We start from the raw sequence: 144,179 nt of genomic DNA on the forward strand, positions 1-144,179 counted from the left end.
ATTTATTTCACCTACAATGGGCGTAAACTTAATTAGTACTTATTATGCTAATTCTAGAGCAATTACTTAATTGTTAGAACATACTCAAACTAATAAAGATTCAGATACGCCCACTAATATGCATTGATTATACATGTTTTGACACTGTGTTCTTCTACATACTTTATGATTATCTATGATCTACTAGAAAGTCCAATCCTACAGTCTAAAAGTATTTAGCTAATATTATTGTGTAACAATGCTATCGCATTAAAACCATTGTGTGTGTGCACGTCTTCCTGCAAGCACTACACTGCAGAACTATACTGCTGTTCTTCTTATCAGCCCTCCTCTCTCCTCCTGCCAGTTCTCTTCATTTCATTGTTTTTCTGACTGCTGTTTGAAGATGCTGACCTTCCTGTTTAAGACCGTTGAAGCAGCAAAATCACTCTGTTTCTCCTTCAGTCAATCTTCCTCTGTCATCCCAGTCTCCCATCATCGTGTCTGTCTGTCCTTTAGCTTAGCCCATTTCACTTTGTTTGCCAGAGCTCATAAAGTAGAGCAGATAAGCGTTTGTTGCTTTAAGAACTTTTAAGCCACATTAGTTTTGATTGCTGTTGTGATGGATTTATCTAAAGGCAGAAGTGAGACAAAAGGTATTGATTCTCCAAAAGATTCGCAGTGAGACACTTGGGGGTGCTCAAGGTGTGAAAGATATGTATGTTTTTTAGAAAAATTAACCCTTGACCTCTGTCACCTTTGCACACCTGGTCTGGTCTGTTTCCCTGTCTTTGCTCCTGCTTTTCTCATCTGTGTACTTATTTCCACTTTCCGTTTAATCTACAGTAGATGACTGCTTTTCTTGTTCCTTGTTCCTCCCTTTTTATTATCTGCCCCACCTTGATTGTTTTCACTTCTGCTTGAGTCTCACTTGTGTTTTGTTTGTCATGGTACATGAACTGGTCATTATATAGTGACTTTCTACTCAGTTTGTGAGACTTGCTACTAGAGGTCTCATTCACACACACACACCTTCATACAGGTCTTGGGCAACTGGTTTCTCAGTCATGTGACACATGTACTTGTCTCTGTGAAAATAGCCTCCTCCCCTGTTCTGCCTTAAAAGTAATTTCAAATTACACCTGGTCTCACAAAGGATGCTAGGAGCGATTCATCAAATCACGTTTGTTCTTGTTTCTTCCAGTCCATGCTTTAAAGAATGGACTGGAAGAAACTGATTACCTACTGATTACCTAACTTTGCCCCACTTTTGCCCCACCTGGGGCACACAGCAAACGCTTTTCTTTAAATGACTGTGTTTGCCCATGTCTAACCCAGGTGGAAAACCCAAGTGGGCCCTACATGTGTTTCCCATTTTGGACCAAGTTAAGTGTTTCCCATGTTTGACCCAGCTAGGACCTACTAAAAGTGCTCACTTGGTTTTTCCCATATGGGTTTAATGTGAAGAACCCAAGTAGGCCCCATACAAAAAGCCCAGTTTGAGCCCATGCCCACATGGTACCCATCCAGCCCGAGCAAAAACCAGGTGGGGCCCATATATACATGTTGGCTGGGTTCTGATGACCCCTTTATCCAAAATGGAGTTGCTGGGGTCTGTGCCATCTGTCATAGCATGAGAAGTAGGGTACATCTCAAACAGGTCATGAGTTCAAAGACAACAAAGACAACCACTGTCTCATATCCACACCCACAGGCAATTTAGAACTACCAATTAACCTAAAAAGCACATTTTTGGACTGTGGGAGGAAACCAGAGACTACAGAGGAAAACCACACAGGCACAGGTAGAATTTATCAACTAACACCCTGTTGTCACCATGGCCAGTTTTATATTTGCCTTAGTTCATCTCCGTCTCTTAGTTCAACCTGAGTGTTGACTAATAAACTCCGTTAAATTGCGTGTTTGTATTTTGTATTCATGTTGTGTTTTTATCCCAGTGTTTTGTTAAACATTTTCTTTTCTTTTCCTCCTTCCTGCTGTTCATTTCTCTGCTCCGACTGCTTCTCATCAGCCTCCTCTTGTCTTCGCAACACTCCTACTTTCTTTCTTTGATGATAATCTTTGTTAATCTTTTACTGATTTTGTTTCCTCCCTCCCTCTGTCTTCATCCTTTCCTCTTTCCTTTGTCTTCTTGGTTCTCTTCCAGTCTCTCATTCTTTCATCTTGCTTTCTTTCTCTCTGTTTTTCCAAACCTTTCTTCCTCACTTCCCTCATTGCTGTCTTTCTCTTTTCTTTCCCCCATCTTGGTCTTCATTCTCCTTTTTCTACTCTCCCTGCTTATTTTTCCTCCTTTTTATCTTCCCTTCCTTCTCCCCTTCCTTTCTTCATGACATCAACGCCTCCTTCACCAACTGTCAGACCTCTCTTCTTATTTAAATACTGTTTGGTAATCTCTCCATGCCTGCTTCCTTCCCTCCATCCTTCACCTCATGTTATTTTTCCTGGTGGAATTTCTCTGAAATCACTGTTGTCACAGCAACCACATAATGACTTTGAAAGTATTCAAAACAAGCTTTCACACAAGCAAAAGGTGCACGTTTCCAGCCAGCTTTACTACAGTTCTACGATTCACGATTCTTCCTACGCATACTATAAATGTAGCATTGGACACTGTGTTTACCTTTGTGATTAACCAGCTGGAGTTATGTTTAGGTTTTTTCTGATCAATGTGAATATGTAGCTTTGAAATGTTCCACTTTATCTCCATGAAATTAATAGATTTGTCTGCCAGCTTTTTGTTGCTGGGCAGGTTGCAGCAACTTTTTAAAACCTTGAATGGGACCTAAATGGCCACTAGCTGCTCCTTAAATTGGGATTGAAAAGTATCTTGAGACTAAATCAGTCAGTGAATGTGCTGTAAAGGTCAATGACAGTAAAAGGTTACAAATCTCTTTAGTATGGCAAAGTTGTCTAAATGTTTATATGTTCCAAAATGAGAAACATATAAAAAAACAATTTGTATGCCCAGTAAGGCCATTTTCTCTCTCATCAGGAGAGAAACTGTAATATAAGTAATAATGTACACAGAGTAAAATCCTGGTTTGTTTTCTTTTACCTGAGTATTCTGAAAAAGAAAAATGTATGAAAACATGCTAAAGCTACACTGCAAAGCTGGGTGGTTTAACACAAGGATGTAATTCATTTTGTTCCACTTGAATAGTCTTGAAGAGTCTTATCACCCCGGGTGCATGTTAATGCCACGTGCAGGCAGTCAAACACATGTGCCCATACAGTAAACATGAATGTAAATGCATGCGCAAATGCAAATGCAGTGCACGGAGAACAGTGTGTGCACTGGCTGACTACATGTATATACGGGCGTGAGCACATGCCTGCTTGAGTCATTTGACATTTACTGAGCTCATACAAATATTAAACTGGAGCTATGGTCCTGTCACATCTTTGTTTTGGATGTGAAAATTTAATTATCCAGTACCACAAAATGATGTCCTACAAAATTAAGTGAAAATGGCCCAGAAGTGTCAGTGATGACACATTCATGCTTAGATGAATAGTTAATGCTCATAATTCCTGTTAATTCCAAGGGGAGTATGAGCTATTTATGTTTTTGTTTTTTTCAGTGCTCCACACAAATAAAGTCCTGAAGGATCAGGCTTCATTGCAACAGAGGACCTTCCTCTTCTAGAGTTTCTAAGGGAGATAATCTTTAGTTAGGCCCTTCTCCTGTGGAACCAGCTCCCAGTTTGACTGACAGACACCCTCTAGTCTCTACTTTTGAGGTTTCAAACTTTCCTTTGTGATTCTTACACAATCGTAAATGTTGAGATATTGTGTAAAATGTAAATATAAGTAGGTAAACCATTTACCATCAGAGAGCCAATAACAGAGGGTGTGCCTGTTTTTTTTAAAAACACATTTCAAATTTAACAGTCTTATTTCTGGAAAATCTAACAATTTTCCACTTTGCCTCAGTCTGTTCTAAATAGTCTGAGACACCAGCATTTCTTCTTCTTTGCATGATTGAGCTTTTATCTGTGTACATTTGTAGATGGCATGGTGAACCATGTTCACAGACAGCAGATCATGGACATCCAGTACTGATTGTTGGCTTTGTCCTTTGTGCACAAAGATTTCTCCAGATTCCTGCAATCTTTTGATTATATCATGCAACCTAATGGTGTTGCGTTAAATGGCTTTTTGTTTTCATTTAACGCTTTGGAGAGGCAAAGCATGCAGAAGTTGCAATACCAGCAGGGGGCGATAATATATTTAAAGCCAAGAATTCGCTAGTGACCACGGAGGGTATGAAGTATATTCCAGGGTCCTTCTATGCCACAAACAATCAGGCTAGGTGGCTAATATGTATTTGTATGTGAATGTGTTAATAATATCTCTTTAAAGACTTTCTCATGATTAGTTTCATGTTGGTTTGAAATAAAATATCTCCCTGTACTGTTACTGCAACTTCTGCATGCATGTGCATTGCACACCTTGGAGGGGCAAATCATGAACTGAACACGGAGGTCAGACGTGTCTATTACACGCTTTGCGGTGATACTGGGTTGCATTATGTGCTATACACAAGTTTTTGTAGACTGGTGAACCTCTGTCCATCTTTACTTCTTAGAAATTCTGGCTCTCCAAGTTTTTCTTTTTATACTCATTCATGGTACTGCTTTTTTCCCAATTAGCCAAATTAGCTGTAAAATGTTCCTACAGTTATTTCTTTTTGGTCCCACTTACTTTGGCTGCCTTTTTTTGCCCCTGTCCCAATTTTAAAGTGTTTGTGTTTTGTCCACTGTCCTGTCCTTTTTTCTTGTCTCTTTCTCCTCACTCCCAAACAATCCTGGCAGATGGCTACCCCTCCCTGAGTTTCTTTTGCCAGAGGTCTCCTTCCATTGAAAGGGAATTCTTTCTCATCACCCTTGCCAAATGCTTGCTCATGGGGATCATCGGATAATTCGGGGTTCTCATTCTAATGTTGTTAAGCTTCCACATCACATGATGAAGCACCTTCAGCTCATTATTTCTTTAAACTGATATAAATAAAATGTAATTAAAGAGTAATGAGTCGATTACATATGGGATGGGATATATGATTAATGTGGTTTGGCCAACAGAATCAGAGAAGAGAGAAACCAGTAATAACAGATTTCAAAACTAATCAGGCAACAATCGAAAAATGAATTTTGCATTGCTGGAAGGTGTGACTAGCATACAGATCAATCTAATATATGTAATGAGCCTAACCTTGAAACTTGCTGTCCAACCAGTCAATTTTCCAAACAGCTGTCCCTTTAAATATTTGATTAGTGAGTGCAAGTTAACTCATTTTTTTTACTCTTTAATGAGATGGTAAATAAAGCAGGAAACTATCTCACCAGGGCCGATCAGCTCATATTTATCTTCCAAATAAAAAAAGCGTTTTTTATTGCAGTTCTCAAATAAACATAAAATACCCTGCAATAAAAAGGAAAGTAAAGATGAGGGAGCTTATTGTCTTCCATTACAACACAAGTGTCTGCAGTCCATTGATGCAGAAATCCTGCATTCAGTGTTATAGCGCACATGTGTCGATCTATGTACAGCTGGCTATATATAGCTCTGCTTGTGTATTGGATTTCCTTGGGAGGGAGCTAAAAATAGAATTAATGGTGAGAAAGAGGGGGTGAGATGGACCCCAAAGGAATAAGGCAAACACAGATGGATAAAAGTAGGAGGGGAAAGAGGATCCATATGGATTCTGGCTAATGTACTCGCTATGCAGTCTCTCCTTCCCTGCCAAGTTTTACCGCTGGTGCATTTCTGTTTGAATTCAGTTAAATTACTAAAGATTTTCATTTCACGTGACACCTTTTCTCGATGTTCCACCACAAATGGTTTGTATACTAGCCAAACAATTCTTGCAGTGGGAGTGCTATATGCCACAGTTAATAAACCTTTAAAAAAAATGGGGGCAGGGTTACATATGTGGATCACTGCCCACTTATCCCTTTAGCATCTTGGTGCCAAGGGAGTTTTCCTTCAGTTACTCCACAGTGGAGCTCTTAAAGGATGCCTCGGGCTGCAGTAGTAGATTTCCATGTCCACTGGGACATTTTTACAAGCTGTGTTAAGCAGAAGCTTGTGTGCAGTGCTGATCGAGCTGCCTGTGCTGCTGATGCACCGAAGCTTCCGTTCTGCCGGCCGAGGTAGTAAAAGCATCTGAACATCAGGCTGATTTGCATTCAGAACATGTGGTAGTCCTTGCCATAGCATAGCTTTCATATAAGGTGTTGTGTTTAGTGTTGGCTTTAAAGGATTTATATTGTTTGTTATGGATTATTTTTTAAGAAGCCGTGACTTTCTAAAACCATGGGCTACGATTTCATTGTAATCCTAGTGCTCAATTCTGCTTCATGGCTCAGATCCAAGTTTTTTTGTGAAATAAATATGAAAACAAATGTTAGTTTTTACTGATGCTTTAAAGTGATGTGCACTTAGGACCACTTTTACCTATATCTGCAGAGGTCTCACAATAAAAATGTTTGGGGCGGGCAAGTGATACCTTGCAAGAAATCGTGCCCATATCTGATTTAGCACTGCATATGGAAGTGACACAAATCAGAACTGAAAATATATGATTCCTTATGCTGTTTACACTATCATAGCAGACCTAGAAAACGCACTAGCAAATTGGCTCTGCAGAGAACAACATGATTTTGCAAAGTGTTTTTCTGTTCTTCACACAATTTGTGGAATCCTGAAACCCTGAAGCACTCACACTGTCATGGATAGGATAACATGGCTGAGGTGTTCAAACCTTGGGGATGATGATTTTTATACCCCGTCATATAAACACCTTTATCATTTTTCCAAATATGATAAAGGAAATTAAATGTGGAGATGTTGAACTTTTCTGGCGCATTAATGAATAAAAATGAGAAACTAAATGCAACACATGACAAAAAGCTCTCTTGACCTCTTTGGGACTGGAGTATCAAAAAAAAAAACACACCAGGTAGACTCATCTTAAAATGTTTTATATTTAAAATGCTTAATTTATCATGACAACAACAAGCAATAATTTAAACAAACTGCAGGCCCGAGGTCTCGATAAGTTTTATATATGTCTTGATTAAATGTTGCCAGTTTTTATCAGGAATTCTGAACTTCTGACTGCTTACAAATCATATCAATAATTAGATGAAACAATATATCTTTTTACATTTGGTAGGCAATCACTTATCATATATATACTAACAGCTTTCTGTTGCTATTGGTTATTTTCTGTTCTGAGAGGTGTTCAGTTGCCTCGTTCATATAATATTTGAGATTTTAATGGGATTGGATCAATAATCATATTGATCGTAATTATCCATTTTAGGATTTTCTCTGAGCTGACAGCATCCTCTTCTGAACTCTGACTTTATATAAACACTCATTATCACCCTATATGTTAAAATAGACTTTTGTCCCTCAGATGGCAGATTGGTATTGACTCAGTGATATTTAGTGCTGCTTTCTTTACCTTTACAAAAGAAAGCATAATGACTGGTTATCATGAGACTACTAAACACAGGTAAAGGATAAGCTATAAAAGTCTTGAACACAACAGTTTACCTTTCACTTCATTTTCCAGATTTGCTGTTTGCTGAGCATCACAGTGAAACTGTGACACCGTCTGCACTCTGAAATTGTAAAACTGCAGCATAGCATGATGGCTGCATCTGTAGTTATTTTTTCCCTGTTCTGTGCAGCAGCGGAAGGCTGTTTGACTCGGGACCAGTTGGTCTGACTCGGGAATAACCAGTTAACTAGGCCATGCGCTCCCTCGCTATTACTATGTTTGTGATAATGAGTCATACATTACACCATAAATGGCATGAGGTTCCTTAACCCTCTGCTGTTCTTAATATCAAGAAACTGAGTTCACTTCATACTGTATTTATATGTAGCTGAATTGTCCCATAAATAAAATAAAAGTGCAGCATTTTGCAGGTAAAAAGAAAAGTACACAAACGAAAAAACCCAATCTGGTCCTTAGCAGGTGTCAAAATGAGGAAAATACATCCTCAGGTGAACTAAAAAAGAAAGCATGACATGTTACTGTACACAGTGCATTCAGATCAGAATTCTGATTGCAAAAGCTGCCAAGTAAGACAGACTAAAATACACGTAAAAATTCAAAAATGCAGAATCAGTGTGTGAAAAGCCAAGAACACCCTTACTGCTTCAATGGGAATTAAGGGGGTAAGTAGCAGCCAGATTAATCAGATGCAAATCGGCAAGTGTGAGCACCTCTATGAAAGCAGAAGCTTTGAGTGTTTGCTTGTCTGAAGCATTCAGGTGTGTTTTAACACAATGGAAAGGAGGAAAGACATTGGCAATAATCTTTATGAAGCTGCCCATCAGTGTGGGACGGGTAAAGCCATCTCCAAACAATCTGAGCTCAATCATTACACAATGAGAAAGATTACAACTGCAAAACATCCAAGGTGGTTGTCAGCCTTCCCGGGAGTTGACATCCCAGCAAAGTCACCCCAAGGTCAGATTGTGCCATGCTCAGAGAAATTCCTAAGAGCTAAATCTCAGACTTTACAGGCCTCATTTAGAATATTAAATGTTAAAGTTCACAATAATAAAATTAGAAAACGACTGATCAAGTAGGGCTTATTTGGAAGGATTGCAAGGAAAAAGCCTCTTCTAAAAAGTATGTGGCCACAGTTTGCAAAGTTTCATCTTCTGGAATAATCGGTTCCTTTTCATATTGTTTTGCCTGGTTGCAGTAAAATGTGAAGTGCCGTCCCCCTTAACGTGTGTCAAATGTTGATTAGTTTTTTAACAGAGTCCCTGCTGCACTTATCCTGTCACCCACTTACAATCATTCAATTTTATAGTTTTAAACGTATTTAATGAAGTAGAGTTTAATTCTTTTTAGGTGCTACTGTTACATGTTCAATTTTGTTTTGCATTAACATTAAACCCTTGTGACTGCATGCCTATGGCTCCATCCTACTGAAGTGGGTCACATATAGACTAATTTACTTTTTTTCTTCCCCTTCTCTCTTTTTTTAACACTAAATTTTATATTGAATACTTAGTTTTAGTTTTAGTAGTTTTTTAGTCATAGTATCATCGTCATATTGTCACTTCAAGGTGGGAGTGATCCATTTTTGGCTGAACTCTTTTTCATGGTTTTATGTAATTTAGTGTTGTAAATTTGTTTGTGTATTGTGAATGTAAAAACCCAACGAGTTAAACTTTAGCCTGTGTTAGACTAAAAACTCAATAGGCATTCCACATCTAACTTTCTCAACTCAATCAACAAAGTACTTTTGGTCAAGCTAGGTAAACTGCAGTGTCGACAGCATAGTCGTGAATACAATATTGTGTTTTCTAAAAAGAAAATTAGGCATGGCTTGTAATACGAAGAAAGCAAGCTGTGAAAAAAAGATTTTTGTTTGTTTTTACCCTATTGAAAAACACCAACAAATTATTAATAAAAATAAAAAAACAATAATAAACAAACAAGCAAAAATAGAAACTGAAACCACTTTCCCCTGAGCTTTCACAGCTTGTCAGCCCAGGATAAGAAGTTTTGAGTTTTCCCCTGAGAATGGGACTAATGGAAGCAGACTGCTTTTCCTGTAAAGCTTGGATATTTACAGGAGCTCCGTCTGAGGTGGAAATAATCCATTTTTGGCTAAACTCAGGGGGCTTTTGTCTTCTTTTTGGAGTGAGTAATGTGAAATGTGTGTGCGTGTAGGGTGTTGGCTGTAAAAAGTCAGCGTGCAGTGAATAACGTTATTACCTCTTGTTTCACTTGAAACTGTGATGATAAATATATTCAGGCATACACATTTATAACAATTAGTTTTTCTCATGGTATTTGCCACTCCAGCTGGGCGTCATCATAGAAGTCCCCATGTGCATCTAAGCTGCATTAATCTCACGGGAATTATTATTTGATCATCAAAGTAAAAGCTGTGCTGCAAACATGTATGATCAGCAAATGTGTATGACGTAAAGCTCTCCCTCTGCCCCTCTGTCAACTATCAATCTCAAGGCTCAACCTTGCAACTCTAATAAAAAATATAGAAAAATAAAAAGATAATCTTGGTTCTTTGTGTTGTGTTTTTTGTTTGTTTGTTTATTTATTTGTTTATTTCTTGGTTTCACTTTTTCAGTTGAATGTGGATACATTGATGTCATATTGTAAAAAAAAAGATAAAAATTGTGACTTTTTTAACCTTCATTACATTGAGATGGTCAACAAATGTTTCCCCTGAGAAAAACAGCAAATCTTACTGAGCATCATTAGTTTAGAATACTTTGACTACTGTGACAGTAGGTGAAGGTTTTGTTGTTATGCTCAGTTGATTACAGAATATGCATGCATATCTTGGGGTACAAAGAGTGGCCGCCCCTGTGCGAGTGGTTCATGTTTGCAGGTGGGATGAATTCCTACACATGTATTCATGTACTTACACACATGCAGACACACAGACTTACACACACACACACAGGATGAGTCATAGATCAGCACAGTCTACTGTATCAGTCTGTAGATCGCCAGGGGCTGACAGGATCACTCATCCATGAAACAGGCTATGGAGGCATAACGTGCACATACACCAACGCACAATATCACATGTAAGTTCACAGGTAGACACATGCACACTATTCGTTTTGTGACAGCGTCTTTCTCTTTGTCTCTCTAAACATTACACTGAAAGCACGCTTACAATATTAAACCAATCTGACAACATTTTTGATGATTTTTAGCAGTTTAATCTATCAACACAGAGAATGTTAGACCTACATTCTCATCCTGTAATCCTGTGCTTTGTGTATCCTTTGATCCAAACCAACCCTTGTTTAATACAAAACAACATCTGCTATGAAATATTAGTAGTTTATACTTCTTTTATGACGCCCAGCTGTACCATCTCAACTACTCATTTAGGCCCTAATCGCATAGGCCAAATCACAAGGCTATTCTAAGACCAGTTGTGAGTGGTTGTTGTAGGTTGGTTGCTGTTGTTATGTGAAATTAGTCACAGCGATATACACAGTGTTGTAATTTGACCCTCTTTTTGCTTTGGTTGGTAGCACATTGTTGCAGTGGCACGTAGTTTGTATGGATGATAACACCTCATCTGCAAACACTTGCCAACTACTCACTAAGTGGTAATGAAAATGAAGCACAGGAAAGGGAGAGTTTGTTCATAAGTACTTTTTCACAGTTGAAACTAATACCTTTGAAAAACCACAACTTTTACTTTGAAATGAAACATTGTCACTTTCCAGTTTGTGCTGCACTTCTCGCAGTGTCACAGCTGCTCTGTTTTGTTATCGAGTGTTTGCAGACAAGTCTTCCATGCAAAGTGCAGGTGACTGTGGCAATCTGCTAGCAACCAAAGCAATCAAAAGGAGCTTCTCACTGCAACATCCTCGGGACTAATTTCATGTAGCAACAGCAACCAATCTACAGCAACCACTCACAACCGGTGAGGGAATACTCATTTTTCCCTAGCAACCTGTGGTTGCCAGGTGGTCACAACCAAAACAATTACCTTCTTTGTGGCATAGCTCACCAAGTGACAGTCAGCGATTTCCCAAACTGATTGGAAATACACATTTTTCCCTTGACTGGTTGCAGGGACGTCACTGACTGGTCTCTAAGCCTTAGCCGGACATGCGCTGTCAGGAATCCGTCTTTTTTGTCTTTTGCAGTTTGATGAAATCATTTTAATGGACATTTTAAAAGGAAATAATGAAAATGGATACTGTTGAGCCTTTAAATCAAAGGTCTTCTTAATATTCTGTTTAGGCTTTAACATTGCTCAAAGTAATACCAGACGATTTTGCAATTAGTGCGCTTGTAATTAACCCAGCTTTATTACCACTCTCTCCCTCCCTTTTATCCTCATCAGTCATTTTCTCGTCCTTTAGAGCACAGCAGGCAGTGCAGCAGTTATTTAGATGGTGTTTGAAAAATACCTTTTTGGAAGTGTGAAATCTAAGAGAATTTTAATTCCTTTAAATATTTGATGATGCAGTTATTATTGATTATACTGCGATTTTTTTATGAAATTCTCTAATGTAACCAAGCAACAACCTTTGGGGCTGAAAAATGAACCAAAAGCAGACGTGTCAAAAATTGCATTTCCTTGAATGGCCATTTGAGGGTGACAACAAAAGCGAGTCAGTGCCCATAGACTGCATGTTAAAATCCCAAACTTCAGAGCAGAAATAAACACGGGGCAGCTTCAAGTCGGGTTTGAAAAACTGTTTTGGTCTCTTTAGCTTTTTCCCTCCTTTCTGACAATTGTATGCTGAGAAATTTCTTTAATGATTCACCCATTTAGATTTTATTGGAGTTTAAACCTTTTCATTGTCAGGTATAACACCACTTTGACAGCTGGGTGGTGACACGGTCAAATGTAGTCACTTCCTCCCTTTAGTTCAAGTGTTCAAGTGACTCTTGACATTTAATTGCATTTTTAAATGTCGTTATCTGACAACTACTTTTGCCTTACTATGAGATTAATTGCATTTACAGACCATCTATTAAATCTGTTATTGACTTTCATTACTATGCCGATGACACTGTGCAGTTGTTGAAGCAAATTATTTTATTTGCATATTGCTTAGGACTAATAGCATGTACCTGCACATGTTAGATGGATTTTGCTAGCTGGCAACATAGGGCTTTACCCTCTCAAATATGGCCAATTAAGGGGCTAAGCTACATGGGCATTTTGAGATGTTTTGGTGCTTCATTAATTACACAATGCAAAACTGGCTGCGCTTATGAGCCATGATACAAGTGTGCTGCCAAATGATGATCTGATGCTGATTGTTTTTGTTTGTTTGTCTGTTTGTATAAAACTATCTTGTAATAGCAGCCAGCAGGCATCGGGGAATACTGGCCCCAATATTCAGGCATTTATTTCAATGTAAGTGTTCCTACTTTCATGGTTCAGCTAACTTGATGTTTTCCAAGATAATGACCTTTTTGATTTTTACTAAACTAAAACTGTTCCTGAAGAGAACCATGTAGGTTCCATGTGCCATTAATCACTCATTTTCATTTGTTATTATGCAGACAAGATTAATGCAGGCCCACAGTATGTTTGGCTGTTTTGTTCATGGCCACTAATTGTTGGTGTATGTTTGAATTTCTGTTTTCAGTGTACATAATGTGTCCTCAATCCCAGCCAGCGCGCTCCTGGGCCATGCTGCCTTTTGTGCGTGTTCGCGTGAGCCTCATTCTCCCTCCAGCCTACATCACTGTAACCCCACCAACACCAACACCCTTCACACACACACACACACACCAGTCCCACCTCCCTATACCCGAACTACAGTGAAGCCAATTCAAGCGATTCTCCGCAGTGCTGAAGAGCAGAGTGAAGTAAAGACGGAGAAGAAGGGGGAGGAGTGAGAGAGGGGGCAGCACAGAGAGGAGAAGAGGGGAGATTCGGGGAAACACGGGATAGAGAGGCAGAGCGTGTGCGTACCGAGAGCAGTGAAGAGAGAGACAGAGATAAGGGGGGACCTGCCAGTTTGGTACCCAGGCTTCCCAGTGCGCACAGATCTCGGCTGCACCGTCCGACCAGCTCTCATCTCTGCAGGGTGAGTAGCTTCAGCTTCTGCTGTCATTTCAAACCGCGCCTTCATTTTATTCATGTATCTCTCATTTCTTTCACGCCACTCAAACCACCTCATTTTCGCATCTGTTTTAAAGCCGCTCACACTTTTTGGGCTCGCCTCAGCGACCCCCGTGTCTTTGGATGCGCTCGTCAGGACTTTAGTTTCGGCTACATGGATGACAGATCATGCTCATGCCCATGACTGTCTTGGTGAAACATTTTTATTCCGCTAAAAAAAAGCCAAGGATGTTGTATAAGAGAGTAATCTTTGTGCTCACCTCAGGTTGAGGAGGGAAGATGTGTTGTGTTGACAGCTGCTGATGAGCGTGTTTGCACGGCTGATTCCTCGCCAGTTAGTGCAGGAATGTTACTGTACCGTGATTACCGTGGTGCACTTGGAAGGAGCGCGCTGTAAAATTGTACAGTCTGAATACAGTCTGGTGAACAGCACAGTAAAGCCGCTTGGCTTCGGCGCGTGGAGGAGAGAAAAAAGGGGAGGCGGGGAAGCAAAGTGTGTGAGGTAGATGCGATCATGTGACTGTATGTGTGCGTGTGTCAAAGAGGGAGGGGATGTGTGCACACATTTGTGTGTTTATGTGTATGTGCTCTAAAGAACTCTTGGCTGCTTCTTGGGGAACCCATCCTGTGATACTGTTCCAGCAGACTGCAGCACTTCTTATTGGGTCTCGCTCTCTCTCCTGACTTACCTGTGGATAACGTGCGTGCGCGTGCCGTTGTGAAGGAAAAAGGTAAAAATGTAGAGAAGATGTTATTTGAAGTCTGCATTTTGTCTTTTACGGTTAAGCTTCTTTGCAAATATGTCCGTTTTAATGATGAGTTTTAATTTGACACGGTATCAGAATATTTTTACAAACGTAAAAAGGCAAATTTGTAGAAATAAGTTCATGTTAATCTCTACAACATGAATTATTCATCTTCTTGATGGTTTGGCAAAGAGTTTGTATTAGCTCTTGCGGTGTGTAGGATGCGAAGTAGCGATGGAAAATTCCATGGCTACAATTTGCAAGCGCTCAAGGCACGAAACATTTAGGATGGTGATTTTTTAGTGTTTTCAGTTACTCATTAGGTCCCAGTGATAGATAGAGTTAGCAATGTGGGTGGTTCTAATGGAAACTCAAATTGGCATTAAATTGGGTGTAATTTTGGTTGATAAGCCGTAAGAGAAGTGGTCGATTTTAATTAAAACTGAGGTGACAACGTGAACTCTACAACCTGAAATCTGCATCACTCAGAATTCCAGAAAATTAATATTTCCGTGTGAGAGACATATTTTCTCTGCAGGCTGAGAGAAAGCGCAGCCAGAATTTGTGGTTTCTCCCTTAGAAGGCACAAATCAGAAAGGCTTTAATTTCTAACAGGAGGCTCTAATGGAACCAAGTTTGTCTCAGCATGTCCATCCAGCCCCAAGAACTCACTTCATGTTAGTATAATAAAAAAATAATCCGTGTAAGACTTATCACAACAGTGATAGAAAGTCCTTTTCAAAAAACAAAAAGCTAATAAAAAACTAAATGACAAACTTTCAAGTTCCATGGATAAATTATGAATTCAGTTGTTGTATAATATTAAAATGGATCTATGTAGGGCTCAAGTGCAACACTGAGAATAAAATATCTGAAAATAGGTGAACACACTTTTAGATAGAAAGATAAGAAAATTCATTCTAAAGCTGCCTGACATAAATACCAGCCTTCTCTGAGTTAGCATGTTCTGTGTCACAGAGAGAAATAAAACAGTTTCTAAGTTAGCAACATTGTACTAGTTTAGGAGGCTGTCACAAATTTGTTTCACCAGTTCAGTATCTGACCAATTATGGAGTACGGTCACAACCACCCCCACCCTTCTGTACCTCATGTATGCTTTGGAATAGTGGACGAAGAAAATTTCTGGCACAATTTCCAAAGTACATTTCCTACTCCATATAAGAGATTGAAGTTCCAGGAACACTTGTGGTATGAAGAAAGACTTTATTCCTTGGATGTAATGAAATTCCCTTCTGACATATAGCCTAGAAGAATGTTTTCCTCATCTGAAGAAAGACACTTATTGTAAATTTCTGTGCTTAAAAAAGTTTATTGTGAAACTTTCCAAAATGAATTAAACCTACCAGAATGCGATGAAACAGCTGCTATGGCTTTACATGTCCAAAACATTAATACTGTGTTCAAGAAATATCATCTGAAGTTAAACACGGGCCAGGCTGTACTTTCATCCTGTACTATTTTGTCCAAGAAGATGGTGCAGTTGGATAAATGTCATCTTTATGCTGTGTGTCTTTTACTTCACAAGTCAGAACTGGGAATGACGTCATTCCCATGTTCACTGTACTGCAGTAGTATCAGCCAGAGAAGCAAGGAAACACATGTTTTATGCTCCCTAGCAGATAGAACCATTCATACAACACTAACAATACAACACAATACCTGTCTTTTTGTTATTGTTTCCACAGTTTAAAACACCACTGATGCACATTCACAGATAGAGCATGGTCAGTGGTCTGTGTGCAGTGAATCACAAGCACACAAACACAGTAGTACAGATCACAAATGTTACAGTTTTACTACCATTTGCGTCCACTGCTGCCATTGTGGATGACAAAGTTGGGATTGGTGGGGCTTTGCTGATTTTCCAAGTGAGAAGTTCGACTTTAGGTGCAACTTCCCACTTCAGTCTGAACACAGCAATTTTTAACCTTGCAGAAGAACACATTCTCATATACAAAGCCTTTTATAGAACTGGGACTATCACTAGAAAGAAACAATTAAAAAGATGTTGGCCCGTGTGAGGGAAAAGTTTATCTAAAAATGTTAAGGGGTAAAAAAAATGTTTATTTTTTTCAAAGTATGCATTCAACAAAAATCTGAAACAGAAACACAAAAACATCAACAGTGCTGCATAATAACGATGGTTTCTGTGGGCGCCTCACTGTCACATTGTTATAAAGTATACACAAAACAAGGTTAGCCCTAATGGTTAGCATTATTTTGTTCTGTTCACTACATTCAGGTAGCAGGTGGCATCTGGAAAACACATTTAAAACAACAATTAAGTTGATAACATAAATGGAGATCAAAGGCCATAAAATATGTTTAAAATGTTCACATCATCTAAAAGTAGTTGGTGTCATTCCCCAAGAATCAAATATCAAATGGTTCCTAGATTACTGTAACAAACCACCGAGCAAGCTAGCAAGGAGAAACACAGCTGCCAGTTCTCCCGATTCAAACCAAACCTGGACCTGTACAGCAGACAAGGTGGTCAGGTATAACAGACAACTGTTAACTTCTCTGCACATCTTTATAGACCTGTGGTTGTATGAGACATGAGGTATCATTATCTTCAGTAGGCGTGCTGTTCTCTGAGGTGAGGCGAAATGAATCATACTCTAACTTCAGTTGTTTAAACAGCTGATTGATGGTATGAGTCACTGACAATGGCAGGGTCAGTGCTTCATCTTCCACTGGGGTTACTCAAGGTACTGTAAAGTGCTTCACACAGCACTGCTGTCATTGAAAAGCCCACAACTTAAACTACAGGATGAAGTTTAAATTGCACCTGCAACGTTAGTAAAATTAAATTAGAATGATGTAATTGCAAACCAGTGTGGTTACTGCTGCTACTTAAATGAAAAGTCCATTTTAATTTAAGGAGTAGACAGTGACTGTAGTTGGGTATTAACCGGTTATAATGTTAATAATGACATAACACTTTTATCTTATTAATATGACATTGTTAAATGTTCTTTCAAGATCGACGATAACAAAACTTGGTTAAAAAAATATTGTAACACAGGGCTTAAAATAGGATTGAAAGCTACACAGTAAAACCAACATCATATGACATGAGAATATACTTCTGAATTCTTTAAGATGACTATAGAAGCGCTACAACAACTAAAACAGGACAGATAGAAAGCTGCCTCATAATTGATGATTTTCTGAGGCGATATTTTGCAGTTTCCAGCACCAAGAGTGAGTCATTGAACTCTTGGAATCGTACAGTAACAGCAAACTGATCCGAAACTGAGTTGATCCTTGAAGGCACTGCTCTGTCTGCAAATTTAAGAAAATGTATTTGTCTTTTTGCAACTAGGTTGCGCTGATAGTTACTAATGGATGAAGAAGAAATTAATGAATTAAGAATGAAAAAAAAAAGAAATTATGCTACGTTTTAGGAAGGTGGTGTGAGGAGGTTGGTTTGGTGTCAGACATTGGAGAACCCACCTCTTACCATTTTCAATCATTTGTCTGTTGTTTCTTAACTACAAATTTAAACTTAAACAAGAGTCAGCATGTCAGTTTGTAAAGACTGTGAAAAACATTTCCAGTGTGAACATGCGATAACAAAACGGAAACATGCAGCGGAAGTAGATCGCCCATTTTGCTGTTAGTTTGAAGGAGTGGCTGAAATTAGGTTAAAGATATACCAGAGGTGGGACAAAAAGCAAAAGTGTTTCCAAACCCTTTATTTAGCATGTGTATATATATAAAAGGAAGAAGGCTAGCATTACCATGACATTATACGAATTAACACAGTTGTGCTTGTGATAGCTGTGCTGCTAACATTAGCACTACCATCAGTGACAAATATGGACACTTCTTTCAAACTAACCCAGTTTCAGCGCACGTGTAGATGACGGATATCAACTCACACAGTGCCGTGTTTCTGTTCCAGCTGAGCACTTAAATATTAAACCACCAGGCCCTTAAGCTGCAGCACAGTATTGTACTGAGATACAAGATTTACTTATATAATGATTCGATGTGGCATCTCTAATCTGAGGGAAGCAAGCCAAAATAAAAGCCCCATCCCATCAAAAAGGCCACTAGCAAAACAAAGGCTCAGGGAAAGTAATATGGACCTGTATAATACTCAGTCACAGTAGCCTCCTTCAGGGTGTCTTTTTGATTTCTCTCTAACTGCTTCAGGATCTTGTCCTCTATTCTCTGGTAATCCTGCAAATGTCCATAAGGGATCACTTCCATAATATTATTAATACATAATATTGTAGGAAACAAGAAGTACACAAGAATGCTCGGTAGAAAAGGTCACACCCTCCACATCTTATTATACTTATAGCCAAGCATTCTGAGTGGGTGAGCTTATGGGGTTGGCAATAGCAGTCCCAATCGCCTATAATTCTATAGTTCTAAATGCATGAGATGAAGGGCTTTCCAGTGTTTTCAATCTGACTAAACCAAGACTAGCTATAAATTGCTAGCTTTGCACCCATCAGCAGTGTTGCATTTTCAGTGTTTGAATCATGCAAGGTCAGTTCGTCTTCAGGCCAGTCACAGCTCAGTGTGAGCTCAAACCCAAATTATACGAAATTCACACTGAAGGTGAATGAAACTGTGTGTGACTGGACATGGAGAGATTCTTTTCAGGGTTTTGTGAATGCTGCTCTGCACAGACATGCACTGCAGGATGTGTCACACTTAACACTGCCTGCCTGCCAGCCCTGGTGCATGCATGTGTGTGACATAGTATTTGTGTATGCGTCCGTGTGCATGCGCATGTGTGTGTGTGTGGACTTTCCTCAGTTTTTGGGCCAAGGTCTTTCCCTCTAAGCTCTCATTCATTTTTCTTCTTCCTCCTCTTTTATTATTTCACTGCATGTCTGCTTTTCCCTACCTGTCTTTAGCACAGTAGCAGGCAGTCTCTCATAGGCTCCTTCTACTGTGTGTGTGTTTACCTGCTGCATGAGCTAATTATCTTTATCAGTCCAGAAGTCATTCTACGACCTATAGGATGACGTTTGTTTCCCAAAGCTTTCTTTTTACAAGTACCGCTTTCTTTCTCAGCTAAATTCCATGAAAAGTCTTAAAGGATTGTGATGCTATTTTTCTACGTTGTTTTCCTCCTTTACTCTCCTTCAACATTCCCTCTCCTTTTTTCTCCCTTTCTTTTTCCCGCTCTTTCCTGATGTAACTGCTTTCAGAATTAATTTCCTCCTTTTCACCCTGATCTTCTTCTCCATAATCCTTTTGACCAGTTCTTCTGTGTCATAGCACACAGTCCAACCCCTTCCTTTGCTTCTTTATTCCATTTATAACTAAATCTGGAGTTCTTTCATGCAGTAGATGCATCTGACCTTCTAGCCCTTATATTTTCTTCTTCCTCTTCTTCCCTCTTCTCCCTCTCTTCCTCTTTATGTGGTCTTTCATTCTTTCTATCTTTAAATATCTGTCTCTTCCCCTGTCAGTTGGCATGAGGCTCTCAGTGCTGACAGAGAGACATATTGCCTTCTCAACAGAAAACAACCCTCCACCCCACCCCCAGCATTAGCTAACTAACCTGGGAACGCCATCTGCGGAGCCCTGCCCGGCACCATGGGACACGTGGACGTTTCGTGGTGCTCAGCAGTTGCTTTGCCTTGCTCCACACTGACCTATCGCTGCTGCAGAGTCTTTTATCTGTTTCTTGTTTAATTATTTGCCAGTTCCAGATTTTAGGGCCAATATTTCAGTCCTCTCAGGGTTTTCTGAACTAGAAGTTTCCTAGAAGTCATAGCAAATGACGGATACGTTAAATTTGATGTGGGTGAAAAAAAGCAGTCGTGATGCCCAAATTCAGTACTACATAACAGTGAGTCACCAAACGATTATTATAAAACAAAACACTAATTTAATTAACTTGTTTAATTACTTATATAGTATTACAGTATAACTTTCATCTGAGGATGTGATGATCTACTTGATTGTTTTAAAGCTTTCTTTGCTCCATGCGGTTTTAAAGTCTAGTTTAAATTTCTGCTTCCAGCATTTATGATTTTATTTTGTAATCCTATCCTGTTTTACACTTTAGTAATTTCTGCTGTATTTGGTTTTCCATCAGTATTCAGGCACCAGAGCTCAGTCAGCTCAGGAATCTTCTATCATTTATCCACTTTTTTCCTTTTGTCCCCTACATGATTTTTTGTTAACACTGAATTGAGATTTGGGTAGTCAGGTCTTCCCAACAGCCGGAGGGAAACAGTTTGCAGTGTGAAAAACTTCCAACAGAGTAAAAATAATCCAGAATGAAGCATTTATAAACTTGTGAACTGAAACAGTGAGCATTTTATGAGAACAAATGGTGACAGTGGCAACAAGATATGAGGTGCTATCAACAGGAAGAACAGGAAAACTGCGGCATCCCGACACGCAGCGTGGATACATGTGCAGCGAGAGTTTTGTCACTAACATTTGAAACATTTAAATGGCAGTTTTAATGCTATATTGCTGTAAACTAAACTAAATTATTTTGACACAGTTTAAACTACATGAAAGTGGCTTAGCCAAAAACTGTAACATTATAACACCGATAACATTAAAGTTCACTATAAAATGGATTATTTCAATTATGTTGCGGACTTTTTTAGCAAGTAGCATTTTCTCTTCTTTTTCTTCACCTTTGTTCTACCACTTGATTGTGCTGTTTGCCAAAGCTGGAACAAATTATGATCTATGAGCCTGTCATCCTGCATCCAGATCTTCTCCTCACTGATATGTTACATCTTGCTAAATTTAAATCCCTTATTTGCCTTTTTTTTTTATTAACAGCTGCAATGCCATTCTCCTGATTTGACCACAAAAATCATTTTAGCATAAGCTGCTATGAAAATGAAAGTTAAATAAACCCCCTGAACATTTGCTTTCAAATTGTAAAGAATCCCTTTCTCAGTGAAACCCAGTGTCTTTACAGTTGAGATTAATCCCTAATTATCTTCAAAATTAAATGTTTTCATCAAATTCAGCTCAGTCCAGCTTGTCATTGTGTCACACAGTACTACAATCATAACTTTGTTCATTTAGTAATAAGCACAATTACCAACACAAATGCAACATCATAATCACCTTAAAGAGGTTTTATAGTAGATAAAAACCATCTCTTGACTGTACTGCACAATGGTCTTCTTATTAAGTAAATGGCCTATTTCCAGAAATTAATTCAAATATTCAAAGCTCCTGATTAAGAGGAACTTATTATCACTCATACACTGACAACCCTGTTTTAATGCCTTAATTAGTAAGGGACACTAATTCATTAAGATGGACTTCATTGGGGATACTTCTGAGCTTCCAATAAAATTGGAATTAGTAATAAGTTCAAATTAATATATTAATTGTCATAAGGAATATTGGAGACATTTGCTTGGTAACGAAGATGATTTCACATTTTGGGATGTGCATATTTAACATTTTGTACTGAAGGACCACAGGTGATGGGCTAACAATGTTTCAGGTTTATGACTGTGATAATTCACTGTACCTAAGTTATAGAACAGGAGTCCCCAATCCCAGGTTTTAGATCTCACCCTGGGTCAACACACCTGAATCAAATGATTGGTTCATTACCAGGCCTCTGGAGAACTTCAAGACACGTTGAGAAGGTAATGTATCCATTTAAATCAGCTGTGATGGCTCAAGGACACATCTAAAATCTGCAGGGACACCGGCCCTTGTGGACAGGGATTAGGGACCCCTGTTATAGACTCTTGAGCTTAATCACAACAAGATTTTGGCTTCTGGGGATAAAGATTTACAGGAAATGGCTATATAATGGATTGGACTGGAAACTATGGTGAAGAGGGGTCTTAGTTAGTACTATTTTATAATTTATGGGGGAAAATATTGACTTTAGCCGAAAAGAAATGTTTTAAGAACACCATGATACCCTCTTCCTTTCTTCTGGGTAAGTCAGCGTTCGGTCAGTATTGCAGTTCTTGTCAGGTCAAGGTAGTGTTTGAAGAAACAACTACTGAGTCAGCATTTAAGAGAAGACGAGTGTAAACATTTCAGTTCAGTACATATGATAGTGCTTTTGTCAAAACACACCTAAGCAACATAAACAAAAAGTTGAGGAAGTGTAATTTGTCAAAAGAGTGGAAAATCAGGGACGTAGAGTGTAATGTAGAGATTTTCAGCACGGCAGCAGTGGACAGCTCCTCAAAATGCTCCACTGCTGGAATCTCCAGAAAATGTTCTATTAAATGTTCACGATTCTACAGCAGAAAATCACTGAAAGAGCAAAAACAATACCCCCAAATTATTAATTATGGTTCAAAAATGATCATTATAGGCTGAATTTAAAGTGTCCTTATTTAATTCTCTGCATTCCAATTAGAGAAAAAGTGAACTCAGGACTAGTTTTGGTATTAAAATTAGAATAAAATTGCATTATTTATGCCTCAAAAAGCCTCAGATGCAGGTTAAATGATTGACAGGCATAACATAACTTTTTGTTTCTTTTTAAATACATTATTTAACATTACATAACCAAAAATGCTTTGAAATAAATCCTGTTAAAAAAAATCCACTTTCTTTTTTAACATTTCTTTTACATCTGTGCTCAGTCCTTTTCTAACCACTTCATTAATCCACGTTACCTGTATCCTCCTCCTTTTCTCCCATTAAACATTTTCCCTCTTGATTAAACTTTTCCTCTTCTTTCTGTCTCTCCTTCCTTCCTTTATAACTTTCCACCTCTTTAGAAAGTCGCTTCCCATTACACTCCTTTTAATTGCTGCCTTTCTTTACCTCACCTCCTATTTTCTTCTCATTCCCTTCTTAACCATCTATGTCCCATCTGTCCTTTCTTCCCCTTCACCTTTTATCCTCCACCCTCTCCAACCCTTATTATGTTCCCTTATAATCGTTTCCCCTTTTTTCCACCCACTTTTCTCTTCCCACTTTCCCTTCAGTGCTTCCTTCCCACATCATTACTTCAGGCTGTTTGTTTCTTAGCACCTCTTCTCTATTCATCTGTAATTCATTACATCGCCTCTGCTCCTGGATTGTCCCTGCACACACATAGTTAGCAGCGTGGTGCAACCTGGGAATTGTGGTTGTATTCTCAAGGCTTAAACTACAAAGAGAACCTCATCCCAGCCCATTTGTTGTCTGCTATCTCAGCAAACACAGGCCTGGTAGTAGTGTGTGTGTGTGTGTGTGTGTGTGTGTGTGTGTGTGTGTGTGTGTGTGTGTGTGTGTGTGTGAGTGTGTGAGAGAGAGAGAGAGAGAGTAAAACTCTCAGAAACATTTATGCACTGACCCAGCAGATCTTGTCCTCCAAACCCACATTTCTTCAAGCTTCTGCCTCTCTAGTGTTTTAAAGCTAGCTCATGACCAGAATCAGAATCAAACCATTTTATTAATCCCACAAGGAAATGCTTTCTAAAGATGCTCAATTCCATTACAAATATGAACAACAGAATATATGAAGATGAAAAAAAATGTCAACTCAGTCCAAGGAGCAATATACTAAAATATGAATTCCATATAAAGTTCAAACAATGGTTTAAAATACTTTTTGTTGAAAATAAGATTTTTCTTTAAATCAGGTTTACAAATGGTAGTCTCGGGAGACTGAAAAAATATGTCCCAAAAACTGCAATTCCATAATTGGCCACTAGAGGCTGACTGTAAAAGAAGTCAGTACCCTGTTATAAGTGTTATACTCTGGTACTGCCTTTCATTAACAGCAGCTGTACCAGTAATAAACCTTATTTAAAGTTCATCTGTTTACATTTTAGGGTTTAAATTTTGCATTAGTGTGGATGCGACCACTTTAACTGCACAGTGGATGCTGACACAGGAGGCTGCCATACATACTTTACATAAAAGATGGATGCACATTCAAGCTTTAAAAGTGAAAGCATTGAGGAGGTGTCTTAAACCAGATTTGTGTTATTATTTTTTTTAATCACCATCATGGAACAACTTCTATAAATGCAATAAGCCAGACTCTTATGTAAAACTAAGGACAAAGAAAAGTTGTCTCACTTTAGCACCTCAGTAAACACGCTATGGTCTCAATCGTGAGATTCAATTGTTTTTAAAATAACATTTTTTTAAGACTCAAAAAGGACAATAAAGCACAGCTTTCTTCAGACCGCTTTGTGATTGACGAGTTGTTGTTGTATTAGCTGTTGTATTAGCTCGCAGTGTCTCTGATTGAATCTGATTCCATTGCACTGTTCAAATCACGATTAAAAACCCACTTATTCAATCTTGCCTTTCCCTCTAGTTAATATTTCTTTTATGATTTTATATCATGCACTTTTATGCTCATTTAAATTCTTGTTTGCTCTGTACCTGTTGCTTTCCTATGTGTTAGTGACAGTTATCTTCTTGCATATTTAGTACTTGCTTTGGTCCTATTTCTATTATCCTCCTCCTATACTCTATCTTACTTGTTAAGCACCTTGGCATACCCTTGGTTTTTAAGTGTGCTTTATAAATAAAGTTTATTATTATTATTATTATTATTATTACTCTCAGTATCTCAGTGAGATCTACTCACTGCTCACTACATCTGCTGTTCCCTCGGTCGTGACTCTGACTTTTATAACTTCACTTTGGGTTTCAGCTTGTTTACTTTCTGTTTTGTGACTCTTTATGGATTTAGTATATTCTGAGTTTCTTTTCTTGTTGTTTTGTTATATTTGACTTAAAGGTTGTTTCCTGTTAGTTCCCTCTTGTGTTCCCCGGTGTCCTAGTGTCATCAGCATGTGCTCTTTGTTTTTCCACGTTCCCCTGTCTAGTCCTTGTGTTCTCCCCTATGTCAAATTAACCCTTGTTCCCCATTCAGGTCTGTCTTCCTGTTTTTTTTTTTGTGGTAACTGTTATTTTCCTTGGCTTGTGTTGTGTTTACTTCCCTTTCCTCTATAGTTTCCAACCATGCGTTTCACCTTTAATTATCTCATGTGTATTTATCGTCTGTGTTTCCCTCTGTTCTTTGGCATGTCCAGATGGTAGTGTCTTTCTTTGGTCTGTATTCCCACTGTTTTTACTTTGAATCAAGTTCCTGCTCTGCAAATGTTTCAGTTTTTGTTTGCTTTTGGACTACCAACAAAAAGGTTGTGTTTTTGTCTTTGAGACCTGTCGCCTGCATTGAGCCCCTGATCCTGCTTGTCACACTGCCAAATCTGGTTTCAGAAGAGCAAGGTGAAAATGTCCAAAAGTGTCAATGTGGATATGTCTATATTTTAGATAGTCTGTAAGTTGCTACCAATACCTGTCTAGGCTTCACCTCTGCTATATCAAGTTACTGAACTCTTCTTCTCAGTAGGGATTGTAGTACTTAACAAATAAAAAATAACCCGACTCACTACAAAAGTTAATTGTAGCTTACTAACAGCTGATCTGAGATGTTTGTGGTTTAGTTCTGTAGTGAGATCAAATTTAGCATTTTTTAGTTAATCAGCGGTAATTAACAGGCATCTGTCTCCATTTGACGCACCCATATAGTCTAACCAATCTCATTAGCATTAGCTGATAACTTAGCATTTCATTTCTTAAACCAAATATGATGATGTCTAAATCAGAGAACATACAACTAAAGATGAGGTTTCAGAACCACAAACTAGTGGGTCATGTGACTGCTTTCATCGCTGATTTACAGTCTTTGAAAATTTACCACAAACTTCTAACACAAGTCAGTGCTGACAAACTAATTCCTCCAAATAAAGAAAAACAGTTTAGAGCACAGGTGTCGAACAGGAGGCCTCGAGGGCCGGTGTCCTGCAGGTTTTAGATGTGTCCTTGATCCAACACAGCTGATTTAAACGGCTAAATTACCTCCTCAACATGTCTCGAAGTTCTCCAGAGGCCTGTAATGATCTAATCATTTGATTCAGGTGTGTTGACCCAGGGTGTTATCTAAAGCCTCGAGGCCTGGTCTTCGACACCCCTGGTTTAGAGTGAAACAATTAAATGCCCAAAGAAGGCAAATAAATAAATTTAAAAAAATTAAAAAAAAATAAAAACATGACAACTTTTTCATGTTTTTTTGCCTTTCAGTACAAACATTTCAGACACGTAGGTTAGTTAGGAAAACTATCTACTGTAGTGCAATGCCACCAGTCTGAAAGTCATCAACAGAGAGTGAAAAAGCCTGAATGAAGTAATCTAAAAGCCCACAGAGTGAGACAGTTATCTGAGTCCCGCAGGTACTCGACTGTGTCTCTTCTGGTCTAAGTGGTGGATGGATTTTTGTGTTTTGAGTCAGCAGCACTGAGCGCCTGATTGCCTCTCGTGTTGAGTCTGACATTTGCAGCACTAAGACTGATGCTTATTTACTTGAGCACCAATCACTTTTGTCTTTTTCAGAGGATGTGACTTTGGGAGGCAGTGACGTCTCTGAAAGTGTCCGTGACGTCTTACTCGACTGTGCAGAAAGGGCAAAGTCACTGTCCTCGCTTTGCTTTTCCTTTTTATAACAAGTCAAGGTATAACTCTGACTGTGCATGTGACTGCAGATTTTGTATGTTTGGAGTCATGTATTCATACTGAGTCCTTCTTCAAAATGTATGTGTTGCCTGAAAAATTAATGCAGGTTATACTCTCTACAGTTTGTTCAAATTTTAAAAAGACATAACCTTTTCATAAGCTTAGCTATTTGAGATCTTTGGTCCTTGGCTGAGTTCTTAAAGCTAAAGCTAAACTAGTTTTTATTAAAGTCAGGCATTGATACTCCCCAGAAATTCTGCTTCTGTGCACATCCTCATGTCTCCTGTTCGTTTGCAATCTCCTACACGTGTGCACTCGCACGTACACCATCATATACTTAGTGCCATCATCTTCGCAGGAGGTTTCCGTTGATGGATGTTTTACCATATCAAATATTTGTAATGGGTGAGTTATGCTTGGGTGAGCGACTCTTCTCTGACACTGCTGAATGTGCTCTGCACCGTCTTACTTGAGCGATGATGTCACGCCTCACTCTTCCTCTTGCTTCCTTTCGCTTCAATTCTGATCTTGTCTCCTGACTTAATTTTGTTCTTGGCTGGTCTCTTATCGGCTTCTCTCTCTTAAGCCTCACCTCATAAACAGCATCGTAAAAGTCAGTGTACCTCCTTTAACGCCCTGTTTTCACTGTTATTTATTAATAGTAATGCATGAAAACCATTCAATGTAACCATAAATATCCTCTTCAAAAAGAGCAGTGTCTGCCTTTTATATAAAATTAAAATGTTTTTGAAAATGGAGACGACTTTTGTTGTGAGACCTACAGCAGTAAAGCTGCTGCGTTTCTGCAGACTCTTCACACCGAGTTCACCGAGTTCAGCAGGTTGACTTGTGTTCTGTGTTTGATGGTAAAATCTAAAATTAATTGAATAACTTTGTCATTGTTATCTTTTTTTTAAAAGCCCCATCACACCTTTAAAAGATTGGTCCAAAAATAATGCAGATACTTTTCAAAGTAAAAGGCTTAATTTCGGTGATACACTATTATGTGTTGCTTCAGAGAGCATGTTCACAAGTTTTGTTGTTTGAAACTTGGGAACATGTTTAAAGAAAGGTACAAAATAACATGTGACTGAACTTACATGATATGTGGAGACAGGAAACGTTTCTAAATTTGTCTTATGTTATTTCTAAACAGCATCATAAAGACCAGCTGCAAAATGTGTCTTTAGATATCATGGAAAGTTGACAGAGATGGCAAATCCTGTTAGACTTCCCTTATGATGCTATATGTATAATGTACATATATCTATATGTGTGTAATGTAAATATGTCTACCTTCTGTGTCCACCGACCCCTTCACACAGTGAACAAGGGAACACAGTGAGGTTTTGCCCTTCCTCAAACTAGCAGTTGTCTTGACTTGAACCCTCAACAAAGGAAAACAGAAGTTCCACTGAGCCCGACGCTTTTAGGCCTCCACAAAATACAGAGACCTTACCTTTGTTCCACTCCCCCACCATATTACAGGGACCTACTCAAAGTAAATCCTTCACAAAAATCTTTCACTTTGCCTTGTGAATCTTTTTGTGTTTGACCTGTCTTATATACACGATGCTATTTGTGTAATATATGATGTCGTTGTTAGTTTGAGGAAGTGCAGAGCCCCACTGTGTTCCCTTGTTCACTGTGTGCAGGGGTTTGTAGACAGAAAGGAGAATACTGAAAATGTTCTGTGGAAAGATAACCATCAGAAGTGGATGATCATACCTGCTCTAACAGGTGTGCTCGTCTCTCTTCTCCTTCATATCACGTATTTCCATAATAAATGTCTCCTGAGAGATTATTTCATCTCCTGGATGACTGCTTCTCATTTTCTCTACATGAGGAAAAAACTGGTTTTACAAGATTTCCAAAACACAAAGACAAGAAGGAAAAAATAGGTGATTCTAATATTGATCTTATCATAAATCAGTGCTTTTTACATGTGTTGTCACTGAGGATCAGGAGCTCAAACTGTGCATACATTCGTATTTTGTATCAGAGCTGATGCCATTTTGTTTGTCATGAGTAAAGCCCATGGCAATTATCGAACTGCATTAACATGATTCAGCCTCAGCTTTAATTAATGGTTCCCACTGTACACCGCTGAAGGTGAGCTGGACTGCAGGTGGCCTGCCAATTAGTATAAATTTATGCATGCTCGTAGCAGAGACAGTTGCATTATTTCTCTAATTTATGTCCGTGTAGAAGTAGCTCACAGCTGAAAATTGAAAGCCGGTTTGCGAGCATGTTCGCTGCCTCAGTCCTCAGCATGTTGAATGTGACCTCCATTTTGACTGGATGTATGAAGCCCTGTCGTGTTTGTGTGTACATGAGACCAGGATGTTTTTCAGCTTGTCAACAGTTGAAGTGATACATGGCAGAGGCAGCGTTTCTGCCACCTAGTGAGTGCCAACCTGCAATGCATGCGCATGCAATGCAGGAACCTGACACACCGAATACGAGAAGAAGCTGATCAGCCAGTCACAGTGTGAGCTTTGCCAAAATCATTTTGGCTACTTACTGATCCTCAGCAGCATCCAGAAGATTGAAAAACAAAACAAAACTGTGACCAGACCACAATTTTAACTATTAGTGAAAATTATTTATTATTTACCAAAGCTTTGCGGCTTCCATATTTTTTCTTTTATTTTTTCTTTTATTTATATGTTCTTTTCCATTCTTAACTGTGTATATATGCAGTGAATTAACTTTGAGATATTCTGATTATTGAATGAATTAACTTTGAAGAGAACAAATTTTTTGACACAGCCTTTCGTTCTCAAACAAACAGGACCTCAGTTACCTTAGGATCAAAGTCATCCCTGTTCTCCCTCTCACTCGTCAAATGATATGTTTTGCTTCTCCCTTGCAGGAGATGACTTGTTAACACCTCAATAAACTTTTCTTCATTTGCTTTCTGTCATTTTTTGCTGAACTCAAAATATTTCTGAGCATAATTTGTCACATTGTTGTCTTTCCTTAACTTTTTTTCCTTTCTTGTTTTAAATTTTCAGGTCCGCTTTTCAATCTTTGCAAATTTTACAGTCTTTAAAGCATGCTACCTCCATATATATGTGTATATATATATATATATATATATATATATATTACAAAATCATCTTAAATATCTTAAAATTTCAGGATTGGTACACACATTGCTATTTTACTTCAACAATGTGTCTTCTTTCAGAGGGACGGACAGAAAATATCCAAAATGTACATATAAGTGTTGGACATTTATAATAAGACAGCAATTTCTGATTTATGGAGAGATACAAAAAGACATTATTGCTCTTAAAATCTTTGACTTTAATATGAATTTAACAAAGAATGTTAAACACTGGATAAAGAGGCTCAAACGTTCAAGGTCTAGTTTTGAAAATGATGGATTTTATCACATATTTAGAGAGAAGATGTTGCATTTGTGTATTTAAGGATCCAGCTTCATAAAATGAAAAATATTTGCTGAATTGCTGCGTGATATAAGCAGTTAACCTGAATGTTATACTGCCTTTCAACAAGAAAGTGGTTTATTTTTTCTTCGGTTGTCCATGCACATATTTCATAGCTGAGGTCAGTGAAACTCAAGACAGGTTGTGTGTCCTCGTCATCTCTTCTTTTCCACATTTTTTTTAACTGACACCACAGAAATCATTAGATAATGCTGTACTGTGTCAGGGACACCACCAAGGGGGTGGCCACACCCCCAGATTTCCTGCCCCCCAGCAAGACTGTTCTTTTTGGTAATACTATTTATAAACGTGAGCACAAGAGAGAGGAAAACACCCTACAATGAGTTGAAACATTAATTCTGTTTTTTTGTGCCGCCCCACTATTTGTAGGCCCTCCCGCCCCCGATCTGTGGTATAGCTCTTTTTTTCCCTCTTTGATTAATTTGTTTAATCCAGCAAATTAATTCACTGTTTTCTCCTCCTTGTCTTCCTGCATGCTGATCCCTGCTGTATTTATCACAAGCAACACTGATCACCGTGATTTTATCTCCTTTCTCCTCAGATGAGTTCATTCAGTACGAGGGCGCTGACACTTCTCTCGTCGGTTTTTGGGGCCTGCGGTTTGCTGTTGGTGGGCGTCGCTGTGTCGACAGACTACTGGCTGCTGATGGAGGAGGGAATCGTCCTGCAGCAGAACCAGACCACTGAGGTCAAGATGGCGCTGCACTCTGGCCTCTGGAGGGTCTGCTTTGTGGCTGGTTGGTGACAGTTCCACAGTATAAAATTAATTATATTTACATAAACTCAGTTTAGTTATATTTTAAGTCAATTGGTAATTATAAAGATAATTTGATGCCATTAATTTCAGTTGTTTATACATTTATTCTGCTATCCCACAGCAAAGTTCTTTTTTTTGCCATGAATATACTTATTCTTCAAAAATCAGACACATTATTAAACAAAACAATTTGTATAGATGTGCATGTACAGCAGGCTACCCATTTTGTAATAGTCCTGCTCGCCTTCTTTCATATTTATTTCATTGCATATTTATTTTATTTGTCAAAGTGTGGCTTTTGATCGGCGTTTCAAGGATAAAATGCTAATGTCTGGTTTGAAATATACACGCAACAGTGAAAAACATATGGCAGCAATTCATGAAACGTGCAACCGAAAGGGAGAGCCTTATCTTTGCCATTCAGTCTAAGGCTCGCAGCTGGTACAGTTAAAGTTCACCTCGTCTGAGGGACTAACATTATTGAATTTGCTCTCTTAATCCACTCTTTTTGCAAAAAAAAAATCAGTCTTAAAATAAACGCTGAGCACTGCATCTGTTCCACACTGCTTCCATAGACGGTTATGAATCGAAGTGAAACAGTTAAAATATATTGATTTCATGTTGCACAATGTTTACAATGAATTAACTTTTTTCTTGGCACACTGGTTCAAATAAATTTTGCTCTGTCACATTTGTTGTGTTCAAGGCTTAAACAATGCATGACAGCTGCTAATGAAAACAGCATTAGCAGCCGTGCACATGGTAACCTTCATGTGCAACAAGGACCCGTGTCCTGACTGACTGCAGAGGAACAGAAACCGAGTTAGACTACCTTTATCCCTTTCTCTCCAGACAAATGCTGGTACCCAATGTGGAGCATCAGAAAAAGAGGGCAGCAGAATAAATACACGTATATGTGTGTTGACTCAGCAGGGATAAAAGCTGAGGATCGTTATTTGATGCCAGAAAGCCGTGACTCATTTTCCAGACATCTTTACCATAAATTGATGCAAAAATGTTCATTAAAAAATTCACCATAATGCAGGAACTTCTCTGGTAGATACTGAGACCCACCACAAAGTCAGTGGCTTCTAAGTTGGAGCCAATGACATCAGTGGCTATTGGCGGGGCTTCACTGTGAGGTGCTGCAGCCCACAGATTTTTCCATTACAAAAATTACCCCCAGATAAGCTGTATAATACTCAGTCAGGAACAGAAGTATTAGAGACATTTTGAGTGTACTGAGTGTCCTGAAACATCACAAATATTTAACTTGGGCATATTATGGGCATTAAACTCGTAAATAAGATCCAAACATGACATCAGCTGTTGGATGATGCCTAGCTAAAGACTATGCCCAAATCTAACTTCTTAAAATAAGTACAATATTTATTATGAATGGGAGAAAAAGTCACCTGTGGCAGAATTTGGCTTTGTTAGATAATTGTTTTTGAACCGAATGATAAAAACGGTATTTTCACTCGTACACGCAAACAAACACCAGCAGGCAGGACACCGAAACACAAATAGCTGTCCTTATTGCAGTAGCTGTCTCTGTCTTTCGGGTCATGATGGTGTTGCTCTGGGGAGGTGGCCATGTTTGTGTTTCCCTGTTGTCTGACGCCTGGTACAAAAGGTCAGAGGAGGGAAAACGCCAGTGGCATTTGGAAGAGGGTGTGTGGGTGAGAGAGGGAGGAGAGCTATCACATTTGTCTGCAGATTTGTGCATCGTTTTCTGGTATGCTTTTGTATACATACAGATGTCAGGTTTGCGTGTTGTGTATTGCATGTGTGTGTCTGTGGCTACAGTTTGAGGTTAATCGTTGTGTCTGCATTCAGCTCGTCTCCCTCTCTGCTCAGACCTTGTTTTCTCCCGAACCTCCTGACCTCCATCTGTCTCTGCCTCTAATTCACTTTTTCTCTCCCTTCCATTCTCTGCCTCCCTGTTTCTGTTTTTTTAAACTCATTTCTTTTGAGATGCCTCGCTTCTCTTTCACCTCTCATTTTATTTGTCCTTTCTAAATCTCTTTGTCTCCACTGTCGCTCTGTCTCAGTCTGGCCGTCTGCCCTTTCTCTGGGTTTTTATAACCTCTTTGTTTGTTTATACTGGTTTTATTTCTGCATGCGCATAATCCCCCGACTGTTTGCCACCCAAACAAGTCCAACCGTGCTACCCGCTTGTGGCTTTCCTTTTTCTCGTCTTTCTTTCTTTTTCACTTTTTTCTTTCCCCCCCAGGGTCCGAGAAGGGCAGATGTGTGGCATCGGAATATTTCACAGAGCCAGAGATAGAGATCACGACAGAAAACACAGCCAACATACTCAGTAAGTCACTTTCATACACACACAGACTCTTATATTTATTTGAAATTTCAAAGTTTCTACCTTCTTTTAAATCTGCATCTAGAGAAATAGTCTCTCGTAGGAAGACAGACCAGACTCACCAACATTTCTGTCTTTACATCTGTTTCACATCAGTCTATTATTACAGTTGTTTGCTGATTTGTCTTCTCAGTGCTAAATAGAGCTGTGACTCTATGAGTCACTCAACAACAGACACACAAAATACATGCATACATATCTTTTGTTGACTTAAATATTCCTTACACGTGGTTTTTGTGATGCCTTGTGTGGGTCTGTAACATAAGAACAAAGGAAAGAGGAGAGCGTTGCATGGCTCTGATGACTGATCTGACAGGTGCTCTCTGGTGGTTCGGGTAGAAATAAAAAAAAACCCACTTGTTACTGGAAGATATGTGGGGCAATTATGAAAATGTCTTTGATTAAACAGAATAATTAATTACCATTAAAACATTAAAACACTTCTCCTAAAGACAGAACACCTATTTGTGCAACATATGGAGTATATATGTCTGGAAGAAAATGTTTATACATGTGATATACAGATCAGAAGGTCAGAAGTTGTTTCTAAAGGCTTACATGTTGCTTACAGTTCAGGGTATACGTGAAGTTTAATACAGTTTTTTGTTTTATGTGTTTGGTTTTGCTACATTAGATCATTGCATGTCTCCACCACTGCACCACTTTCAAGGGATTTATATAACAATAATATTACAATTTATTCATGTCACATTTCAAACGTTAGTTACAAAGTGCTTTACAAAACGCAAAAGAGTTGACACTCGGGGTGACAACCCCACGATGTGTTTAATAAACAGAGTTAAAACAGCAACAACAAATACAAATGTTAAAATAGAAAAGTTAAATAAACACTGAATAATACAACAATAAATAAATTAATAAATTACTTAATATAAATTATTTATAGTAAAAGAGATTTCTAATGTCAATGGATGTTTTTTTCCTGGTTAAATACGATTAAAACAGAGCCAGGGCAATGACCAGCTTCTCTGCCAGGTCACTTCGACTTTGGGTTTCAGTCATTACGCAGGACTATACACAGAACTGTGGGACCGTTTTGGAGAGGAGGTGAGGTTAGCACACTCCCTGTCTGGATAAAGACTTCAAAACGTGATGGTTTCAAACAGAAAGTGCCTTCTTTAATGAGCTGATGGAACGGTTAGACCAGTCTGACCTGAGAAACAAAGGCAGTGGCTCAAGTCGTGAGGCCTGAGTAAAACTGTAATGGATGCAGAAGGGAGGCCATGTAAATGTAACTAATGTCAATTTGATATCAAATGTGTATAGCCAGTGTGGCCTTGTAAAAATGGGATGTGGGATGCAATGTGGTCCTGTCTCTTTGAATTTGTTAAAACTCTGGCAGCTGAATTTTCAACAAGCTGGAGGCAGGAAATGGTCTTTTAACTCAGGCTTGTGTGCAGAGTATTACAATAGTCCAAAAGTAATGAGAGTATTAAAAATGAATAATTTTTACATGATTTCTTAGTTGGAGGAACCATGGCTGTCCTACATTACCGGTGTATAGGTGTAACCTGTGTTAGCTCTGTATCTAATATCACCCAAATACTGAAAATTCACATTTCACACATGATTTTTCTTCTACTCTCAGACATAAGATGCACAGCTTTCAGGTTTGGCTTATAAGTTTTCTCTTCCTTCAAATATCTGTTCCATGTAGGTTACTGATGTCTAAGAAATGGAAGCATCTGGTGCAAGATCTAATGAAAACAGTCTAGTCCGTTTTCAGCAGAAAGAAGATTGGTGCACTCTTTAGTTTATGTTTGGTGGCACAGCTGAGCATTAGGCTGTGGACAAACTGCACTGATTCAGATGCCACTGATGAGCAAGTGCCAAACCATTTCCTCGTGTGCTAACAAATGCTCCAGGCATGTCTGCATGTTTGCTAACATGATTTTTGTTAACTCAAACTTTTTGTAGGAATTCATAAATTAAGCCAATTATATCAGATTTGTTTTAAAATCAAATGTTGTTAATCAAATAACCTATGAAGCAACATTTTTATTTGAAAAAAAAAAAAGATAAACTATTTCAGAGTTCACCATTTCTTTTTTTCCTTTTGTCTTTGAGCTGTTTTAATGATTCAAGATGTTGACACTATGAACTGGCCCTCTGCATTTTGCTCTTTGAAGTAAAGCACACACTCAGTGTTGTTAAAGACACCAGGGGGAAGACGTGTGCGCCGCTTAATGCTAGATAAATGTCCTCAGGTACATGCACAAGTCATAACACTGCAGCAGCTCCGTCGGAGAGGTTACTGAATAAATCATAGACCTTACTCAACGTAACACTGAGCGAGCTCCAGCAGACTTCTGGTTCCTGTGCTTACTTGAAGATTTCTGACAACACAAAAAGACAAAGTGTTATCTTAACTGTTCAGTACAGTAGAAGTAATTCTTGTTCTTGTAAATAAAAGGGGATACACAGTCTCATCCTAATGAACTGGCTCTCCTATGTTGTGTCGGTTGTGTCTCCAGTAGGTATCAGTCTTAATACCCCTCACTGCATTGCATTGCATTGCATACATAATGTTGTTCAGCTTGTGTTTAGTTGTTTTGTCCTTGAGATTAACTAGTTTTGGCCTGGCTCTGCTCAACCGGGATGTTGTGCATGAGAAAAATTCTTTGCACGTCTTTACTTCACACCTTCATTCATGTGACCCTTGGTGACTCACGTGGTGACGTCGTGTGTAGACATCTCTCAGGACCACCTGCAAGGTGACAACGCCACAATGAGTTTAGTACCTGGAACTCGCCATCAGTTTTTAGAACTGGCAAAGCTTTTCATATGAGAGGTGACACAGCTTCATGATCGTAAAAGAAGGTCCATTTGCCTCCAACTCAAGTGCTTACGAGTACCATGAAGTAGATGACTAAGAACTTACACAGACCAACCACAATAAAGCTGAGGCTATATAAAATAAAAGGCAATTGGAAATAATATTACATACAACAACCAGTATGATGTTAAATGTAGTTATCTGGCTCTTAATGGTTTGATAGTTTTATGGTGAAATGGTGTGCTACAGTATGCTACACCTGTGTGGTTACAGTGGTCATCGGGGCAGATTTTCCACTTTTCCCACGACTAAAGAAAACACAGACATGTAACAACATGATAAACCTTAAATCATTTAAAATACACAAAACAACCCAAACACAAAGTCACAACGTTGTTATTATGTGCAGCAACATGACATTAGACATTTTTGGACTTTAGAGAAATATTCTGCACATTATGAAAAAAATCCACTTTATCGACTTCATGTGTCATAGTTAATTTGCTCGAAGCTTTATTTTTAATTCAGGAAATAATTTGGTAACATTTTAAATTATTCTTGATTAATGTGACCATTTCTGAAGGCTTAAACTTTTATGAGTTTGAAGTTTTCCTCATTTTTATTCGTGTCACACACTCCTTCTACTAATCCTCCTTCCTTTTTTTCTTCAGAAATGGTCCGGACCGCCACTCCCTTCCCCATGGTCTCCCTGCTCTTTGTCTTCACCGCCTTTGTAATCAGCAATATCGGGCACATTCGGCCGCAGCGCACCATCCTCGCCTTCGTTTCTGGTATATTCTTCATTCTGTCAGGTAAAGTTAATCTGAACCGAAAGTGTGAGTGGGATAAATAAAATATCCTCAGCCTGTGCACACTAACTGTTGTTTACTCATGGAAACAATCAAAACCTCACAGAACTCATGGAACAACTGCACACAACTACGCTTGTCTTGTCACAGTTTGTTTCCTGATTTCCCAATTATTCTGCTGTTTTTTTCGGTCATTGCAGAGCTGCCTCGGAGACAAACATAAGCGCACAGCTGTCGTAAAATCTGTGGACGGAGGGTCTGCAGAGAGAAAACACATTCTCTGGTTATACAAGAAACACAAAATCAAATGTTCTCATTGTATTGATGCCAAAAAATAAAAGTGAGCTCCATCAAATTAATGGAACATATGCACATCCTGAGGACATTTCAGCCGCCAGGCACTCTCAGGGGTTTATGATCAGGTGATTAAATCCAACTGTGAACTCTCATCAACTGCTTGCAGGTCAGTCTCTCCTTGCCTCGCTTTAAATTGCAGGCTTTACAGTCCGTGATGGTGGAAGATTTAAAGCTCATCGCAGTGCTACAGATAAAAAGGCTTTAGCAAAAGCTTTGTAGTCTATTAGGGATTATAGTGGTTGAGGTTATAGTTTCTATAATAGCATTTTTAACTTATTGTCCTTACAGTTAGTTGGATTGTAGTTAGAAATCTCTTCTCTTTCTTGTTGTGCTGTAGCATAACAGTTGTGAACACCTAAGCCTTGAAGGTGTCAAACTCCTCTTTCACCTGTCTGCTTAGATAAGATGTTAAATAGCAACCAGGCAGCAGAAGAGAAGTGCACTTGTTAAAAGTCAACATTCCTAAAGGTTAATAAAAGAGACGGTTCGGTGGATGAAGATTCGCTCTGCAGCTCTTCTAAGCGTTTCCCAGCTGACAGCTTGTCAGGCCATACCTTGTTCTTGCTGCTGGCTGAACAGTGAATGGGGCTTAATTCCAAATAATTGCTCTCCGCTGGAGGAGCTACAGGGCAGCAGTGATTTGAGGTCTTGCTGTGGGCTTTTGGTAAAAACTTTCAACATAAGTCAAGCCATCTGGAAAGTAGCTTTAGTACATTTTGACGTTTCAATCAGAAATTCAGTAATGAGGAGGTTGGTTTTATTCGGGATGACACATTTGGGGTCTGAGCCAAAACTCTCCCATTATCTCACTGCAGTAAGTGGACTGGACATCAACTTCCAGTCGAATTCTATCCCAGTGGAAAGTTACTAGGTGTAACTGTTTTGTGTGGTCACGCTTGGTGACCCGTATGGTGCTTTTAAAAAACGAGATTTACTTTATCTGTAACACTCACCCAAATTATATTATGCGGCTTAAAGTGTGCAGACAACCCTGACTAGATATATTTGGCCCGGAGGCATTTATCATGGGCTCATCTCCAGCAAAACATAGAGTTTTAAACAGCAGTGTGTCTCCAACATTTTTGAATGTATTTCAACATGACAGTGCCTTTTTATCATGCTGCCAAAGAAGAGGTTTTCCCTATTTTTGTGCAGAGGAACCTGCACAAAGACCCGACTTAAAGCTCATCTTCCTTTGGGATGTTAACTGCGAGCCAGGTCCCTTTACCTCTTGTCAGTACTGGAGCTCACTAATGTCTCTTTCAACTAAAGTGGAGCAAATCCTTGCAGCCAACCAAAGAGAAATTGTCATAGTGACAACTTAATGTCCACAGCTTTGGAGAGACATGTTCACCAATGGAAATGGATTCAGTGGTAGTTGTTTACATATCTTTCTAAGGTGGTAACATACTTTATACCCAGAGACTGTATTGTGCTGTATTATGTACTGTATTATGAAAGAGATTTGTCTTTGGACTCTTTCACCACGTTTTATTTTACTGGCTCAACAACACCTAAAAACCCAATTCAGCAATAATAGGTAATAATCCCTCTTTGTTGACTCAGGTTTGTTGCTTCAGTCTCTGTGCACAGAAACACACATTAAATGTGTTGTTTCACTTCTTTAAAAAAACCCAAAAGGAGCGACTGCCTGCTTCAGTCAGACGTTATCAGAGGCGATAGCAGGCAAAAGTCAAGACAGATACTGCAAAATAGCCAAGAGAGCATCTGTCAGAAAATTGTGAAATAAAAGGAGCATATGCACTCGGTGCACTCTCAGTGCTGCTGTTTATGTCTAATGTGACAGCTGCACATTAGAGCCCTGCAAATGTAAAATTGGTACATTAAACATCTGTGCATTCAGTTCAGATGCTGTCCCGCAGCCGGATAAGGGAGATGTGGAAAGCACATTAGTGTTTGTTCCAGCAGACTTGTAAATTCCTGTGACTGACACATTTTCCTTTGTGATTTTAGTTTTCCTTTACCAGTTAATCTATATCTCACTTAGAGCATCTTGTAAAAGACTGAGTGAGAATGTGACATTGATTTTAAATTTGCTGTAAACTCGTAAAATACTGCAGACCAAGTTATTTGCTTGTATGGTGACCTAAAGAGTAATGACAGTTAAAATAAAACCACCTTTGTTAGACTAAAATCTCACTTTAACATGCACATGCAAGTACCGCTATGAATATCTGTAAATGATTTACACTGATCAGTGGTCAGTATTCCTAATGTGTTAAAACAAACCACTGAGAAAACAGGTAGGAGTAAAAATTCTATCTATTAAAAACAAATGTGGATCAACAGTATGAAAAACAGAGCTGCTTTGTCCGAGGGTCCAGCAGGATTTTGTTTTAATGAGCTTAGTGTCTCAGTTGTGCTTTAAGAGTCAGTGCAGCCAACAAGGTGACATCACCTCCTCGTGTCGCTGCAGGAAGGCCGGGTGACGTTTTTGCTCAGTTTCCTCGGATGGTCCATTAGTTGCTGAGATTTAGTTTTGCTTGAAGTCACTCTCTCTCTTACTATGAGCCGATAAGATGACATCACCTTCCTGTTTCTCTTTCCTTTTTTATTATTTCGTGCATGAGGGAGCTTTACCTCGCAGATGCCAGCTTAGCATGGTGGAGTGCTGACTGGACACATGATGTCATAGGAATGTCGCCAAGCCAAGGAGAAACACATTTATGCATCGACACGAGTCAAACACACAAATCTGTGCATGAAACACATATTACCAAACACCAAATATGTGTATGCACACATGATAGAATTTGCATTAATACGCATTGTTTTTGCTGTTTTTTTATATATATATGTTTTCATTATTTTCCCTTTTATAAATATATATCATGTGTTATCACCCAGTGTGTCCGTGGGTGGGCACAGTGGACACCCAAGTCTGTGAATGTGATAACTTGGTGACATAGGATTTTAAAATTCACCCCATAGGTGCATTTACTAAAAACGTCTGATGAGTTCAAGTTCCCGTGACCTTGACCTTTATTTAGGTCAATAAAGGAGGGCATGCTTTAGGGTCGCCTTGTGATCGATGAGTGATGGCCAGATGAGCTTGTATATCTTTGGATTTTCAGCCCTTTTCATGTTTGTCGCTGATCGCATCTTGTTTCTAAAAGCTAAGTGAAAATAAAGTAAATCTTCAAACAATAAGGCTTCATAAAATAATGGGTATTGTGACACCTCTATTTTATATAAACTACACCTGCATGCATGTCGTCTGTCAACGCATCTCGTAACTACCTTCGGTCTTCTTCTATTCTAACTCGCTTTTCCACATCCTTCTCCCAGTATACCCAGTATCTGTCCTCTCCATGTGTCCAAGCTAATTAAACAACACCTCTCTTGCAGCTGATGAGTCCAACCAGAGTTGTCTTAATCCTTTCCGTCCTTGTCACTCCCAACTCAGGATCTGTAGCTGCCTCTAGTTCTGCGTCTATCTTTTCCTCAGCTGCACATTTCCAAGCCGTAACTGGTCTCATGACCATCTCGTCGATGCCACATTTCATTAAGACTGAAACTCTATAATTATGTGGTCTTTAAATGGGAATTTGAAGTCTACTAATGAAAAAAAGAAAAAAAAAAGGTCTATTAAGAGCATCTGAAAGAGGATCAGTTTTTATATTTTTTATTCTGTTTTTTAATTTTATGTTTGTTTGTTTGGAAAACAGACTCTCAGAATAAACCCTGACAGCCTCTTTTCACCTTTGCTGAAGTTCTGTGGCTTAAAAAAAAGAAAAATCAACAACAATTGTTGGGCTTCTTTTGAGAAGTAGAAGATTTCTGTCCTGTTGTTCACGGCTGAAAGCGTTAGGTGAGAAATCGATGGCTGATGATTGCCAGTTTCACTTCTGAACAGCAAATTGACGACACTTAAGCTCACTTCTATTGTGCGCTGTTCCCTTGTTGTTTGCCATAAAAGAGCACGCTCCACATATCAGTGAGAATGACATCACGCGGTTGCAGAAAATCAGCATGTGTGTATTTGTCTTGTGAAAACTTGCCATCAGTCACAAAGCAGCCTGAGGTTATAACATGGTGACTGTGTACCAGCTGTTTCCTCTGTTTTCTCCTGTCTGTCCTTCCTCCAGTAATTTTCTCCCCTCTCTGCTGTTTCTCCACCTCCTCTCCAATGAATGTGTGTGTGCTCATTCATGTGTGTTCATGGGTCCTAGCACCACATGTCTGGGAGGCTTTTACTGAGATGTGCATTCTGTTCACAACACTGCCATCTGATGGCCAAATGAAGGAAATACAGTGTTCAGACTAATCTCCTTCGTTTTCCACTAATAGAGCGGTTTGACGTTGAACTTAAAAATATCACAATATAGATGAGTACTCACCAAAGTCTTGTTGCCTGTAAATACAGTATATGATAACAATTTTCTTTTTGATATGTACTGACTTTTCTGTAGGTGGGACCTGAATCATGCACCCTGTTGTCTTTTGTTGGATTTTTCTTGTCAACTTTTATCTTTTCTTGAAATTGAAAGGTCAATTACTATTTTGTATCCTAGATATTAGTCTGTTACACAAAGAAAAAGTATCTAGTGAACATGTATTTTCAGTCAGGAGTAGTGCGTGACCAGCACTGGTTGCATCTATTGCTTGATAAATATATCTGTGGCGGAGGTGTGGTCCCTGGCTCAGCTGCAGGGGAGGAGTGAGGCAGTGCCAAGGAGGCTGGAGGGACAGGTGTCGGGGATTTCACTAACGAGGCTTCTCCCTTTACATAGTGAAGCTGGAGAGCTGGAGGAAGTTGTGTGTGTGAGACCAGCTGAAAAGCTAAAGTGGGTGTTGAACCTGTCATGTATTTTTCAAGCATTTTTATGCGATTTGCAATAAACGCTCCTCAAATTGTTGCAGTCTGTTGGGTCAATCGCTACAATGTTCCTAAATAATATTGCCTTCACTGTAAGCTGTCTCAATCATCAACGTAGGGGAAAACAATGATAGGATAATTCATGACATCATGTTGTGCAGCTGTGTCCGACATACATTTACATTTTTAAGGAGGAGCACAGCAGATCTGCTGAGCTACAGCGTCTCTGTGACATGTCAGTGTAGCAGCCTAAATATGGCTTAACACATTTTTGGAAGCTCCATGTAGGCTAGTGTTTATATATTTATTTATTTATTTCAGTGTTATGTAGCACAGTCTATGAGATGAATTCGCCGGTGACACTTTTAGAGAAAATGAGCTGTAAGGTGATTTTAAGTGGAAGCATCTGCATCATTTGCTGTGTTTGGAATGAGAGGGTTTCACTGTTGAAGGATTTTGCAGGTCAGTTGCTGTGGTTAGTCTGTCGACAGGGGAGGAACTGACGCACTCCTAATGAGGCTTCGCTTCTCCCATACGAAGTGTGTTTGTGGGATTGTGTTCTTGTTTATCTCTGTTTGCCACAGCACAGCTTGTTTCTCAGCCTATTTACAGTACAAGCAGGACACATTATCATTAGCTATTCCAGCTACAAAGTGCACACATGCACACAAATACACACACACACACACACACAAACAAGAAGAAAGGCCCATTCAGATGGGATTAGTATTTCAGGGTAACTGGGGAATGCAGCATTAGCCTCGCCCCTCCTGATTTACTGGTTATTTGTAGTTTGGAGGTTTGTTAAACATTTATGAGGGATAGAGAACTAAATGTCATAAGCTGCTTGTTTCTTTCTTTTTGCTCTTGTATTTAACATGAAACTGTTTTGACTCAAAAATGATACACTTTGCACATTTAGATGAGTATATAGTGGTGTCTTATAGTATATTATGCCCTGTCCAAAACATTGGTATGTACAGTTGTTTGTCTTACTGTGTTTACAGTGACAGTCCATTATTTTAATTGTCAGAATAAACTCATCTTAACCTCTTGGCTACACTAATTTCCAGGAGCCCTAAACGGTGACAGTAAAGGTCGCAGAGGAGCTGTTATCATTTTTGAGTCATTGTGGTCACGTTTTATTACAAAAAACAGAAGTATGTGTTTTAGATATGTTATTTGATCCATTTATACTTTTAATTCCTAACTATTCTCCACAGTGGAGATGAGCTAATGAATCCACTGTAGGACCATGACTGCTTCAAAAACTGTGTGTAAAATGAACTAATACTAGAATGCAATGATTTGCAAATACATTGAACCCCATATTTAATTGAAAAGAGTAACTTAAAATGTATAAAAAATCCTATGGCATCTACACATGTTGAGTACATCGCACCCCGTGTCTCAAACAGAGGCTATCTAAACTTTAACCTCCTAGGACCTGGCGTCCACATATGTGGACATCACATTTTGGGTTATTTAGACCAAAATACTCAATTTTGCTCTACAAGGGCCTGATATCCACTTACGAGGACATTATACTGCTACTGTTCTATCAAAATTTTAAACGAATATCCTCATATGTGGCTCTGACTTTTCATAAAAAGAAAAATAAGGTAAAAAAAAATCTGGTAATTCTTTATTTTTACATTCATTGGGCCCCAATATGCCCAAATATCAAAGAGAAATTAAAAATGCATGCTGTGGAAGAGTTCAGGTCTTAGGAGGTTAAAGACTAACAGTAGATAGTGTCATGGCACTGGCTCTGTAAATTCTGGTTTCAGTTATAATTCTTTGATGTCGTATGCTTCATGGTTCTGTTTCCTTGCCTCCCCTGTGTCCACATTTCATATGTAGTCTGTCATGTCTTGTTTCCTGTTTTTCTTTTCACAGTCTCACATCCTGTGTTTCACAACTGTATTCAGTTTTGCTTCCTCCCTGTCTCATTTTGTCTGATTACTTCCAGCTGTGTTTCCCTCCTGTTTCCCATCCCCTCATTATCCTCTGTGTATTTAGTCCTCTGTCTTCCTCTGCCAGTTGTTGCGTTGTCCCACATTGCTGTGCGTCCTTCTTGTGGTCCTTGGTCTCCCTGGTGTTCATCGTTAGCGTCTAGTTTGTCTGTTTATTGTTTCCTAGCTTCCACGTCCTTTGGTTCCAGTTTAGATTATGTTTTCTTAGTTTGTATTTTTTTTTAGTTTTTCTACAGTGCAATAAATCTGCCTCTCTTACTTAATCCCTTTGAGTTTCGAGTCCTGCTTATCTACAACTATCTACAGCTAGGTGTTCCCGTGTGATCTTAAAGGTGTTTGGGTCAAGTTTTCCTGTTCCGTACTCTGCTGTTTGTTTATGAAAGCAGATATAAGCTATATATTAGAAAACCAAATAAAACCTTAACGCTGTCAAATAATAATCCATGTTTTTGAGATTAAGTTTTTGAAAAATAAAACACCTTCTGTGTTTCCTAAAGGGTCTGCACAGTACCAGCATCTAACTGCAGCCTACTCAAATGTGATGACAAGCAGACTGCAAATAAAAAAACAGAAAGCTTTTTGTAACTTAAATCATGTCCCTTTTATTCGACTTCTGCATATTCATGTGCAGATATGTGTTTATAGAGGTTACCAGCCTGCAGGAATACCCTGTTCCCGAGGGAGTTCCAGTGCCTGCTCTGGGGAAAGCAGATGGCTCAGAATAACATCCAACACTTGACTCATCTTCTGATGTTATATTTTACTTATGCAAGGAGACATGGATACGCTATATTATCATACAGCGAGACCATCTATCTTTCTCACTGTGTGATTACCATATGTGTGTATTTGTGCTCTTGCAGGTCTTAGTCTGGTGGTGGGTCTGGTTTTGTACATCTCCAGTATTAACGATGAGGTGATGAACCGACCTCGAGAGCCTGAGCAGTTCTTCCACTATCACTACGGCTGGTCCTTTGCCTTTGCCGCCTCCTCCTTCCTCCTCAAAGAGGTGATCGAAGCACGCTAATACGCACCACCACACGCATTCACAAAGAGTTAATCAAGCACGAACACGCACGGCTGCTGCACACAGACAAACACGTGAGTGATCGCATGCTGAACGGAAAACTCACACACTGCAGATGTGCTCGGGCACAGTGAGAAGTTCCCAGTGACACAAAAATGTGCTGCTGCTCAACATTTATAAGCCTTAATGTTCACGCAGAGATTGTTTGGAATCTTGCTTGGATGTCGACCATGCTGTCTAAACATGTGCGCACACACACACACACACACACACACACACACACACACACACACACACACACACACACACACACACACACACACACACACACACACACGCGCACGCTTGCTGAAAATGCAGACTTATTCAGCTAAACACACACACATTTAAAAAGTGCCTGCGTAGGAGCCCGTCATCCTGCCTGCATCAATATTCATAAATGTTAATAGCTTGAATACTTGAGGGCAGCAGCTCTGTCGCAGCACAGCTTCATATGCATCCAAATATTCCTCACTGGGAGAAAGAGGGTGCTTCACTCCTCCTTCATCCTTCATTCCTTCCATTTCATCTCTGTCCCTTTTGTCTTTCTCCTTTCCCTTTTCCTGCTGCCTCTTCTCTGCCTAACTCAAGTCTTTTCTCTCTTTATATGTCCTCTACTTTTATCTTGTCTCTTTCTCTCTCCTTTTATCTTCAGTTCTTTAATCCTCTGTTGTCCCCTCCTTCTTCTTCTTCTTATCTCCTCTGCTGTCCTCTTGCATGGTGTGGCTTAACTTCATCTTTTGCTCTCTTCTTTGCTCTCTTCTCTCTTACTTCATATTTCTTCCCTTCCCACTTCTTTTTTTCGCCATCGTTTCTTTGATCTTAGTCCTCCCTCTTCAGTTATCTTTCAGTCTATAATCCTGTTTTCTTCTCCTCCAGTCCTCGCTTAAATCTTTGACTCATGTTTTCTTGCTTAGCTTTTGCTTTGATTCTCCTGTTAATTTTTTTTTAATTCACGTCCCGTCTTTATTTTTGTCCTCCATTTCCTCTAAATTTTTCTTATTCATTCCAATTTTTATCCTTTCTTCTATCCTCCCATCTTGTTTCCCATCTTTCGTGCCCATAAAGTGGCTGTCATCTGTCTTTATCGCGTCTTCACCTGCTGTAATCACACGCTCCTCCTAATCTTCTATTAGTCTTGCCCCTCTTTTCCTATTTAATCCTCTTTTCGCTCATTTACCTGTCGTCTTTCCATTCCTTTGACATGGGTTTATCCGTCTTAGCATCTTTACTCATGCATGTGTCACTCAGGCATCCTCTTCTTCTTTTTCTTTTTTTTTGCTTTTCTAATCATCCGTTCACTCGCTTCCCCCTTTTTTTTTTTTTTTTTTTTACATGTTTTATCACTTCATTCCTTCATCTTACTTCCTCTCCTTTTATTTATTTTCTTTAACTCTGCCCTCTTTCCATACCTTATCTTCTCTTTTCTTCCCCACTCTTCTTCTAACCTGCGCTGGAATAGCAAAGAACATTTAACTACACAATTTTTCTGTCTCACACACACACACACACACACACACACACACACACACACACACACACACACACACACACACACACACACACACACACACACACACACACACACACACACACACACACGTTCATCAGCATTCAGGTTTCAGGGTTGTTGTAGCGATGATGTTGTGGATGAATAGTGAATGAGCTGTGAATGCTCAGCGGATGCCCGGGTGAAAACATGAATACATTTTTGATAATGGCTCATTCCGCTGAGGAGCACCGAGCCTTTTTGTCAACTCTCTGCAAAATTAGTACGGATTTATTTCATCCCCCCACCCTCCTCCTTATGGTGTGTTGCACTTTAGGGAGGATGATGCTGATTCTTGTGTTTAGTAAATCTTTATGCGTATGGGAATTTTCTGGGAACTCTGCATTGTTCACTTTGGCTCCCTTAAGCAATGCAGATGTTGTCGTGTCATGGATGGAGAGAGAGAGAGGCCTGTTCCCGCTTCATCTAATTTATGGGTTTTTTTTGGCAGACATTGTCAATGCATCAGCGTCACTTGCATTGCTGTCTATCCTAAACTATATTACTAGAGCTGTTTTGAATATGGCCAGTTAGATCTGAAATTCTATAGCCAGTAGGTATGTTTTGGATTATACATGTGATTTCGGTCATTTTACATTTTTTTAGAAGCTAACTACTTCCACTATAAGAAAGATAGCAATAATATATATGCAATATTTCCAAAAGTATTTGCTCGTCTGCCTTCACCTGCATGTGAACTTGAGTGACATCCCATTCTTAATCTATAGATTCTATAGCTACAAAGGATGTGATGTCGACACACCCTTTTCAGCTATAACAGCTTCAAATCCTTTGGGGATTTTAGAAAGTTTTTTCAGAACCTTTGTGAGCTCAGACACTGATGTTGGAGATAAAGGTCTGGCTTGGTCTCTGCTCTAATTCATCCCAAAGGTGTTCTGTTGGGTTGAGGTCAGGACTCTGTGCAAGGCTCTCGATGTGAGATACTCATCATGTTGGTGTTATTCCTGGATCTACAAAACGTTGATTGATCTGTTTCTTTAAAGATTTTTCATGAAAGGACATCGGCAAGTTATTGTCCAAGCTGCAAAGCTATGACATCATAATTATGTGATTTGTCAGATGCAATGTTGATCCTAGAAAAACATCAACACAATGATATCAGATAGACCGTGCAAGCCAATCAAGTTCTTCCACACCAAACTCAATCATCTATGTCTGCAAGGTCCTTCCTCTGTGCACTGGTGCACAGTGGCAGCACTGGTGCATGTTGGGACTGCATAATGATTACAGTTTCTTCCTTTTGAATGAAGGTTTATAGTCCCAAAGCATAGCTTCTATATCTTACTATAGATGATAGGGAAGAAGTCTACCTGCAACTAAACCTGAGCTGTGATTACAAATATTAGCCATAAGGAAAAGCTACTAAATTGTTCTTCTCCTTTAAGGTCATTGTTCCCATGGACCTCAAACTTGTTTCACAAACAAATATCAAATTCTTTCATCGCTGGTGGAGAGATGGGACTCAACCAAGAGGTCAAATAGCAGTTTTCAGTGCAAGACTCCATTGTGTCCAAGCTACAATTCACTCGCTGGGCCCACGTCCTCATTTGAGGTTTGACAGCATTTTAGTAGATAAAGGTAAATGGCTTGGACATGAATTGAGCTGCAGTTCAGGGAAGACCTAGAAGGGGACTGGCGGTGGCTCCCGGGCCTGGCAGATCCACATGTACTAATGAGAAGCGAAGAAGTTAAAGAATTGAAAAGGGGACAGAGGGTGGGGCACGTAAATGAGAACAAACAGGGGGAACATATATAGATGAGAACCAGAAGGAGTGTGTTTGGAGGCATGGTTCTGCTCCTGAAATTCAGATACTTTATCTCCAAAAAGAAACATCAGGTCAGCACCGTGACCAGCACAATGGTGTTACTTTTCTCGACATTCATAGACTTGTCGAGTTGACGTTGTCCCCCTGATTCACTCAGGATCACACTCAAAGATGCACAAATGCAAGTGGTCATTACCAATAAGTTTGATGTGTCACATGACCCTCTTCCTATTGAAAAAAACAAAAGTTGTATCCAAGATGGCCGACTTCTAAATGGCCACCATGGTCACCACCCATCTTGAGGAGTTTGCCTCCTCACATATACTAATGTGCCACAAACAGGACTTTAATATCACCAACCATTCCCATGTTATTACGGTGTGTCCATATAAATGGCCCAACCCACAGTCCGTCATTGCCACAATGATGGACTGTGGAGAGAATTACGTTGCTTTTGTCTGGAAAAGCATGACAGACATGCTGTATCACTGCAGAGGACTGTGTTTAAAAAGCCAGATTAATAGAGCAAGATACATCATGCTTAACAACAAACCTAAAAAAAACGAAAGAAAAACGAATCAGACCAAATAATATTACCACTGGATGAATCTACAAAACGACAAACAGGATATCTTGTAACGTTGCAGTATTTTGTTTGTGTCTCCAGGGTGCAGGAGTGATGTCTGTCTACCTCTTCATGAAGCGTTACGCTGAGGAGGAGCTTTACCGGCCCCACCCTGCACTGTACCGCCCCCGCATGTCTGACTGCAGCGACTACAGCGGCCAGTACCTCCACCCAGACTCCTGGGCTCCACCACAGCGAGGCCGCAGTGCCTCCGATGTCTCCTCTGACATCTCCATCCAGCTCAACCAAACTCCACCCCAGCAGCCATTTCCCAAGGGGGGCAGCAGCTCCCAGGCAACACCCTCTTCCTCTGGACCGTCATCAGCTGCCAGCTACCAGCTCCAACCAGCTTCTTCCTCCTCCACCTCCTCCTCATATCCACATCCTCTTCACCCAGGTGCCACCTCCACCCTGTCCAGGGGTTCACATATCCACTCCCACCCTCAGCCACACCCTCACCCGAGTGGGCCTGCACCCCAGTCCCTGCCTATGGCGGCGCCACCCTCTGCCGTGCCTCCTCCACGCTACCACGCACACATGCGAATGAGCGCCTCGCCATGCTAGGCTACATATGGAGGGCGCAGGAGGGAAAAACACATCTGGGGTTGGGGATGAGGGTGGGGGGTTAGATTGGTTCTGTTACAGCGCTTATACACCACACGACAAAAACACACATGAACACAGATCCCGTACCCGCCAAGTGTGTGGGAGGAAGGGTTGTAGCAAAGAAGTAGAAGAAGTGAGGTTTAAGGAGATCAAAAAAGAGGAGAGAAAAGAGGGGAGGAGGTGAAGAGAAGCAGGTGGGCGGAGGGATGACTCACTGCTGATGCTGAGCCCGAGATGAAGACAGACACTCAACAAAACTTTTAACACGCTGGGAGGGAACATGGGAGGGAGTGAGAGATACGATGATTAGTAGCAACAAGACGTTTGTGGGGTTTCTGACGGGTACATTCATCATCACGGCCATGATACACAGGCAACAGTGTCAAACAGCACAGGAAACAGGAAGCTGAATCATTTCCAAAATGCTGTCCATTCACAAAAACAACATAAATGTTGAATTATGAATCATATGAAAACATTACCCAAATTTCTTGTAATTAATGTTTTCATATTTTTGTGAATGTGGTTGGGAAGGTCGATGCAGTATCTTGATTACTTTAGAAATAAATCTTGGTTTCATGGAAGTAACACCTTAGTAATGATTATTAAAAAAATATGTATATTATTATAATTATTGTTTACATTTTGGTATTTGTCCATAAGGGAAGCTACATGCAGTAGACTTTTGAGGGTGTTACATCTAACACAGCTCACAGTTTTCAGAGAATACATCTAAATTTGACTCCGGTGGTCTCAGTTAAAGGAGGACTTTGACCATTGAATGTTTGTTTGCACATTTTCACATTGTGTAAACCATATTTATTTTATACCTTTAAAATCTGGTTCACAACTAGGATGGACCATCTTTTAAGGCTATTTATTCTGATTTAAAACAAAATTATCTTGATTTTATTTAGTAATTTATTTCATTTTACAACAACAAAAAATAAGAGTTTTAATTAAATTTCAGAAAAAATTTATCTTCATGGAAGAAAAGTTTAGAAAAAAAGTAAATAAAAGTACTTTTATTTCCCACAGGTTCCCATATTAATCCAAAAGGCCAATGGAAAAATCCTTGGTGAAATTTCTAATCTCCAGTTTGAGCTATAAAACAAAAAGACATCCCTGCATTACCACATCATTTTACAGTGCAGATGTAAAGAAATAAATAAAATGTTTGACATAAGTGTGCTGTAAAAAGGCCAGCAGACAAGCTCTAATAAGGCCTAGCTACTTTAACATATTAAAAAAATGTTATTAGTGTTTATTGAAAAAGAAACATTATTTAATGTTTCGTCTGCTTCCACATGGAATTTCCAGGTGTATTTAAATTTAACACCACCACATCCTTCAGTTCTTCCCAACCCTGTTCATGAAAAACCATCTTTATGATGCAGAGTGCCCAGTGTATTAATAATCAGTATCACTTATCACTTTTGCCCTTGTACCATGACCTACAGGTACAACCAGAGGTAAACTGTGTATTAATAGAGATTTATACTTCTAATGTACAGATCTTCTTCTCCCTCTTCTGCGATCTTGCTGAAATAAATGTTCTCCCATATGTTTAAGATGTTTTAGCTATCAAATTTTCTAAGTTGTTTGTATTAGAAGTTGGAAGCTTTGAGAATGAATGTTTAACATTTTGAAGACTGAAGCAGAAGATGTAACTGAGACTTTTTAACTGAGCACAGTCAAAGACCATCTGTGGGAGCTTCACAGGTTGAAGGTTTCCATGACCTGAGCGAATGGGGACTGTCTCTTTCAGCGGTGATCACCCATGGTACAATCAAACTGGATGCCCTGGAGTTTTGATGTTGACGCCATGAACTTAGAATTTATTGTCTTAGATGTATACTTAATACTACATGCAGATATGAGAAAATGTAAAACCAGGTGGAGATTGAATTTCATTTGAATCTATTCAATTCACTAAAAGAACTCCAATAGGACTGAACTTACCTTGCCTTTTTTACTTGGTTGGTTTCATACGGAGTTATTAATAATTGATTATCTACCAGTTTTCTAAAATAAATATCCAAGGAAGATGGCTCTTTCCATTTGTAGTGATTTATATTTGGCGCTTTGTTTCTGCTCTGTCTGACGTAGCCTGACGTAGCAACAGCAGCAGCAAACTCTCAGAGCTTCCATCAGTGACAACAGATGTGTCATTAAGGCCCCGGTCACACAGGTCAGTGATGCCCTGGCAACCTCTGGTTACTACGGAAAATATCTAAATTCCCTAAAAAAGTTGGTAAATACTGAATGTTCCTGGTTGTCACTGGGTGAAATTGATTGCTAAGGAGGTGCTGCACCAACAACCTCCTTGTGATTGCATTGGTGGCTAGCAGATTGCCATAGTTGCATGTAGTTTGCATGGCAGATACCAACTTGTCTGCAAACACTTGCCAACTGCTCTCTGAGCTGTAGTGGAATACATGGAATTTGAAGGGCAATACAAACCAGAAATGGAAAATGTTTGCTTTCAAGTAAAAGTTGTGCCTTCCCACTGCAACTAATACTTTTATTTTGAAGGCCGTTGGTCTCTTGTTTCTGGTTTATGTCACACTCTTCACAGTTTTACTACCACTTAGTAGTACCACCACCATGTAGTTGGCACATGTTTGCAGACATTGGCATTTTTAATGCAAACTACAGATGACTGCAGCTTCCTGTTAGCAACTACAAGGAGGTTTTTAGTGCAACATTGTAACAACCACTCGTAATTGATTACAGAATATACATTTTCTGGTAAGAGAATGCACGTTTCACTTGTAAGCAGTGGTTACTAGATGTTCAGCCTGTGTGATTGGGGCTTTAGTCAGATACTGCATGACAAGGACAAGCCTGGGTTTAGGTAGACTGCGAAAGCGTTTTGAATCCCGATAGCTTAAATTGTGTGAACTCTGTGAGGTTTCACAATGAAATGATCTAACGCTGTTTAACTTTGGTGCACTTTGGTGACGGTGTTCTTACCTGAACTGACAGGTTCATAATGGAATCTCAATCTTCCTGGTTTGTTATAATGAAATAGTGTGTTTATATAAAGAACAGATGGAGGTCGAGGCTTTGATGAACATAAACTTGGATGGAGAGCAAACTAAAAATGGGTATGATTCCAGGTTTTCGTGCTTTAATATGTATTTAGTTTAGTTTAAAAAGTTTAAAAACACTTTTAATCTGCACATTTTAAATCCTCATATTATAAATCTTTTTTAAACAACAAGATAGAAAATTTAAGGTCACCTATGTTTACAGTTTGTAGCATAACAGAAAAATGTTAGTCCTTCCAATATTACAGAGAGCAAGTTTGGGATTATTTGGAATTATTTGGATTGTTTGGGGTTATTTAGAAGTATATTGAAAAAACTAACTGAATAAAGCTTCCGATTCTGAGTACCTATAAATATGTTACTATGAAACACATTTTCCAGTTTGCCTCCTATCCAAGTTCTCCTGTTGCACAGTGACCAGAAAGATTGCTTGTTTTTGTAGCATATTAACAATCATGCCTAGCATAGGGCATTGTTTGTAGCCATTTTTAGACCTACTGGGGAGAAATGTTACGCTTACAGCCTGTGATACTGTTAACGAAAAACATTGTAGCAAATTAATTGCAGTGTTAATAGCATATTTTATGAATATTTGCTATGTGAAAATGAAATAGAAAATTCTTTAGCAGCTGATTATGAGAGCTTCTGCTTTATGTTTTGAGATGTTTATTTTAAATGCCAAAGCTGAGCATCCTTGCTGTGTAGCGAGCACACACAAACACACACACACTAACACAAACAGACACACACACACATACAGATATATTTATGTAGCTGACCTCTGAGGGTTTTTTTTCTTGATACAAATAAATCAGAACGGTGTTTTTGAGGACATCACATTAGAGATGTAGAGCTCTGATTCCGTGAACCACTTTTGAAAAGTTTACTTCCTTTATTCAGCGCAGACGTTTCCTCAGACTGTGATTTGGGTGTATATATGTTCTCACTGTATATTCTTTATGCCAGTTACCCTGGATATGTTTACATTATCAATGATAGGGGAAAAGTTTACATTAATGATTCATGATCAGACAATAATTGGCCATGTTATTACTAAAACATGTTGGTTCCAATAGAGACTTTTGTTTTCAATATTCCTGAAAATGTACTATTTGCAGGATTTTAATCTGCCAGCAGTGTTTTGTTTAAAAGTTTAAAATCAATAAAGCTTGCCTGGATCCAGCCTCCTCTGTGTTTAGTTGTTCATAATGTGCACTCATTTAAAAACTCTTGTGGGAATTTGAGCAGTAGTTTGGAGACAGTTTGTTTGTTAATTAAAATTGATCGAAAGAAAATAAAATGAAATAAAATGTTATGCGTCACTCGTGTTTAAAACTGTTATAATTTTGTCAGTTGATAGTTTATATAAAGACACAATTTATTAAAGGGAACAAATTATAATTTTACTTATCTTATGGTTGAAGTGGTAGGTGATCATAAATGTGACCAAATGAAGTCAGTGTTTACACTGTGAGTGGTAGATCTTACTTTACTCACTAGCAAATACAAATACATGGATCCTCTTCTCTGAAACCTGGAATGACCAAAATTTCAAAAACAGACTCAGTCACTGATTTCACATCATACTGAGTGAAACACTGAGTCCATAATTCCAACAGCAAAGTGGTCACATAGGCCAGGGCAAATGGCCATTTCCCCCTGAGGTGTTTTTGCAATCACAGGTATCGCCTCCTAGTGGCCATTAAAAAATATACAGGTTTAAGGCACTTCTGCACTGGCATCACTTTTCACACCTGGAAGCTACAGCCATATTTTATACTGCCTATAGTGTGAATCGGGGTGGGCATTTCATATATTTCTGGCTCTGTATCATGTCATGAGAGAGAGGATAAAACGGTTATGGCAAGCACATGGCTCTGTGTATGAGACCAGAAGCTCCACCTGCACCCACCTCCTGCCTACGGTTTCTTTTTTCGAGTGACAAGCGCAGCCAATCACAAAAACTTAAATGGGGAGCTGAAAGAGCTTCTTTTAGACAAAGTGACTGAACCAGATTATAGTGAAGTATGAATCATACCAAAGTGGTCCGGAGTCAATGAATGAAAATAAGGAAGTACAGCAGGTCCATGTTTAAAAGGACTAAATACAATGGTTTTAACATAATGCGTCATGATGGATATCACTGCTGAACTAGTCAGTTATCTCAGTAATAAGTAATCTCCAGTCCTTAGCAATCCAACTGGGATTATTTTTAACATTTTCACCATTTTTCCACCTTTCACCACACATCCTGGGCTACTGAGGGCAAAGGATCGGCTTCAAATGTCACAGGAGAAGAAATCCAGATCAGGTTACACAGTGAGTGAAAAATTGATTAGTTCAGAAACATATTTGCATGTCTTGATATCAGCACTTATGTAACAATGGCAAGCCTGAAAATGAAATGCATTATGGCCCCTTATTAAAGTATGACTCACCTCTTGCATAACACATTTGCTTACTAAATCGTTTTGATGTTATATTTTTGTGGAATATTAAATGATATTAAATGATTATATTATATTTATTCCAGAATGCACCAAACCAGTATAATATCTATATAAGAGCACACCATAGATAAATTACATAACTTTGCGCTGATGTTTCTGCAGTCAGTAACTAAGGAACACCAAACAGTTTTGAACCAGAAGGCTTCAGCGCTACCTGGCTAACTTTTTTGAGGCATTGCAGGTAAAACTATTCCTGTTGTAGCATTGTTTAATGTTGTGTTTTTTAACTTAACTATCATCTTTGCTGCAGAAGCATTTAGCATTATGTATGGCATAGCAAGTTGCAAATGTTCACAAAATGCAGTAGCATCACAATCACAGTAAAATTTTATTTCTCAGCATACCATGGTGAAATTTGCATGATGTACAAGCAAGTATGTAGTGCATTGCATGTGTACTAGGAATGGGAATTGAGAAACTCATTCCCAGTTCTTGCCAGTTCAATTCCTTGGAATTGCTAGTCTGCCTCCCTTTGGTTCTGCTTGTACTTGCCGATTTTAGTCAGTGTGCTGGAGGGAACAATTAGTCTACAGCCTGGATAAGATAAGATAAGATAAGATAACCTTTATTAGTCCCACACGTGGGAAATTTGTTATATGATATGGATATGGAGATTACTTTGATTTTTATTGCACAAAAGGATGAGGGTGCGATAGGAAAGTGCAAACTGCATCCAGCAGCTGCATTATGCTGCTAACACAACTTAAGCTCTTTGCTAACATCTGCACAGGCAGCATGCTAACGCTAAACTAGCAAAGAACTGAGAGTGATGAGCTGAGTGTATTTCAACCCCAGCCCGGCAGCCAGACCCTGAACTTCAACTGGTGTGATGAACAGCAGCCTATATATTATACTGTTAAATAGTAAATATGAGACAATGTGTTTCAAGTCAGTTTAGGGAGAAAGATGGAAGTAATGTAACAAGTAGTGTAACAGATTTGCGTTTGTTACACTACTTTGCATTCTGGCATGGGGCAGGGTGCCATAGACACTACAGACTATAAACTAGCAATAAAACAAATGTAAGTTCTCTAAATTCTCAGTAGTCAAGAACTCAGTCCCTTCCTGTATTTACTTTTGTTGCTCCTGTCTTCAACACAACTGGACAATAAGCAGACTAAACATATTCATGCAGTTTGTAATGATGCACTTTAGGATGCTTGGAGTTCACTTGGATGCTTTTCTGTGTGGAAAGAACTGAAACCACTGCGAAGTGTAACCACTTCCCAGTGCTCCCCGTGTGGCTGAAGAACAGCTTGCTTTTCAGTGAAACTTCTCTGTATTAACATACTTGCCACCCTTCTACAACTCCTTTGAGTACTCGCCTCACAAATTATTCTATGGGGCGTTTCTGTGTACTCTGCTGGCATTACCAACCTCAGCATCTCTCCCAATTACCTGTTCAGTCTCCTGAAAGTCTTCCTCGCTGGCATCTCTGCATGTGCATGCTCACTGTATTCCAATAAATCAGTTAAACTATGATTTTGTCTGTTTTGGGTTTTACTTCAGAGCCCACTTTGCTTTATTTTCAATTCAATTTCTGACTGTTGGGTTAGAGTTTATTTCATCTACCTTGTGTTATTTATTGTGGGTCCTCATGAACACCTCCACTGCCATTCCTGACACATCCATCAATTTCCTTAAACCGCTTATCCAATTCAGGGTCTGTTTCTGCTGTCATGAGACAAGAGATAAGGTACGCTGTGGACAGGTTTCCAGCACATCATGAGGCTAACACAGAGACACACAGACAGACAGCCATTGATTTTCACCTTTACGCCCACAGTATGAATCACTACCTAACATGCTAACCTAACATACATATAATGTGAACTGTGTTCATTTGGTCCATTCCATTGGGTACTTTACAAAAAGGTGCTGCAGTTGTCTTCCTATTGCAACATACCTCAATCTTCTAAGCCTCATCATCCTTCTCATTGTGGTCAGATGAGCCTGCTTGTTAACAACATGTTATTAAACACATTAATCAAGCTATATTAAATAACTTGTCTGAATTGTGTCAGACCAGCTGCCCATAAAATGCCTGAAACTTCCTCTCTCTGATCAGAAGAGTGTGTTCCTGCTGCTCTAATGAAAAGTGCAGCTGTGAGCTCAGTGATGCAGACACCATTACATCATTCTCACTTCCAAGCAACGACAAGTTTGAAAGGAACTTGCAAACTTTATAATTAGTGTCTGTCCAGTTATCAGGAATCCCAAAGGGACAAGAACGTTGTCCAAAGTCAAATGGTCCATAACTGGGCTGGAATTTCAGCTATGTATTTTTATACTTTTATACCTTTTAAGACCTCCTTTGTTCTTCAGGCTAATTACCTTTGTCTCAGGAACATTTCAGCTTGAAAAAAACAAAACAAAACTGGGTGACATCTATCAAAATGCCTGAGTGACATCTATCAAAATCTACTGTTGCATTCACTAAAGAAAAAATTTCCAAACTATTTTCGGCAGAGGAAAAGAGGACTAACTGACTAAAATGGTCACATTTATAAGCATCATCTTTAGTACTATGTTTTTGCATGCCAATGTTGATGACCCTGTCTGCCTCAGCAGTTTATATTAGAATAAGGAAAATGCTCTAAACCAGGTATTTCAAACTCATTTTACATAATGAGCCACAGACAGACCACTTTGATATTAAGTGTGCTTGGCCTGTGATACTCCCTTTCCTATGGGTCTAAAGTTTAACTACGCAATTAATCCCCCAGATATCTTAATATATGAAAATGTGCTATTTTTGTAACCTCTGTGAAAAAAATGCATTATTTATGCATTTGTGCCCCATCTACTTTTTCTATAGTGGCTGGTGAAAGACAGAAACATTTCCATTATTTGTTTATCTCTTACTTAATTACTTTGGAGCGGTATGAATGCCCCAGTGGACGTCTTGAACAGTCAAAAAAGCTGTGAAACTTCTGAACGATAGTTAGATGTCCAATGTTTGTTGTGCCGATTCTGGTCCCTGGGCCTTAGGTTGGCATCCCTGGTCTAAACAGTGACCTTCAAGTGTTTTTGATTCAGCGCATATTTACTGAAATGAAACAAAACGTTTTTTGATCTGATAATAGCACTAGATGAATGTTTAAGAAACTACATTAAATGGAATACGTTATGGGACATGAATGTATGTAGGAAGCTCTCATGTTTAACATTACCTGCCTTAGTGGTGATGTGTGGAGTAGTTACTGTGTTTTTCTACATCTCCTTTAAGGGACTCGGACCATGGCTGTAGCCATCAGGTTGATTTCATCATAGAAGATCATATAGTTCAGACTGTCCTAAACTGGTGCACTGACTGACCAACACGCTTCAACAATATTCATACAATACCTGAAATACCAATAACTAAAGCAAAACATCCCTTTACTGCAAAATCTCACGTACCTGAGTCAGGGCTTTTTCCCAGGTCTTGACGGTGTTATGAGTCTCTTCTTTTTTTGTGTAATCTCCTGCTGCCCGCTGTGTGACTGGACTGTGAATGCTAGTGGAAGTTTGGGCTTTTACTGTCACTACAGAGAGGGACTGCAGTTCATTTCTAAATGTTTGTTTCTCTGGCCTGAACATTGATTTCCTCTCTGTCTGTCTTTATTGCCTTGGATCCCCTCCTTTGAATACTTCCAACACACACACACACTCTCTCTCTCTCTCTCTCTCTCTCTCTCTCTCACTCCCGATCGACTATCCTCTCCCCCCTGCGGTCTTCTGATCCATATTGACTATCCATCTTAGTTTAGCTCCCTCTGTGTTCCTTATGAAACCTGTAAAGGTTGTCCCATTCTGTCCGTTCTCCTTTCCACAGCCATTTTTCACCTCATTCTTATTTCTTCCTTCTTTCTTCTGTCTTACATGGCTGTAGGGCAACACAACTTTCATAATCATCAATCATCAGAATCTGAGTCCTCTAACGTTTAGAACATGCAGATTCTGGTCTGATCCAATAACTGTATTTGTACTCAAATCTTTTCCTACATGATGACAGTATGATGATCCTAATGTAAAGAAGAAAAAATAACTGGAATCATTTACAGATTTCATCTTGGCTTCCTTCATGGATCCTGTGAGAAACTCCTGAAAATTCCAAACTCATTTTGATGAAAGTGGGTTTGGACTGTGCATCATATTTAAAAGAAGGTCATAGCCACCATAACATCATTCTCTGGTTTGTGAGGTGTCACTATGAAGCCTCGAATTTGCAGTGTTGTCAGTGAATTCCAACAGTGTTGGTTAACAAAGTGTAGCAATCAGCTGTACGGCTGCATCATGTCAGTAACATAGCCAGAGTTGTGACGATCTAACCCAGAACAGTATAAATGTCTTTATTTTGTGTTTTCTCTTTTTTAAACCAGAATTTTCCACCTTTCCTGTACTCACTCAGCGATCATCAACCCCCTGCAGACATGCTTAAAATTTTAGGTCACTCCTAAAGATTTGGGAGTTCCACCCTGCTGTGTTTACACCATATCTTGATTGTGAAGATCACTTAAATAAAAGTTTTAGCCATCTCATCATCATTCATTCTCATTTGGGAGTGGCACAAATAAGTAACCACAGGCTGGTATTTGAAAAAGTGTTTGGTTTCCTTGTTGTTTTGTCGACTATTGGGGGCAGAAAAGTTTATATATTGCAATATGAGACATTTTTAAAAAAGATTAACATGGTAATGCAGCAGTTGGCACTGTTTCCTCACGGCAAGTAGATACTGGGTCTAAACTTCCTAACTGGCGTAGATAGGAGTGTGGTTGCCAGGTTCTGTGATGTGTGGTATTCAGTGTTTACACCATATCTTGACCTGGAACAGGCTCCACACCCCTCTGCAACCTTAAACAAGGAAAACTGTAAAGAATGGATGGATATTGATTTATGTTCCACTGCACATTGGTTTTTGTGTTCTGGGGCGAGAACTCACTAAATATGAAATAAGGGAAGTGTTAACTTAGCATTCATAAACTGTATAGCTTTAATGTAGACAGAGATAGTTCATAATTGTTACTTAGTACAAGAAGACTAAAATACTAGGATTTCATTCACCTAAACTAAAGCTGATTAAAGATTATTGGATTGTATGTAGCATACAGAAAACAACATATTACTTTTAAGATAATTGCATTTAAAATGCTCTGAAAGGCACCAACAGCACAAACCGTAGAGAGGTCCAGTTCAGTGTCTCTGATTAGTGAAGGTGAAGCAAAGCAGACACAGGTCAGCTACTGTTGCCTGTCGCCTGTCCATTAAGACAGTCATGACACTAACTTTAAGCTTTACAAGAATTCAATTCAGTTTTATTTATACAGCACCAAATCACAACTACAGTCACCTCAAGGCGCTTTATATTGTAAGGTAGACCCTACAATAAAAACCCAACAATCATATGACCCCCTATGAGCAAGCACGTTGGCGACTGTGGGAAGGAAAAACTCCCTTTTCACAGGAAGAAACCTCCAACAGAACCATAAGAATCCAGATGGATGAGTCAAAATAAACGAAAACCTGCCATTGTACAGGTGTTATGAACAGCAAACCCATCTACAGATCTACAGAGGTGAAAATGATTTTTTTTTCTGTACCATAATGTGAACATGCTTTTTTGATACTGTAAACTATAGCATTTTATGACCTTTGAAACCCGACGAGGAAGTGGCAGTTCTCAGTCTTGGGATGGGTGTTAAAGTCAGAGAAGAGAGATATCCCAAATCCACAGCAAGCTGGATCCACATAACATGGGTGATGTGAGGGTGGTTGCTTGGATCATAATGATTTGGTCCCTGGGCAGATCTGGCCCCTAAAATGATTATTTATAACAGATCATTTTCATTTATTTATTTATTTTAAGTAATGTATTCACTTATTTTCAGGAACGTGGGCACATCTGAAGGATTAAGAATTTCTTGCAACCCCTGCTGTTCAGCTCTGATCTGACCTGATTTTCCCCATTTAGATCTGAGGCACATTTAGACACGAAAATGCCCCATCCTGTGACTTTTGACTTAAGTCACAAGAATAACTCAGTCACACCTGTTCTCTCAGCCTAAAGCCTCTATACCATTTTCACTGAGGACACCGGAAACTAACAGCTCTGTAAAACCTCAAGAAACGTTTGAAACTCCAATATGTGACAAAATGTTCCTTCACTGATTAAATCTACAAAAAAACAAAAAAACAACCATCAGCATCATGATCAGAGCTGCATTCACTACAAACACTAGTGTGTAAAAAAACAGCCAGTCCTCGCATCCTCCTTCTTTCCAACCCATCACTCTCTCTCTCTCTCTCTCTCGCTCTCTCCAATCACGGGCTTCGTCACAACCTGCACGAGCACCGCTGCAAAAAGTTGTTTTTCCAGAGGTAAGACTATAATTAATACACGTTATTATTCAAACGACAGTCTTATGTCTTATGTAATACCATATGTATTACCTTGATTATATGACAGCGCGTCAATCCGATCGGCTTAGACCGTAGAAGAGCGCGCCACATGCAAGCATTGTACTCTGGATAAAATCGTGTGGCAGCGATCGCGCATCGTTCTGTACGCGTGTTTACAAGGAAACGTTTAAAGGAGCTTTTGCAAAATAAAGTGTCACATTAAAGGTAAAAGTAACTAAAGGAGAGCCGAGGAACAGGACGTTTTTCAAGGTAAGACAGCCACGATGAAAGCGAGGGAAGAGAAAATAGTGAATAGTGTGGAAACAAGATCAAGGATGAGATACAGCAAACTTATAGGTATGTAGAGGGAACGGACTAAATGCTCGACTCAGTCCTTTTTAAACAGTCTCTGAGTGTAAGGGTTTTATTTTCAGCAGCAGAAAATTTCACTTTTATTTAAAATAGACCCATCACAGCTTGACTGATATGTTTCTGCTGTGCTTTGTTAGAGAACAATGTGTTTTATGGCATGTGTAGGATCCGCTGTGCAGGGGGATGTACAGAGTGTGGGCTCTCTGGGCAGGAGTCTGGATTTAGATTTCTCTGTCTGAGTATCGAATATTACTCAAGGACGCCAAGTGATCGGGCTCCCCGCATATTAAGTTTCACTTTGCTCCAGCTGGACTTTTTGGTCAATATTAGAATTTGTTTAACATTTTTTTTATTTCTAAAAGTAAGTTGAACATCATAGTACATAACTCTCTCAAAGCACTGTAACACTGTACTGTAACACTCCTATAAACCAATGCCAGACTTTATGTTTATAAAATAGGAAAATGGGAGTTTGTGTGATTGCATATGGAATTAAGGGCAGGCAGAAAATCATGTCTACAAAGGTAAAATAGTGGCAAAAGCCAGCATATCTGTTATTTGCTTGTAATAATGTGGTGGTGTGTTGTGTGAAATGCAAACAAAAACAAATAAAAACAGACAGGGAGCGAGATTGGAAGAACGAATACTAATTTCTGCAAAGTGCGTCTATTAAATAAGCATTAGGCTGTAAAGACATATGTGTGTGTACAGTATAATAATTATGTAATATATACACAGTAATAGTATGCTGATTTTTCCCCGGACTTGAACTTGATGGTTTGAGATGGTTGCTCCCCTCTGTTGCTGTCATAATAATGACCATTGCTCCAGTGAGCTGCTACAGTTTGTCCACGTTCTTCTTCTGTTCTGTATTCATAGCAGGATTCCCACCATTGCTTGTGTTCCTGATGCAGAGCGTGGCTGATGTGTCCTTGAACTTTCCTCCTCTGTGTTTGTGCTGCCGCCGGCGAGCCCTTTCAACATGTGTTTATCCATGTTGTGCTGCTGCTGGAGGAGGCGCCCTCCTAATGCACGCTGTCAGTCTGGAAAAAGCAGGTTTATATTCAGGGTTCTGAGTACAAAATAACAATGTCTGATGTTCCTATTTGTGTTTTGATTGCTGTTACTGATTGCAGGCCTCCCAGGGGTCCTGCAGGGCTTTCAAAGGGGGTTAAAAAAAGAAGCAATCAAGATGAATGCTGAGTGCAGTGCACTTCTTCTAATGACCACTAGATGGGCTGTTCATAAACTCACATTGTATTACAGTTTTGATAATACTCTGCAATTGTCATTTGAAAAGAAGGACAGATTCTGTGGTCTATATACCAAATGTATTTTTGCAGATGAATTTGATATTGACTAAAAAAGGTCGCCTGCAATTTCTATCATGCTGCAATAATTCTGCAATTTACCATTAAATCAGCATGTTTACCTGATGCAGACCTAGATGCAGCTTTCTTATCTTATATGCATTAAAAAAAACAGGAATAATAATCACTAGTATTTTTTTTATTTCACAGACATCCCTAATACTCCACTGTAGGATTTAAATAGATTTTAAAAAGCAAGGGAAAATCAAGGGCTTCATGTACATTAGCTATGTTTCTGGTTATAGATGTTTACATTTCTTGCAATAAAAAAGCTAAACTCATACAAATATTTTACAATAACCTTATAATTTACAGTTTTTGCAATCATTCAAACCGTTCATCTGATTATGTCCCAAAGATCAATATTCATGCTTTTAGTGTTTGCAACAGTGACAAGAACTTATCTTCACAAAATGTTACTTCTGGCTAGATGCTTGAAAGATAAGGTGTACAGAGAGGTGCTATTTGGGAGCCTCGCATATCAGCTTGTGCTCATCTGTGAGCATGAAAGCCCGATTCATGGTTCAGGTGTTCTCTTTAGGAATCCAAGAATGAGAGCATAGCATGTAGGTGCTTTTTCTTGTTCTAGGCAGAAGAGATGTTTAAACGCTGCATGATCAACATTCACACCTTGGCGTTTTCACGAGGACTTTGACTGCGAGTTTAAAGGGTTTCGTGAGCCAAAAATTGTGAGAAGCGATACTAAATTTTTCCTTGTCATTCCCTGGTGGGGGCGGAGGTGTTGAAGAGTTTCGGCCAGCTTTAGAGTGTTCTGTACAGTTTTGTCTGGATGGGCTCTTTGCTTACTTGCTGCCACAAAAAAGCTTTGATTTCTGCTGATAATCTTGACTCACTACTTTATGTTAACTTAGAAGAGCCCCTGTAAGCAGCAAAGCCCATGCAGTTTCTTTTGGTAGAGGAAAGAGATTCTTGATACTGAAGAAGCTTCTCGGATGAGAGGTGAAACATCTTCAAGCAACTCAAAGAAGTCCAGACGCTTTTCTTTCCAAGCTCCTTAGATTTTAGCACCTTAGTCACTGCAGTCAGACCAGTGGATGCAGCTTTGTACTGGTAACGTGTGTTCCCATAACAATGCCAGACAAAGTCATCTGTTTAAAAGACAGACATAGTCTTTTAATTAGCGTGTTCACCAACACGATCTTGGTGTTTTCAAACCAGATGTGACGAGCGAGAGATGGATCTGTCTATGCTGGTTAATGACTTGCATGTCACATGTTCTTAACCAATGAGCATGCCCTGGATAATCTTCTGACTTAAAGTGACCAAAATGGACTTAATGTTTTATTCACTGTGACCCAAAATGAGTGACTGAGATCATGAACTCGTTAGGAAAGTGTTTACAGATGTCAAGTGCCTCCTCCACCCCAGTGGCCATTAAACGAAATATAGTTTCAAGACATTTCACCAGTGGAGAGACCCAGGAGCTACATCTTTCTCTTATACTGTCTTTTGGGCAGGGTTACAGGGGGGCTGGAGCCTATCCCAGCTACCATGCGGGGTACACCCTGGACAGGTTGCCAGTCTGACGCAGGGCTAACACAGATAGACAGACAACCATTCACACTCACACCTATGAACATGTGAACCTAACCTCACTAACTGCATGCCTTTGGACTGTGAGTGGACTGGAGCACCTGGAGAAAACCCACACAAACATGCAAACTCCACACAGAAAGGCCCCAGACACGGGGTGGAGTCAACCTCAGGACCTTCGTGCTGTGCAGTGCTAACTGTCCCACCATCATCCTGCCCGTGTTCTTTAAGTCAAATTTAAAAAATATCAGGAACAGAGCACAGGTTTTGGAGTTACAAATCAAATACTTTGATACTAGACTTACAAGCCATTCATAAGATCATATTGTATATCACCTTTCTAGTATATGTAGATATGCGTGAGGAATGCCAGTGCTGTGTTAGAAGTTGTTTTCAGATAAATGTTAACAACTGTTGTATCTGAACAGAGGACCAGTGTTGTCATTTTCTTGGGAGTGTTCAAATGGGGATTTTTTTTTTTGGTCAGATGTGCCTCAAGATGTGCTGCTGACTTGAAACAACTCAGCATCCCCTGCTGTGCTGCTGCAGATGTCTCTCATGTGGATTTTAGGTGCCCTGCAGTTTTTGGCAACAGCTTGCATTAAAAAAGCAAAAAAAAAAGAAGCAAAACCTGACCCAGTGTCAGTGCCGATGGGGATTTTCACTTCAGGAAGACTCTGCTTGTTGAAATCTAAGGATGTCAGTTCAAGCAGGAAAGCAGCTGCTCTGCCGAAGCGCCCTCGGGCAAGGCATCGCATCTTTCCTCGCTCAGGATCTTTCGGCTTTGAAAGATCCGCTGTATTGTGCATTTCAAAACATGACACAGTGTTAAGCGCGCGTGATTAAGCCGTCGCACCAACGGGAAGAAAGTTGGATGGATGAAACATGCCGAGACACTGTGACCACTGCGCTAATGACTCACACGTCTGTCATCTCTCTTGTGAATGTTCATTCCTCTTGTACTGTATGCAGTCATGTATGACCACCGCGTACCTACACGTGTGCGTTGCTTTCGATGGTGTGTGACATCCCAGCTCCTCTGCACACCAGTGGAATTCAGGGACTTCTTTTTCTTTTTTTTTATCTCAGCAAAATCCTCTCAGCTGTTACATCCAGTCCTCTACTCCACCAACACACACATAAAACACACGCATACACACACGCACACTCGCCAGCTCCACCGTAGACTTTGGAATTCACTGTTGCCATGGCAATGGAATAGAGCACGCTCTCTCGCATTGCCTGTTCTTTTCTATTGCTTTATCTCCCCTCTCTCTCTCGCTCTTCCTCTCTCTCTCTCTATGTGGAGGCAAACCCGCTTCTCTTGTTTGACATGGGGCTTGTTTTTTGCCGCCGGCATCAGGTTTTGAATGTTTGTTTGTTTATTTGTTTGTTTGTTTTTCAATGACACATGATGCTCATATAGAAAATATGTTTGTGCGGAAGATGTTTCTGTACAGGAGCATCCCCTGCTCTCAAGACTCATGTCACGTTCGTTAATCAAATCCCCCATCTTCCGCACCCCACCTCTCATCTTCTCATCTTCTTCTCTCCTTTCTCTCCCGCATCTTCTCCTGTCCTTTTACTTCCATCCTTCTCTTTCAGTCTTTTCTCTCACTCTCTCTCTCTCTCTCATCTGCTCTTTACCCCCCCCTCCCCTCCCCTCCACCTCTTTCTTGCTTCTCTCAGTAGCTAAGATGACTGCCATGACAATTCAATGAGAAGAGAGGACGCAAAGTGAAGTATCCCCTACTTGCTGAAAAGGAGCGACAGAGCGCTCAAGGTAAAAGGAGAAGAGGGGGGAAACGCACGAGAAGAAAAGGCAGAAGATTTAAAAAGAAACTATTAGGAAGAAAAGAACTGGCAGAAGAAGAGCCAGGAAAGAGGCAGGGGCGAGAAAGCGGATAAACGGTGGATGGAGGCGGCTCGGACCGGGGCTACGGAGAGCTCTTCACTGACGAAGAAGAAGAACAGCAGCAGCAGCAGCAGCAGGGGGGAGAGGAGATGGAGGCGAAAGGGAGAAACATGCCCTCAGGTAACACTCACACACACACACACACACACACACAAGAACAGGCAAATGTGCGTGTGTTCATACACACACAAACAACCAGATGCACATGTGGATTCTGATGTGCATGAACATGACACCCATGTACATGCACATTCAAGGAATAAGACACACAAACAAGCCTGGATCAGTACAGTCATGCAGGAAACCACCCTCACACACACACACACACACACACAAGTACAGATGTGTGCAGATGTCTGGATTCAAAAGGCGAGTAGCTTCGATTAATCTGTGCTGGCATTTGTGTAACCAAGCTAAATGTTTGTTCATATTAGGATCAGGGATGACTGAGGGGATTGCTGACATATGAGAAGCTGAGAAAATCCATGCTGCTAAACACAAATTTCATGAATGAACTACACAGCATTTGAAATATTGAAATGATCCATCTGACATTTGACAGTAATTTTAATTTAACAAAGTAACCTTGCGTTGGTCTAATGCCAGAGCCAGTCAGGGTCAAGCAAAGCAAGAATACACAGGCTTGTGTCACTGGATGCAACACAGTTTTTTTTATATGTTGGAATATAATTTTTTTTAAGTGACAATGTTACCTGAACTGCCTTTAGCTCTGCAATCTAAATAATGTCTTTTTTATTATTTTTATTTTTTACTACTAAAGTATTTGTAGGGAAAACTGCACAGGCATAAAGCTAGAGTTTGACAAACATGTTTTATCATCCAGGTGGAAACAGTTCATTCACCAAGCCAAACTGGTTATAATGTGAAAAAGACGTATTTATAGATCTTTACTTAATCGGAAGCTTTCAGATGTCCAGGAAAAAAATGTGTAAATGACAAGTGTGAATATAGAGGAAAGCTCTTCCTGCCAGGTTGCTATGTCAGTGTGCTGCGCTCGCAATCTTTCATTGATTTTAGCATCAATCGTCTTATTTAACACAAACAAAAAGTTTAATTTTGAAAGCCAAGACATTTTCATATAAACCACAGAGGGTATCTTCTTATATATTAAAGGATTGAATGCAAGTTATAGAGGCCCAAGATTGTTTTTTGATATTGATACGAAGTTTCAAAACTCATTAAGTTTTTTTAGGATTTTTTTTTTTAATTTTATTGATACCAATGCCTAAACTGATAATTTGTAATTGTCTTTTTTGTTTTGTTTTTTTTTTGAATAATGATTTTAAAATGTAAATTCATTGTAAATATAAACTGTATTAAAAAGCTACTTAACTATTAGTAAATATTACCAATATTGGTTACTAATTGTTAATATTTTTTAATTACATTGTTATCACATTGTGTAATATGTCGTAATAACTTTTTAATGTATTTTATCCGACTCAGTAATAGACTGTAAAAATGTCATTTTGAAGACACTTGTATACAAAACATTTCATACAACATCATGAAGTAATCAATGCCAAGCTGAGAGAACGAGGACATGGACCACAGTCTCCAGGTACCTCCCACCTCACTCTCAAAAACAATTATTATATATCCATAAAATTTCAACTTTATTGTAACCATTTAAATTATGTTTACACATGAATCAGACTTTATTTGTTAGGCATTTATAAATTAGGTGTAACTTTTCAGTAACCATCCAGACAGTTCTGATGTAGCAAGACAGCCAAAGTTGATGACCAAGTGCACAAAACAACCAAGCAATGACAAAGTCAAGAACAACTTTTTCAAATGTTTGTTATCTTAAATACCCTTCGTGTATTTAACGTTGCGCATCACTTTCAGGGTCAAAGTATCAACAGTTTATTGAACAGCTTGATGCACAAACTACTAAAAACGATTGCACTCATTTACACCAGGTCATCATCCAGCAAACGCCTCGTCTACGAGGGGAAAACCCCCACTCAGGACAGCCACGCTTTCCCAGGGGTGTGACCTGGCCAGTCACCCAGTGAAATTTGCCCCTTTAGTGATGCTGGCAAATGATCCATCTCCAGCCGTGTGGATTGTGACTAAGCAGATTTCTTGTAAATCTAGTGGAGTTTTTCTCAGAAGTTTAATGATGTACAAAGGCGCTACAAGCAAGTATATAATTGTAGTAATTCAAAGAGCAGACATAGTTTAACATCTTCAGGTAATTCAATTCAAGTCAATATTGTTTTTATACAGTACCAAATCACAACAGTTGCCTCAGGGCGCTTTGTATCATAAGGTAAAGACTCTACAGTAATATAATATCTGGATGTAGAAGGTAAAATATTTTAGAAAATATAAAAAAGTAATGACAATTTTGAACATTAGCCTTGTTTTTACATACTGCTTCACAATTTCTTACAAACTAATTACTAAATAATATTTTATTGCTTAAGAGTAAAGTTTTATTAATTGTTTGTAATTTCTTGTTTGTTTATTTGTTCCAAGGAAACATTGAAATCATCCCTTTAACTGATTCACTTAACTCTTTACTCTCTATTACACTATCTTTGAAAATGTAAATAAAATGTTTTCAGTTTATGACTATCATTCAGCAAAGGCAATATGGGCAGATAGCAATATTGGGCCTGTTTATAAATACACGTGTACTGAATAATTATTCTGATTTGTACTGATTTCTTTAAGTAAAATGAAACAGGAAACACTGCGATGCTGGATATTAGCATCACGTTTATAATGTTTATAATGTATTTTTGAACAATTCCTTTCAACTAATCATTAAAAACATGTGACACAATTTAAAAATCAGTGTTAGGCTTTAAACTTATAATGCAAATACAAAATAAAACAATGTCTAATGAGTGCGGCATCCAGTGAATAAAAATTTGACAATTTAGTGCAAATTAAAAATTTGTTGGTTTTTGTTGGATTGTTATTGCCGCCCCAGTGCCGTGATGTCTTTATGACACTTACCTTATGCATATTCAAGCAGGCGGGTCACTGTCGGGGTCAAAATATCAACGATCTCTGTTATTTTTGGGACGTTTGTTGCCATGGAAACCCCCCAGCAGGACAGCTGAATTAGTCAACTAGTTTAAAAGCCCTCAGCGGATTTCGTATTCTCTGTGTGATCGATTGTTTACATTAACCTCTTGTTTGAGATGAATAGAAGCCAAACCTGAAGCGTTGCAGAATCCCAGCACTTTCTCCATTTCAGCTGAAATGGTTAAAATCTGACAGGGGAGCCCCACAGAGGCAGGAACCCTGCTTCCATCCACTTTCATTTGTGTTTCCTGAAGCACAACAGATGTGTTGTATCTCAATTTTCCTCTTGTCATCCCTCTCACTGTCCACCTCTGAGCTCAGATTTGTGTCTCTTCTCTCCTCTCCACTTGTCTACTTCCCATCTCCTCAGCCACTCTTGTTGTCGCTTATTATAAAAAAAAAGTGCACAAAGACTTCTATCTTGCTCTTCGTCTGCATTTGCCCTTTTGTTCTGCACATATTTTCCTCAGATGATCTTCTCATTAACCTAAAAAGACAATTCCTTTCCTCAGGCCTCCTCCAAACCTTGCTCATATTAATACCTTTTATTGTGATTCTCTCTGGAAGTGGTTTGTAGAAAAAGGTCAGAATTTAAATATGACTAGCTCCTGAGATCCCCCGCAGATGTATGAAATGAAGCACTGTCAAACATTATTTTAATTTCTTACCCCATGTATTTGGGTCAATTTTACCTTTCTGTGTTCAGTTTTGGAACAATATTTGTACTTTTGTATTTCCGTTGATTCAGTGAGGTTGGCATTTTGTTCTTAGCTGGTTGCCTGCTGCCAACATTTTTTAACTGCTTCAGGCTGCGTGTGTGTTGTTTTTTGATTAAAAATTGCTCCACTGTGCTCACACAGAATCCAACAGAAAGAGTAAACCCCGTCAGCAGCTCTCACAGGTCCCGTACAGTGGCCCATGAGGGACAGTATTTCTATTAATACATAAATATATTTGACAGTTCAGTGTATGAATTATGAATTACCTGTTTTAGCTTCTCGTTTTAATTTTCATAGGCATTGAGGGTATATTTGAACCACTGAATTGTGATGGAATTAAATGGCTTATACAAGACTGCAGCCATTTGAACATTTAAACACTTAACAGTCTGAAAAAAATGGGATTGAACTTTGTATTTTTGGTGTAATTTTGTAATGTTTTTTTTGATGACTTTCTAACATACGCTTTGCTGTTTCTTAGTTGTTTCTCTCTTAAATAAGAATAAAGGCAAATTTCCAAAAACAAGACCTTACATCATAAAAGTTATGGATATTAAAAGTCATCAGTTTCAATGTCTACATCAGCTACCGTAAGATCAGGAAGTCATTAAAACAGAGAATTGTATAAAAGGTAGAGACTGTATATAAACAATGCCTGTAACCACCATGACATCACCCACGGGTTGTATTTTTAACTCGAGTATTTTAACTGTTGCCATGTTGGTTTTAGAGCCAGGAGTTACCATATTTAGACAAGAGCATATATGCTATCAGGTAACACTAGTACTGGACAAATGCATGGCGTTAGAGTAGTAGTATTACTAAATTTATAGTTGCAATCCTTTATTTTAGTACTGTTGGGTAACTTATCCTACAAGCAAGGCATTTATATTAACAGGAAAATATTCATGGCTCTGTCAGCATCCCAATAATGTCATCGTTTAAACTTGATTAGTATTATGTGTCAGCCCTGCCTTCTCCAGACAGCTGATTTTATTTTCTGTGTTCTTGTCAGACATCAGTTTCCTTCCCCGCCCAGCCATGGTGTGGTGTGAGCGAGGGATCCAGGTGCTGTTGACCACCATGGGAGCTTTTGCAGCTTTTGCACTGATGACAGTGGCTATTGGAACTGACTACTGGCTGTACGCCCGGGCCTTCATCTGCAACAGCACAGCCAACTCATCACAGGAGGACTCCAACAATAAGGACAAGAAGGATCCTGGGGCGCTCACCCACTCCGGCCTCTGGAGGATTTGCTGCCTGGAAGGTACAGTTGGTTGTGTGTCTGTTTGCATATTTGAGACCGTGCGATGCTTTCAGTGCGCTGTGGGAGGAATTTTGGTGTGTTTCTCATGTGTTTGTCACCAGAGGGTCTTGGCGAGGTCAGTGTGCTCATGAGACATAAATAGGTGTCTTGTTCAGTAACCCAGCCATATCCACACACAGTGTCTATGTTGCTCTACTTTTCTCTATTTTATTCATCAGTACATTAGCATTTTGTAATTTGTATCAAGCCGTAGTAGCATATGACTGGTAAGGTGCAAGAATTAGAGGTTGCTGCCACATGATGGTGGCTTCACTTTTCCAGCCTGCTTGGCTTGATTATAATGACATTTATACTATAAATAATATAGCCACATTTTATTGCATTACATCTGTTGAACAAATTACATCTATAGACCCTAACTGCAGTTTGGTTTCTGCTCGAGTGAATAAAGCTCCACAGTTTGGTACTGGACCACAGACAAAACAATTTGGTCCGGGATGTGCAGGCCGTGTAGCACATGCTATTAACCTGCTTCAGCCACACATGTTGTACACCTCCACCCCACCTCTTCCTTTATGCTCTGTCTGACTCGATCAATATATCTGTTTTTACTGGTGCTGTTCTACTCTCTTCTGAACGGCGCTCTCACTGCTGCTCTAACTGTCTTTATATAGGCTCATGGAAGTGCAGCAAAGTCCCAGAACAAAACTGCCAAATATAATCGCCTTCTAATGGAAATAGCAATCTTCTATTGACTAAAGTATTAAATTTGTAATTAATAAAAAAACCCAATTAGATTAACGATTAAATTTTTTGTTTTGATTTAGGCAGAAAAAGCGCCCTCGTCACAGTTCAGGGAAGACTGTTGTTTTGATAATAAACTCTTCATTTTAAGTTAAAGCTGGCTATTCCCATATTAAAGCAGAGCATGACGCCAGTGCCTGAACATAATTAGAACAACATTTTAAATGTAGTAATCTAGATTGTGTGTTAAACTGCAGTTGCAAGGCTATAAAGTTCCCACTCATTTACATTGTGTGAATAGAGTGGATGTAGAAGCTATTAATGTTGCTATAGGATGCTCATGAATGTAACCAGAGACCACAGTGCATCCTGTTGTCACCTGTTCACAGTGCAGAACACCGATATCACCAGTGTCAGATTATCTGAGACATTAAGAGATGAGCAGCTGTTGCTGTGCCTACAATGGATAATATTTCATTTAAATATGATAGCAATGAAAATAAAAAGTATTTGTGTTTTTCACGTTTCAGATTTCACACATCCTAAACCTTCAATATAAAAGTCATTATATTATCAAGTCAGTAAATGTCTTCTTTCATTTTCAGGTTTAAGTGTAATGTTCAAAAAGCAACAGACAAGAATTAAAAGGCCAAACGGTCTCAGAGCATCTTTGTAGCAGGAACTCACATCTGACGTGGAAGTTTAGGAGCTGTTTTAGCTATTTTGTCTTGTCAGATGCGTCAGAGGAACTGCTTTTGTTGCTGCCTTGCATATTTTTTTCTTCTTTCTTTGAAGATAGCGAGCAGATTTCTACCAGTGTATTGACAGCTGGGTTCATTTGTGTATTTTCTTCTCTTTTTAACCGAGTTCCTGATACTTTGCATGTTAATAATTTAATATGGTCTGTCCTGAAAAGGTATAAATTTGCTTCAGGCTTTTTATGACTTCTTTCTGTTTTTGTGTGTGTGAAATGAGCTTTTTACTGCTTTTACCCTCTGGGATACACAGGTATCTCTTTTTCTCTCCTGATGTTAATTTTGTCCATGCAATGCACAAATAGCTGTCAAGGTAAACAACCGTTGTGTGTCAAGAAGAAACACAAGCTTGTAAAACAGTTTGTACACCAGGAGGGCTGCTGTCTTTAGTAATAATATGGAGGAATATTTTTAGCATCTTAGCCTGGCACAGAATTAACACCAAGGCCCCAGAACAATGTGCCTTATAGGGAGGAGGAGAACGATACATAGTGCTTGTGTTTCAGAGAAAATTACAGCTTACAACTGTTGATTTTCTTTTTTTCTTGGTTGAACCCAGACAATAAATCATATAGATGCAAATAGCTGCCCCACCCCCCATCATTATTATTTTCTGGCCTGTAAAGGGTGATATGTTAAAATTATCCAACCAGCCAATGTCAGTCCAAAAACAGCAACTGTGCTGCACAAACCTTTTGCTGTTGTTTTGACTTAAAGTACACAAAAAACCCCACACCATAATACAATACTATTCCACTTTATTTTCATAGTACCAATTAACAGCAACAGTCACCATAAGGGGATTTATATATTAAAGTAAAGATCCTATAATATTAGAAAGAAACCCCAACAGCCACATGAACTCCTACGAGCAAGCACTTGGTGATAGTGGGAAGGAAAATCTACCTTTAAACAGCAAGAAACCTCCAGCAGAATCAAGCTTGGAGAGGGGGGTCCACAATTCCCTATGAAAGGTTTGGGGTGAGAGGGAAAGAGAATAAGAAGAAAACATAGCAATGTATAGGTAGCATATGTGACATGACTCAAGTTATGGTTTTGCTTTTTTTTTTTTGTTGCAAACATTTAGGGCATATGTCTTTTGTTGTGTCATTGGGCCATTTGTCTTAATATCTCTCACCTTACTGGCCTTTGTGATCTTCTTGATTTTCATTTCTCTCTCACTCTATTCATGCCTGTTGTCTATATATCTATATCTATATAGATATATAGACATATATATATACTACGGGTGCAACGATACACAAAATTCACGGTTCGGTTCAGTTCGATACTTTGGTGTCATGGTTCGATATTTTTTCGATACAAAAAAAATGTTCATGCCTTTTTAATTTGTCATTTATTAAAATTATAAATATATATTTTAACTCAAAAGTAGTTTTTAAATTTAATGTTGCTGAAACAAAAAAGTAATAAAAATAAATAAATATATCTCAGGGCTCGCAAGATTTCAAAATCCCTGGTAGCCCTTCGGGCAGGGACTCTTCAGTTTTTGGTAGCCCAAAATAAATTTAAGTAGCCCGATTAAAAAAAGTGCACCCCTGGTTATTTAGCTCGTCATTATGTAACCACAGAAATTCTTTTGTCCATGAAACCATAAAGCTGCACTTTCTTTTTGCCTTATAGTCTGATTTGTCATAACTTCTCCGTTTTGTGGTAAGCTTTTCTTTGGCTGTCACTTCTTCACCCTGACCTGTCTTATTTGGCTCAGCAGAACTAAAATATATATCCTGCTGCTTTTACACACACACTCACATAAGCTCAGCGATTCTCTGTGCGATCAACCTCTCACATGTTTAAGCTGCGGGAGATTTCACTTGTCATGTTTGCATAGTAAGCTAACGATTGATAAGACGATGTCAGAGGAATTGGTGCACAAATTATCATCACTCACAGATCAGTGCTGTCGCTCTCTATACACAGTTCGCGCGATTGCAAAGTGAAAGCAAAAAACAAGCGCAAATTCAAACGCGATTTCAATATGTCACATATTGACAGTGTCTCACCGATGCCAATGACATAATTACCCAGCTACATTTCCGAAAGAATGCAAAAGCATTGACATATATTTTTCCTTCCTACGATAGGCCGACAGGCAGGGAAGAGATAGATTTTGGTAGCCCGACTGGAAAAATCGCTAGCCCCGGGACGTCGGGCTAGCGATTTTGCGAGCCCTGTATCTGATTGAGGAATCACTCATCTTTGGAAAAGAGAGTTTATTACAGAGAAATGGCTCTTTCCAAAATAAAAGCTATACTATATGCTTCTTCTGGGCTATATTCTCAGCAGCATATTAAACATATCAGGTCCCCATAAGAAGAATCAGGTGCTAACGGCTGTCTAAATGACTCGGGTAAAGTTTGTAGCATGCGTGCTTGTTGTTTTTGTCTTTGCACTAGGATGATGTCGGTGTAAATGTGCAGTCATATTCGTTGTGTTCCCACTAGTGCTGTCAGCGTAAATGTCGTTGAAATGACGTTAACGCCACAACACGGCAAATCTCCGTTAACGAGCTACCGCGGATCGCCCCGTGCATGGGGCTGGACGGCCAACACGTTAACGAGCTAACTGCGCTAACACACTAGCTCCCACCCATGTAATTGAGCATTGCGTGGCACATCCAACATACTGTTTTACTTTAGTCCATGACGCGCTTACCTTCAGGGTCATACGTCACATGAAAACCAAAATAGTTCCAAACGCCAGATCTGAATGAGGGTGGGGGAGGTTCAATTTGCCATGTTGCAAGGAGAGCTTAACTTCTGTCTCGCTAGCTTGCCCTGCGCTCAGTGAATCTGCGTTCGACTACTCCGCCTAGGCTGCATTGTCGAGCGCAGATCGACTGAGCGTTCAACACAGACAGCATCGTCAGAAGGAAAGTTGATAAAATAAATTTAAAATGTTGTATTGTTCGATACATATGCGTACCGAACCGAAAGCACTGTATCGAACGGTTCAATATCGATACGAGTATCGTTGCACCCCTAATAGATAGATAGATAGATAGATAGATAGTTGGATAGATAAACCTTTTTCTTCCTGGTTTGTCCCCTTTCTTAAAATTTCTCTTTTCTTCTTCTTTTTTGTTCCCATGTCTGTCTTCCTCTTTTCTGGCTTTTACCTTTGTTATTTACTGTTTTGGTGCATTCTGTCTTTATGTCTTCGTGGGATTTCTTCTTTGACCTTCATCATCTTCTCCCCCTCTTCTTCTTCTGTCTTTTTTCAGGTTTGAAGAGGGGTGTGTGTTCCCAGATCAATCATTTCCCAGACGACGCAGACTATGACCAAGATGCTGCAGAGTATCTGCTGCGTGAGTGACACACACACACACACACATACACACACTGTCTTAGAAATACACAATGCACACAAACATGAAGAGAGACATTAGATAACCATACACTAGCAAACAGAACTGCGCACACTACAGTCTCCATCACATGCGGATAGAAAGGACAGAAGGGGATGGTGGGCGGATATCAATGCACGGATGTCAGATTCAAGCGAAGCGTTCCTGAAGGTGTGTGTAAGTGTCTGTACAGAGTGTGCATGTGTGTATAAATGCCCAGGTGCATGGGGTTGGGAGTCTGGGGGTGTGCAGAAAGCTGCTGTTTTTTTCACAGAGGAATTGAAAGAACAGCCTTCACTAATGGATTATTTTCAGCTCAGGATTCTGGTTTCACATCCTGCCTCCATTGTGATAGCAGATTCTGCTTCGTACAGCCTGAACCTTTTTGGTTTACAACGCATATGTTCCAGCTTTATACGTTATGTAAAGACATCTATTTCTGTGACAGGTGCAGTGATACTATCTGAAATTCTCCTGTCTGCTTTTCTGCACTTCACAGTCTTTTTTATTTGTTTTTTAATAATTGAGACTATTTTAAATTTAGAGTGAATGACAGTCCTGAGAGATATTAGATGGGTTTGTTTTGTTTAGTTTCATTTAAGTTTCAATAACAACCCTATTTAATGAGAAAGGCCTGAGATGCTGGCCTGCCACAGGCTGGCGACCTGTCCAGGGTGTACACTGCCTCTCGCCCTGTGGTAGCTGGCATAGAGATTGACGGATAGCCATTTGAGTGCAGTGAAGTCATTGTCATGTTCAAGATGATTTGAGCTTTGTGACCTTGTGCGTTATTGTGCTGGAAGCAGCAGTCAGAAGATGGGTACCGTGTGGTCCTAAAGGAGTGGACATGGTCAGCAATCATCCTCCGATAGATGGTGGTGTTGAAATTAGGCTTAGTTGGTACAAAGTGTCCATTTCCTGTTTGTAGCTGACAGCAGTGGCACCCAGTGTGGCCTTCTGCTGCTGTTTCAAGGTTGTGTGTCAGATATGCTCTGCTGCATACCTGGGTTTTAGCGAGTGGTTATTTGAATTACTCACCCAGAGATCTGCTGCTCACTCCTCATCTTTAAGATTGTCGTGTGGAAAAATCCCAAATGACCAGCAGTTTCTCAAAAGTTCAAACCAGCCCATCTGGAGCCAATAATCATGAAATATTCTTGTGGTATGTGTGTCACTGATTAGATATTTGTATTAACAAGCAGCTGATACATAAAGTGGCCAGTGAGTTTAATTTATTTTACCCAGAAACACAGCTGAACCAGTGAAATTGTGTCTGTGGCCAAAAAAGAGGTTATATCATGCTTATGTAGCAGATGGTGAGCTGATGGCGTTTTTTCCTTACAAAAACGCAGTCTACACAGATTCTCTTAGAAATATTGGACTTGTTATTGCAACGAAACCATCAACCATCAAATGTGGCTATACTGGCGCCTAAGAAATGATCTTGTTTTAAAAACATATGTCTGGAGTTGAAGGTTTAAGGGATTTAACTGTGCAACGTTGAGGTATGGCGATTTCAGTTTTGCAGTTGTTTCACATCTGTTACTCCTTGATTCTGTTTCTTTTTACTGGCTTTTTACTTTCACTCGCTGATTTGGAACAATTACTTATTAGGTTTAGGAAAAGAGTGTGATTGGAATTAAAAGGGTTAAGCACCAACTCTTTAATGAGCTGAAAAAACCAAAGGCATATATCTGTTTGGTTGTTTTTAGACAATATTTGATTGGTTGTGTGTTTAGTTTTGAAATGGTTGTAATCAGAGAGCCACACATTAACTCCATGCACACAGACAACCACCAGTGTTTTCAAAGTAAAACACAATTTATATTCTTACTTGTGTTTCTCTTTTCATATCATCCTAGTGTATCTGTTGTTTCCCTGTCTCCACCTGTTTCTTTCTTTATCCCCTTTTATTTAGTTTTGCCTGTTTTTGTTTCCTTTTGTTGAGTCCACTCACCACCATTACTGCAGGTACATTTTTGTCTTGTTTCATTGTGTGTTGCATGATGATTTTATTTATTTATTTATTTATTTTTTGAATGTCATGAGGAACAACAATCATCCCTTTGCCCTTTTAATGTCAGGCATTTCAGCAAGTTCAGAAAGTATTCACTGTTAGTTTTTAGAATCGTTAGCAATTCAGTTTACATTTAGTTAGTTGGCATCATTAACACTAATTTTCACGCAAAATAAAATATCAATAGTTTACATTCATTTCTAACAAATAGAATTATATGCATGAGCCGTTATGCAATTGCAGGTTTGCAAAAATCGCACCAACAATTTATCATAATCCATGTTTTTTTCCCAAAGAGGTGAACGTTGCTCACATGTGCGTTTGACTTGTTAAAAAAAAATGAGACGTGAAATTTAACGTGCATGTCTGACAGAAGCTTCTGTGAATGAATGGTTATCACAGCATTTTTCTTTTACCTTCAGCTTCAGAGGCAAAGCTTTAGAAGTCACCTTGAAAATCTGAAAGCTCTGCTTTTCCACATATTCCTGCCTGAGATGGAGCTTTTCATCTTCTATAACGTCTCTCTGTTATCACTTCTGTTTATAGCTATGAAGCATCTGCAGAAGGATATGCTGAAAAGGATTTTTATATAATTCAGCCTTTTCCAGCAAAATTGGCGATTGTGCACTCTTGCTGAGGAGCTGTGGCTACTGTATTTGTAACAAAGAATTATTCATTTAGTTTCATTTTACAGTGTAAAAATCATCATATTCCCCATAACTTTTATTATCTCACATTTTGATAAGAAAAAAATAGCTTTCTTCTCTAGTTTTAAGAAGACATGCCATCTAACTATTTTTATTTAGTCTTGGAAAAACTCGGGGACTTGAAAGACATTATGTGCCATATAAAATATAATGTAGGAAACATATAAAAAGACATCTGCTGTTCCACAGCCAATTTGTAGTGTCAGCTATGCCAAGCCTTGGTAACACTTTTATTCCTCAGAAGTGTCACAAGGCTGTTAACTTTGCACCTTCAAGTGGTGTTGAACCTCAAGAAGAAAATGCATTAATGAACCACTATTAGAAAAGTACAGACTCAGTCGTATATCAGATTCAAGTGCACAGACTGTAAACAGCAGCACTGCAGCCAAAACAATGATGCTTTCATCTGCTGTCTCGTGCAGGTGTGGTGAGAGCTTCCAGCATCTTCCCCATCCTCAGTGCCATATTGCTTCTTCTGGGTGGAGTGTGTGTCGCTTCCAGCGGATTCTATAAAAGCAAAAGGAACATTATTCTCGGTGGTGGGATTCTCTTTGTAGCTGCAGGTAAGACTGCAGCTTTACTGTGGTTTGGGAAAAGAAATCTATATTTCCAGTCAGAGTTTGAAAAGAAGATTTTGTTTGAAGGTATGTTTGCTACATTTTTTATTAACACTAAAATGGGCAGTTTGTATTTTACCCCGGCTGACTGTGTAATCCCTAACAGATACCGTGTCCTTAAAATCTCTGTATTCTGTTACTAAAAAGAATTTCTGAACACTTAGATGCTTCTTTTTTTATTATATTCATGTAGCATGAGCCATGAAACACGACCTAGCATATACATTATACAGCTTAAGATAATCTGCAGTGCCCATGCAAGGATGAACCTATATCTGTCAGTCGTAGAGTTAGATTAATCTCCTTATGTATGATGTGCAGATTGACTGTCATACTGTGCTTGCCTCTTCTCAGTGTAATTGAGAGGAAGCACTTCCAGAAAGCCTGTCTGCAAAACAATTTAATGAACCAGCAGGTTAATTTGACTCAGAGGAGCACTTGTATCTCTCTTGTATCTTTCTTTAGGCCTCAGCAACATCATTGGAGTGATCGTGTACATCTCAGCAGCACTGAGCGACATCTCCCCCAAGAAGGATGAGGATAAGAAGTGGCATTATTCCTACGGCTGGTCATTCTACTTTGGCGGTCTGTCCTTCATCCTGGCCGAGATGGTCGGCGTGCTCGCTGTCAATATCTACATCGAGAAGAACAAGGAGCTCCGTTGCCGCTCTCGCACTGACCTCTTCAAGAGCACAACGCACGCCATGCTTCGTCTGCCCAGCTACCGTTTCAGACGGCGCTCGCGCTCCAGCTCACGCTCCACTGACCCGCCGCGTTCGCAGGAGACCTCGCCCGTTGGAGCTTCCAAGACCTTCAGCTTGCCACCATCTGCACCGCCATTCTCTGTGGCCACTCTGCCCAACCCCCACCACACCAGCAGCAGTGGGAGCGGAGGAGGTGGTGACATCTCCATGTACACCCTCTCAAGGGACTCCAAGCTAGGCAGCCTCGGAGGAGGTGCCCCACCTCTCTATGGCACGGTGGACCGTGCCACGCTCTACCAGCTCCACAACTACTTCCCAAAAGATTCCAGCGGCAGTGGCAGCGGTGGAGGAGGAGCGGGAGGAGGAGGAGGAGGAGCAGTGATAAGCAGCAGTACGCTCCCTTCCCACTCCAAGTCCAACTTGGCAGCAGCGGCAGCTGTAGCCCAGAACGCAGCACCGCTGAATACCTCCACATCAGCTGCTCCGACCACCCAGCCAGCCCCGATATCTACAGCCACCATGGAGCGGGACAGGGGCAACGTGGGAACCCTGGACCGACTGACAGCCAAAAGGGACCGGGATAGCAACTCAGATACACTAAACAGGAAAACGACACCAGTTTAAACTCAGAGAGAGAGGAGAGGAGAAATAGAGATGGAATTTAGAGAGGAAGAGTAGGGCTGTAAATGTGTGGGTGGCACGTCAACAATAAGGTTTCTGTCCTTGAGCCTGAGGTATCGAGCTGCCATAAATATTACTAATGTTATAAACAGTCATCAAACATCTGATGCTAAGAGCAAATTCATGACAGCCGCCTTAAAAATTGTCATGACTTTGAAACCTGTTTTGTTAATTGCACAGCAGGGGTACAGTGGAGGATTCGGGAAATGTTTCTTTTCTCTGTTTTTTATTCCTGAATTACTCACTAAATCATAGAGATACAAAACTCCCAGATGTGTAATAAAACAGCCTCCCAATGCAGCAGTTAGGTGCCTTGCCGAGGAGGCAGGGGAACGCTTTCGTTATTTATTTCCCTTATCTCAGTTTTGTCAGTTTCTACAAGGACATCTTTTTAAATCCTAAAAGAAACAGTGAAGGAAGCTTTGATAATAATAAACCCCGCTTACAAATCACTAATTTGTACACATCTTAGATCGGATTGGCCTTAAATCTACATTTTCTTTTCACAAAGCAAGACACAGAGTCCTTGCTTTTTGTTATTCTAAACTTTGCAACACTTTTTAACATAATAATTAAATTATAAAGTGGCCAGATGGTACAAGTCACAATTCTTTCTTCCATTTCTGTTTTAAAAGGACGAGAGCGTCACAGACGGGTACATTCTGCCAAGTAACAAGCTGCTCAGTGACAAGTTGACTGCCAATTGAAGGTCAACAGTAGCTCCTTAACCTCTGGACCCGAGAGAGAGCGACCTCAGCCATATCTAACGTAGATCAGAGGAGGCTGCCGCACTGTGAGCCTGATTATTTTTCACTGTGTGTCAAAGGTATTTACAGTGACAGATGGGCATTCACCACAGTTCTAAGGAAAGGAACAGCCATGGACTTACAGCTTTAGTCTTAACGCCTCCATTACTCCACTGCCAGTTGTCGCAGTAAGATACGGCAACATGATCGTTTGAGCAAGTAACTTATTTTGGCATCATATCTTTCTAGTATTTGTTTAAACAGAAAGATTTGCGTTTCCCAAAGTGTTGCCCACAATTCTTAAACCATTGGAAAACTTTATAAAATGTAAATAAAAACAGGAAGGAGACGAGGCAAATCTCATAAATAGATATTTTACTCACACATATTAAATGTTTAAACTGAGAAAAATCTGTCATTTTGAAATTGATGGAAGCAGCATGTCTCGAAAAAGCTGGGTCATTCCCATGTTTGTGTGCATCATCCTCTCTTACAATATTAGACGTAGGAATGCTGTTCTACATCTAATGTTGGATCCTAGTGACTCAAGTCCTGGGTCTCCTTTGTTGTGATGTCATGATGCGTCAGTTTTTTGTTTTGTTTTCCAGTTGGGGAAAAGCCGGTTCAAGACATGAACTCCTCTGTGGTTTAGCATCTGGTTGGAAGCTTATGTTGCTCTAAAATCTGCATTAGTGCCAGTCTTTTTGCACTCCCTTTTTAACTGAACACTAACAGCAAGCCAGATGGTTACTTTCCCCTTTAGTCTGGAGGATGCCATGTCCTTGTTTTCCAAAAAGAAATTTTACATTTCAATTTATTTGACCGCTCAGTTTTCCACTTGGTCCCTTTTAAATGAGCATTGGCCAAGAGAAGTTGACATGATCTAAGCTTGCTTGACAGAGATTTAACCTGTGTTTGTGGACGGCACACTGATCTGTGTTTGCGCACAATGATTCCTAGATGTGTTCCTGAGCACATCCAAAGATTTTCATGACAAATTCATGCTTGTTTTTAAAGCAGTGCTCTGCGAGGGCCCAGAGATCACAGTCGCCCCGTATTGATTTTTTTGCCTTGTTGTGCACAGATTTCCCAAGAGTATCTGAAAGTTTTGATGATATTATGTAGCGCAGACGATGAGTCATCAAAGTCTTTGCAGTTTTGTGCTGAGGAACATTATTCGGATATTGTAACCCTACATGTCTAAGCTTTTTATTTTTACTCAGGTTACTGACCTGATGTGAATTAACCTAATTAGTTTCTCCACCTGTTTCTTTTTAATAATCCTCACTTTTCCAGGTATTTGTTGCTCCCATCCCAGTTTTTTGAGACATGTTGTTGCCACTAAATTCCAAATCTATTTTCCAGGAAATAGTAAAATGTCACTTTTTAACAGTTGATATATTTTCTGTGTTCTATTATGAATAAGATATAGTTTTATGAGATTTGAGTATTACTATATTCTATTTTTACTTACACAATGCATATTTGGCACATCTTTTTTCAAACATTAAAAAAAAATGTGTCCAATTTACTATTTTGAAAGTTAATTTGCACAGACAGCACTTCCCTTCTCATGCTTCCCCAGCAGCAGACTCAGTATATCTTTCAGCTGCCTCTCCAGAGAACCTCTCATTGTTACAGTGTTACAATCTTAGATTGACATTAGTCTGCTCTGGAGACCAACAGAGAAAATGCTGGAGAGACACCATAATACAACAGACTTTAATTTATTTGCCATAATTGCCAGTTAATAAGGGAAGAGCCAAAAATAACTTTATTTTTAAAAATAAGGCAACAATAAGGAAGTGATAACCATGGTTAAAGTTGGAACATAATCACCATCACTCACTCACTTACATCTTCCTGCTCATGATTCATGATCATTTTGTCATCTGGCAGTGGAAACATTGTCGGATGCCATTTGAAATTTGAAAGCGCTCGTACAGTTGGACGTTTATGCACTTTATGTGTGATTTTAATTGAGTAAAACTGATTCCAGGGTTTGTATGACTGCTTATGATAACGATTTGATACCGAAGGCTCCAAGGCAGTATCTGTTGAATGTCCCGCAAAGGGCTGCAAAAACCAAGGACATGGTGGGGTTCAATTCAGTTTACACTCAGGGGATGGAGATTTAGTTAGAATCAGAAGCTACAAATTACTCTAATATAAGAGATCAGCCATTTTACTCAATATTTAAAAGTGAGCAAAGCAAAAAACAAAAAACGTTCTAACCATTCAGTCAGATTTGAAGTAAAAGCCTATTTTTGAGGGGGTTTATGAAATGTTGCCTGAGATTTCTAAGAAGAAAATTCTACAGCGAGACATGTACCTCATAACATGTGCTCTAAATCTGATTACTGGACTGATATGTAAAAGTCAGATTGCACTTCTGAATCAGCTGCGTTTGAAAATGAATTCAACCCAACCCCGGTGACAGAAAGTCGGAGGAAGAGGGAAAGAGAAACGAGCGCGCACACCAGCTTCCGTTCCTCTTCCCTCGGTCTCTTTATTAGCTATAACTATATACTATTTCTGAAACTAGAATAATAAATGTATTATTGAGTATATTATCAACCCATTCACTAAAACAAAAGCACATAATGTCTGTAAATGGTAATCTTTGGGTTGTCTTTTCATTCTGAGTGATTATCATCTCTAGGTTACATGAGATTGTAACTCCTTGAATATTATTATCATGTTGCTGGTGTTTCTATGATCGTAATGGTTATTGCAGGGTATACATTTTTTGTAATATTTTTATATTCGTTTCGATGACTTTTTATTTTTCTTTCTCTTGCTTATGTACACTAACAGTCAGTGGTGTCACGTGGAAAGCATGTGAACAAAAGTGAGAGGGTGTGTAAATTCATTTATATATCATCTTATTCATTTTATCAGCTTTGATTTGTTCGGGGAAAGTTGACTGAGCATGCATGCTCTGTTTCAGCAACACCCTGCTTCACCCTCACATCGCTGGAACTGGAAGCTGGCCGATAAAAGCCTCCCTGTTGGGTCAGTTTAGGAGTGGCTCCCCTGGGACAATTGGGTGTTATGTGCCTTGCTCAGGGGCACGTCAGTATTTGAAAGAAAGTAATTTTTCTTTTCTAACCATTCTACATATAACTAGACAACTTTCTGGACCACAGTTTGTTTGTTATTTTTGCTGTTGTTGTTGTTTTTTACCCAGTTGTCACTTTGAATGTGTATAATCTTTTTAGTGTAAATGCTTTTTTCTATTCTGTTTACATGTAATTAATTCTTCCGTTGTCTTTTAGAGAAATATTTTTGAAACGTTTGTCTTATTTGCGAATGAGGTTGGGCAACTGGATCAATAGGCCCATATAACCTGTCAGCTGTTTATTATTTATGTCATTTTGTTTTTCTAATTTAGTGGTCTGCCTCTATGAAAATTCAGTTTGGCAAGACGTCGAGGTGTAAATCACAGTTACAATTAGCAGCGTTAGGATGTTCGCGTTTATTTTCTTGAGAGTGAGTTGTCATGGAGATCTGACATTATATGGTAGTGATGGCGCTGCAGAATGTCGAGTTCCTGTGAAAGTCTTTATTGTCCGACAACTTTCCAAGCTAACAAGTGATTCCAGAGCTATGCTATGTAAGCTAGCTGCATGTTGCACATCAGTACATTATAGTTTTCTGCACCTGATCACTTAAAAACCCTTTCAGAATCTGAAAGGTATCCTTCTACTAACTGCTTCATTTGGGTCTAACAGCTTGCAAATTTAGTCCAGTTTAAAATAATTCTCATAACTATTTTGTTTGGGGTTTTTTGGCAGTGAACAAGAGTGTGTGCAGCTAGGGGGAGAAGTGGCTGCTGCATACACGCCCATCCTGTATAATATAAAGGCAACTGCTGATTGTTGGACTGACGATGGCCAGCTGGCAGATTTTACCACGTCGCCCGGCCCTGTTTCCTAATGTTAGATTTTTCTTTGGTGTTTTCTCTTTCTCTAAACTATTTTACTCTCCTTCCATTTTATTCTTCTATAACCCTGATCCTCATTTCTCTCCGTCATCATTTTGTCTTCATTTCGTTGTAGGAAATGAATTGATGTTTTACTTTCTAAACATTACCAACGTAGCCTAATAATCAGTGTTTTTAATGTTCTGACTAGTGTATAACTGTAAGCGATAGACTTTATATTAATCTATTTATTTTGGTGGTGGTATGTATAGATATTCTTAATGTTATATTGTTTCAGAGTTCCTACACCTGTAACTTTGGGCTATAAAAGGCTTTATGCCTGCCTGTGACACATGCTCAGTAGCCTAAGTGCTGGCAAAGTAAATGTGGTCTGTGTTGGTGCTGTCTATGGTTTTTACACAATAATCTTTGAGTACAACAAACTACATCTTTGTTGCAGAATCACTAAATCGACTCTAGAGCACGTCCTAATCTTGTAGTTTTGCTTTCTGCAAAATGTTTATGAAAACATGCTCAAAAGCAGAGATCTCGTTCTTTCGTTTTCAATTCATGTCCTGATGTGAAAGCCATTTTAAAGCCAGCGTGAGTCACCAGGTTCTTTTCCCAACACCTAGGCTGCTGACACAAGTCAAACATGAAGCTCTTCAGATGGAAAACTAGTAAATTTCCACTCAGCAGACTGATACACGGAAGGAACAATATGGAAAAGGGGAAGCAATACAATACAATATACTGATCCTCATTGGTAAAGACAAAAAATATAAGGTATATATAAATATATACATATATAAATATATAGATATATTCAATAAAGTTCTCTATGAAAAATGGTAGCGTCTTGTGCATTCTTGAGTGCAAATAAAATTCAAGGTATTATTGTTGAACTTGGTTAAACTGATTATCTGTTCCCGTACATGTGCATCATTGTCCTTTTTTTCACCACAGCCAATATGACTGTGGAACTATAGTACAGTATTAATTTATTATTTCATGTTATTTATTATTGTTTAATTTGGCTTTCAAACACCCAGGCAAAAAGATTAATATTAAAGTTAAAAATTAAAGGTAATCAAGTAGTTTTGGAATCTAAATCTAATAGCGTGCAAAAATACAAAATCAGAGTAAAAACCAAAGCAAAAAAATTGTAAAACCATGGGAGTCAAAAGCTTGGGGAAACATTTTTGCTTTTTTTATGCTTGGAAATGTATTAGACTTAATTAATATCTTGTTTACTAACTAAACTTGTTGAAGAATTGTAACATTTTGTCCCATTTGTTTATCACAGACTGGAAAAATAGGCTCATTTACAGCATCTACCTTTTCAGTCTGTAATGCAAATGTGGTAATTCTTTGTGCTAAATGATATAATGCTACTGCATGACACAGAAGGTGTCCACACCAAATCCAACGTGATGAAAAGCAAAGTTTAAGCAGCGATTTGCAAGTAATTCCAAGCACTGTGGGATAATACCTGAAGCACAGCTAAGGAATTAATGGGAAAGTTGATCAGCTAGGATTGCCTTCAGGAAAGGTGAAATAATGTCGGTAGATGAGAAGGCCCTTGTCATATTTTTCTAAGATCTTGCTTTTGTGTCTTTCTTGCCTCCAAAGTTACAAAAAAACAAAGTCGTGTAAATTATTCAAGAAAGTCTGCGTGTTAGCATTCTCATAGCGACAACAGACAAGTGCTGGAGGTGGTGTCAGCCGAGACGGTTGAATCTAGGACATCGCTGGTAGTCCGCTGAGTATACACTATATTTACAATAAAATGAAAACCTTTTTTTTTCCATTTCAGCTTGGAACAGTACACACCCAGGGTACGTCTTCTGTCATACTGGTGTTTCTGGTGTGATTTGAGTGTGAAATGAAGCAATGCTACATGATGCAGAGGTGTAGCAGTCATTATTCACCTTTGGATCTTCACTGGATGATGCAAAAGTAAGCTTTTATTCTAAGGATGGATGGATGGACAGATCGATCGAGTACTGCAGAAGAGAATAATTTTCCAAGCGAGGAAACAGTAGAGACCATGACAGCCAGTAATTAAGACGGTGCGGTCCCTTAATAATGCCGAGCTGACGTCCTCTCTAGAGAATAACACAGGGAGGGCCTGTCAGCCCAGGGGAAATGTGGCTGTTTTTAATCCATCCCGCTGACAATAGATCTGCTGACAGAGCACACAGGAGCCTGAGATGTGTTTGGTCGAAGGAGCGAGGAATTTGGTGTCAAAGTTTGTGTTTCTGTTTGCAATCATCCTGAATCGTCCTTTATGTCTTTTTGTGGCAGGAACAGGCACAGCAGCTCTGCACTAGCAGCTTCTATAATGTGAACTGTAGCTTCAGTTTGCATTCTTCCCATATCTTTGTAACTACAGACATAAGAAACCGTGTACTTTTTGTGGCTCGCTGCCCTCATTCATTTTGCAGAGAAGAGAAGGTTGGTTGAGCTCCGCTGCTTTTTCTGCTCAGTCAGTGCAACGATTCTGTTTCAGCACGGAACAATGACAACTGCACAACTGCAGGAAACTATGAGTTTTCAGTCTCGCTTACAGACTCTAAGAATAATATTATGTAATGGCTGCTCCACTTGCTTTCATATCATATTTACTTCTTTAGATAGATAGATAGATAGATAGATAGATAGATAGATAGATAGATAGATCCACCGTCCTTCCTATGTGGAGTTTACATGATACCCCTCTGTCTGCATGGGTTCTTTCTGGGGACTCCAGGTTCCTCCCACAGTTTAACAACACACAGTTAGTGGGGTTCAGTTAGTTGTATTCAGAGATGGGCAGTAACGTGTTGCAAGTATAATCCAATTACTTTTTTCAAGTAACAAGTAAAGTAAGTGATTACTATCACAAAAAGTAATTAGATTACTGTTACTTTCCTGTAAGCATGCCACGTTACTGCATTTGTGAGAGTATCTCATGACAATGACGTAAGCGCGTTCGATGCCCATGGTAACAGACATGTGCAGATCAACAGTGGATAATATGCATGGAAGTACTGACCTTACTTTGAGTTTGATTCCATAAAAAGTGACAAAAACATTAGCGTCTGCTGTTTACTCTCCGTGGGAAGAAAACTTTTTTCTACAGCGAAAAATTAAACTTCTGAGCGAGCAGCGAGCACGCTGCCACGGGAATGTGACATTCACAGAGAAACCCCCGGATCCCACTGACATGACCGCTGCGGCACCGGGCAAACCTCCGCTTGCTCCACTCCTGCTAAACAGGTGAAAATAGAAGTAAGAGCGACAGGACTCAGTGCCGCTGAATCTTTGATTTTATTTATTTTTTGCTGTGTTTTACTTGCATCTATTTGAAAGAATGAGTGTAAACACATTTTTTTTATTATTATTTTATACTCTGGAATATGCAGAAAATATGTTTAAATGTTAAATAAATTTCTTCAAGTCAAAGACAGTTGCATACAATTTAATTTGTGCTTATAATTACATTTTTGCTTAATGCTATGTGCATAAAGTTAAAAGATTAAAACTAATAAAACAAGTTTTGTAAAGTTGTTGTCATTATTGCTATAATGCCTTTATAGGAAGACGTGTAAGTGTTATACAGGCACATTCGGGTATAAACACTAATGAAAGAGAAAAACAAATATTTGACACGAGTGGCAGGTCAGTACCTTTGATGGATTAATGGCCACATAATTGCATTTTCCCTATAAAGACAGTTTTTCTGAAGCTTTAATAAGGTAGGAGCTTCCATTATTGTATATCACACTGTGTGGGCAGTGTTCAGCATTTAACAAAAGCCCAGTGCACCACATCCTATCACGGCAGACTTATGTCCACCGTGGGGTTTCCCACGGTGCTCCTGGCTAGCCTGTATTATTATTATGTCTGCAGCATGGCCATACATACATTAAGTAACGATAATAGCTACCGCCTTGTGTCAGCTTTCATGAGTCAACAGGAGTCTGCCACCTGTGAAGACACTCTGCATTTTAATTTCCTCTCTTCACTCAGTCTGAAGCTCGCCGTCCGGCTGTCTCTTCTTCCAGGGCACTTTGGTGTTAAAGAGTGCACGCCTGCAGTCACTGATAACGGCTTCAGGCTTGACGACAGACATCCACATGCTGGTGGGGAGGTCTGTCACTCAAGATTACACTCTCATTTCCTCTTGTCCTCAAATCCTTCTTCTTTCCAGGAAACCTGGGCTGTCTGAGTAACACTCGGGTTCATGAAAACTCAAACAAAGACCAAACTTCAGAGATATGTTTGTTTTGTTGTTCATGATATAGGCACACGTATGTTCATTATGATTTTCTTTTCTAATGTGTAAAAAAAACTATTAAAATGTATATCTACAAATATTTTTTAAAGACTGTAAATTTAAAGGTACATATTTCAGCTAAGATATGACATGTAATTAACAAGAATTTCATTATGCAGTGAAACCTAATTATAGGTTATATTCATTCATGTGGGGAATCTCTTTGAACCTGGCAGCCCTCACCCTTAATATTCAACACATCACTTAACAAACCCATGCAAAATGAAATCTACACAACCTCGGGGGCGCAAAGAAGTAAACTCTTCCAGAAATAAATATTATCCCAGACACTCACACCCCAAATATTACACCACAAGTCAAGGTGGAATCTAACAAGTATGATTAACCAGTTAGCATATAAAAAAAAACCAAACAAACAAACAAAAGAAACAAAAGAAAGGCAGCAAAAATACTTCTCAGGCTGCAAGAAGGCAAGAGAGAAGGAGTTTAGTTAAGCTTATAAAATTAGCCAGAGGTCACAAAAGCCGGTACATCTTAACGTAAAGTGTTCTTCAAACTGTGTGACCTTTACTTATCCAAATGTCTAACATCAGCACAAATACATTAATGGTACTGGTCAAACTAAAGAGCCACAAAAACTATTTATTTCCAAGAAAGTAAAAAGGTTTCAGCATGGTTTCATTGTTTTAGGAAGAGCAAGCTAACTCCACACAGAAAGGCCCCAACCTGCAGGTGGATCCAAACTTCCTGATGGTGAGGTGACCGTCCTAGCTACACTATAATGCCAAAAGTATTCACTCACCCATCCAAAACATTGAATTCAGGTCTACCAGTCCCTTCCATAGCTGCAGTTGCATAAAATCAAGCACCTGGAGATGCTTCTGCAAACACTGGTAAAAGAATGGGTCGCTCTCAGGAGCTCAGCAAAGTCTAGTGTGGTACTGTGATAGGAAAGCACCTGTGCAACAAGTGTAATTTGTTAAAAATGTGCTGCAGATTAAGAACAAGAAGAAGAACCCTTAAATGATGTCATGGGACTGGGTCCTTTCACCCAGCATTTTCAGTTTCTTGTGTTCTAGTAATATTTTGTATTATGGTTTATATTCATTTATAGTTTTAGTCATTCTATTGTGAGTTTCTGTTATTCCCTGTTTGGATTCTTGATTATTAGATTCCCTCTTGTGTCTTTGCTCTCTGTGTCTCTCTCGTTTTCTGTCGGTGTTTATGTATCCTGTGTGAGCCCTTGGGTCTTGTTTCCTTCCTTGTCTTCCATTCTGTTTCCAGCCCATCATGTCTCCTCTCGCTCCCCAGTGTTCCCTTGCTCCCTCTCGTCTGTCTTTCCTTCACTTCTCCGTCAAATTTTCATCTGGCATTAAAGTTTGAACATTCAAAACATGTTGAGCTCCTACTGTGAATAATTTAAAAGGTGGATAGGCTGGGCTCATAACAGGATAATTTAAAAGGGTGCAATGATTCAGAGCCACATGGGACTGAATCTCAGTACAAATGACAGGGACAAGGAGCTTTGTGACAGCACTGTGATGAATAACTTCATGGAGATTTCCCCCTGTTTTCACAGATATTTCTGTGTTGCCACTTCTGAAATGCAGTTTCTATTTATCATTTTATTTACTTTTTAATAACCAGTGTTGGTCAAGTTATTTGAAAAAAGTAATTAGTAACTAATTACTGATTACTTCTCCAAAAAGTAATCCTGTTACTTTACTTATTTTCAAAAGTAATTCATTAGTTACTTATTTACTTTTTAAAAACATGATACCTGAATACGTAATAAAGCAACAGACCTTTCAGCCCAATTCTACTTTTTCTGCATAATCCATCGTATAAAATTGAATCAAATGAAAAAGTTTCTTTTTAAAATTGTTTTATTAGTTTTAATCTTTTAACTTTATGCACATAGCATCTAGCAAAAATTAAATTATATGCAACAGTCTTTGAATTGACGAAATGTTTTAAGATTTAAACTATTTTCGGCATATTCCAGCATATAAAGTAAAATAATGTTTTGTGTTTACACTCACTCTTTCAAATAGATGCAAGTAAAACACAACAAAAAATAAATAATAATAAAATCAAAGATTCAGCGGCACTAAGTCCTGTCGCTCTTAAATCTATTTTCACCTGTTTAGCAGGAGTGGGACTGGTGGAGCTTTGCCCATTTGCACAGCGGTCATGTCAGTGCGAGGATCCGGGGGTTTCTCTGTGAATGTCACATTCCTGCGGCAGCGTGCTCGCTGCTCGCTCAGAAGTTTAGGGGGTTTTGCTGTAAAAAGATGTTTTCTTCCCACGCAGTCTACAGCGGACGCCAATGTTTTTGTCACTTTTTATGGAATCAAACTCAAAGTAATGTGAGTACATCCACGCTTTAAACGCTGCACAGTTGTACTCTCTCCCGTACTCGATATATTATCCATTGTTGATCTGCACAGGTCTGTTACCACGAACGTCGCACTCGCTTATCTCATTGTCATGAGACACTCTCACAAACGAAATCACGGTTTAGTGACGCAGTGAATCAGCGTGCTTACGGGGAAGTAACGGTAATCTAATTACTTTTTTGCAATAGTAATCCCTTACTTTACTCGTTACTTGAAAAAGTAATCAGATTACAGTAACACGTTGCTACCCATCTCTGTTAATAACTGATTCCTTGTATCTCGGTGTATTTTCCGAGCCTCCTCTAAGTGTTTCTTTGTGTCATGTTTCATTTGTTACTTCCTGTTTTACCTGTCTTATCTGTAGTTTTATTTCTTGTGTATGATTACGTTGATTGCGCAACATCTCGTTTCCCCCGATTTCCATTTCCCTGATTACCGTCATGTGTGTTTCGATAGTCCAATCCTTTCCCTCAGTCACACCCTGGGTGCTTCCTAATTAGATTGGTGAACTTTAAGACTTAAGTTGGTTTTCCTTATGGAGCTTTGAGGAAACAGGAAACTAACATTGACACAGAAACTAAGACACATGAGCTTGATAAGCACAAGTAAAGACAAAGAAAACACTCAGACTTGGCATGCGGAACATAGGATGGAAAGGAAAAAGTTAGTAACTAACAAGATCAGAATGAAAACATAACCTAGGCAAAGGTAATATCAAAAATGGAAAACTACAACTCAAGCTGAAAACTGAGTCCAGTTTGTTAATGACAGGCACATTGGCCAATTTGGAGGGGCCTGATTATCTCCAGGGTTCCTCAGACATTGACTGAACATGAGTGGCAGGTGTTTAAATGTAAAACATTATGTACTGTAAATCAGGGGAGGATGAAAATGCGCAGGGCCTGGTGCAGACTGCCGACGCAATGAGAAAAGTTGTAGCTCTAAAAGTTTAGGCTATCTGTGCTCGCTTCACTTTATAGCTTCTCCTATTAAACTCAGGATGATAATTTGATTCTCTGTGGTGCAGTAAAGTGGATTGGATGATGTCAGGAATGCACGATGCCAGGGGTTCAGTTTAAACCCGGTTCACACTGTGCTCACCCAGTGAGTACCACGTGTATCATCAAATCTGTGCACCACGCAGAGAAGAGATCCAGTGTGTAAATGTGTCTCAGAACAAATAAATTTGAGTGTGTTTGCATGCACAGCTCGTCTCCAGGTTTGTGTTTCTCCTGCTACGTCAGTCCTATTAGCCACGGTTTATTTTTAGCCAGGAGGTCGCAGCCAAACAGCGTGGGAGACCATTCAGAGAGACGCGAGCCTGGAAGGAGGTCAACATGGTGACAGAGTTGTGCCGTGAGCATGATAACAAGAACTGAACCAGTGATGAAGGCAGTGCGGGGTTCTGAAAATCCAGATCTGAGCAATTTGCACATGCTGCATGAAAATGCACTCAAAAACCATTCTTATCCCTGCACGTTTTAATGGTATCCTTCAGTGATCCAGAGTGTTGTTCCATAACCATCTGCCATTAGCCAAAGAGCATAGGATAATTGTTTGATTTGAAAGTAATAACACCGGATTATTTTACACTTACAAATTCAATAAAATGTAAAAGGATAATGTTGGATATGTTAGTAGTTGCTGATGTGAAGAAGGTGATTTAGATGGTGTTCTGGCCGTCTAAATGTGTACTGTATCATATAACAGCATGTAACATGCAACTGAAATGTTCAGAGTTCAAATTTAGCCGGGGACCTTTGTTATATGTCATTGCACTCTTTCTCTTTTCTCATTTTCTGCAGTTCTTTACAGTTTGCTGTCTTAATAAGTCAAATTTGTTCAAATATCAAGATTTAAAAAATAGTCATGTGCAATAAGTAGGAATATCCTTTGAAGAGACGTTTTGAGTTTTCCTTTTCCTTATTACAAAGAAAGCAGCTGTAGTGACCCAGCTGATGACAGTGCTAATATTATTCACAATTCTCTGGTTTCCACTGAATTTAAGATCAGAATGTGAGCTAAAGGCTCTGTGTGGCATACATCTAAAGATTATAGGACACATTAGGACAATTCATATTTTATGGATTAACCTGACAGTCAGTTTACTTGTGCTCAATTCACATGAGGTTAAATAACATTTGAGTAGTATAGTTGAATCTATGAATTAGTATCTTTGAATGTATGAAATTGTGAATCACTGTGAGCTAACTAATATTGAATCGTGCTATATAAATTCCAGGCTTTTACTTCCTGTTGTTCTTTTCCAAAATGCCAGGAAGAAGAAATCTTAATGAAGACTCAGAACTGGATCTTCACCTGCTAACTTTTGCCTTTACTGACTAATAAGATTCAGCTGATAATTTTGTGATTTTTATTTCACATGTACAGTATCTATATGTCTCTTTGTGAAATCAGCAGCAGGATAAATATAGACTTTAAGGCAACTTTATTACCTTACTCATAGTGTCATCTAGTTGACACTGGAACTACATTTACAACTTACGTTTGTCACACACCTGCGTATGCGAGGTGGTGGAATCGAAAAGTATTGACTGTGCCTATAAAAAGAAAACACATGCCGTATTAGGTAGCAATGATACACTGCTCGAAGTGCTCCTGTCACTTGCAAAATGCTTGCTTGAAGTCCTGTTCTGAATGCATGTCATGCACTGCCCAGAGGACATGCTGGAACGCCAGCTGGGGACTGTATCAAGACACTGGCCCTTCAACTTGAATTTTACCTTGGAGAGGAGGACATAGCTGCAGGGGGTCAATGTGATATGTAAGAAAAGTGGGGAGTTTAACCCTGGGTCACAAATTCACAACCCCATGAATGATGAAAAATACCAGTTGAACCATCTTCAGTCTTTGTAGCCTGCAGATTGCTGTTTGGTCTCTGGATCTCCTGTGGATCACACATAGTGGATTCTGCTCCACTGTGCAATGCTTGCACATATAAAGTAGTCACAAAAATGCATGTCCTACTGTTGATGATGCAAAATAATGTCAAAGTATAAGTGTATGTTATACAAACGTCACTGGCATCATACCTATACCAAAGCACCATGAAGCTAACACAGAGCAAAAAGTGTATCATCACATCCACAAAGTGTAGACACACCTGCGAGTGTGTGTGAGGTGCAACGCAGAGTGGCATCATTTAATGTAGCAGCTAGGGTTAGCTTAAACACTCAGAGCTGAGATAGGAACAGGAGTGGTAATTTAATCTGTAAATAAATTAGGAATTTAGTCCTCAGCAGTTTGCCCGTCTCCTCAGCAACACCATAACAGCCAAACTGCACCTGTGTGAGTAACTCAGTCCCGCTAATGTTTGCTGTGAGAAGTGAATCTCCAGGTGTGTGAGAGAAGCTGCCGGCCAAATTTTAGCCAGCCATAAAATGTGTAAATAAGCTGAGGCTACATCATAGCGCTTAGTGACAGGCTTCCATGACAAATGGTGGTTTGAGAGAATCCAGTAGTGCTCCTGTTATTTAGCTCTACCTAGCAATGGATCGCCCAGAATACAATCATATGTGTTAAAATGCCATAAATATTTCATTTTTACATACACAAATATCATTAGTACCCTTATATCATCACACCCCTACTGTGAACCAAACATACTGGTAAAAAAAAAAAAATCACGGTGGCACAACACAACAAAGATGTGTTGTGCCAAGCAGAGCCAATTTTGAAAAAAAAACCCAAAAAACTAATTGTGACCCACCAAACATTTACACACCCGATCATTTAGATGCAGCGAGATGGACAAGGACAGGTCTGATCTACTCAAACATCCTGGTGTACAGTATACGCCAGACTTCAGGTTTTAATCACAAAGCATGTTTTTTATTCAAAATACAGAATAATACTTCTGCAATATTACACAGCATTTTAATCTGATGAGATTCCAATGAACAGAACCCAAAGAAAAAGTATGAAATAGAGCATGTAGTTAACAGTTCGGTTATGAGGTGTAAAGTGGGACAGTTCATAAAAGCAGCGATAGTGGAGGCAGCGACTGTAAGCCAAGAACGTGTTGAGAGTGCAGAACAGGAGAGAAATGGAACCTGATAGAGGATGACATTAAATATTCATGTGATGTTTAATAATAAAATGAACTCATTCATACTCAGTCGATTCAGTTCAAAAAAGTTGCAGCGACAGTTCACCCTTCATTCAGGCAGAGAAGCACTTTGTTTTAACAGAAATGATCCGAGAAAAACCTTGAAGGTAAAAACCTGGCAGCTGATTAACACAGTGCAGCTTCTGCAGGTTCTCAGACTGTGTAGTCCCCTCTGTACTTACATTTAAAATGTCAAACCAATACTGTTCTTACAGTGTTCTTGTATCTGCATGTGATGAAGATGACAAGACAGGAGTGTTACGCTACATTTATAACAGCCAAATATATATAAATACATGTATATGTACTGGTACAATATTACAACAGGATGGGCCTGTCTCCTTGAAGTTATATTTATACGCTGAACACAGTGAATGGTGATCATTTATTTTATCAGCCATATATATGGAAAGTTATGTAAGCTCATATATGACCTTGAAAATATACTCAAACAAGCTTTGATCTTATTATAATTTCCATTTCTGATTACTGCAGAAATTCTAATGTTTTCCAGTGAACCAAGTAGCAATAGTGATATTGAATCATATCAGCATTATTTAGTGCTGCAGAAGCTTCATGGCTAACCCGCAACACGATCCCTTTTTGGCATTTAAAAAATATAACTGAAAACCATTTTAAAAGCATGTACTGTCCATTTTCTTCTGCTTATCCAATTCAGAGGGATACAGCCCAGAAACAATTATATTTTACTGACATGTTTTTGTCAGTAAATACACAATTTAGCAGCTTTTTCTTTTTAAATTTACAAAAGTGTTTTTGTTTTGAATTAAATGCATATAATTGTAATTTCAAGAAGACGGGCTCATACATGGTTATGCAGGTAATTCGAAATAATCTCAATATACACAAAGGATCAACAAAAAACATCATAGCAATCATAAAGGAGCTCTGCGGGAGGAAAGGCAATGAGGGTTGTTTTTTTCACACATCACTAAAAATAAACTTTATGACTTTCCCAAATTGGCAGTCAGCACACAGTTCTGATGATGGTGTGGTCACATCGTTACCTGAGCAGAAAGGCAGCTTTTTAAAACAAAATGAGAAAGCTATCGAAGCGTAGCCACGGTAAATGTATTTGGGGTAAAACAAGAGTGACATTAACACAACATTTAACTGCTGAATGCTCTCGGCTTGTGCAATTGTGCATCTATGAGCAGAACCTTTCTCAGAGTAAACACACAGAACAAAAGTCATTTTAAAAGCTTATTAGCTAATGGGTGAATTAGCTGTGTGAATAATAAATAAGGAGAGAAATTAACTGGAAAGCATTTTAATATGTGTCGAGCACCATAAAAATGTTAGCAATGAAGGTGGCAGATATTTTAATTGGCATTTCAGCAAATTCTTAAATAAGTAGTGAGTTTAAGTAGAGGGATGAAAATCATGAATATTTTAAAAAAAAAGTTGGAAGGAACAAAAATTTTTCTTTTCTTTTTTTTTTTAAATCATTTTTGAATTATTAACAACAATAGCCTCTAAACCCTGCAAGATCATTAGTAAGACAATACAGAAGTGTTTCCCACACACATCTGAGCAATAAGGTCACCACATTCTTTGTAAATTAATGGCTTGTTGTGCAACAGAAAGAAATTAAAGCTATTTTTTACTAAATTAGGATACGATAATGGGATATTTTGGTAAATGCAGTAACTAAAGCACTAGTAAAACCAGCGACTCTTTTAACAAAATTGCTCTAAGTCAACAGAAAAAGCTATCTCTTTGGTAAGACATCTCTGGGAAACCTCCTCACTTCTCTGCACCCTCCCCCTTACAAGAGGGGCAGATAAAATGCACCATCACCTCCAGTCCACTAGCTACTGCTGTCCTTGTGAGGGAGGCACTTCTGCCAGGGGCTGTAGGGCAACGCCAACAGCAGGAAGAGGATCCCACCCACGATGAGGACAGCCCCCGCACAGCCAATACACGATACTGACCAGGAGAGCTCATGGTGGAGAGGAACTGTGTGATTGCTGGCAAGAAAAGCCAAAACAGACTGGTGGAAAACCAAGAGGGACAGGAGCACGAGAACACCTGTGATGGAGGAACCAGAACGAGCTGTGAGAGGTATAGTTTTGGATAAATTTGCCTTTGTGAGGGTAACTTTGCTGCCACCTTTACTGACCTGACAGAATGAAGCATACAGATGCTGGTTTAAGGAAAAACAGGATCTCCTTACTGAGAGCCATAGTGATGCAGATGGCGCCCATCACCATCAGAAACAGGCTGAATAGGGCCAACATTGCTGCTGCCACATTCAGATCTACATAGGGAATAATGACAGTGTTAATATAAGTGGATTTTGGACAGAACTCGATCAAAAGGTGGTTCATTTATTTCTGTGTTCAACAGGGAAAAATGTATCGTATCTAAAAGACAGAGCGGACAAGTTTGTAACCAGCTGCTGCCTTTTAAATGCCGCCATTGTTTTTGTCTCACTGTAATGTTGCTGTAGCATAGCGTTAGGGGGTGTCAGCACAGAAGGAGACTACCAGAGAGGATACCACTGACTGAAATGATGAAGTGGTAAAAACATTAGATGGTTACATACACAACTGGCGCCTTGTTCTGTAGCAATCAACTGTCAGCAACAAAGCGATGCATGACGAGTAAATCGCTTTAAATGCGGACAGGGCTTTCGTGTGTAACAGCTCGTAGCAAGGTTGAACAAATGATACGTAAACCATTTTATATTTGTGTTAGCAGGAGTCTATTTCATGGAAAAAATATACACAATTAGCCAGTTCACTAATGACGGGGGTGACACAGTTGAGGAATGACAGTAACAAATTGCAAATGATTTCCAGTAGGAATGATAAAGCAGCTTTGTACGCAGTTTGGTTTGACTAATGAAAAATTAGCAATGGGAATGATCCCATGTTGCAAATCACAGCTTCCATGTTAAGGCATGAGGTTTCAGGAGCTTGCTCAAATAAAAGCTGCTTAACATTCCAGTTTGTGAATCACTCTGTTGTAATAAATGCTCAACTAACATTGTGACTGTATACCCAAACTAAATCTTAAAGTATTGAAACTACAGTGAATTCATGTTTTGGGGCATGCTCAATCATCCAGGTAAGTAAACGCTAAAAGGTCGATTCTGTTCATCCGGGACGTAACGTTTTCAGTGGGAGAAACGTTTCGTCACTCATCCAAGTGACCTCACAGCCCATTGTTCATTCAGTGGGCTGGTTTCAGTCAATGTGCAAACGTACTGTTTTTAAGGTTGGGGAAACCTGCAGCTGAGACTAAAGAAGTCAATTGGATGAGTGTTGAAACGTTTCTCCCACTGAAAGCGCTACGTCCACATGAACAGTGACACAAGTTAGGCTGAACACAAAATCGGAAAACCCTTGGCTAGCATACACTCATTTAGATTCTGGAGATAAAAGTTAGTATTTTGACCTTTCCCGTAAAACCAGCTGATATCCAGGCCAAGACTTCCTCTTCCATGTGCCAGTCATTGTTTATGAATGCTAAAATGTCATTGGACAGTTTAGGTTTTGGCAAATTTATTTCCTCAGTTGCGCTCCACATGGACTCATTTACATGAACACAACCAGAGCTTTCTAAATTTGATTAGACTTCAGGTGGAATACAAATGCAAATAAGAAAGCTTGTAGTAATAAAAAAAAATGTTTGTTTACAGGTGATATTTGATTCTACTTATTTGCAGAAGTTGTTTTGCATAGATTACACTGAAGACACATTTGAGTTGAAAATGTGTATATTATATATATATATTTTAACTATAAGACAGCGGTACACAACCTTTTTTGTGCTATACACCGGTTTATGTCCAACAATATTTTCATGGACTGGCCTTTAAGGTGTAGCAGATAAATACAACAAAATTAAACCAGTACCAAAAAAAAGAACATCTATTCATAACACATGGAAAAAAAAAACCCCAGGGAAAGCGAGTTAACGATAAAAGAAATAACGATACAAACCAATAAAAACCCTGAAAACTATAAATTTCACACCCAAGCCTCAACTCATGACCGGTCCATGGTCCACTGGTTGGAGACCACTGCTATAAGAGACAGAATATAAAGTAGTGCGATAAAGTTGGGAAAAGACAGAAATTTTAGGGTCATCTTATTTGTTGGATTCTGACAATATATATCCTGCCAAAAAAGAAGACAGCACTTTCTCTGCTAGCTACAGAGCTACAGATAATGTAACAGAAAATTTTTGTGTTGAACAATTTTCAGTCCCTCCAAAACCACCGATGCTACAGATGTAAATGGCATGTTGGATGTCTTGGAAAGTGCTTTTATTCCAATAACACAATCATCTTCAGATGTAAAAGGTTTGGGTAGGTGTATGGATTTTGAATTAGACTCCAAATGAATTATTTTTCATACTTGTGGCGACTTTAAATCACTAGATTGAGGCTTATAGCGTGACAATGATGTGGCACCAGTGAACAATGAGTTTTTAATGTACGTGCGTCTTTCTTCATTCAGTGTATGGCGCTGTGTGATCTTAATACATTATGAAACTGCCAGTGAAATGGGAGGTTAGACAGCAGCTCGGAGGCACTTGAACGCAGCGTAGGCGGAATGCATTTCAAACACTCAGGGAGCAGACAATGATCAACCTGAAAGAGCGTAGCAAGGAGGTGAAGGGAGACACAGAGAAAACGATGGGACAGAGAAATACAGGGATAGATCATGGGAAAGGTGATGGCAGGATAAGAGAGGATAAAGATGAAAGGGCAGAGAGGGCACAGGTGAAAGGGGGAGGGGGTGGGGTCAGTGAGAGGTACATGTGGAGAAAAGAGAAGAGTGGGCAGCTGAAAGAGCCTAAGTGACTCACTTTTCTGTGTCGTCTTCTGAAACATCACAGCATTTTCCCCTGTAGTAAAAAACTTGAAGTACGTGCAGTTTGATTCTGCAGGAGACGAAAGGAGAGCGAAAGACAAATCGCTATAAGTGACATGAACACTGACAGGTAATCTCCTGTAGTTGCAAATTATCTTGATCATCTTTTTGAAATTCAAGAAGCCACATCCCCACATCCTCTTCCTCGTCCCACCCCTGGATGCTTTGGTTTCAATTATTCTCCATCAAACATAATCAGCCGTGAACGTCAATGACAAGCTCAAGGTGACAACCCAATGCTTCCTGCGCAATTTGTATTCTGCCTTCTTGATGATGTGTTACAGTAATTAGAAATTGGCCGTCAAATAGATTGTGACACCTCTATCTGTTCCCTTGTGCATTGGCAAACACGAGCATGCACAACACGCGCACACATCACTCTTAATTAGTGTGATCAAAGCCGCATCCTCAGTGTTCTGGCTTGGTCTCTTTTTTTTCTGCTGCCGCAGCTATAAGAGTTTCAGCGAACACTGCAGCACTCTAAAATCCCAATTGACAGAATTCAAATCCCATCAACAAATAAAGGCTCGCTGTAGCTGGCCAGTCAGGCAATAATTGGACTTTCCTTTCATTGACCACAGAACATGTGTACACTTTAATCCCCAAAGGAATTTGTGGGCCAGCATTTCCATCATCAGTGTCTGGCTAAGAAGAAAACCCCTAAAATAACATCTCACATTTAAATTGGATAAAGGAACTTAATAAAGCAGGAAAGTCAGAACAGTCAGTGATGTAGCAGTTCATCTGACTCATGATCCATCAGTTCCCAGGTTATTGCCTGTAAATTCAACAAATGTGACCTTGAACACAGAATGGGTGAAGACAACATTGTAGGTGGAGTAGCAGGTCTCCTGAACTGTGGACAGACGGATGGATGGACACATTGTTGTGGTATATACTGATCAGTCCTTTGACTGGATGAGCTAAAATCTGAAAATTCAATGATGATCATTTTTCAATTCTGAGGTTTGGGTTCAGCAACTTGCTGTTTTTCATGTTCTTCGAATAAATAAATCTGTGAATGAATAAATATTTGAGTTTTTATTGAAAATTGTAGTATAGACTAAAAGCTAAACTTTATATACATCCATATTATATTAAGAGGAGATTTTATCTCAAATTATACTCCATACATTCATAAATGGAATCACTGAGCTTTTTCAGAATGCATGTATGCGTCACTATCAGTGCTATGTGACATCTCAATATGGCTACATAATATCTTTATTTAAGCAGAATTAAACCTTGGTAAATCTAACCATCCATGTAACCATATAAAAAGAAGAAAATGATCAAAATGAGAGTATATTATATTAGTGATGGGTGGTCCAGCTCTTTTCAAAAATTTGGCTCTTTTGACTCGGCTCCCTTAGAAAAGCCTGGCTAAATGGCCCTTCATCCAGAGCATTGTATTTTAACCTAATTTAGCAGTTCCGAATTATCTTACTTTTGCATTTTGCTCATTTCTTTAGCCTTGAATTCAAATTCATCTCCTTGTCTCTCTGTCTCTAGCCTGTACCACTGCACTCGTTGTCTCCTGAACCTCTGCCTTCTTGCTTCTTTTACATGCTGTTAAGATCCTAGCCTGTCTTTGCATGTGATTGGTCTGCTTGGTGTGCCCAGCAAAATAAAGAAGATTCTCAGCAGAGCTGAGCAGGAGCGGTTAAAAAGTGGTTTCGCTTTTGATGTTTGCTACAAAGAATCAGCTCGTTTGCAAATGACACATGTTGCATTTATTGTTCTACTGCCCATGATGTTCTGCAGGGTGTTTGACTTTGTAACACATGTACTGCACTTACTATGTTCCAGTAGTTTTTAATACTGTAGTTTAGCAATTTAAATGAGTCTATAACATAAAAGAAGGTTTGTTTTGTTCTTTGACAGTGAATCTTTTTCCTGATGCAGGGTGCAGGCCTAGAATTTTACTTGTTTCGGCTTCATATTCATTCCTTCCACATGTTCAAAAAATCTCACTCAACCCCCATTACCCTGTAAAGCTTTCTCACTTGATGATAATCAAAGAGATCTCTTCTCTGATAAGATGCAGAGATGTCTCTGTGGACTCCTCAGTCCAAAATCTCAATTTTGTTTTTTTATACGAATCATTCAGCAAAAAGAGGAGTTCATACAGGTGAGTCATGGAAAATAGGAGCGATACTGCAAATATGTCCTGGTCCTGGGTCTGGTCATTCAGTGTTTCTGATTTTGAGTTAAGTTATACTTTTTGTATTATGGCTTTCTGGTTGTATGGTAATTATAGTTCTGGTTTTTAGGTTTTCTGTTCTGTTTCTGTGTTTTTACTGTGTTCCACGTCTAGTCAGTTTTGCCTCTGTGCCTCATGTTTCCTCTGTTCCCAGGTCTGTCATGTTTCCACGTCTTAGTGTCAAGTGTCTGAGTGAATTGTCTCATGTTTCCTGTTTTATTTTCATAGTCCCTGTCCTGCGTGCAGTGTTTCTAGTTTTGCCTCCCCTTGTCTTGTTATGTTTGATTACTCCCAGCTGTGCTTTCCTCCTGTGTCTTATTCCCTCGTAATCCCTCACTGTATTTAAGCCCTGTGTTTCTCTCTGTCAGTGTTGCTTTGTACTGTTACCATGCTGTGTGCTTTTCCCCCCCCCTCCGTGTTCTTGGTAGGGTTCTACCTCTATCCCCAGTGTCTTAGTTCCTTGTCATTAATTTCTAGTATTCTGTTTTTGGATTTTTGGTTCCTAGTATGTTTTTGCTACAGCGCAATGAAGCTGCCTCTTTTAGTTCACCCTTGTGTCCTGTGAGTGCTGCATTTGGGTCCTTCATCCTATCTGCCACACAGCACACCTTGACAAAATAGCTTTAACAATGTTTCCAAAGTTTTCCAACCCACAGTCTCATTTTGTTCTGCTGCCCCTGCACCTGGAACTGTAAGTTGTGAGATCAGTAGAACCTGATTAGGCTTGAGAACTGGTAGGGTATATGACAGCATAGAGTTGGAGCATTGGGTATTATTTTAGTCTATTGGTGTTGAGGTGCTGTTTTGGACATTTTGAAGCCTCAGCTGTGGGCTGTTTGAAGAAGAAGAGACCATATTTGCATTAGAGGTTTTCATTATCAGCTAATGATAGCAAGCTTGATTAGCAGGCTGCATCCATAAATTCTATAGACTAGAATTTTACTCACCAAAACGAAAGCACAAAATTCTTGAGTGTTCTAATTATTAGTCAATGGATCAACAGCACAAGTATGAAGGGAGGGTCAAACTGAGTATATATGAGCCAAAGCTGTTTTCATACCAGGATGTAAACATGACTTTTATTGCTGTAAAGTTTGGCATTTTAAAATGGGATTCTGAGATCTGAAGTTTTTTGCAGTTCAATGTGGCAGTTGTTTTGCTGCTTCGGTATACACTAGACAAGTCAGTCTATCACAAGGATTACATATACCACCACATACTCTTCCATCAAAACATATGATCAGTTTAGAATGACCTGTTTATCTAATGTGCATGCCTTTGGACTATAGGAAGAAACCCCCAAGTACAGCGAGAACATGCAGACTCCACGCAGACAGGCCTCAGCCAACCACTGCTGAACACTGCACCGCTCTCTCATCATGGCAGAACAGCATTTGAAATCATTAAAACAGATATATTAAAACCCATGCAGTATGAACACAAGTTAAAATTCAAGTGTTTAGACACTCAAACCAGAAGCCGGATATTGTTGTCCTTGTTCTGTTGTATCCCTTCACTTGACCCAAAAACAAAATGTGGACCATTTCACTCTGTAACAATGACTCAGTCAGTTACTCAGCCAGACTATTCAGCCTGCCAGCCATCAAACAGTGAGCCAAGCATCATTTGTCTAGCCAAAAAGTCAGGTAGACCACTCTTTCATTCTAACTCTCTCCCTCAAACTGAACTGTCCAACAAGCTCGACGGTTTGACAAACGTCCAGACAGCTCATTGCTCCATCAATCATCTGTTCAAACCTCTTTTCATCAGACGGACTAGTCATCCATCATCCAAAAGTTAGACACACATCCACCCAACCAGTCAGTAATTTCACAAGTCACCTCCAGCCAGTTCAGCAGGTCCGCAGCTCTCTCTCTCTGGGTCAATATCAGACACCCACAGGGTCTTGGTGCAGCCCTTCCACAGCCCATAGTGGGCTGTCAGACAAGTCTGCAAAACAAAGACTGTTGATTTAAAATCAGGGGTAATATTTTTTGCCATCGATCACAGGGTTTTGCCCTTGGGACCAAACAGCCTTTCATTTCTAAAAGGAAATGACTGTTTAGTTGGTACTTTAGCCCGTACTACTTCTACCCTGGACAGATAATATCTAAGACACTCTGTCACATCTGTTTATCAGTGAAAACAGCAACATAGCTCATGAACAGAAAAAAGTCTGACTTTCACCTGATTGTTATAGAAACTCTTCGGCGGTGCCAGCTCCACCCAGAACTCAGTCCCGACCCCGAGGACTGTCAGGACTACACCAACAATGGCAACAAAGAATGCTAATTTGATCTGGTGACAAAACAAGAACAATTGAAGTTAACGTAAGGATTTTTTTTTTCATAAATGTACTGTCACTGGCCTGTGCTCAAGTCGTGAGGTGTAGTCAGTTACAGTGTCCCTTACACGCTGCCCTTTAGTCTCTAATTGTTAGCGTTCATTCCCAGATTATACAGTCTATTCCTATTTGGTAGGGACCCACACCTGCCAAAATCTAATACACAACACAAGATAAATTGCAGACTAACTAATGTGCCCCATTTATATAATATTTTATTCACAGCATTGTGTCTTGAATTCTTGAAGTACCATTTCTTTATATTTTGCTTGGAAAATTGGGACTAGTTGCAATGATTATTGAAGCAATGCGGTATATAAGGCAAAACCAGACAGCTTGTACTCTTTTAGGCAACCTTTCTTTTAATTTCTTTTAGTAGTCTTCAGGGATATCCCTAGCCCCACTGCCTAAAATATAGGCCCAAACTATGACAGAGCTATTTTTTTTCTTTGTCATTATGCAAATGACCAGATGTTCATTCAAAGAATAGTGTAACTGCCACTGCCTCCAGTAAGAACACCATTAGATAAATTTCCAGGTTATTGCTTATAAATAACTTTTGAATACCGTCAAATTCAATGTAGTGACAAAACGGGATGTAAACATCTTAAATAAATATGTTTAGATAAAACTAAATATACTGCATATATATATGAGAGAGAGAGTATTTAATCGAAAGTTAAACAAGCAAGTTAATGAAATGAAATGAAGACATCGCTTTCAGTTTGTCACATATTAATTTATTTCTAAATGTATTTTTAACAGTAGTTTTTAGGGCATTTTACTGAGGATGTGTTGATGAATTTGTTGATTTATTTCTGTAATTTAAATTTTGTCAGTTGTGATCCTCCATACCATCCAAACAATAAACGGCAGCATAGAAATAGGCCTCCTACCCATCACTCCTACACACGGCACTACACAGAATCAAAATGGTGCTTTCAGAGGTGTCTGGCTGAGCTCAGTTACATAAAATTACTTAGATTATTTAGACTAAGTCTGTAAAGCACATAATGCTGACTTTTTTACTCATAAATCATAGTGACCAAACAAAGATATGTCCCATTCCCATTTTTTCTCACTGCCTGATGTTGTCAGATGAATGACGGACAGCAAGGCCAGAAAATTGTTCTAATAGTAAAATAATACAATTTTGAAATAGGAAAATTAATAGCTTTTCATAGTCACATACCTATTTGACACCTATAGATTGCATTTCAGTTTAATCTTTATCACCTTATTGTCAGATAACTGAAATTAATCTTTTCAAAACATGTATTTTCTAATATTCAGAGCCATTTTCTGATCCTGTGGTGTGTTTCCTGTACCTTGACTTCATTTAAGGCAGCTATTTGATTGGTTCTGTTACCTCCAGACTACGATCATGCATCCAGAAAGTAAACATACATCTACACAATATAAAACCAGTTACCTTTCCCTCCTGGGCCTCACTCATGGCATGTCCTGTTGATGTTGTCCTGCGGCGCTTGTTCCCACCAAATGTACTGCGTCCACTCATCAGGCTGGCCAGACCCCCTGCACCCTGGGCTGGTCCTCCTGGTACAGGCCCGCCGGCCACTCCGGGGGTCCCTGGGCCTACAGTGCGGCCCTCCTCGTCAGTCACAAAAAACGTTGACCACATTTTGAGAAAATATAAAACTACCAAGGAAGCCGAGCAGGGTCCAGTCTGTGGTCTAACTCGATTTGGGCTTTTCTTCAATTCAAGATTAAGAGTAGAGCAAAAACAGAGGAAATGGCTAGTTAGGAATTGAAAGAAAAACAATTAAAATGTCCAGAATGGGACCAGAAACTAGACATACAACGTCTTTAGGAGGAAAAGGTGCCAATTATCCTTCTCTTGAAAAAAATGCTGAGGAAAAATGGTGGCTTGGATGACAGATACAAAACCGCTAAGTGAATCATCATGGAAAAAGTAAACGATTACAGATTAAAGAAGATGTACTGAGAAGAGTATCTTCTGAACATCAGTAGAGGTAGGTCAGGAGAGTAAGAAAGGACATTTCCTAGAATGAAAAGAGGGAACAAAGAATTAAAATGTAAGAGCCATTAAATATGTTTATATCATCATAAAAGAGGCTTCACATACAGAAAGTGCAAAACATGCAAGAGTCACAGAAATATTCAAAAGTGTCAGCTAGTCATTTTGCAAAAGGCTTTATTATATAAAATTGTATTTTAGTAACAGAAATCTGAATTCTCAAATATACATATACAAAGTCAATATAAACTAATTCTTATCTTTTTGGACATAAAAACCAAAAAGCATTAAATATGCAGAATTTAAAAAATGTTATTAGAGGAAATGCAAATGTGTAATATCATGATCTGGCTCTTTGATTCATAAAAAACCCAGAAATTTAAATCAAATGATTACATCTAAAACCATTGTGAACTTCATCAGAAGTCCCAACTCATACAAAGACATATTACACAGGTCTGTAACAAAAAAACTCCATAGGATTTTTTGACTGTTTCTTATAGATGTTTACTATGGAACAGGATTAGGATTAGAATTCAGAGAATTCTGACTTTAATCTTAGAATTCAGGCTTTTTTCTCTGAATTCTTTTTTTTCTCCGAATTCTGACATTTTTTTTCTCAGAATTCAAACTTTTTTTCAGAATTCAGACTTTTTTCTCAGAAATCTGACTTTAATCTCAGAATTCGGGGGGTGGTAATATAAAATTTACCAAAAATATCCCATGCAGCTGAATATTTTTTTCTTGAAGACCTGTTTTATTTATGAGAAAGTATCGTATTATAAAACTAAATCCAGCTTTGACATTTCATTGTGACTGACCCATGGCTCAAGCAAGATGGTTATTTATGTCAGTGAACAATATAAAAGTCCATTATGAAGTCTCATTATCCGTATATTATCAATTCACCCAGGTGTAAATAATGTCAAACTCTCCAAAAATAGAAACTTTCATGAATGTCATTTGTTAAATCTTAAAAGTAAATGAACAGTTCACAAGACTCTAATTGGGCCATAAAAATGTCTATTCTGTTCTATTCCTGTGTGATCTGAGCCCACATGAAGCAGCTGTTCTGTAACAAAAGTCCACTGTAATTTGAGCCAAAAGATGACTGCATTAAATAACCAGGATTCAGTGCTTTCATCAGTGCACTTAAAAAACAGGAAGAACACAATACTAGACAGAGCTCGCAAATACTAGAAATCAGAAATAATTATCTGTGCCCTGTTCTCCATTTTTCATAAGGACACTAAGCCAATATAAATGCACTTAACATGGTGGTGTCAAAATCAATTATCTATTTTGAGATGTTGACAGCAAGCACATAGAGAAATAGTCAGCATAGTGAAATCTTAACCTGCTATCTATTCTGAGATACTTTGTGGTACCTCAGCGACACTCATCATGTTCAAGACACGACCAATTACCTATTCTGAGAAACTCTGTGATACGAAGTCACACAGACACATCGCCAGTGAACTGAGTCTTAAACCCTTTGTTTCTGGAGGGGGAATGACGCGGCTGCCCCGCTGAGTTCCACCCAGATGTGGTGACAACAGACACAACATGCAACCCTGTGTCTTGTTAGCAAAAATGAAAGATGTTCCCTGGGGAGAAGATGCAATTTTACTTTCATATCAGCATCTACCTTGTGAACAAGATAACAAGTCACAGAGTGCAGGCTTAGAGACGTTTTCAGTCAGGTTTGTGAAACAGAGATAATAAGCCACAACAACACAGTAGAATATAAACATATGATCACATTAACAGACAAAATCCTCCACTTAATGCACATCTTCAAATTCTAAACCTTTACATATAATAATGCACTTCATTATAGTGATTTATCTCTGTTGCTTGTGAAAGCTTCATGCACAGTAAGTAGAGTTTTTTTTAAACCTCTTATCGCAGGGCACAGAAGGATTTGAGCCTATCCCAACTGACATCGAGCACCCTGGACAGGGCGCCAACCATACGTATTTTCACCTTTGGCCAATTTAGTACCACTAATTAAACAGACGCATGCAAACTCCACAGCAAAAGCTGATCAGCAGGTTATGAACCAGAACCTTTTTGAGTGTCTTGGGGACATCATTAATGACACCGGCATTTATACATTTTGATGCAGTATTGTTCAATCAACTCATTAGCTTAATCTAGTTTTATTATATGACGTACTGTGAACACCATACTAGGCCCACCACAACATCAGATTTTCACCTAGTTAACTATACCAATAATATTGTGAAATGTGTAGACATTTTGAGGGGAATATGATAATAAAGATCATCAGTTTATTCTATATTTTTTATTATTTTACAAATGTTATAACAATTTTACAGTGATTTGGCAGTGCAAATGTATTAACTGCAAAGCAATTTGTTCTAATAGTCAAATTAGGTTGTAAACATTAGGGGCTCTCCACATAGTGTGGCCTAGATTAGTAACAGAAAGCCACAACTCAGAAAAAGTAATTATATACTTGAAATAGCTCTGGTTAGCACACACATTTATCCAATGACAAACATGTTCAAACACTGTTAGCAGTTAAATTCAACATATCTTCTTATATAGCATCCGTGTTATCTGCACATTTACACTAAAGTGGGAAAAAAAATGCACAAATAGTTTATAGTTTTTCTCAAATGGTTATCTTGCATTAATAGGTAACATTACTCTGGTGTTAAGATATTTTCTAACAAGATTAAATTTTTGTTTAAAAGCACTTTTGTGCCTGATTTATTCATGTTGCTGAACTGCAACTTTTCCCCCTAATTAAGTAAAACTAAAGTTAACTCTGCTCTCCTTTCACTTTCAGTCAGGTTAAGAGCAAAGGACAGCAGCACTCTTTATTTAAAAAAACCCAAACATTTATTGCATTTTGTGGTATCATTTGTCTTTGTGCCGGCACTACTATAATAACGCCTACATAACACTGTAAAAATGACGTAACAATACACTGCAGGCAATTTGACAGTGGTGCAAAGTGGTCACTATGAGCTTCCATATCTAAAGCAACAGCGAACACAACCACAACAGCAAAACATCACTGACATCTTTAACTGCTCGTAGCTGATCTCAAATATTTCTTATGTAAAGTGTCTGGGCGCCTGTTTAAAAAAATAATTAAAGTCTGCTGTCCTTACTCATCAAAACCAATCAGGTCTCACCTTATAAGGCATCCAATATAACACGCTGGAAAAGCAGCAATGAAGCACGAGCAGGAAAGTCCAGCGTCAACCTTTAACAAGTTCACTCACTTTCTTAGTGAATCCAAAAATAAGCCAACATGGAACCCACACAAACACGCACACACACCAAACACCATAAACACTCTGTAAAGGCAACGTTTGAAGTTCAGCTTTATTCCCCCACCAGCCCAGCCCCCTTCACACAGTTCAGCAGCCAGAAATTATCATGCTGAAATTAGACACATTAGTCTCACTTTTTCACTCTTTAACACGTGCCGCACGCCTGCTTCACTGCGCTCGCCGCCATCTCACAAATATCACAACAATGACATTAACAAGTTGCTGACCTGGTTTTTGTGTGTGTGGTTCTGCTCGGAGTGACGGAGGGCGAGCTGAGGCCGGGAGAGGGAGTGATTGAGGGAGGGGAAAGTGAAAGGGTGAGGGGGGGAGGGGGAGTGTAGGTCAAAGTAGCTCAGTATTACGTCTGAGGGGGGGTAGATGGGGTAACATGTGCTCATGCTTGAAGGAGGAGGTGAAAGAGAGATGGCGCGTGTGTGCGTGTTTGTGTGTGTATGTGTGTGTGTCTGTGGTATTCGGTCACACTGTAGCTTCTGTAAGTGAATCTGTTTGTTTACGCTAACATGGACAGTTGCGTTGGACGGCTGTCTCAGCTTCAAAGTGTACTTGTGCGAAAATGAGCACACACATTCAGACCCATCCCCTTCACTGCATGTGTGTGTGTGTTCCTGTGTGTGTGTGCCTCCTCTTTCTATTTTTGCTGCCCACCTGTTAATGACACTAAATCCGACCCAGGGGAAAGGGCTGCAGCAGGGGGCTTGTGTCAGCTCCGCCCTGGCTGTGAGGTTCATGTCTGCGGCCATAACTACGATCCCGCTGATTGAAGAGGGAATTGTAGATTCAACACCTCAAGTAACACTGCCGGTTAGCTGTCGGTTGGCTCGCATGATCGGATGTTAGACTGGTGAGACCGATTCCACCAGACAGTGAAAACTTGATAGCTTACTGCCAGCTGACAGCAGCAATGAGACACCTTATCCAGTTTGTTTGCTATAACCAATTTAAAGCATTTACGTTAGTCTTTAAGGACTATTATGAAACTTAAAATGAACCCATCAGACATTTGGACACTCAGAAACACTGGTAGACCAAGAACTACTTAATATTGTCATTTTATGAATTAAAACAAAAAAGAAAAACAAAGAAAACATTCTGATTTCTGTGGAAGTAATGGAAAGTCTGCAGCATATTGCTTTGGATTCCATTTTATTCTCTTGAACGTCTGGATGGAAATACTGAGCAGAGAAGAAAGCAATTAAGTTTACCATGCAACAAATATACATTAATGTTATAAACCTGTTGTTTACATCATTAAAAATCTGAATCCAGTAATACTTGTCTATGGATCTGGTGCTTGTTCCTGTGCTGACATGATTAGTGCCTCTGTTTTGTCCTTCAGTACAGCTTTGTCCAGCCACTGGTAGGATTTCCGGATGCAAGCCACTTTCTCTATTTGCCGGTGGTACATACTGTGCAGGGGTCCTTCCATGATGGTTCGTCCTCTCAGAAAGGAATTGGCAAGAATACCAGAGGAGCGGAGCAACAGCTACTGGTAGACAGAGCAGTCACCCAAGACAATACTAGAGGCCAACTTCAAGCCCAATAGCACAAGTCACGATCAAGTATGGGATCTACCAAGGAGATGAGCTGTACCCACTGTTGTTCTGCATAGGCCTGAACCCCCTCAGTGAGATAATCAACAAGACTGGCTACAAATACCGACTACGGAACAGAGCAGTTGTCAGCCGCCTCCTCTACATAGATGACATCAAGCTGTATGCCAAAAGTGAACGAGACACTGATTCACTGATCCACACCACCAGGATCTACAGCAGGGACATGGAATGTCGTTTGGATTGGAGAAGTGTAGTCGGATTGTAACGAAGAGAGGGTAGGTAGTCAGAACTGAGAGGATCGAACTACCAGAATGCAACATTGAGACACTGAGGACAGCTACAAGTACCTGGAGATCCCACAGCAAATGGGAACCACGTAGAGGCCGCTAGGAAAGCTGCAACCACCAAGTACTTGCAGAGGGTCAGGCAAATCCTGAAGAGTCAGCTGAACGATAAGATCAAGATCCGGGCTATCCCTGCCCGTGATCAGGTACCCTGCTGGGATAATAAGTTGGCCAAAGGAGGCGATAGAAGCCACTAACATCAAAACAAGGAAGCTCCTGACCATGCATGGTGGTTTCACCCCAAGTCCAGCACCCTGAGGCTGTATGCTAAGAGGATGGAAGGAGGCCAGGGACTAGTGAGTCTCAGCACCACAGTCCAGGATGGGACAACGAACATCCACGAATACATCAGAAAGATGGCCCCAACCGACCGTGTGCTCAGTGACATGTCAGTGTCTGGTTTCTGGACATGTTTCCTTTCCATATGAAACATTGTCTTACTGCTATTGGATTCATATGCTTTATTTGGTGTTGGTGTGAGTATTAGCATAGTTGTGCAAGAAATTGAAAAGCTTGACTAAAGCATTATTGCTCCTGACAGTCATCAAATCAAACAATCAAACTGATTGTTATTATTCACATTTCACTTACATGAGCTCTAAGTAGGACTCACAGAAACAGTGGTCAAACAAACCCTCCCTCCAAAAAACAATCCAGTAAGAAGGCCTCTCCACAAACAAAGCAGTCTCTAAAACTAAGGTGATGTTGATGTTGTAACAAATACATGTTTGTGGCCTCTAGCTCACTGTGTCGCAGTGGTACAAGCAGTTTGTTTTCCAACTGTCTAATCAGAGGGTCAGTGAATGGCTGGTCCTCCAGCTGCCAGAGGGAGAGAATACTGCAGTCAGATGTGCCTGGCATTGTGATAAACTGTGTGTGAACAAGCAAGAAGGTTAGACACAGAGGCTGACAAAGATGGATGACTGAGTGTGAGGGAGAAAAAGAGAAGATCAAGTAAAAGAGGTGAGGAACTTGGAAGAAAAAGAAGAATCATAGAAAGATAAACAGAGACATGACATGTCCAGACAGTTCACCTCACTGCTTAGGCAGAGCAGCCAAATTAAAATGCAAAGCATCCAAAGGTGGCTGTTGGAGGCTCGGAGTTGTGAACTGATCAGGTTTTAGCCACTAGAAATAGAAAGGTAAAAATCATGTTTCACTTGAAATGTGTTTTTCTAACTGAAGACGTTACACATAAACATTGAATGCACACTGTAGATTAAATGGTTGAATCTATCTATTTATCTATCTATCTATAGAATATAGAAGAAAAAGTTAGGACGACAACAAAAGGGAAAAGATATTTTTTTAGGTAGCTCACTAAAGTCAAAGTCAAATTTATTTATATTTCACATTTCATACAAAAGCTGTTCAATGTGGTTTACGAAGACAAAAATAGAAAATATAATACTTACAATAAAATGTATTTTTCATGTAAAAGCTACGAAAAAGAAAAACATTTTTCAGCCTGATTTAAAATAACTAATAAATTCTACACACCGCAGGTGTGAGGGGAGTTTATTCAACAACTGAGACACATGAAAACACTAAATGCTGCCTCACTTTGTTTGGTTCTAGTCCAAGGAATATTAAGTATACCTGTTCCTGAGGACCTAAGTGGCCTAGATGCCTTATAGCTCTCAAATAGGTCAGTAATATATTTAGGCCCAAGACCACTGAATGCTTTATAAACCATTAGAAGAATTTTAAAATCAATCATTTTACATACATGTAATCAGTGCAACGATTTCAAAATTGGTGTAATATGATCCATTTTCCTGGTGCTGGTCAGGACCCAGCAGCAGCATTTTGAATAAGCTGCAGATAATAAATAGATTTTTTTAGTAAGACCAGTAAAAACTACATTACAATAATCTGGACTACTGAAAATAAATGCATGATTAATTATTAATTTTTGCAATATTTTTAAAGCAGTAATAGGCTGATTTAGTAATGCTCTTTATATAGCTATTTCAATTCAGATCTGTGTCCATAAGATTTTTAGCTAGATGAGCAGGTCACCACATGCTGCTTGTCGGAGAGCAGCAGGCCCAGGTTTGAATCCGACCAGTGGTACTTTGTCCCATGTCTTCCCCTCTCGCTCTCTCCCCCCACTATAGCTGAAAAAAATTGTTGAAAATTAGCAGTAGCTATAAACCTATGTGCGGTACATCAGTTTCATGTTAAACTGCACTGTCCCTTTTAAATAAATAAATTAAAATTAAAATTCTGGCTCATTCATACACTAATTTATTGAATATATTTACCTAGTAAGTATAAAGGACTAGAGTTATAAGGTAACACTGAAATATAAAGCTGAGTATCATCAGCATAACTACAATACAACATATTATAATGCTTCATAATCTGAGCTAAAGGAAGGATATAAATATGAAACAGAAGCGGTCTGTAATGTAGTTTGTATTCAGTGGTTGAGAGGAGGCGGCAGAAACACTTAGCAGGACGGTCAAAAAGTCACGACCACACTGATACGGGGAATTCCACAGTGCTTGTCCTTTAATAAGCACGCTTTTTACCAACCTTACAAGGCCCGGTTGAACGGCAGCCGTCTTATCATACATGAAGCGAGCAGTGTTTATACAACCCGTAACAGTACTTTGAGTTAGGGAGGTAAAGATATGAGGTCCATCTCAGTCCATGCGTCCATGTGCATGCATGTTTCTCCCACACTCTACAGAGGGCAGTGACTTGTGACATCACTAAACATTAACTTGGGTTGTCTTAAAGGGACACCACACAATTGTAACTGTTACAGGTCCCAGAACAGAACCCTGAGGGACGCCACACATAACCTTTATTCGGTCAGAATTATAGAATGATACAAAAATGATCTAAATGTGTCACATAAGATTTAAACCAATTAAGCACAGTTCCTGAGAGTCCCACCCATTTCTCTAACCTATCAAACAGTGTGTTGTGATCAGCCATATCCAATGCAGCAGTGAGGTCAAGCAATACTAAGACTGTAACTTTTGCTGCATCACTATTGTGCTGAATATCATTTAAGACTTTGATAAGAGCGGTCTCAGTGCTGTGATATGGTCAAAATCCAGATTGAAAAGCACTGAGAATATTGTTCTGAGTGAGAATAAAAAGAATTTGCTTGAAAACAAAGTTCCTAAATAGCTATGCCAAAAATGTTAAATTAGATATGGGCCAATAATTACTAATTACTGAGGCATCCAATTTGGATTTTTTTATAAAAAATAAATAAAATAAAATAGGTTCAATTACTGCAGTTTTCAGGGCCCTGATTGAAGAAATATATTAACTATCTGCAATAGTTCTGCAGACAGTTAGCTACACAATTAAAAAGGTTTTGTTTTTTTTAAAAAAACTGGTGGACAATATATCTAAGGAGCAAGTTGTGGACTCTGTTGAACTATTTGTGTCAAAGATACAAAGTCTAAATGTTTTAAATTTCTTAAATTGTTAATAAAATAAAGGGGCACAGGTGTTATTACTATATCGCCAGAAATTGAGACACCAGCACGGACGTTGTTAATATTGTTATCGATGATCTTTGAAAAAAAAAAGGTCTTTCTTGCCCATTTCCACTTTTGATTATATATCTGAAGACTTTGTTCATAATTATTGTAATGAACCTGCAATACATTCACCGTGTCTGCACTCCCTTTTCTGAGTTCTAACCATTAAATCATTCCTCCAAGGTGAGCTTTCCCTCCACAGATAATTTTGGTCTTAATCGGAGTAATAGCATCCATAACAGTCAAAGCATGAAGGTTAAAGCCATTTAACCAAGGTCATCAAGAGAATCCAAAAGCAAAGATGATGGTGGTGTATAAGCCTAAATAAGCTGTGGACAGGTATCATCATTGATACAGCATTTTTTAATCATTTTAAATTCACCTTTACCAGTAGTAATACAGACTGTGATTTTAAATGAGACACAATAATGACCTGAAAAAGCTGTGTCACTGAGCACAACATCTAATATATGACCCCTGTTATGCTCTGGATATGTCACATGTTGAGAGCATGTGACATATCCAGAATATGTCACATGCTCTCCAAAATATGTAACAATTCTCCAAAATATTCTCCAAAATATGTAACAATTCATTAACAAATCAGTTGTTTGCATAATCTAAATGAATATTAAATATTAAAATCTCACATCAAAACAACACAATCAAAATGAATACAAATAGAAGGTTAGAGAACTCACTAAATAATACTGCTTTGTTTCCTCACTTGACCTTTTTATTCTACCATTTCTTTAAATTGGAAAAGGTGACTGCACAGCAAACTTTAGAGAGTTCACCTGGAATGACAGAAGACTCAGAGCTTTGTTCAAGGACAGTGGATACTCAGCATTAAGGGAAAGGAGATATTACTTATTCATTTTCTTCTCCCAGTTCACCCAGCCAATCATGAGATATGTTTCCGTGACCTTCTGGTGCAGTGCTACCAGCTTATTAGCATAATATTAGTTTTAAATAACAGTACTTGATGAAATAAATGTAGTCATGTATTATTAAAGGAAACCTGCATGTGTATATGTCCCGTGTGCAGTCATGACCTCAACCAAAAGGTGGCAGTACCTGGCAGAGAGGTATATAGGGAGAGAAGGGTGAAGGGTGTGAAACTAAGCTGCTCTGATCCTTAAGGCATGCAGAGAGTTAGGACCCTGAAGCGTGAACTTGTGTACTGCAGTGAGGTCTAATGAGATTACACCAACACGATGGGAGAAGAGGATACATCAGGGTGCGTGAACCACTGAGGGTGAGCCTGTCCAAGTTCATGTTTACTGATCGAGTATCTCGAACACTGTTATTCTGGCTCATTTGCTGGTTCCTGGGTCATTTAACCCTGCGTCTTGAGTTTTAATATATTTTGATGTTTGGTTTATGTTTAAGTTCATTAGCTTATCTAAGTTCATTACTATTTTTCCTATGTTGACTTGTTATAGTTAATTGTTTATTAGATTCTGCTTGTGTCTTCAACCTCTGTGTTTAAGTCTCCCTCGCCCTTCATATGTTTCATGTCTGCCTGTCTTATGTTTCCTGTTTTATTTTGAAGAGGTCTGGTGTCCCATGTTCATTGTGTTTAGTTTCACTTCCCCTGTGGCGTCATTATGTTCATTCTAATCAGCTGTGTTTCCACTTCCCCTGATCACCTCCTGTGTTTTTTCAGTCATTTGTTGGCTGATCTTCTGTTATCTTGACTTTGTTTCTATCCTTGCATTGTTTCCAGGGTTTTTAATTCATGCCAGGTCTTCATGTCAGATTTCTATGTTCATGTTCTATGGTTAGCTTTAGTTTACCCAGTTTAGGTTGAGTTTTCGCCCCTGCCCTTTGTTTGTATTATTTTTGCCAGCCTTAATAAATGGCTTGGTTTTTGTTACACCAAGTTTTGTCTCTTCACCTTCCTGCACTTGGGTCCACCTTCTCACTCCCACGCAGTCAGCTTCTCTGCCAGACTGTGACAGATGATTTGGGCAGTTTTGCAGTCACAGGACCGGCACACCTTACAGTCGATTATCAACATATTCTAGTCAAACTTCAGGCTGTCAGTCAAACAGCTAAAGCTCAACCGACTTTCAATCATGCAGCAGGAAAATGATCTCAAGCAGGGCAAAAGATCTACAACAAAATGGCTGAAAAAATAGAATTAAGGTGTTGCAATGGCCCAGTCGAAGTCTAGACTTCAGTGTTATTGAAGTGAAAAGTTTGGGGAGAGCTGTGCATTTTGCAGCAAATGCTGGAAAACCTCAATGTACTGAATGGGGAAATCGTGGCTCAAGAGTTGGCAGTTCAAAGGTTGCCGGTTCGAGCCCCGGTTCGGACAGTCTCGGTTGTTGTGTCCTTGGGCAAGACACTTCACCTACTGCCTACCGGTGATAGCCAGAGGGGCCGATAATCCCTTCAAGTTATTTGCTTCTGAAGGTGGTTCTACAAACTATAAATCTTGGGGTTCACTTAGGTTTTCCACAGGACTGCAGTGGTTAAAAAAGGAAACTGAACTGCAGCCACAGACTCTCAAAAGCCTAACATATCCTTAGTTCTCTTCCTTCTTTGTGTCTCTGCTGTTATTTGAATTTTCTTTTGTCTCCTGGGAGAATCTCTCTGTGTCTCTCATTGTTTGTTTCTGTGTGTGTTGTAGTCACTTTTATTTTGGTAATCACTTTCTTTTTGCATCTAGTCGCTTTGCTGACTTTATTCTGTCTCACGCTCCTGTGATTGTCAGTTCCTCCCTATGAGATCCCCATGTGTTTATATTTAGTCTTGTGTCTCCTTTGTCAGTTGGTTTGTTAACTTCTCCTTGCTTACCCCTTTGCGACTCTGAAAAGTTTGAGTGTAGGTTTTGATTCTTGTTAGTTTCTTCTTCTGTTTGCCTTTTTGTTGGACGCATCCTGGATCTTCCCCGCTGTGCTTTTAGTTGCTGTTCTCTCACTTGTAACGTCACTAAAAATATTTTGTGTTCGCCAATCGCGCTTTCTTGTCGTTCTTCACATGAGTCTTCATGTGATCCACAGTGACATATCTTTTTAAGACAGAGAAGAAACATTTGGTACTGGCGTTAGTCATTGTCCTCTACGTTTGTTTAGGGCAATGTAACTGATATAGACAGTTACATTTAAAGTAATGAGAGAGTTTGGAATCAGCTCAACTGTATCTACAACGCTGGCTCCAGGAACGCAGTACTAAAATAATTCTTGGCCAAAATATCTCACTGGCATTGGTTTGAACAGGATTCCTGTATATGTAGCCAATCTGCATATTTCCACAGTGAAGGAAGTGTTGTGTCTGATGGCTGCTCTACTGAATCTGGATTCTCAGGCTTCTGTGTTTGTGTGTTCTTTTAACAGCCACTGCCTCAACAAAGAAATGGGCAAAGATATGAAGTTTGAAAAGCTGAAAATTCTTATTTTGAAGAAACAAATGAACATGATGGATCTAATCAAGACCAACCTTCTCCATAATCTTCCTCTCCCTTTAAGTCTCATAGCCCAAATGCAAATGAAGGCAGGCAAAACTAAGTACTATACACATCCTATTTTCTTTGTTCTTCAGTCTCTCTGTGACCTTGTGGTTTATCTGTGCACCATCATCTGTCTCCATCATCAGCTCTCTTTCATTTTCAGTTTGTTATTGTCCAAATGACAATTAGACATAATCATCCATGCGTCATTGGTGACCCCGCATGTCACAGTGCAAATCATGATTTTAACGCACTCTTCCTCTTACTTGATGATGTTTTCCAGTTATTATGGCAGAACTATACTCAAACAAAAGGAAGCTCTTTCATTGGTCATGGCATTCAGACACTGACCTTTCTAAAGATACGCTGAGCAGAGTTTTAAAGATGTCGCACATTCTTACCGCGTTCTTTGTTTCATCTCTTTATGCTGCATACGAGCATTTCAAAGCCTTGGGATAAAAAAAGGATTTGGCCAGTAATTCTTATTGGAGCTTTTCCTTCCCTATGTCCTGGATGCTCCCTTTCCCACAAGTACCTACTTTTTAACTCCCTAGACCAGAATGTGGTCCAGTAGAGACAGAGCCCATAGTGCTGCTGAGCCTATTGTCTGGGACAGACTCCCCTCTAATCTCCAACATCATATCTGAGCATTTTCAAAGAGCACGTGAAATGTCATCTATGCACTGAGGCCTTGGTGCACAGCAACCCTGGATTCCTTGAAAAGTGCTATAAATCTGAGTTATTATTACTATTATTGTTATTATTATTAAAGACCCCATGATTGCCACAATACACATTTGGTCCACTCTACTGAGTGATCCTTATTTAAGGGAAACAGTTTACTGTCTCTCAGCCTTCTCAACTTGATGGTACTGCAGATGTCATCTGACAGCTTCTTTTTTATTTTGTCACAATTCCTACAGCTGCTAAATGTTTTTGTCACTTAAACATAAACACACACCAGTCAGCCACATTATTAAAAGTAGTGAGAACTTAAGTGATGATCTCACTTACAGCGACACATACAGCACACCGAAACCAAACGACTAAGCAAACACTCCACGGTAGAAATGGCACTGGAAGCTGTTTCCTGCAGCAGGACATTGTATCCTGCTAAAGTAGAAGTTCGGGCTGGAAAACTAAGTTACCTCCTGAAATACTTCAAATTGCTTACTCATTTACATAATGTGGCTGTATTCCTGTTAAATATTTAGAAATTAATGGTAAATGGACTGATTCTTATATAGAACTTTTCTACTCTCCTGGAGTACTCAAAACGCTCTATACCACATGCACACCCAATCTCACAAGCACTTTCTCCATACTTATCGTTGTCTAACTACATTTACACTCCGATGGATGCATCAGAGAGCAACTTGGGGTTCAGTATCTTGCCCAAGAATACTCTGACATGCAAGCTGGAGGAGCCAGGGATCAAACCACCAACCTTCCAATCAGTAGGTGGCCTGCTCTACTTCCTGAGCTACAGCCACCCGTACCCCTAAATCAAACCACTACATACTCCATAATATGGCTCACACCTCAAAAGTACAGCTAAATATTGTTTTGTTTTGTTTTTTCAGCTAAATTACCAGAAAAGTAAAGTATAATTATATTTAACTGTAATTATTTATTTGGTCTTGTAAACTTGATTTTATTGTAGTGCACCTACCTTAAATTGTATGTATGTTTAATATAATTAAGTCATTTCAAATCAGTTTACATTTATGCACAGCCTTAATACACTTAGTCACAATTTCGCTTATGCAAAGTTAGACTCATGCTATGTGCAACTATAGCCAGTAGCTGCCTGCTAAACCTCAGCACCACCTAATCCAGTGGTTCCCAAAGTGGGGGGCGCGTCCCCTAGAGGGGGCGCAGAGCCATTGTGGGGGCCGGGGTATGAATAAAAACAAAAAGAATGCTTGGACACTGCTAGCATAATGGACAGGTCTTTGACGGGGCTCCCACACAAACGCAAAGCAGAAGATGGAGCATCGACAAATATGCTTCCAAACCAACTTCCTTCCAAGCCAAAGACTAGAAAATATGGTGAAGCATATCTTCAAGTGCCAAGGTAGGTAACCCTGACAGAATTTGTTTCCCCTGCATCGGGAGCAGCGCTGGGCTCTCCAAGTCACGGACAAACAGTATCCCACATTCTTGATGTTTAGTTCACAAACACTTTTTTAAAAAATGTAGCAGCGTTGAATATTCTTACACAGTAAAAAAAAAAAAAAAAAAAAAAAACTTTTACTTTTACTAGTTTACTTTTATTTGTTTATTTGTTTACAAAAGGTTTGAGGTGTGGAATAAACTGCAATGGAATTTCAAAAAATAAAATATGGGTGTGTGTGTGGTTGTAGGATGTGTTTGTGCAGGGAGGGGGGGGATTTTCTTGTAAAACAAAGGGGGGCCTAGCATAAAGTTTGAACACAACCTCTCGCTGTCTGTGTCTATGATTCAGCTTTCTAACCAATATGGTCACTTTTGGTTAAAAGTTAAAGTCTGCTATCTCATAGCTTAATACAGATTTACTCCCTCACATATCTTCCTCTCACCTATCTAAAAGCTGATGTTTTAGGGGTTACGTTAGGCCATTTGTTCGGAAATGGCACTGCAAGCTCTCGAACTGTCAATCAAATGTTTTATCAGATTGCAAAGTTTTCTAATCCACACTTTGCACAGAAATATTCAAATTTATTCATAGTTTCATTCCTGTGTGGTTGCGTTTAATACGTACTTATCTCATTCTGAAAACTATTATGTGTCTGTCAGTCCTACACTGACTGAAATGCTTTTACCACATGAAGAGCTTTGTTTCATTCTGGCATGAATGCATTTGGGAGTAAAATAATATTCTGACGTCCGTCACTCAACAGCACTAGAAAGAGAGCGAGAAAAGACAGTTGGCATGAAAAAATAGTGTAATTTTTCAAGATAGGCACTCAGCTAGTTTAATTATTTGTGATCCTACACAGTCCTACTCAGAGAATTTATCATCTCCAAGGGTGATTTGCATGTGATTACAGAAAAGAGCTATCTTAGTTAAAACTAGTGAATGTATGTAGTGGTATTTGTCAGTGGATGCAGATTACAATATCAAGAGAAAGAGAGCGAAATAAATCAATGTACCAAAAAACTTATGTCGTATATGGACTGTAATTGTGGTAATTCGTGCACAGTAATTGCAGTATCAATAATATTAATAATAATATTAACACTATCTGCTCCATTAAGGGGCATCTATATAGAAAGTCGATGAAAACTGGCAACTGCCTCAGCAGGCAGCAAACGTGCTGATGGGGAGCTCCTAAGTCAAACTTTTATCAACCTCCAGAAGAGTGATTGAACTATCAGTGATTGTGCAGGATACTGTTTACTGATTTATAATGGCCACTAAATAAACTAAAGGGTTTCCTAGACAACCAGAACATTCAACATTCACTAGCAACTAACTATCAGCAACAGAGCAATCGTCTGTGGATTCCCCTTTAAAGCTCCTCAGTGGTGGTTGTGGTTGTAGTCAGGAGTTCTGAGTGTGCCAAAAACTGCAGTTCCTTTAACAGCAACCTGGTTCCAAACTGGAGTTGACTCACCCTAATTGTTTGTGGTGTCAAGTCGATATTTTATGTGTGCAGCTGCACTACTCATTGGGATATTTATGGGTCTGATGTAAATACTGTGTCTCAACAGGAGAAGCAACTGTCTCCTTACCGGTTCTAATTGTGTCCGTCTTGCATATCTTTTATCATAAGCTTATCTTAAAAAGTATTAGTTCACTTCCTTTTTTTTTGTTGCATATATTTCACATTTACAGGTTTTAGATGATTGAATAATTTTTAATATACAAAGATAACTCAAGTAAGTACTAAAAGCAATTTATAAACATGTCATTTATTCTTGATATTTATTTATAATCACCTCTGTTAATCCTTGATATTTCTAATTGAGTGATTTGTATATATTAGTGTTATTTCTTAAGTTTGTAAACTCTGTAACATATTGTATTGTTTAAATTGTTTAGTCTGTTACTGTTACTGTCTTGGAGCAACTGTAACCCACATCATTTCCTTAGGGATTAATAAAGTATTCTGATTCTGATTTACTGATGGAAGAGGGCTATCCAAACCTGCCTGGCCCTGTGTGAGAAAGTAATGACCAGTTTTGTCTTCAGTTTCTGTCACTGGGATCTCTTCTTTTACCTCAGAACAAGAAAAAAGAAAAAAAAAAGCAGAAGTTGGGGATGATTTAGACTTGATGTCAGATATGGAGATAAAAACAAGTGATTCTACAATATTGCAATTTACTGAAAAATGGTAAAAGATGGAACCATTAAGATTAAAAATTGAAATGAAAATCTTTAGGTTGAATCACAGGATTTAAACCTGCAGCAGTGAGGAAATGTGCCAAGGTGCAGTTTTGCATTGAAAGAGGCTTTCTAGACCCTGACTTAAAATATTTGCACCATTTAAAGCCTGTTAAGATGGTAATTAAGAGTCAGTTTGTTGTGGTTGAAGTTAATAACATTTGGGTATTATAAACTTAGACGATTACTTACACTTTCAAACATGACATGTTTAGGCATCTTTTAACAGGTTTGTTTCTGTTTTTGTCATTGTTGTGATTATCATGTTGCATCTGAAAAATATATCAACTTACACAAATAAAGAAAACAAATAAATAAATCAGATTTAACAGATACTTATATATAATATATTTAAGTATCCATCTTCATGAAAAGCCTAGAACTTCACTGATTCAAGTCAGTGTCATTCATTATTAGAGCAAATGTTTTTTGTTTTATAACAATGACAATTTTAACTATGTATTTGGGTTATTATTTATTTATTTATTGTTGTGTATTTGTTTGCTTGTTTCTATAGTTGGAACAAATCATATATGACCTAATCTGAAGGTTACAATAATAACATTTAAGTAGTTGTTGGCTGTCTCTGGGTCTGTGATGCCATAACCAGAATAACAGGGGTCAGGGCAGGGAAAAAGACCTGGATTTAGATTGCCTGACTGCGAGCGGGTCAGCTTGAAACAGGCTTATGAAACATGCTTATAGGCTGAGGAACAGTCCAGACCTGCAGGTAAGCTGTCAAACTTACTGGTGTGATCTCAGCATGACTCGTGGACGACATCACAGTTTTAAACAGAGCTGTAAACATGAATCAACATAAAAAAGAATTATATGTTAATTTCTCCAACATTTTCACAGGAATTCTGGGATAAAGAAGCTGCTCACCAAAGTACACTGAGGGTGACAAAGTTAGGTAATGAGTTCTATGTTATGAGCTGATTTTTAAAACTTTAGGTTATATTATTTCTAAAAATGGACTCAACGCTCGTCCACAAATCTGAAACTAGGAAAAGCAGAAAACATGAGAAACTAGAGGGAAATGTTTTGTCTAAAAATAAAAATCAATTATTTGATTTTACATAAATGACTTTGTTTTGTTTAATGGAATGATGCATTAAGACAAGCTTTTTTCATGTTTAATGATTGATTTTGTCCTACAGAGTACATTTACAGAGAAGTGACTACATGACATCATAGACTGGTATATTCAGTCTCCAGAACTCAGTCCAACAGAAAAACTGTGGTGGGAGCTGAAGCTTCAAGTTTTTTAAGTGACAGCCAAGAAACGTAAAGGATTTAGAGAGTTTCTATCAAAAGGAGCGGGTCAAAGTCCCTCCTGAGACGTGTCCAAACCTGATGACCAACTACAAGAAACACCTTACTGCTGTACTGACCAACATTTTGCCAGTGTTGTGGTTCAGGGGGTTGGGAAGCTCATCTTGTAACCGGAAGGTTGCTGGTTTGATCCCCAGCTCTGTCTGTCTTGGTTGTTGTGTCCTTGGGCAAGACACTTCACCTACCCCCTACTGGTGACGGCCAGAGGGATGCTTTACTTTTGGATAAAATACTTGTTTCGCTCAATTACATGCAAACTGATTTCCAACGTTTATGTACTGTGTTTCTATTTGTTTCTCAATTTTTGCTTGATATTCTGTCTCCCCGCATTCAAATGAAACTACCATAAAAATGAGTGATTATTGATAATGTGTAAGCTTGCTAAAAATAAATAAATAAATAAATGTTTTTTCCCCCACAGAGCTTATTCTCACTGATTTTGGGTGGTTTTTTCACGTTGGATTACATTATACACTTATTTATGTAAACATCTATAATGTAATTGTTGAACATTTGATAAACAGATACAAGTCTAACATTTAAAACATTTATATAAAAAGATTTAGCCCCTTAATACAGTGTGTCAGGTATTAGGGATCAGAAACGGTGGGATCAAATACTTTGCTGTAGCTTTTATATTGAGCTTAGGAAGAGAAAAAACATCTTTATTATAGCCTCAGCTGTTTTACAGCCTTGGAACCCATCATCTATCTTCTGATGGAGACAAAGGTCAGTGTTTTCATAATTCTGGTGCAGCCGCTCACTATACAGGCCAAGATTTTTCTTCTGTGCAGCAGTTTAACAATGCAGATAAATTAATTTAAAGAAACAACTGGAATTTTAATGGTGTTCAGACTGTGACCTGTTTTTGGAATTATATTTTGGCCATGGGATTTCTTCTAAAAAGCACCTGGCCTCTGGCATCAACAGTCTTGTCCCTTGCCTACATTATTATGTATGTTCATATGCCGATATCGGTGCACAGAGATCGCCTGATGCAAAACCGAGCTGGTTACAATATTAGTGATGATGCTTATTAAAGAGTGTTCATCACTGGGTTAAAAGGAGCCTCTGAGAATGCAACAGAAAGAAAGATCTGCCTCTTGAGCTAACATTAAGCAGCATCGCTCACAATCATACCCGGAGAAATCCACCAAAGAAGCACAGAAAGCTTCTCTACACCCACATGCAGGTTCAGAAAATAGACCAGAATACAATGCAGACACAAGAACTGTTACAGTTTGTCCTCACTTTTTTTTTCCTAGACTCACTTAACTTTCACACTTTTGTTCTTACTACCACTACCACTCTCCACCTACATCTGCAAGTACACAGTGAGCTCTCACTACAGGTCGTCAATATGATCTAACATTAACATATGAATACTTTATTCTTTTGTCAGAGCCTGTAACTACACTCTATTTCTAGGGGTTAACAGTGTTATAAGTCATGGTTAATTCAAATCAGGTAGTTTTGAAAGCCACACTGCATTTTTTACAGTTGGTCTGTCTTTAATTTTGCGCTTTTCAGCACGGCTTTATTCAGTCTTCCTGTGCTTTTAAAGGAACTTTGTGTTTTTCTTTATTATTAATCTGTGGTCCAGTGTCATCATCACGCTAGAAAGCAAGTTCAGCACAGTTAGGCTTTCTTTGCATTAGCTTAAACATAAATCCTAAAACCCCAGTGAGAGATAATAGAGTCACAGTAGAAATGGCCAACCTTCCTTGTCTGGTCCAGGCTCTACGCTTCACATTCTGTGCATGCTCACATAAATGGTGGCTTTGACATGTCATTTGGCTTCCTCAGTGCAAGATGACCTCTCCAGGGTGACAACTTTAGTCAGAGCCATTGTCAGACAAACAGCTGAAAAAGCCATATGAAGAACACGCTGTAAATATATAACGATTAAAGTCAACACAGGTGCTGCGAACAGGGTAAGAGAGCAGTGGTGGTAGAAAACCATTAATCGTGTGAATTCCATTCATCCACACTTTTTCCACAGCACTGACCTCCACCATCCCCACCACCTCCACCAGCTCTTCTGGGTAGACACCAAGGCATTCGTAGCATGTCCCAGGTCTGCCCTAGAAACTCATCCTGAGCCGTTTGTGGATGTGAAGGAGCAGCAGCTCTATTCTGAGCCCCTGCTGAATATCCTCAACTCTCCACTCGGTTACAACGAGTAGTCTCCAGATTCACCAGTTCACGCGTTCACCAGTTCATTCCCAAAGATATTTCTCCAGCTCTTGTGAATTTATATTAGTATATTTCTAACAAGGCAGCTGGACCTTAAAGCGACTGAACTTTCAATTTTATACATTTGATCATTACAGGTTATTCAGTGTTTCCTCACTATATGATACTCATAACATTATAAAGCATAAATCATATTTATACATTTAAATCTGAAAGACTGCAAATTCCTCTGACTATGAAATAAAAGTACACACAGACTGTGCTGCTGTAGCTTCACTGTACAGCTTCACTCGGCTGTATTTTACACAGGCAACAAGCTGTGCAAGTACAAATCCCTTCACACGTAGAACATGTCCTCCTGACATGAATCACTCGAGATGTGGAAGTTCCAGCAAATTTTAACCTCTGTCCTCCAAACATAACGTGCTCCAGGTTATGTGTTCAACTTAGCTCATCATGGTGATCCAGCCAGGCACAAGGGTAAAAACAGAGCCACCTTCAAAACATTGCCTGTGGGCTCAACATTCCTGGCTTATTAATATTTCTTCATCGTACAGCCCTCAGACTGCCTGCGGCCATGATGACAACAACAGCTCCTACTGTATCCTTCTGCTTTGATCCTCCATTGTTTTGTATGCAGTGCAGCTACAGTTTTCTAAGGATAGCTTGGAGCACTTGTGTTACCTTTAAGAGGGTAAATGGGCAATGACAGGCCGCCTGTATTAGAGGTGAGGTAACTGTGTCCTAGACACATGGATTTTTTTTTTGAAAACATCTACAAAACTGCTAAATAACGTGGCTTAGTTTGTTGTTGTTGAGTACACTAATGACACCCTTAGGAGCCCTGAGAACCAGCCAGTCAAGGTGTGTAGGACTTTATCTGTCTGAATCGTTGCTGATCTTCTGTAGCATTAAATATTGTACACGGTTGGGCGTGGTTGCGATTTGTGTGAGCTGAGTAAAAGCTATTGGCTCAACAACCAAATCTTCAATTAAATCGACTTCATGATGCCAAAGCGACAGGAGTGATCCAACTTGCCTCCATCTTATCTAAGACACCTGAAAGAGTCTGCAGTTTATTCAAAGTACAAGCAAAGGAAGGCTTTCCCTAAATCAGGTGATCACTTTAGTGTGCACGATTGCCTATTACGGTAGTCCTATTAGTCCAAAAATGAGTCCAAAGGTCTCATGATTGCTTTTGTTGGTTTTTCTTGCATCGCTGAGGTTTTAAAAGTTTTTACCTGAACATTTAGAGTTAAACATTTTGTTATTGAAGTACATAAAAAAAAAAGTAGTCAGGTGTGTGCGCAGAAGAGTGAGTGATGAGAGAGAGAGAGAGAGAGAGAGTTAAAATTATCCACCTAAAGCCAATCCTCCTCAAGCTGATCAGTGTGTTGAATGGACTAACCACCTTGGCGACTCCAGACTTGCAACAGGTAAGAAAAGCTTTGCTTCTTTTTAACCAAATGATGCACCGTTTTCTAAAATATCGACCTTTGGGAAGATTCCTAAACGATCTCTCTTGTGAGCAAGTAAATCAACTATTGTTGATAAACAAAAGTAAAGTGAAATTCACGGCCCCATGGATGATGTAATGCTTCCACAGACTGAATGAAATTAGTAAATTAGGTTTAAATAGTTTGTGGTTCTTTAGAGAGAGCCGTGTTTCTGATTTGTTAATGTAATATGTGATTTATTTAGTGTGTACTGGTTTACACACCTAACATGCGAAAGAGCCCCAGTTTGATCCTGAAACGAGACACAAATCCCTTTGGGTAGTGACAGGAAGGGCATCCGGCGTTTTAAAAAAAACTCCCCGCTGTGGCCACCACTGATGAATAACAGAGCAACTGGAAGTAGCTTCTATAAAGTGTGATTCATTTAGTTATGCAATGCCTCTGTCAACCAGTTACCATAAGCTGTAGCTTAGCTGCTATATGTACCTACCTCAAATAAGTATAAATAAATGGGATTTTACATATTAGTAAATCAGTAGATTTACTGGCCACAGTTCTGACTTTTTGTGCTACAAATGTAACTATCCAGCCAAATCCTCATCAAAAAATTCTACTTTTTACATTTTTACTTCTGTGAATCTCTAATAAACTGTAGGTGTGATACTTTATTATCTGCATCTTATTTAACCATAAGACACAAAGTAAACTGAGCTGAATCAGATGAGGTCAGATGAGTTAAGATATTTTGTGAAAACGTGTTCAAATGAATGCCTGGTACTGTAGGTGATTCAAGTCCCTTTGTTCTAGACCGTCTTCAACAGAAGTCTTTCTCAAGAGCTTATTGACACGTTAGAAGTAATTGCTTTAAAACTGCTTGAAATTCAAATAAAGTAAACTGGAGGAATGAGGCTGAATGCTGTTCCACTCATCACAGGGTGAGAGGAAGCGGTACCACCCTGGACCAATCACCAGTGAAGTAATATTCAGCATAATTATGGTTACTTTTAAGAGTTTTCAGTCTTTTGTTTACTACTTATAGTATTTTTTTTTCTGCATGCTAATATTCTGTTACTAGTATAACACATAAGAGGTTTTATAATATTTGATTTGTCCTCATCTCTGTATACACCTTCAGCCGTCTGTGTTATATTCAGTGTATTTTTGATGAGCTTTGGCTCACATGAAGCTAAGATTTCAACGTATTTGGCATTTTATTGAACTCAACTTCTTTCATGGGTGCAACATTTTAAAAGTGAAGATTCTTCTCAGATTTTCTGTAGTAGCTCTGTTGCTGGTACCTTCTTATATCCACGGTTGTATCTCAGTGATTTTTTACACTTATTTCGTTCATTGATTCTTGTTTCAGTGAACATTTGTGCAGTATAGCCATAGCATACCTGTGATAACGTTCCCTTCCTGTGTATCCCAACAAGTCTTTGTTCAAACCTGTTCAGTGGAGATCAATTGAGGCCACGTGCGGCACTGAGCCTTTGGCTTCACGCCTCTTCGTTAGCTACAGCGAGGGCAGAGGCAGCTTAAAGAGGTCAAACAAAATGTGAAGGTGATCCATCACAGTTCAGATCAGAAGTCCACATCTTTAGAAATGTGACACCTGTTCTCACCAAAGAGCACTGATAAGCAACAAAGCTATTGTGAAAACTGCAACTTTAACCCTTAAAATGATGAGAAGAAAAACAAACTTTACAGAATCGATACTGGACATTACAATTATGGGAAAATACTAATAGGCCTATCTGAAGTTCCTCTTTAGGAAATCAAGGCACCAAAGAAAACTGACACGGATAAAAAAAAATTAAAAAAAGAAAAAAATCATAAAGACAGCAAAGATTTGTTCTCAGAGACACAGGGAATGCTTTTAGTGCTGAAAAATAAAGAAAAAAGATAATTTACTACCCGTGAGAATTAAAATGCCCTCTAGTCAAAGACCCGCCTGTTACACTGCACTGTCTGGACCTTTGTTAAGAAACCTGAGCTTCCTGCATGGCGCCATCCATATGAACTGTTGTGCTAAGCCAGTGTATTGTCACATTGGTTGATTAATGTTGCCACTCTCAACACTTGAGCCTAAGAGCTTTCCACACTGCCACAACTATCCTGATTATGGTGACCACACTGAGGGATGGTCTCTGAAGTTGTACCATAGTAAAGTCAGGTAATGTGTTAACTTGTTAATTCTTGACACAAAGGGAATGGCTGAGTTCATGTAATGAACATTTACATTATGCGAGTTATTATCACAACATGTTTTGGCTTTTTTCCCCACAATTTTAAACCATGTTTCCTTATAAAATGTGGACTTTATGTAAAGTTTTGAGACAAGTTGATCTTGACAGGCCGATAAGAGTGAGATGTGTAGTGATTTTGATGGCGTACTGGTCTTTCACACTGAAGGCAAAACTGTTGGTATACAAGATTTACAAGGCTTTTGTCGCCTATGAGCATGTGCTGTGGGTAGTGACTGAGGACAAAGTTCACAGAAACGAGTGTCGGAAATGATGCTCAGGTTTTAGTAAAAGGCTTCACTTTTGTGAAAATGACAGTTGGCTAATTTACTGACATCAAAATGCACTAAATTAAAAAGTACAAGGGTGCGACAAAGCCTCTCAGCAACCAGCGCACTTAGCGGCTTCACAGTAGAGGGCTGTTGACCCAACCAGCTCTAAACTGTAATTTCATGCTGCTGTGTGAATGTGAGGCATGATTAGGTTCAAAAGGGACACCTGTAACTCTTCTTTATCCTTTTTCCAGTTGTTGAAATGTTGCCTGCTTTGTACTGACAGGAAGGCAGAGAGCTTTAGCGTATGAGTCGACATATCGGCACAGTGCTTGTTATCATGCTTGATCTGTTGTCTGTCAGCTGGTTCACTGTAACAATATGGCTGCTGTATATTTCCAGGGCTGAGGAGTCATTTCAGTTGTAATTTGGAACGATTTGCATGTCTGTGGAAACAAAACACAGTCAGCTAAGCAGGTATATTTTATAATGCTTAGTAATATGTCTCTGTAATTTGGTGCAGCGGTCATGTTAAACGTTACCCTATTTTACTAGTGACCTCAAGCATGCAGCTTTGTTTTTACTGAGCGATGTCAGGAATTTTTCGGCATTTTTTCATGTTGACAAACGTAAAACGGGAGCTTTAACAACAAAATACAAATCTGAACAACAAAAAAGACACACAAGGACTTTTAAATATGGTGTCATTGTGAATAAGACGTTTAAATGAATTTTTGCCTGCAAGATGATGTTATATCCTATATATCCCCAATATAAAAAACAACAGTGGCTCATAGGCTCTTCCACTGGTGATTATATTAATAGGGAGTAATGATATTGCTACTAAAATACTTTTTTATTTATTATTTATTAAAGCTACAGTATGAAGAGCTAATGTTTAGTTTGAATCTTGTATTAAAATAACGAACTACATATGATACAGCAGGTACATAAGGTAATGTTTTCTTTAAATAACTGTCATTCTATTAGATTTCATAATGAAATCTAAAATGACAGACAAACTCGTTTATTACTTCATTAAATGTTGAAACACTAGCTTAAAAAATATTGACTGAAATTCAGACCTTTTGAATTATTTTAATGTGCAACTTAATTTAAAAACAAGCCGACCAGTTACGGTGTTAAAAATGCCACCTGAGCATTCAACAGTTTTTTCATCTCACAACTAAAAAAGAAAAAATTAATTTGCTTTTAGGACTTAGACTCGCTCATTAACGCACTCTGAGGCGTTTCTTTTGCATAACATACCAAACCAAACTTTTAATAATGAAGAGTATCCTCACATAAGAACAGATAAAATAAGTAAAAACTTACTTTCACTCATAGTTTTATGCTAATACAAAGTACACACTGCACCAGCTGCTCAGGATGTGATTGCCAAATCTCTTTTGTGTGTAATCTTATATATGGAGGCATTTGATAGATGATGTCAGGCACAAACATGGCATTGCTTTTAAACTGATTTGTTTTTCATTTATGCAGCAGTTTCTGAAAAATGACGGTCTCGAGGCATACATTTTTAAACTCTCTATACTAATTTTTTTATACAACAGTACTTTGGGGACTAATCATCTGTTGGCTTTAAATATGTCAGATGTCATGAAGTTTATTTAGCAAAAAAGAGAACATTGTACTTGTGTAATTATGTCTTCCAACAAATTGATGCATTCTGATGTACTTAAATTGAATCCATTAAAAATACACACAGTAGGAGCAGACACTGTCTCACTGTCTTAAATAGAGTGACTTGGATGGACTTTGCCGTTCCGCCTAATCATGTTTTACGAATGTGACTAGAGACCAACCACATTTGTGACCCTTTAACATTTATATATGTACGTTTTCACCAACTCTATCTGCTTATCTTTATGCATCTCTTCGACAGCTGATCCTTCCTCCCTCAGTTCAACCTCACCCGCCTTCTCCTCACCTCGAGTCTCACTTCCTGCATTGAAGTCAGGGCTGTAACACATGAAAAGTTACATAAATATACTCATGTAGTCCTGATAGTCAGAAGATTAGACATGAGTCCATCCCATCTCTGGACAGCTGATGAGCCAGCTAAACAACAACAGCAGCTGGTTACGAGCTAACATGATGTCAGTTAAAGTTAGAGTATCCTGAAAATCACATTTTTTCACCAATAAACAGTTTGATTACATTCTCACACCACATGAAACACAAGTCCAACAATGCTACATCCACTTCAAAGAAAGTTTCACTAGTTCCAGCTAACAACAGTTAACAGCTAGCAACAGCAACAGTTCAGGATATCCTCGACAACTTTCCTTGAAATCACATGATCAGAAGTGATTCACCGATTCATCAACTCATATCTGACTCCCTTCACAGAGTTTTGCAGTCTCCTAAAAATGAACAAGACCAACAGGCTACGATCACTACAGCTGAATGGCAGCCAGAGTTTGTGAGTGACCTGTGTATAAAATTGTAAAATACTGCAAAATATGTTTAGGGTTTTTTTTCCTGTAGTATTTTAATAATATGGGGTGAACACGAATGTTTTTATACATACAGAGTAGTAAAATCGGGTTGGCTAGCCACAGGTACAGGCTAAATGTTTTTAATCTCTTAATTGTTTAAAATGGTTTCATCCTACAGTGGTCACCATAGCAATCTAACATCTGACGGTGAGATTTTACACACTTAAACACTACTGCAGCACGTCAGACTTTTCCTAGTGAACATTTATATTTTGTCAAATGAATCCTCTTCGGAAGCACGGCCCTGGAGGTTATTAAATCAGTGAAGGCCAATCAGTTACATGTGAGGGATTGTGTCAGTTACTCTACAGTGAATCTAAACACACAGTATGGTTGGTCCAAGTTTCAATTACTTCAAGTGAAATTGTCCTGCAGCCTTTTGCTTAATGTTAGGAGTCTGTGCTCTGACACATATCACAACATCTATGCATCATCAGTCGTCAAAGTGCCACTTGGCTGTTCAGTGTTGTGGTCAGTCACGTTCAGACGAACATGGCTCACCTCAGCACAGAGCTTACAGTCCAGCCAGAGCACCTGACACTGAGGTGATCTCGTGCGATGATGGGTAGGGAGGTGAGGGAGGGGCCTTTAAGCTGCAGACAGGGAAAGGCCACTCAGTTGGAAACTGAACGTGTATAACTGACCCAAGCAAGGGCCTTCAAAGTGCACATCTTAATCAAAGCAAAATACAAGTGTAGTATAAAAACGGGCTTTTTTGTGTCACCTGACACAAGTACAAAATGAACTTGAGCTCTGTCAACACACAAAGCTTTTCAAATCTATTATAAATGCTGGAAAAGCCACTGAAATAGTCGATTGTATAAGCAATTTAAATAAGACAGCTGTTAGGAAAAGCTGCAAAATGTGTATTAATGCAAATTACATTAATACACAAGCTACTGGCTGCGTGTCAAGCACATGCGCTTCTCCTGCAGTGACACGTGTGGCAACAGCAACTTGTGGGTTGGAGGGAGATCATCTGGCAGAACCAGGACCCTGCAGTCAATCCCTCATTAAACAGCATTACATCCAACCAATCCTATTTGACCGTCACCCTTGAAAGAAGAAGCAGAAGCTATAAGGACACGGATGTGATCCGTACGGGGGAAACATGAGCTGATCAGATGACGAGATCAGCTTGATGTAGTGAATCTGCAAAGGAGCGCTGTCACTTTGTGCTTTTAACTACTGAAGGAGTGAAAGTGACAAAAGATAATCATTTCTTTAAGGAAACCTAATGTGAACAATTCCATTTGAAAAGGAAGGAAAAATAACGATGACATTTGGGAAATTTGATAGAAGTTAGAAAAAGGTTTCTGCTTTGTCTGCGATTATATTCTGAATTTTAAGAATATATTTTTCAAATATGAAAATAAAACATCCTTTCTATATTGTACTGGAGAACAGCTTTATAGCATTAAAAACCTGCTTTATGGATTTTTAAATGAGTTTTATACACAGCATACAACATATTTTATTGTCTTTTTGCTAACTGGATTAATTAAATATAAACTTTTGTTGTTTATTAATCCATCCGGCCATCTATCTTGGTCACGGTGGGCAAAGACAGAGTATAGTACTGATATGACACCAAATTATAGCTGAGTTCATTGTTTATCCTATTTGATCCATAATGAATCATAAAAAAACAACGATATATTTTAAATGTCTCCACTATAATCATCAGGAGCAGTTACAGCAACCTACATTTTGTAAGCTTTGCTGTGTAATACTGTCAACCATTATGGTGTCTGTGCAGCCTCCATAAACGTGAGTCTCACTTTTGCTGGTTGCTAAATTTTAACAGCGTTCTGCAAACCTCAAGACACATCACGAACATGAAGGCACAACAAAGTGACACAAATGGTGTGTTGATTTGTGTCTTTGCATTCATGCTAGCATGGAAACCTACATAAAATTAGAAAGACAGCAACCAGTTATCAGTCTGTGCAAATGTGCAAATTTAAAGTTGTTGTACTACTTTCACATGACAAGACCACAGTTAGATCTCACTCAGCCCAGGTTATGTAGAGCCAAATTAAAAGTTGGCTCAATGGAAACTTGATCATTTCCCCACAAGGCAAAGAAAAAATGTATGCAGGTCCAAGGTTCTCCGACCCTTTCTATCTTTGACAAAGGAAGGTTATAAACACAAGCAATCATTATAACGTTGTACATAAAGCAATGCTGTTTGGACTAGCATGTGATGCCACGTGTCTCAGTGAGGTATCATGTCGTGTAAATCTCCACTAATGGTGTCCTTAAGTATCAGACAGCAGGGCACACTGTTGGATTATGGCTCTCACGTACTGGCTGCGTGCACATCGTTAAATGCCTCTCGACAAAACATGTTTGTTTTTAAGAAATGGCTGATGAATCCTGCGGTGTTTCTAATGACGAAATATGTGACACCATTAAACTATTAATGATCTCAGATGTTATATCAAAGTATCAGCCAGAATTCTCTAAAATTTAAAATTCATCCAAATCATTACACTAAAGTGGTAAGTTGTATGGTTCTGTTTATCCTTTTGATAGTAAGCACTTGTGTTATGTTTATAGAATTAATGCCTCAATGCTAAATTGGTCATTTCTTCTGGTAAAAAAGAGAAACTTCTGTCAAATTTAGCAGAAGTAAGTGAGAATCAGAGAGTCACTGTATCCTGTAAAGAAAATCTCCTGACAATTCATACCTTATCACATTAACATATCAGGTTTTGTACAAATTAGACTAACAAGTTAGAGCTCATCAATTAGTGAGCTTTAGACTTAATGAAAGGTGGATGTTGTCACCTTTAGACAAAGCCAGGCTTTCTGTTTTTGGTCTTCATGGAAAGCTATGTGGCTGTTGGCTGTAGTTTCATATTTACTGTACACACATGCTGTTCTTATTTACCCCTTCGCAAGAAAGACAACTGGTATATTTCCCAGAAATTCTAAGCTAATATGTAATTTAAAAAAAATGCTGAAAATCTCAAAAAAGTATTGTCATTGTCGTTTTTCTCAGAAGGACAGTGTCACAGAAAGGGCGGTGCCAGAAAATCGGATGTTTGTACTTAATGTAATGTGTGTTGTGGGTGTTTAAAGATAAGGAGCTTAGAAAGAACAAGCTCCTTATCTTTTCCTGTGTGTTCTGAAACTTGTTCTTCTTGGCTTTGCATCGCGCTCTCGGGCAAGACCAACGAGCATGCGGTTGATGCATGTTTCTTGTTCTGCTGTTCAGGTCTAACAGAACAAGTATAAACAAAAAAAAATAAATTATTAATACATTATTATTAGTTGTCCATCATCAATAAGGAACACCTATTGTACAGTAGATGTGGTTGAATGCTTTTCTTCTGTGCAATAATAATGTGGACATCCCTCTTCCTTGAGTATGACTCTGTCTCTCCTCGCCGTGCTGCTTTTAAACAGTCAGTCAGCATGGCAGGCTGAAGGCGGACAAGTTCTGACACTGATTCATGAGACTCGTGTGAGTGACTGGGCTCAACAGGCATGCCCTTGTCTCAGCAGAAAACCAGCTTTCATTATGTGAATGATTGCCCTGTGGCTTTGACGGAAGATTAATTGACCATAATCTGATTATACTGTGGCCTGCTGCAGCCCTGAAGACCCCCAATCACCACCACCACCAATCAGCCCTCCCCTCTGTGGCGTCTGTCTGTGTGTGAGTCATTGAACTTAAACTGCAGTCTGCTGGTTAAAATAAAACATGCTGACCACATGGATGAGCATTTTAATATGTGGAGATCAACTGCTTATGATGCTGAACAGCTCTGGTACCTTCCTGCAGCAAGAACTATAACAAAAGCAGATTTTTAAGGTAATGTTGAAAAAGGTGTTTATCTAGTTTTCCTTCTCAATATGAGTGCATGAAAACCATGATTGAGTCATGAAACTCTTTATGGTTTTGTTTACATCGATATTGCAGTCAAGTTCAAAGATGAGTGTGATCCGGAAACTCACTTAGTAATTAAGATGGTCTCCAGTTATCTCTTAATTCAGCCATGACCCAATTCCTGTCCTTTAAACCTGTTCTCTCCTCTCTGCTTTGTCTCACTTTGCCTCTTGACAGTCTTACTTTTTCCACAACCTGTAGCTTTTTGGGTTTGTTGTTGTTGTTGTTTTCCAGTTGGCTGAATCATATATTGATTGCACTGTAAATAATACTTAAAACCATGAGTGGAGATGATCAAAGCTTGAGCTAGCTGTTTGTTTCCATTATGTCTCTCTTCTTCTTGACTGGTTTTGTTGATGTCTTGTTTTCTCTGTCTCCCAGTAGGCAATGGCAATCTGATGGATGGTTAGAAGCCAAAGTTAAAAGGATTATTCCTGGCCGTCGAACACAGAAGGTCTTTGAAGCCAGAAGAAATCACCTGTCTGGCGATGCCCCAGTACCTCATCTCAGACAAAGTGGATGAATCTATCAGCTGAACTTTCTCAACCTGTTAACTTACCATGGTGCCAAGAAAGCTTGCGTGATTCTAAAAGGTGTTCTTGAAGACAAGCAGCTGGAGTTTAACAGTCCCCTTTGTTCCCAATGTTCCCAGTGTTTTTAGAACCCTTCCTTGGAGTTTCTGTCACTTATCCTCTAAAGGGAATTTATTTTGTTGACATGATTAGCACCAACACCTCTCAATCAGAAGCAAATGGTTTCCATTGATGGTGTTTGTCCCCACAAAACTAAAGCCTTTGAAGACTGTCAATTTCCGAGGAATAATTTGGACTCTGACCAGATATGGCCAGAGACGTCCGTCCTCTGAGCCAAATGCCTTTGTCTACAAAGCACATGCAACGGGTGGGAGCTACTCTGGGGCTTGTCCTCCCTTTCATCCCCCTACGATCTCTTATTTTCTATTACTTCCTTTCATGTGCAGCAGCAGCAGGTAGTTTACCTGGCATAGAATATGATTATGGCATTAGCCCCAAATTTGTTTGTACTCCCATTCCTCCAGAAGCAGATCCCAGCTGCTACTCGCCACCCAATGTGCCCCATGGACCAAGCAGTAACAGCCATAGCAGTGACCACAATGGCGGGAGCAGGCGAGGCATGATGTCCGACGAGGCCAAAGCCACTATTCTGCACTTGCGTGAGAGCCTTGTGAGGCAGAAGGAAACCATCCTGGACCAGCGAGAGACAATCAGGGAGCTGAATGCTAAGCTCACCTTATGCGAGGGCTTTGGGGGTCACCACAGCACTGGTCACCATGACAGTCATCACGACAACCACCACGACAATCATCACGATAGCCATCACGATAGCCATCATGACAACCATCATGAAAACCATCATGATAACAACCATAACAACCATCACGGTACCCACCGTGACGACCATCATGGACATCACGGCAGCCATCATGCATCATTGTCACTGCACCATGGGCCTTCAGGATATCACAGCAATGACCACCATTATTCCCACGGCAGCCACAGACTGGACCACAACAGGAAGGGCTCGTCATATAGCAAACACAGTTCCTTCTCTCCAGAACAGACTGGAAAAACCCTGCAGACACTAAAGGAGAGGCTGGAGAACTTGCAGGTAAGCATGAAAGATTATAGTTTGATCATTTTTTGTAGCGTACTCACTTAATAGCACTTAATAAAAAAAAAATCACAACTGGATAAATGAACTCACTGCGCACTAGGACAGGTGACTGGGACCATGCAGTATCTTCAGTTTGATTTGTTTTGCAATTTTTAAAAGTGCCGTGCGTTAAAAATTGCTGCACAATGACCTTTTTTTAAATTTCAAAGATGCATGAGAGCTACTTCCCAAAGTCTGAGCTGCACGGGAACATCCACTGAATATCTTCCTCAGTCATGCAGGAGAAATACTAAAAAGTATGAACCGAGTAATTAAACTGAGATTGCACTGCAATAAATTATGAGGGAAATGGCTGTTAAAATCTTAGCTTACCAAACGGTGACTTTACCGTGTGTGCCTGGACCTCTTCACTATTCCAAGCTTTCTGAGGGCAGAAACAATGCACAGCAATGAATAATCCACAGCATTGTTCATTGTTGTTGTTCATTGAAGGCCTTTTTATATCAGTGGAGTTTGAGTGCTGTCATTGGTGAGCTTAGTATCTGTTTGTTAACAGTCTAGGGTCGCCATGTTTTAAAATATCACAATTTTGTGTGATGGTAGATACTAATAAGAGCTCGAGCTGCTTTAATCGTGGTAATTGTGGTCCGCGCCATTTGGGTGGAGTTGCGCTTTCTTAATGCTCTCATGTTATTTATGTATCTGTTTTACTATTTCTCTTTTAATTATTTATTCATTTATTTGTTTTTAATTGTAATTGTGTGTCAGGCACTTTGTGAGTGTGTATGTGTACTTTATAAACCTTACCTACTACACTTTTTGCACAAAGAAAATTCAAATTGTCTATAATGTGTCTGCAAAGAAAAGCTGCAGACAAGCAGAAGTCTATTAAAGGTTTGACTTAATTGGGGTCACGTCTTACGTCACTGAGAGTCACATGCTCAGTCACCGAATCAGCTGCCTTTGTTATCTGCTGCCAAAACGAGGGATATGTTTCATTAGGACATAGTAACCTGAAGGTTATTCTATGGATGTTGTACATTTTACTGCATCATAGTTAATGCATATTCTCAGGACTAAATCATTAATTTTTTAATTTATGGTTTTGTAATAATTTGGGGGAAATTAAAAAAAAAATAGTATTCAGAAGTTGTGGGCAATCTGTCTCACACACTCATCACAAACCACCCACCAGTCACTATGAAACACGTACCACCCACAAAGCTAATATGAAAGCTGCTTGACTATTGTCTTAGAGTTAATGTCTCTCTGCATCGTTCTCTGTCTTTCTCCTGGATATCAGTGGCCAAGGTCGAGCTCAAAACAGGAAGAAGCTCTAAGTTGATTAGCTCTCACCCCTGATCTTAACCTCTGTGTGCCAGCAGGAGTAGGATAAGTTAAGCTCCCCTGGTGGAAAACAAGCAGTCTACAGTATTTAAACACCGGCAGAATGACAAAGAGTTTAGATTAAAGAAAAATCTTTTTTCCCCCAGTAATTCTTGTATACTGGTTTAGCTTTTCTGTGTTTGAACTTGTGTGTAATCTCTTGCCTTAAAGTAAATCACTACACACACGCACACACAAACATATCACTTTCTCTCTAAAAACACTCTCTAAAATAATATATATTTATAATATAACTATATATTTAAAATGAATGTTTACCCTACACAGCTAATTACTAATCATTGTTATAATGAATTCATACCAAATGCAAATCAAAGTTTTGTCTTGTGGTTCTCACAAAAGTACAGTCATGCTGGAAACTCACGACTGTTTAACCCTAACAGCCAGCAGGATGTGGAAGAGTGCAAATGAAAACTGCAATAAGGTTACAGGATCATATTTTCAAAACTTTCCATGAAGTCCTGCAATTTCCTTCACTGTTCTCCAAGCCATCTTTATTTCTTCTGTCACTATAAAATAAAAGAAACTGAATCCTTCGGCTCCAGCTCCCCTCAAACAGCATCAGTTAGTTATTGACATAGAAAGTCAGTTATTTCAAAGACTTTCCAAAGCACACCGTTGCCTCACAGCAAGACAGTCTAGGGTGCTAGGGTGTACCCCACCTCTCATCCAGCCGTCCAATGACTTTGATAAGGATAAGCAGCAGAGATGGATGGATGGATGGATGTAATTCCTATTTAATAAGTCCTCCAACAAATTTTACATGGGTTTCCAGTATAATAGAACAGGAATGTCCAAACATGTATAACTTTCAACTGGGAGACTGGGTGTTGATCAACCCAAACCTACTACAATCACCATGGTGTCTATAATTTACTATGACAACTTTGGCTGGTAGAAAACAGGCATAGAAAAAAATACCCTAAGTACAATCAAAAGCTGAACAAGACTAAAAGGAACCAACTATCAGATTTGTTAACATTACAGCATGTAAAGCATATTAAAATTCACTCCCCATATAGCTGTCATGAATGGGGAAAATTTCATACAGACCAGTACTACTTTATTAACATATCAACCCCCTCACTGGGTTCAAACACCAAAAACTAATTTATAATGAGACCCTCTACAACATTAAACACATATTAGAAGGGCTAGAGGTCTCTTAAAATGAAAACAAAACTCTGGTTCATATCAAGAGTTTGTGTTGTTTAAAAAGACAATAATGTTAAATTCATTAACGTAAACTTACAAAGCAATAAACATCTTAATGATGTTTTTTACAGTTGTTATAATCCTTCCAGATTCCCAACTATTTAAGTGGTTTTGCTGTCTCACTTTGGTTATAGTTTCCTTATTCTGATGTCATAATGTGAGTCTTAAACCTGGCTGCCAACTGGCCTGTAAAAGCTTCATTATTAGTGTAGGTGGTCTCAGGTCATGCTGAGGGAAAGTGTTGCCAAAAATCCCTTTCGATCTCACTTGAAGGTGTGAGACAAAACAGAACTGGTGCCAGGATTTACCCTCAGCCTCTCCCTCTAACAGGATGTCTACACCACCAGCCTCTGGCCATGCACCGAAGGGCGCTAGCCAACCTCACTTTCAATTAGCTTCATCCTTCCTGACAAGGCTATTAATCGTGGCGTGTGCTGGCAGGGAACAAAGTCGGATTTGCTGGTGAGGAAGACGAGGATGAAGGAGGGAGAGGAAAAAAGAGGACAAGAAAACTTTTCCCCCTGCATTTTTAAATGTCATACTGAAGTTCCTCTTGTACTATTGTATTGATATAACCTTTGGTTCTTGTTTAAAGCATTAAAATGCAAAGTTGTTGTTGTAAAACTCTTATTACCAGCACTCACCTTTCTCCCCCTACAGTCTTTTTCTTTGACATCTTTTTTATAGTTTTGCTAGTAGACAAAACTGACAAGGAGTCACAATCATGCAGTTAAAGTCAGTATCTTTCTCCAGTAATGAGTTTGAAATAGCCTTGTCTTGAAATCAGTGCCTTATTTAAATTGATTTTTGGAATGTTTCGAAT

At 39.1% G+C, this 144,179-nt stretch overlaps 4 protein-coding genes and 1 long non-coding RNA gene across 12 annotated transcripts in view; 4 read left to right on the forward strand and 1 right to left on the reverse strand.

The window, feature by feature from the left end:
• Positions 1–13,218: 13,218 nt before the first annotated feature.
• LOC120728194 (voltage-dependent calcium channel gamma-7 subunit-like) lies at positions 13,219–53,448 on the forward strand. 2 transcript variants are annotated; one of them, XM_040022991.1, is made up of 6 exons: positions 13,219–14,350; positions 30,854–31,049; positions 33,306–33,392; positions 36,918–37,058; positions 45,092–45,237; positions 49,298–53,448. In XM_040022991.1, the coding sequence occupies exons 2-6, from the start codon at positions 30,854–30,856 to the stop codon at positions 49,817–49,819; spliced, it is 1,092 nt and encodes a 363-aa protein (XP_039878925.1). In that variant the 5' UTR covers positions 13,219–14,350; the 3' UTR covers positions 49,820–53,448. The 2 variants fall into 2 exon arrangements, with proteins under 2 accessions (XP_039878925.1, XP_039878924.1); XM_040022990.1 differs by having other exon boundaries at positions 13,220–13,584.
• An 8,213-nt stretch (positions 53,449–61,661) lies between these two features.
• On the forward strand, positions 61,662–84,992 carry LOC120728196 (voltage-dependent calcium channel gamma-4 subunit-like). 6 transcript variants are annotated; one of them, XM_040022994.1, is made up of 6 exons: positions 61,662–61,784; positions 66,791–67,136; positions 71,817–72,068; positions 76,812–76,895; positions 80,081–80,221; positions 80,741–84,992. In XM_040022994.1, exons 2-6 carry the CDS (start codon positions 67,106–67,108, stop codon positions 81,601–81,603), a joined length of 1,371 nt encoding a protein of 456 aa, XP_039878928.1. In that variant the 5' UTR covers positions 61,662–61,784; positions 66,791–67,105; the 3' UTR covers positions 81,604–84,992. The 6 variants fall into 6 exon arrangements, with proteins under 6 accessions (XP_039878928.1, XP_039878931.1, XP_039878927.1 ...); XM_040022997.1 differs by having other exon boundaries at positions 61,669–61,784; positions 66,794–67,136; XM_040022993.1 differs by having other exon boundaries at positions 61,682–61,784; positions 66,707–67,136.
• An 11,850-nt stretch (positions 84,993–96,842) lies between these two features.
• On the reverse strand, positions 96,843–113,039 carry LOC120728197 (voltage-dependent calcium channel gamma-6 subunit-like). Of its 2 annotated transcripts, none has more exons than XM_040023000.1 (7): positions 112,133–113,039; positions 108,028–108,619; positions 106,439–106,549; positions 106,093–106,201; positions 101,984–102,058; positions 99,285–99,422; positions 96,843–99,193 (listed from the first exon to the last, which is right to left on the reverse strand). In XM_040023000.1, the coding sequence occupies exons 2-7, from the start codon at positions 108,235–108,237 to the stop codon at positions 98,973–98,975; spliced, it is 864 nt and encodes a 287-aa protein (XP_039878934.1). In that variant the 5' UTR covers positions 108,238–108,619; positions 112,133–113,039; the 3' UTR covers positions 96,843–98,972. The 2 variants fall into 2 exon arrangements, with proteins under 2 accessions (XP_039878934.1, XP_039878933.1); XM_040022999.1 differs by lacking the exon at positions 112,133–113,039 and adding an exon at positions 111,765–111,982.
• Positions 99,128–114,206, forward strand: LOC120728198. Its single transcript, XR_005694657.1, has 2 exons — positions 99,128–99,226; positions 113,268–114,206. It is a non-coding gene; the product is annotated as an uncharacterized LOC120728198 (long non-coding RNA).
• A 25,189-nt stretch (positions 114,207–139,395) lies between these two features.
• Positions 139,396–144,179, forward strand: part of LOC120728199 (GATA zinc finger domain-containing protein 14-like) — a 12,505-nt gene continuing 7,721 nt past the window's right edge. The window contains exon 1 of the mRNA XM_040023001.1: positions 139,396–140,728. Coding sequence (XP_039878935.1) covers positions 139,922–140,728 — 807 coding nt within the window. The 5' untranslated portion in view covers positions 139,396–139,921. The remainder of the gene's footprint in view (positions 140,729–144,179) is intronic.

Source organism: Simochromis diagramma, unplaced genomic scaffold, assembly GCF_900408965.1.
Source record: "Simochromis diagramma unplaced genomic scaffold, fSimDia1.1 OVJJ01000307.1, whole genome shotgun sequence".
Lineage (NCBI taxonomy): Eukaryota > Metazoa > Chordata > Actinopteri > Cichliformes > Cichlidae > Simochromis > Simochromis diagramma.

Bases quoted from the DNA above. Each gene is read 5' to 3' on its own strand.
- LOC120728194 (XM_040022991.1), top strand. From the start codon at position 30,854: ATGAGTTCATTCAGTACGAGGGCGCTGACACTTCTCTCGTCGGTTTTT. The intron at 33,393-36,917 runs GTAAGTCACTTT...TTTTTTCTTCAG, and splicing joins AAACACAGCCAACATACTCA to AAATGGTCCGGACCGCCACT. The intron at 45,238-49,297 runs GTGATCGAAGCA...TTGTGTCTCCAG, and splicing joins CCTCCTTCCTCCTCAAAGAG to GGTGCAGGAGTGATGTCTGT.
- LOC120728196 (XM_040022994.1), top strand. From the start codon at position 67,106: ATGGAGGCGAAAGGGAGAAACATGCCCTCAG. The intron at 76,896-80,080 runs GTGAGTGACACA...TGTCTCGTGCAG, and splicing joins TGCTGCAGAGTATCTGCTGC to GTGTGGTGAGAGCTTCCAGC. The intron at 80,222-80,740 runs GTAAGACTGCAG...ATCTTTCTTTAG, and splicing joins GATTCTCTTTGTAGCTGCAG to GCCTCAGCAACATCATTGGA.
- LOC120728197 (XM_040023000.1), bottom strand. From the start codon at position 108,237: ATGTGGTCAACGTTTTTTGTGACTGACGAGGAGGGCCGCACTGTAGGC. The intron at 102,059-106,092 runs GTGACTTGTGAA...CGTCTCCTGCAG, and splicing joins ACCTGCTGAACTGGCTGGAG to AATCAAACTGCACGTACTTC. The intron at 99,423-101,983 runs GTGAGTCACTTA...TTCCCTATGTAG, and splicing joins TCAGAAGACGACACAGAAAA to ATCTGAATGTGGCAGCAGCA.